Raw genomic sequence first — 144,179 nt, 5'->3', positions numbered from 1 at the left:
GAAGTTCATAAAAATAGCCTCTATTTTATAAAGCGCCTTTCATATTGAAAGGCACCGTACGTAAAAAAAATAGAACTACACTCACAAGTTGAACATCCATACAACAGGAAGAGAATAACGCAATGCACATTGCACAACGCTTGAGTGTGCTGCTGCTGCGGCACTGCGTCTGGGCCACAGCATCGCAGCTCCATCTGTTCTCCAGCACGACGATGCTACCGCTCACCCCCCCCCCCCCCCACCTTTTGCATATCGCCGAACACGCTCAGAAGGGTAACCAGAAACTACGACTCTGGCCAATTCGTGGCCTCCAGGGGGGGAAGGTTAACAGGGCACGAAGCTGCACGCGCCGGGTTGCAGCCCCCCCCCCCCATGCCTTGTGCTGTCACCACGTGCAGCAGTAGCAACAGTAGCAGCAGCGAGTGGCACAGGGCAGCCTCTCGCACGCAACTTCCATCGAGGCTGCTGCGCCACGTGGCGCGCCGTCGTGGTCACGGCGCCCACTCGAGTGCAACACGGCGGTCCCGTCCACCTGCTTGGCTTTCCACAACGACTACAAGACAGCATGGCCGCACGCGCAGTTCCATTGGAGCTTGTGGTCTGCGCAAGGCTCGAACCTCGAGCGCACGAAAAAACCCGCGCATCTCGGTGTGTGTGGTTACAAAAAAATAGTCGAGTTCCACGCCAATGTTTCCCAGCAGCATGTGGACGTATTGGCGGCACACCGGTGCAGCATAACAACATATTAACACGCCGGTCCTCATCACACAATCTGACGATGTCGCTGTTGCCCCTTTGAGTGAGCTGCAGACTCTCTCCATCAGAAGTTTGCACTTCGACTCAGCAGCCGCTTTCCCATTCGAACGTGTGGTGGTAGCACCACGAGGCCTAATCCGTTGATGCCACCGTCCGCCAAGAAATTATTCCGGAAATTAATCAAGAAGGCGTCCCACCAAATCTGGGACACGAGAAGTCAAATCTGCCGTTGGAACACGAAGCAGCCAATCATAATCAGGCTGGGTGCTGCTAGATATATACCACGCACCACCGGCGTACCGCCGAGACGTTCATTTGTTTAAACAAATTCGCACAGACCGGTTCCGTTTCCGCAACAGCACGAGACGACTTTCTCTGTGCGTTCGTGCGACTCGATGAGTCATATTAAGGCATCAATAATGCCAGCAGGGGCTCGTGTTGCTCTCTTGTGTTGGCGGGCGGGGCAAAGACCGAGATCCCCGGGTGTCGCCTTGAACAGACTGTAGGGGCAAGTGCTGTTAGGGAGCACCTCTGAAGGCCGGAACGGTACACGAGGGGTTAGGTTTTACAGCACCACGCCCGCCCGCCTTTGTCTCCCCTGTGGCGAAGATTTACATATCGCACCAGGTACTAATTTGAGGCTAAGTCGACCTAGAGGAGGCCCAGGACCGGTTCAGCTGATCGTCACTGGTGTTGGCACGAGAGCGGGAACCGACCTCGGGTTGCCGGGTTCGTAGCGTAGCGCGCTAACTGCTGCACTACCGCTCCCCCACACGTGCACACACACATACATACACGTGCACACACATACATGTGCCCACACACACATACACGCGCGTGCCCACACACACACGCACGTGCACATACACACACAGACACGCGCGTGCACATACACACATACACGTGCCCACACACACGCACATACACACACATACACCCGCGTGCCCACACAGACACGCGCGTGCACACACACATACATGTGCCCATACACACAGACACGCGCGTGCCCACACACACACACGCGTGCACACACATACACGTGCCCACACCTACGCACATACACACACATACACGTGCCCACACACACGCACATACACACACATACACGTGCCCACACACACGCAGATACACACACATACACGTGCCCACACACACGCACATACACACACATACACGTGCCCACACACACGCACATACACACACATACACGTGCCCACACACACGCACATACACACACATACACGTGCCCACACACACGCACATACACACACATACACGTGCCCACACACACGCACATACACACACATACACGTGCCCACACACACGCACATACACACACATACACGTGCCCACACACACGCACATACACACACATACACGTGCCCACACACACGCACATACACACACATACACGTGCCCACACACACGCACATACACACACATACACGTGCCCACACACACGCACATACACACACATACACGTGCCCACACACACGCACATACACACACATACACGTGCCCACACACACGCACATACACACACATACACGTGCCCACACACACGCACATACACACACATACACGTGCCCACACACACGCACATACACACACATACACGTGCCCACACACACGCACATACACACACATACACGTGCCCACACACACGCACATACACACACATACACGTGCCCACACACACGCACATACACACACATACACGTGCCCACACACACGCACATACACACACATACACGTGCCCACACACACACACGCGCAGGTATTAATAGCGAACAAAGCAGCTCCGCGCGTGGCGCGCGTCCACAGCCCCGCGCGGAATTCGCGCGACCCGTGCCCTGACCACCACCTACACACACACAGACAAAGATCCCCATATAGCCTCCACAGGCTATTTGGGCAAGTGTAGCTAGCGAGCACTTACGAAAGCCGACACGGTGCACAATGAAGTGTTGTGGTTCAAAACAACTCCCGGCCATCTTTGTCTCCCCAATGTTGACGTTTACACACCGTACCAGGTACTAATTTACGGCCGAGTCGATCTAGAGGATGCATCGGACTGGTTCAGATGATCACCACTGACGTTGCTATCCGTGGCCGGACATCCAACTGGGCCCGCCGGGACGTGAGCGCAGCGCTCGCGAAAAGCGCCAAACGCTGCTCCACCGCGCCCCGACAAATATTGCTATTTTGGGACCCCGTGACTCACACCGCCATACGGTGCCCTCGTGGGTGCAGCTCCGAGAAGAGCTGTAACCATAACATTTGGCACAATTAGAGTCGCGTTTAATGCTCATAACTGGAACACGTCAATTGTCAAATGTAGATGTACGTACTGTATCTATTACTTCTGATCCCGCATGTGAGCTCCGAAGCAAGGGCAGGAAGGAGGTGATTTGCACTTCCAGAAACGCTACAGAGGTAGCGTTTGACACAATGATAGTCCAATTGGCGTTTATATTTAAAATCAAATATGAAAACTGCTCATCCCTTGCCTGCACCCGAGCATCGATCAACCTCCCAATGTATCGATACCAGATTGAGAATCCACCGATACATCCATGGAAAGCTTCACGAACTACGTGGACGAAGAATATGTTTCATTGTGTAGGGGCCAGATGACACACTATTTATACACACTATATTACGATATTACTGTAATGCGGGCGCGGGCGACCTCCCGGATGTGACGTCACGGAGAGGTGGAGTTAGGTGACGTGGGAGCAAGGTTAAGGTTCTTAAGGGAGGAGACCGGAAGAGGAAGGCAGAACGAGTGGGACTGGACCAGAGTAAGGTCACGTGGGCAAAGCCAGAAGGGGTGGCAGGGGCGGCCAGCGGTGGCCAGCTAGGGGAGCAGCCAGCGGAGCTGCGAGAGAAGACAGCGGTGGGGCTGCTGGAGAGAAGGCGGACGAGGAGCTGCGGTGAACACAGCCGGCGAGGCTGTGTGTGAGGGAGAGGCTACGAGAGCGACGAGAGGAGAGAGAGGCTGAGAGAACGACGAGAGGAGAAACTGCAGGAGAGCAGCCAGTGGGGGCTGCGTGAGGGTAACAGCCAGCAAGGCTACGAGAGCAACAGGAGACCAACAGAGGAACTGTTGGCGTGACGGGGTTAACAGCAGTATCAGTGTCGGTATAGAAGTCTTATAGAAGGACAGCCGTGTGGGTTACGAGGAAGAACCGAATAAAGGACACCAAGCCAGACTTCGTGGTCGAGTCCTTTATTACATTGGTGTCGGAAGTGCAACGGCATGTCGAAACAAGTGAGAAAGAAAAATGTTCCAGCGCCAGCATCGGCTTCTTCGTCCGAAGACGAAGACTTCCCTCCAAACATGGATCCTGCCGGGGTGGGAGAGGAGAGCCCTGCTGAAACGAGTGCGGGGACGGGAGTTGAAGATGTAGCCACAGTGTCAGGGCCGCCGACAACATCAGACGCTGATCTGCGATGGCTGCAGGTGGCGGAGCAACTGGAGACTCTCAAGGACGCCCTGGGCCAATTGTGTCATCTCGTCACCCCAAGGACGGCGACGGAGAGAGCGGAGAGTGCTCCACAGGCCGCCACGGTATCTTCACTCCCGGCGCCATTGGCCACGCGGCAGGAGGCCGCCATCTTGCGCGTTCCGCGGCGGGAAACCGCCATCTTGACCACGCCGCGGTTCGACGCCATTTTGAATTTGCCTCCAGAAGAACCATCGGCAGAGGGCGGAGTAAAGCGAAGTCGGAGTCGCCATCTCACCACGGTCAAAGAATTCGCCATTGGGGGCGACTGGAGCGCTTTCGCCTGCAGATTTTTGGCGGCGGTCCGTTCTGCGAGATGGACCGATGCTGAGGCCTTAGAAGTGTTGCCGACTCTTCTGGACGACGAATCTGTTCGTTTTTTTCGCTCCATTAAGGCCGAGAAGAAGAGGACATTATACGGAGTTTTTCAAGAAATGGCCGACGCCTACGAGCCACCTGACGACGCGCATCGGCGATTCGCTCAACGACAACGAGCGCCCGAGGAGTCGCCTGTGGCGTACAGGGGTGCAGTGCTTGATTTGGCTATGGCCGCGTATCCAGATACAACACCTGACCTGCTCGAGCCTCTCATCTTGGGCAAGATGCTCGAGCTGTCGCGGGATCTTGGGATTCCCATGCCGGTGTGCGGGCATGAGAAGCTCACCTCCCGGGCGGCGGCGAAATGTCTGGATGCACAATTCAACCTACGACGATGGAAACAAGTCGCGGCGTGGACAGGGGGGCCCGTCGCAGAGGGTGGCGCTCTGGGTTGGGACCCTACGAAGTCGGTATACGTGCCGGATGGGGGGGGCCCTCAGGAGCTGACGGCCGCCTCGGGGCCATGGTCAAGCCGCGGTGGACCGGCCTCTCGTGCTGCACCGCCGATACGAGGTCGGCGCGATGCAAGGCCTGCGCTTCGGCGCAACGACGCCGATTGTTTCCGCTGCGGACGGAGGGGCCACTACGCGAAGGACTGCTGGGCCCGCATCCCGGGTCCGCCACAACAGGAGGCCTCATCACCGGCCAAGCCGCCCAAGGATCCACCGAAACAGGCAAGTCGGCACGCACCAGACACCCGGCAAGGCTTTACACCTCACCCATCACCTTCGTTGTGCGGTCATAGTGTTGTTGTTAAAGAGAGACCTTCGACGGGGCCTTGTCGCTCTGTGACGCAGTGGCGCAAATTGGCACGGAGGGTTGTCGCGGCCGCTACGGGTTCGTCCACCGTGCCGGGGTCTATACAAGGGGTGGACGTGCGCATTTTGGTCGATTCCGGGGCGTCCGCGACTATTATTTCGGATGTCATTTTTCATCTGTTAGGCATTCCACCCGGGGCCGTGCGTCCGGTTTACGGGTCGTGCGTCGCTGCGAACGGGGGTAGTATGGGCATCGTGGGCCAGGTGGACGCTAAAATATCTATTGGGGATGTGTCGGCCTCGTTGTGTTGATTTCAAGATCCTTGGCAGTTCCTTGTTTATTGGGCACTGATTTTCTGGCTAAGATGCCTATTTTGATCAAAATTAATGAGAATTGTATTGAACTGCCGGGTGGCCGTCAAATTTCGTTTCTGCCGTCGCCCTGGGGGCGACCTGTTTCGGCCGTACAAGTGCAGGCGCTATCCGTGGCATCTGTTGACATTCCACCTGGTTCACAGATGCTTATTCCCCTGCAGTATCGGAAGCCCCTGCCTGGTCGGCTGGGAGCGGTTGGGATCTTGTTGTCACCTTCAGCCTCGATAACGGCCGGGTTGGCGCTGGTCGGAGCGCAGACCATCGTCCGGCCAGATCAATTACCGTTTTTGCAGGTGCTCAATGCGGGTACTGAAAATGTTTGCGTCCTGGCCGGCACGGTTGTGGCACATGCCACCACGGCATTTACGGCTCACGATTGTTCGCATAGCCAGGGAGTGGTTGCTGGTGTTTCCGAGCCTGTGGCTTCGGATGACCGCTGGATTGCTAGCTTATGTGACGGAAATTCTTCCCTGTCTGTGGATCAACGGGGTGCGCTTCACAAATTGTTATTGACGTATTCCGATGTGTTCAGCTCCAATGATTTGGATTTGGGACGCACCTCGTTGCTTCACCATCACATTGATACAGGCGACGCTGCCCCTATTCGGTTGAATTCGCACCGAATGAGTCCCGCCGAGCGAGAACACGTTCGGGGGGCAGTGGAGGATATGTTGGCTGCGGATATTATATCGCCGTCAAACAGCCCATGGGGCGCGCCTGTGGTTTTGGTTAAGAAAAAGGATGGCAAATTGCGATTCTGTGTTGACTTTCGAAAATTGAATAAGATATCGATGGCAGATGCGTATCCCCTGCCGCGTATGGACGACTCCCTCGACGCATTGTCGGGGGCTAAGTTTTTCTCTACACTGGACCTCTCTTCGGGATTTTGGCAGCTTCCCCTTGACGAGCCCTCACGGGAGAAGACCGCATTCCGTACGCCGCAGGGGTTGTTTCAATTTAACTGCCTTCCGATGGGGCTGAATGCGGCCCCTGCCACATTTCAAAGGCTCATGGAGCTCGTTTTGACGGGGTTGCAGTGGGAGACATGTCTCATATATTTGGACGATATTATCGTCTTCAGCCGCACATTTGATGAACATTTAAGGCGGCTGGAGACAGTGTTCGCGAGGATGCGCTCCGCGAACTTGAAATTTAAACCAAAGAAATGTCACCTACTGCAACGGTCCGTCCGTTATTTGGGGCACATCGTGAGTGCTGAGGGGGTGTCTACGGACCCGGAAAAAACGGCGTGCGTCCGAGATTGGCCAACTCCGGCCACCGTGGGGGATGTACGTCGCTTTCTGGGATTTGCCTCGTATTATCGAAGATTTGTACCGAATTTTGCGACCATCGCGAGGCCCTTGCACCTCCTTACGGGTAAGGGACGTAAGTTTGCGTGGGGACCGCCAGAAGAGGCGGCCTTTCAGAGTCTGCGTAATCTGTTGGCTACCGCCCCAACATTGGATTATCCGGATTTCAATCAACCGTTCATTCTTGATACAGATGCGAGCGACACAGGTATTGGCGCGGTGTTGTCTCAGTCTAAAGGGGGCGTAGAGCGCGTCGTTGCGTATGGTAGCCGGGTCTTGTCACCCGCGGAAACCCGCTACTGTGTCACTCGCAGGGAACTCCTAGCCGTTGTTTTTTTCCTACGTCAGTTTCGACCGTACCTGTACGGCCGTTCCTTTATCGTACGTACGGATCATGCGGCCTTGCAATATGCCCTTAAAATGGATCAACCTTCCGGCCAGCTGTCGCGTTGGTTGGACACGCTACAAGAATTTTCATTTCAAATTCACCATCGTAAAGGGGTGCGCCATGCGAACGCAGACGCACTTTCTAGATTGCCGCAGCGCTCCCCTTGCAAATGTGCGTCGGGGACGCAGAGATGTGCGCCCAGCCTACCCCCCCCCCCCCTCAGCCGGTGGTATTGGCCATGGAGAAGTCGGATGCTCCTGTGGAACCGGGGCCGACTGATGGGGTTTTGAATCTGCCACGGTCTGTTTGGATAAGGGAGCAAATGATGGATGAGTCGTTAGTGTCCTTGCGGAAGCGATCCAAAGTGGAGATTGGGGGTCCGGTTACGGATGGTGCGCCGGAAACCGCGGTCCGAGATGGTCTGCTTATGTGGAGGGGAAGTCTCCAGGAACACTGGCGTCTAGTAGTGCCTGCGTCCCTACGATACGAGTTGATTAGAACTCTCCATTGTGACACGCTATTACATCTGGGTGTGCAGAAGACCTTGTTGACGTTGCAACGTCATTATTTTTGGCACGGCATGGCGACGGATGTCGTGGGGCACGTCCGCGCGTGCCCTGACTGTGCCCGGCGTAAGCCACCTAAACATCCTTATGTGCCACCCTTACAGTCAATTCAGGTGTCTCGGGTCAATGAATTGGTGGCACTGGACATTTTGGGACCTTTTCCACCTTCGGCGAGGGGTAATAAATATTTGCTGGTCGGGGTTGAGTACCTCTCCCGTTGGCCGATGGCCTGGCCGTTGCCCGACCAATCGGCCGCGGCCATTACCGACGCCTTTTTGTTCGGATATGTTATGGACAAGGGTGCGCCGGAGAGACTCCTTACGGATCAGGGCCGAAATTTTTCTTCTAAATTATTGGCGGAAGTATGCGCGGGCCTAGGGACTAAGAAGGTCTGGACATCCCCATACCATCCGCAAACGGATGGTATGGTTGAGCGGCTAAACCGGACATTGTCTGCCATGCTGTGCCACACGGTGAGTGAGCAACAATTGGATTGGGACCTGCACATCCCGGGGGTGCTTTCGGCGTACAGGATGACTCCTCATGCGGCTACGGGTTATTCGCCGTTTTACTTTATGTATGGTCGGGAAAACGTGCCGCCAATGGATGTGCAGATGGGAACCGGTGTAAGGGGACCTTGTAAACCGCTTCCTGACTACATTCGGGACACTGTTTGCCGGGTCTCGGAGGCGCGGGAGAGTGCCCGTGTGGCTACGGCCAAAGCTCAGGCCCGGAATGAGAGGTATGCACGGCGTTCCAAGGGGGAGTGCCCCTGGAAGGTTGGGGACCTGGCCTGGCTCCATTGCCCGCAGGTGCGGCCGGGTACCTCTCCCAAATTTCACAAACCTTGGCAAGGGCCCGTCCGCCTCATTGAGGTTCCTAACCCTCAGTCGGCGCGTGTTCAAATTGGTTCTCGCCGCTGGTTTGTTCACACGTCGCGCTTGAAACCGTATGTTGCTCCCCTACATGATGCTTCATCTCCCAATGTTGCCTTGCCGGGGTCTGTTGCTGCCGACTCTCCCCCGCCTGCGTCCATTGATCTTGCTAGAGCACCTGTCGTACCTGTTCCAGGCAGGCCGGCCTTGACACCGGAGGGGACGAGGCGCCCTGCTCGGAGGGTGCCTGCCAGATCTGCGGGTCCTTCGAGCCCTGCAGCCCTTCCGACCCCGCTGCAGACACATCCGCGGGACACGCCCAAGACTGATCCTTCAGGGACACGAGACGTTGGTGGACTTCCAACAGCGACAGGGGGATTTCACCCTGTCGCTCCTCAAACTCAATCACGTTCCCGTTCCGCGGATGGGCCGCCGACCGTCCGGGACGGGCCGGCGACCCGCACACGCTCTAAATCCCTTGTGTTTCGTTGATTGTTATGTTGTGTTGTTCTTACTGTGTATTTATTGCCTGCTTCTGCTACGTTATTTGATTGTTGAGTTGTGTTGATTGTTCTTACTGTTATATTGCATGCTTGGTGTCCTTTGGTGTGTTACGCTCGGGTTCGCCCGCATTACTGTTGGTGTTGTTCAGCCGAGGTCGGCTGGGTTTTTCTCCACGGGGGAGGGTGGTGTAATGCGGGCGCGGGCGACCTCCCGGATGTGACGTCACGGAGAGGTGGAGTTAGGTGACGTGGGAGCAAGGTTAAGGTTCTTAAGGGAGGAGACCGGAAGAGGAAGGCAGAACGAGTGGGACTGGACCAGAGTAAGGCCACGTGGGCAAAGCCAGAAGGGGTGGCAGGGGCGGCCAGCGGTGGCCAGCTAGGGGAGCAGCCAGCGGAGCTGCGAGAGAAGACAGCGGTGGGGCTGCTGGAGAGAAGGCGGACGAGGAGCTGCGGTGAACACAGCCGGCGAGGCTGTGTGTGAGGGAGAGGCTACGAGAGCGACGAGAGGAGAGAGAGGCTGAGAGAACGACGAGAGGAGAAACTGCAGGAGAGCAGCCAGTGGGGGCTGCGTGAGGGTAACAGCCAGCAAGGCTACGAGAGCAACAGGAGACCAACAGAAGAACTGTTGGCGTGACGGGGTTAACAGCAGTATCAGTGTCGGTATAGAAGTCTTATAGAAGGACAGCCGTGTGGGTTACGAGGAAGAACCGAATAAAGGACACCAAGCCAGACTTCGTGGTCGAGTCCTTTATTACATTACACAACAGACTACAACATGTATTTTACACAATTGTACACTCTACTGTATACACACAACAAACAAAGACAAAGATTCCCCGTATAGCCTTAACATACTGTTGGGGCAAGTGCTGTTAGCAAGCACCTATGAAGGCTGGCACTGCACGCGAGGGGTGGGTGGCCATCACCACGCCGCCTTTGTCTCCGTAGTGGCGATGTTTACACACCGTACCAGGTACTCATTTGAGGCTGAGTCGACCTAGGAGAGGCCCAGGACCGGTTCAGATACTCATCACTGGTGTTGGCCGTGAGCAGGAAAAGAACTCCTGTCGCCGGGTTCGTAGCGCGCTAACCGCTACACCACCGCTCCCTGTACACGTCCAGGCCAAATCCGAGTCTCATCACCTCCGATTAGCACGGTTAGCTACGTACGGTGCGAAAGAAGTTCCACATACACTTACTCGAGCCGTGCCAAGTCCAGCGCGGCACGGGTCTCGAACCCAGGCTCGTGTGTACGTATCATTAGCTGCTGTTTACGTCTTCCCATCTCCGCGGGATGCCAGCTGATGTAATCACGGCAATTAGGATCCAGACTTGCCCTGGAAATCACCCCACTTCATTTTCCTGGCAATCGAACAATGGGGTGGACCCACGTGCACCACAACATCCCGCGCGCGAGTCCGGCTCCCTGGGAGCCTCACCGGGGAGTCCCCCCCCCCCCTGCCGCCCTCCTCCCCGCGCTATGCGGCATTTACTCAGAAATGAATGTCCGCCCGCTTGTGCTCAGCAGCGCAGGGCAGTGCCGAGCAGCGAGCCCGCACGGGAACAGCGTTTCCATCGGCCGCTTCCTTCTCTCTCGCAATGATTATTATTAAAATATGTGACGACAAGCACGCGCGCCCATTACTACAGCGGCAACCACGGGAAGTTTACACAGCGCCGCCGCCGCCGTCACCACCGCGGCGTGCGGCGTAGCCACGTGTCGCTCCCGCTCCGTTTGGTGGCCCTGAACCAGCGGTGAGAATTCCACCTCGAGGGGGGCCTCAGTCTCCCCCATTTTACGGACCCCCGCCCCCCCCCAGAGGGATGATGTTGACGATGATGGGCTAAGTCGATTATAATTCAACACGGTTCAACTTCCCTTTGGTTGACTCAGCCTTAAATGAGTTCGCCGTGCGGTGAGCGAACGTCAGCACTGCGGAGGCGATGGTGACCCCAGCCCCTCTTGTGGGGGTGCCTGCTCGCCCACAGCACTTTCCCCAACAGCCCGTGTCGACTATACGGGTGCACTGTGCATGTGCATGCACTGTGCGTGGCTATGGGGGTGGTGAGGCTGCGGGTCGCGCGCATTCCGCTCGGGGCCGCTTTGTTCGCTATAAATACTGGGCGCGTGTGCACGCGTGTGTGCGCGCGTGCGTGCACGTGTAAGTTTACGCGGGGGAGCGGTGGCGCAGTGATCAGCGCACTGCGCTATTATGAACCCGGCGACCTACATTTGATTCCCCATTTACGGCCAACTTCGGCGATGAATATCGAAAACCGGTTCTGGACCACCCCGAGTTCAACTCAGCCTTGAATGAGTACCTGGTGCGCTGTGTAAACGATCAGGACCGGGGAGACAAAAGCAGCCGGGCGTGGTGGTGACCGCACCACCCTTTCGTGTGCCGTGCCCTCCTTCATAGGTGCTCGTTAGTAGCATTTTCACCTAACAGTCTGTTAAGGCTTCCCGGGGGATCTTTGTCTGTGTGAGTGAGTGCGTGAGGCGCAAGGCAGTGGAGACACAACCACCACCGCTGTGTTGGGTCCGCGACTCACAGGGCCACGCGGACCACGGGAGCGGTGGTCCACCCACGTGTGGATGGGGGCCCGCCCGTTGAAGTGACTGCCGAGGTGGCTCTCGTCTTTGCGTGGCCGTGCCCTTGGCACAACGTGCGCTGCGCGTACCTTGTTGAACTTCTGTCGCACCACGCCACGGAGCCAACCGTGCTCATCGAAGGTGCGGAGGAATGACAATAAACAAACAACAAAAAGCGGTTCAAAGGAAATGAGTTTGCCAATCCAGATGACTTGAGAGTGCACAGCTCCCAGCGGCTTCCGAATTGTTGGGAAGGGAGAGCGTTCCAGACGGCCGCAGAGGCGCGAATCTGATCGCGCCGCGCAATGATGATGAAGATGACGCGGTGACCGTCAATGTGACGACACCCGTGGCCGCTCGAGTCCCCGGGGGGACGCACCTCGGTCTCACGCCGCCACACCGACTGCGGCGCTTGGCGAGAAGCGCAGACGAGAGAGACACGGAGACGAACCCCTCATTCAAACGCCTCATTCAAACTCCTCATTCAAACTCCTCATTCAAACTCCTCATTCAAACTCCTGATTCAAACCCCTCATTCAAACTCCTCATTCAAACCCCTCATTCAAACTCCTCATTCAAACTCCTCATTAAACGCCTCATTCAAACTCCTCATTCAAACTCCTCATTCAAACTCCTCATTCAAACTCCTCATTCAAACTCCTCATTCAAACTCCTCATTCAAACTCCTCATTCAAACTCCTCATTCAAACTCCTCATTCAAACTCCTCATTAAACTCCTCATTCAAACCCCTCATTCAAACTCCTCATTCAAACTCCTCATTAAACGCCTCATTCAAACCCCTCATTCCAACTCCTCATTCAAACTCCTCATTCAAACTCCTCATTCAAACTCCTCATTCAAACTCCTCATTAAACTCCTCATTCAAACCCCTCATTCAAACGCCTCATTCAAACTCCTCATTAAACTCCTCATTCAAATCCCTCATTCCAACTCCTCATTCAAACTCCTCATTCAAACCCCTCATTCCAACTCCTCATTCAAACTCCTCATTCAAACCCCTCATTCCAACTCCTCATTCAAACCCCTCATTCAAACTCCCATTCAAACGCCTCATTCAAACTCCTCATTCAAACTCCTCATTCAAACTCCTCATTCAAACTCCTCATTAAACGCCTCATTCAAACGCCTTATTCAAACTCCTCATTCAAACTCCTCATTCAAACTCCTCATTCAAACTCCTCATTCAAACTCCTCATTCAAACTCCTCATTCAAACTCCTCATCCAAACTCCTCATTCAAACTCCTCATTCATGTTTATTGTACGCGCTGTCGTGATCACGTCCGGGTTAAACATGGTTTAACGTTCGCCCATGTGTCTTGGAACCGTTGGACCAACGTTGGCCCATGTTTACCGGGGTGTGGGTAATGCAATGCAATGCTACTGCCTAGCAATACCTTTTACGAGATATAAACTGTATTCTTTTTTCCACGTCAGGTCTACTAAGTTACGTAGCTTTTTTTCAGAAGCGACCCGCCCACAAATGAGAGCTCAACCAAGTGGCTTGTCACGTGCAAACGTATAGCAGCCAAACTCTCTAAATGCGTGTTTCTAAACGTGGAGGGGAAAACCGGAGGACTAAGATACAAATTTAACGCGACCACGGGGAGAGAGAGACCCCGCAAACTCCAAATACACAGCAGGTGTCACGGTCGGGATCGAGTCCACGACCTCCTGTACACCAGGCGAGGTAGTTAACGTCTCCTAGCCACCGCGGCGTCCCGAGATAGCGATTGTTTATCCATCAGCCCACGGGTCTTCTGGACCAATGTTTGGGGCAGCATTCGTTTCCGCGGGCAAACTCTGGAGAGGTTTTAAGGAATCCGAGCCTCGTCGTCGGCAGAACGGGCCGCTGTGTATCTGCACGGGGTGAAAGCGGCACTCATCTGACACTGAATTATTGAGGAGTCTCGGGGGTTAAATGGGCGCGCTTAGAACTCGTGGAGCCAAACTCAGGCATCGCTGGTGGAGCAAGTGGACAGCGGCACGTGGCACGCAACTCCGGAGCGCGTGTCGGAGTCGGGGTGGGGGGCAGGCCAAGCAAAGGGGTCAAGGGGCTGGGGGTTGGGCCCGGTCGTGTGGGTTAAGGTTGCCGTGGGGGGTGGAGTGGGGGTGGAGGGGGGGGTGGAGTGGGGGGGTGGAGTGGGGGGGTGGAGTGGGGAGTGGGGGGTGAAGTGGGGGGGGGGGTGGAGTGGGGGGGTGGAGTGGGGGGGTGACGCAGCGCGGCTGCAAGGGCGAGGCCGGTGTCCGGTGTCGCTCCCGCCGGGGCACGAGGGGGGGGGGGTGGAGCGGCACGAGGGGGGGGTGGAGCGGCACGCGAGCGGCACGCGACCCCCGGCAGCCGCAATCGGCGCTGGCGACCAGCGCGCGGCCCCTGCACTCGGGCGGGGCTCCTCTCTGTGGACGCGGCATCGCGACGGGGGGAGGAGGGGGGGGCGGTGACGCAGTGCGGCACCCGCCGGGGTTACGAACCCCGCCGGGCGGAGTGGGGTTCCTAGCCACGGCGTCCATCAGTGGCGAGAGATACCTGAAGCGGTCCGTGGCTTTTCCTGGGTCGACTCAGCCTTAAATGGGTTTGGCGCGGTGTCTAAATATCAACGTTGAGGAAACAAAGGCGGTCGGGCGTAGCTCTGGTAACACCATCTAAAGGTGCTCGCTACCAGCACTTGCCCCTTCAATGCGGACGGCTAAACGGTGGCTCTTTGCCTTTGTTTTCTTAGGGCATTTGCCAACTCAAAGGCCCTCGCCGATATGCACACAGGGTCATGTGATACCCGCAGCCGTCGCGATAGCGGTCGTGTCATCACTCGGTGTCGCGTGTGCCCCGTATCTAATGATACCTTGTGAGGTGTATTATGTGTGTATCTTCATTGTGTTGTGTATGTACGTGATATATAGCTGCCATTCATGCGAATACGTCTCTGTGTGTGTGTGGGTGTGTGTGTGGGGGTGTGGGGGTGTGTGTGTGGGTGTGTGTGTGTGGGTGTGTGTGTGGGTGTGTGTGGGTGTGTGGGTGTGTGGGAGTGTGTGTGGGTGTGTGTGTGTGGGTGTGTGGGTGTGTGGGTGTGTGTGGGTGTGTGAGTGTGTGTGTGGGTTTGTGGGTGTGTGTGTGTGTGGGTGTGTGTGTGTGGGTGTGTGTGGGTGTGTGTGGGTGTGTGTGTGTGGGTGTGTGTGTGGGTGTGTGTGGGTGTGTGGGTGTGTGGGAGTGTGTGTGGGTGTGTGTGTGTGGGTGTGTGGGTGTGTGGGTGTGTGTGGGTGTGTGAGTGTGTGTGTGGGTTTGTGGGTGTGTGTGTGTGTGGGTGTGTGTGTGTGGGTGTGTGTGGGTGTGTGTGGGTGTTTGTGTGTGTGGGTTTGTGTGTGGGTGTGTGTGTGTGGGTGTGTGTGTGTGTGGGTGTGTGTGTGTGGGGGGGGTGTGTGGGTGTGGGTGTGTGTGGGTGTGTGTGGGTGTGTGTGTGTGTGTGGGTGTGTGTGGGTGTTTGTGTGTGTGGGTTTGTGTGTGGGTGTGTGGGTGTGTGTGTGGGTGTGTGTAGGTGGGTGTGTGTGTGGGGGTGTGGGTATGTGGGTGTGGGTGTGTGTGTGGGTGTGTGTGTGTGGGTGTGTGTGTGTGTGGATGTGTGGGTGGGTGGGTGTGTGTGTGGGTGTGTGTGTGTGGGTGTGTGTGTTTGTGGGTGTGTGGGTGTGTGTGTGGGTGTATGTGTGTGTGTGGGGGTGTGTGGGTGTGTGGGTGTGGGTGTGTGTGGGTGTGGGTGTGTGTGGGTGGGTGTGTGTGTGGGTGTGTGTGGGTGTGTGTGTGTGTGGGTGTGTGTGGGTGTTTGTGTGTGTGGGTGTGTGTGTGGGTGTGTGTAGGTGGATGTGTGTGTGGGGGTGTGGGTATGTGGGTGTGTGTGTGTGTGTGGGTGTGTGTGTGTGGGGGTGCGTGTGGGTGTGTGCGTGTGGGTGTTTGTGTGTATGGGTGTGTGGGTGTGTGGGTGTGTGTGTGTGTGGGGGTGTGGGTGTATGGGTGTGTGTGTGTGTGTGGGGAGTGATAGTGCAGCGGTTAGCGCGCTGCGCTATGAACCCGGCGACACGAGTTAGATTCCCGCTCACGGCCAACACCAGTGACGATTATCTGAACCGGTCCCGGGCCTACCCTAGGTCGACTCAGCCTCAAATGAGTACCTGGTGCGGTGTGTAAACATTGCCACTAGGGAGACAAAGGCGGCCGGGCGTGGTGTTGGCCACCCACCCCCTCGTGTGCCGTTCCGGCCTTCATAGGTGCTCGCTAACAGCACTTGCCCCAACAGTCTGTTAAAGGCTATACGGGGGTTCTTCTTTCTTTGTTCTTCTTTGTGTGGGTGTGTGTGTGTGATAACCCTAAGACAAAGGCGGCCGGGCGTGTCGCTGGCTCCCCATTCCCTCGTGTGCCATTCCGTGTTCGCTAACGGCACTTGCCCCAACAGTCTGTGAAGGCAATACGGGGGATCTTTATCTTTGGGGAGCGGTGGCGCAGTGGTTTGCGCACTACACTACGACCCCGGCGGCCCGAGTTCAATTGGCGCTCACGAACAGTAACAGTGGCGATTAATTGAGTCGGTCCTGGGCCTCCCCTAGGTCGACTCAGCCCCAAATGAGTACCTGATGCGGTGTTTAAACATCGTCACTGGGGAGACAAAGGCGGCTGGGCATGGTGCTGATCACCCACCCCATCGTGTGTCGTGTCAACCTTCGACTCGCTCACAGCCCTTGCCCCAAGAGCTTGTTGTCTTTGTCGTTGTGTGTGGGCACGCCCGTGTGTCTTTGTGTGTGTGTGGGCACGTGTATGTGTGTGTGGGGGGGGGGCACTGTGTGTGTGTGGGGGGGGGGGCACGTGTGTGTGTGGGCACGTGTGTGTGTGTGTGGGGGGGGCACGTGTGTGTGTGTGTGTGGTGGGGGCACGTGTGTGTGTGTGGGGGGGGCACATGTGTGTGTGGGCACGTGTGTGTGTGTGGGGGGGGGGCATGTGTGTATGTGGGCATGTGTGTTTATGTGAGGGGGGGCACGTGTGTATGTGGGCATGTGTTTGTGTGTGGGGGCACGTGTGTGTGTGGGCATGTGTTTGTGTGTGTGGGGGGCACGTATATGTGTGGGCATGTGTGTTTGTGTGTGTGGGGGGCACGTGTGTATGTGGGCATGTGTGTTTGTGTGGGGGGGGGCACGTGTGTATGTGGGGGCACGTGTGTGTGTGGGCATGTGTTTGTGTGTGTGGGGGGCACGTGTGTATGTGGGCATGTGTGTTTGTGTGGTGGGGGGGGGCACGTGTGTATGTGGGCATGTGTTTGTGTGTGGGGGCACGTGTGTGTGTGGGCATGTGTTTGTGTGTGGGGGGGCACGTGTGTGTGTGGGCATGTGTGTTTGTGTCGGGGGGCACGTGTGTGTGTGGGCATGTGTTTGTGTGTGGGGGGGCACGTGTGTATATGGGCATGTGTGTTTGTGTGAGGGGGGGCACGTGTGTATGTGGGCATGTGTGTTTGTGTGAGGGGGCACGTGTGCGTATGGGCATGTGTTTGTATGAGGGGGGCACGTGTGTGTGTGGGCATGTGTTTGTGTGTGGGGGGGGGCACGTGTGTGTGTGGGCATGTGTGTTTGTGTGGGGGGGCACGTGTGTGTGTGGGCATGTGTTTGTGTGTGGGGGGGTACGTGTGTGTGTGGGCATGTGTTTGTGTGTGGGGGGGGGCACGTGTGTGTGTGGGCATGTGTTTGTGTGTGGGGGGGCACGTGTGTATGTGGGCATGTGTGTTTGTGTCGGGGGGCACGTGTGTGTGTGGGCATGTGTTTGTGTGTGGGGGGGCACGTGTGTATGTGGGCATGTGTGTTTGTGTGTGGGGGGGGCATGTGTGTGTGTGGGCATGTGTGTTTGTGTGGAAGGCACGTGTGTGTGTGGGCATGTGTTTATGTGAGGGGGCACGTGTGTGTGTGGGCATGTGTGTTTGTGTGTGGGGGGCACGTGTGTATGTGGGCATGTGTTTGTGTGAGGGGGGGCACGTGTGTATGTGGGCATGTGTTTGTGTGAGGGGGGGCACGTGTGTGTGTGGGCATGTGTTTGTGTGGGGGGGGCACGTGTGTGTGTGGGCATGTGTTTGTGTGGGGGGGGGGCACGTGTGTGGGCATGTGTTTGTGTGGGGGGGGGCACGTGTGTGTGTGGGCATGTGTGTTTGTGTGGGGGAGCACGTGTGTGTGTGGGCATGTGTTTGTGTGGGGGGGGGGCACGTGTGTGTGTGGGCATGTGTTGTGTGTGGGGGGGCACGTGTGTATGTGGGCATGTGTGTTTGTGTGGGGGGGGCACGTGTGTATGTGGGCATGTGTGTTTGTGTGAGGGGGCACGTGTGTGTGTGGGCATGTGTTTGTGTGAGGGGGGCACGTGTGTGTGTGGGCATGTGTTTGTGTGGGGGGGCACGTGTGTGTGTGGGCATGTGTTTGTGTGTGGGGGGGCACGTGTGTGTGTGGGCATGTGTTTGTGTGTGGGGGGGGCACGTGTGTATGTGGGCATGTGTGTTTGTGTGTGGGGGGGGCATGTGTGTGTGTGGGCATGTGTGTTTGTGTGGGGGGGCACGTGTGTATGTGAGCATGTGTTTGTGTGGGGGGGGGGACGTGTGTGTGTGGGCATGTGTTTGTGTGGGGGGGCACGTGTGTGTGTGGGCATGTGTTTGTGTGTGTGTGGGGGCACGTGTGTGTGTGGGCATGTGTTTGTGTGTGGGGGGGGCACGTGTGTGTGTGGGCATGTGTGTTTATGTCGGGGGGCACGTGTGTGTGTGGGCATGTGTTTGTGTGTGTGGGGGGGGCAAGTGTGTATGTGGGCATGTGTGTTTGTGTGAGGGGGGGCACGTGTGTATGTGGGCATGTGTGTTTGTGTGAGGGGGGCACGTGTGTATGTGGGCATGTGTGTTTGTGTGAGGGGGGGCACGTGTGTATGTGGGCATGTGTGTTTGTGTGAGGGGGGCACGTGTGTATGTGGGCATGTGTGTGTGTGTGGGGGGGGCAAGTGTGTATGTGGGCATGTGTGTTTGTGTGAGGGGGCACGTGTGTATGTGGGCATGTGTTTGTGTGAGGGGGGCACGTGTGTATGTGGGCATGTGTGTTTGTGTGGGGGGGCACGTGTGTGTATGGGCATGTGTTTGTGTGTGGGAGGGGCACATGTGTATGTGGGCATGTGTGTTTGTGTGTGGGGGGGGGCATGTGTGTGTGTGAGCATGTGTGTTTGTGTGGGGGGGGCACGTGTGTGTGTGGGCATGTGTTTGTGTGTGGGGGGGCACGTGTGTGTGTGGGCATGTGTGTTTGTGTGGGGGGGCACGTGTGTGTGTGGGCATGTGTTTATGTGAGGGGGCACGTGTGTGTGTGGGCATGTGTGTTTGTGTGTGGGGGGCACGTGTGTATGTGGGCATGTGTTTGTGTAAGGGGGGGCACGTGTGTATTTGGGCATGTGTTTGTGTGGGGGGGGGGCACGTGTGTGTGTTGGCATGTGTTTGTGTGGGGGGGGGCACGTGTGTGTGTGGGCATGTGTGTTTGTGTGGGGGGGGCACGTGTGTGTGTGGGCATGTGTTTGTGTGGGGGGGGGCACGTGTGTGTGTGGGCATGTGTGTTTGTGTGGGGGGGCACGTGTGTGTGTGGGCATGTGTTTGTGTGTGGGGGGGGCACGTGTGTGTGTGGGCATGTGTTTGTGTGTGGGGGGGGCACGTGTGTGTGTGGGCATGTGTTTGTGTGGGGGGGCACGTGTGTATGTGGGCATGTGTTTGTGTGTGTGTGGGCACGTGTGTATGTGGGCATGTGTTTGTGTGAGAGGGAGGCACGTGTGTGTGTGGGCATGTGTTTGTGTGGGGGGGGCACGTGTGTGTGTGGGCATGTGTTTGTGTGTGTGTGGGCACGTGTGTATGTGGGCATGTGTTTGTGTGAGAGGAAGGCACGTGTGTGTGTGGGCATGTGTTTGTGTGTGGGGGGGGGCACGTGTGTGTGTGGGCATGTGTTTGTGTGAGGGGGGCACGTGTGTGTGTGGGCATGTGTGTGTCTTTGTCGAGTAACTCTGCGCGTGTCACCGCGTGCGACGATGCAACTGGGTACCCATTCTGTCGGGATCGGTTTCGCTTTCTCTGTTGTATCATCAACAACGTTGAGAGGCCCGTGATACCAATCCTGCGGGGTTGCCACGAGGTGTTACTGACAGGAACGCTCGATATCACGGTGGATAATAGGCTTACCCCGGTTCTCGCTCACGGCTAACATCAGTGGCGGCGACTGATGTCTGAATCCCATCATGTCCCTCCCAATCGACCAATGCCCGGCTGCGGTGAAATATGGTCAAACAACATGGCCGACGTAGCCGCGGGCAGGCGGTCATCCGGCAGCGGATTGTACGCGGGCGCGAGGTAACCGCGAAATTGTGGCACCGGGAAACCGTGGGACTCTCCCTTCAGGGGCCCTTCGGATTGAAACCCGACGTGCCAGGCAACCCCCCGTCAGGACAGCGCGTGGGTGCGCTGCATGCGGGTTGTGTGTTCAGTGCGGGCGCTGCGTGCGGGGATCGCGGCATTTGCGGAGTTGCTCTGCAGTCGTTGCACTACAAAGTACTTCGGTTATGACGGATGATTCCGCCTATTCCCGCGGCCTGGCTGATCATTTAACTCGAGGCTTCCTGCCATTGTCTCGGCCCTGCCAACGCTGGGAAGCGCTGATAAGTTCTGCATTGGCCCGCCGAGATAAATAAAAAAAAGCGCTTCGTGAACAAGAGCCGCGTGATGGAGCCGTGGCACGAACGGTGCCGCAATAAACAGGAAGGAGACTTTGCCGTGTGCCACGGGGCTTGAGACGCGGGCACAAAGATCTACCCCCACCCCCACGGGAAGCCGTGCAGGCTTTTGGGGGCAAGCGCTGTTAGCGAGGTAGGAGCGGTGGCCAACGCCACGCCCGGTCGCCTTTGTCTCCCCAGTTGCGATGTTTTTACACACCGCAACCAGGTTGAGTCGACCTAGGGGAGGCCCAGGACGGGTTCAGAATCACGCCCGGCCGTGTTTGTCTTCCCGGTGGTGATTAGAGGGCTACGTTCAGTGAAAAAGAAGCTCAACATAAATATATTTACACACCGAACCGGGTACTGTACTCGTTTAAGGTTGAGTCGACCTAGGGGGAGGCCCCGTATCGGTTCGGATATTCGCCACCGATGTTCGCCGTGAGCGGGAGGCGAGCTCAGGTCGCTGGGTGCGCTGACCACTGCAGCACCGCTCCCACTCAACACGCTCGCGCACAAAAAACAACAGCTGCATATGTTCGCCACTACTTTGAGGTGCGGTTACCACTGCGCACTGTGCCAGGCTAGGTGCACTTTGAGGCTATCATGTGACGTGTGCATGGAAGGCTCGCTGGCTTGGAGCAGCGGAGTTGATCATCGTCGCTGTCACGTCTCCTTCGGATTTTTGGATCGGACATTGCGTCGTTATTCGTTGTACAAACACGGGTGCCATGGGTTGACTGACTGAGATGACTGGCATAGGCGCCACCTATACTACCTTACTGTGCCAACTCGCTGCGTTTTATCCGCCCGGTGCTCCTCTGCTCGTTGTTGTGAGCGTCGCTCCTCTGCCCTCCGCTGTTGCTGGAGGGCGACTGCCTCAAACTCCCCAGCAGCAGCAGCGTCCTTCACGAGCCTCCTCCTCCTCCACAGAGGCCGATCTTGGCACTGCTTGCACCGGTGACACGCAAGTCCACTCAGCTCCACATCCTCCTGTACCGCGTCAGCCCACCATCATCTCTTCACCAAGCCCACGGGCTCAACTCAAGTCGATTGTGCGGTCACGGGAGCAGTGTCGGTGGTTCACTCCTGCGACTTAAATTCGATTCCTGGCCACGCTGCACAACGCCAGCCGCCAATAGGCATTCCCTACCTGAACTTGTCGTGGGCTTCCTCTAGGTCGACTCAGCATTAAATGAGTTCAGCGCAAAAACAATCAGAATTGAGGGGAATGGAGCTCGTGCCGACCTTAATAGGTGCTCGCTAACAGCACTTGCCTCAACGTTCTGTAGGACTACACGGGGGGTCTTTGTTCTGTGTTGGTGGCGTCCACCGTGCAGGTGCAGCACGGCTTGGGATCGAGTTCTGAGTTATTCATAAGGAGGAGGGGAGGGGGGAGGTACACTGGGCGGGCTGAGGGGGTGCTGGGTGGTGACGAGTGAGGGGGGCTGGGTGGTGACGAGTGAGGGGGGCTGGGTGGTGACGAGTGAGGGGGGCTGGGTGGTTTGTAATAATAACAAGCGCGTCACCACAAAGACAAAGGTCTCCCACATTTAGTTTGTTGTCCTTCCCCCGAACCTCCGATTAGCTGTCACGGTTGGCTACGTACGGTGCGAAAGAAATGCAACATACAGTACATACAGTAGACTTTTGAGGCAAGTGCTATTAACGAGCACCTATGAAGGCCGGCACGGCACACGAGGGGGTGGGTGGCCAGCACCGCTGCTGGCCGCCTTTGTCTCCCCCAGCGTTGATGTTTAAACACCGCACCGGCTACTCATTGGAGGCTGAGTCGACCCAGACGGAGGCTCGGGACCGGTTTAGATAATCGTCATTGTCGTTGGCTATGCTACCGCCCCCCACTACCACCCCCCCCCCTGCCTCGCCCCCCACTGCCTCGCCCCCCACTGCCTCGCTACCACTCCCCACTCAGCGCCACCGCCGCGTCTCAAGACGTCACTCGCTGTGGGGGCCGACGTCCGCCCCACCGCCCTCGCCGGGCAGGTGGGGCGCACCGTTTGCCCCCTCCACTCCCTCCTACACCGCATCGATCGGCCCCCGCCGGGCCCCCCCGTGTTAGTGCCCCCTCTGAGGGACATAGCTATATCGCTGACTCACCGCCGCACGGGGTTATTCCACACACGCACACACGCTAGCGCTATGGCGGCGGCGAGCATGCACGCGCCCCTGCCGGCGATCAGACTCTAAGATGCGCCCGCACTAAGCCTGACGCTAAACGGCTACGCTAACGTCTGCGGGCGGTCATACGCTAATCCGCTTGCACTGCACACAAAGACCAGCGTTAAGCGGCTACACAAATTTGTGCGCGTGCCTCCAGGTGGTAATCCGCTTGCACACAAAGGCTAACGCTAAAGCGGCTGCATGAAAATGCGCGCCGGTAGGTGTTTATCCGCTATTCCGCTCCCACGTTAAGACGCGCTCTAAAGTGGCAGCGCGAACGCGCGCGCACCTGCAGGGGATTAATCGAACACACGCGCGCGCGTAAACACGCACGAGCGGTTTTAGCGCACCCCGCGCGAGCGTCAGCGTCCGTTTATGCTGTAATACACGCGCGTGCCTCACACACGCACTAAAATTACCAACACCGGGTCGAGGTTCCACCCACTCACACACAAATCACATTGCACCGATACTCTGTACTAAAGTTTATTAACGGCGCAAATATTTTGCGAGAAGAGCTTAGCCTAATACGTACCTCGAAGCTGTACTCACGGCATCGCATGGACGCTGTGAGAGTCGGAGGGAGAAGGACGAGAGAAAACTTCACCTATCACTGCCTCGTAGCAGCACTCTCTGACATCACATGGATGCTGCGAGTGGCTTGAGGAGACAGGACGGCAGGGAGTGGGTCTTGACGGCCCGGAGGTTGAAGACAAGAGACCTAAAATCGTCCTGGGCTACTATGTTTATTCTCTAAACTTCAAAGGCCCAAGGTGACGTCGTACCACGTTGCCAATCATGCGCTTACCTGCGCCATCGTCCCTCTCAACCGTTTCTACCGTGGCCTAATCCTCTCACTTCAAAGGCCCAGGGTGGCATTGTACCGCGCGGCCAATCGTGCACCTACCTGTGGTTATCGCCCCCCCCCGTTACCGTGTCCTTCCTCTTCTTGTCTGCGGCGGCGGTCGCTGGCCACCCATTGTCCCTCGTTGCCCATTGTCTGGAAGGGCGCTTGCACTTTTCTTGCTTAATATTCTGCCCTCCGTCCTCCTCCCAATGTTGTGAGTAACTCAATGCGGTTGGCCCAGGGAACCTTTTCTTTCTGCGCCCATACAATTTAAAAAAGTTTAGGGGCATCGCAATGTAACCTGTCCTGCGAGGATCGGCCAATCTCCTGGCACCGGGAAACCGTGGGACTTTCCCTCTAGGGACCCTTCGGATTAAACCCCGATGTGCCAGGCAATCCCCCCCAGGTCACTACGTGTGTGCGTGTGCTCAGGGTGGGGGGTAGTGGACAATCGCGGCGCTTGGGGAGCTGCTCCACGGTCGTGGCACCACACTCCTCGCGAGCCGCTTTGGATCGCATCGTCCCCTCTTCGCCGTCATCCCACGGCCGTCTCTTGGATGAATGACGGCGACTGTCTCAAATTGGACCCGCTCTGATGCAACATTCACGTATGTGAGTGTGTGTGCGAGCATCATCATTGTTGCTGTTACTCTTGTGAGAATTACGCAGAAATGGGAGACCAGAATCAAGTGTGGTGAGGCTGGGCGCGCGAGTGTTTAATGATAAGTTCGCACCCAAGTGTTCACACGCACGCTTCGCGCTCGACGCGGCTCTGTTTACATCGCACGGCTGTGTGACGGGACTCGTTGTATTAGCGCACAGTGGGGTAGCGCAGGTGGTGCATCTACCAGCCATCTCACTCAGTCAACCGATGGCACCTGGGCGCTTGTGACCTTCTGCCAGCAGCTGAGCCTTCTACATTTCACGTGCACCTGGCCTGGCACAGGCGCCGTGGTGACGTCACCGCCACTGAGTGTTGAACGGCGGTGGTTGTATTTACGTTGTACAACGATGCTCTACGGTATTCCCGCGGGCAGCACCTCCTGCAGAACTCACATCAGTCACGTGTGTGAATCACGTAAGTCAGCTGGGGCGTCGTATTATGCCATGAACCAGCGACTGCGTGAGTGTCGATTCCCGGCCAGGGCTAACATCGGAGATAAAGGCGTAGCAAGGACAGCCCTGCAGCTGAACAAAAGCAGAGGCTACCTCTCTGGTCAGAACGCTGGCAATCAGAGGGTGATACTGGTAGGAACCACCTAGTTCCACCAGCCCACAGGGGATTATTGTGTCCGTCCATCCGTCGTGCATCCAAAAATGGGAGGGGTGGGGCTGGGTGGAGAGGGGAGGGTGGGGAGGGGCTGGGTGGGGAGGGTGGGGAGGGTGGGGAGGGGCTGGGTGGGGAGGGGCTGGGTGGGGCTGGGTGGGGCTGGGTGGGGAGGGGCTGGTCACCCCGTGGTGCCCTTATAAAACTCCACGTTTAACCTACTCACGCCGGCTTGTGCCCGCCCTCACAGTCGGGCATATTTGCGGAATACACCACGCCGCCGTTGACCCTGGCCATTAACCGAGCAACCCAACGTTCCTACCAGCTCCCTCCGCAGGAATGTGTTTATCATGGGCGCCGTGCTGGCGAGATGTTAACTGCCTCGCCTGGTTTGCAAGAGGTAGTGGGGTCGATCCCGACCCTGACGCCTGCAGTATATTTGGAGTTTGCGGTGTCTCTCTCCCCGTGGTCGCGTGGATTTTTCTCTGGGTCCTCCAATTTTACACCTCCACATTTAGATTCAACATCACGCGCTGGGACCAATTTGGCTGCTATAGATTTCCACGCAATGAGCCACTTCGTCGAGCTATCATCTGTGATAGCCATGTTGCTTCTCAAAAAAAGCTATATAGATAGCTCAGTGAGCCTTATCTGGTAAACAAAAACATATTTTGTTATTAAGTTTAGTTTATTTTCGGTAACAAATACATGTACAGCGGTGTGTCCATTTTCATACACACGCGCGTGGCATTCTGCCCGGGCCTTCAGGAACCCCTTGCATGGCGCAGTGCGCTAACCGCGGCGCCACCGCTCCCCACCGTGTTACCGTGCAATGCTCGTCCCCACGGCAGTACAATGCATTCGCATGGCGCACAGGACAAACATCCACACAGCGCGCACACATCCTATTATGAGAGAGATCGTGTGTGTGTGTGTATATTACGTCACCGTGCGGTGTGTATAAAGCTATATAAACTAAAGATAAATATACCCGTGTAGCCTCACACGTGGAAGGATCAAGTGCTGTCAGTGGGCAGCTATTAAGGCCGTCACGGCGTGCGTGCCAGCCACGATGACCCAAGCCGTCTTTGTCTCCCCTATCGCGAATATTTTCCAAACCGCACTCAAGAGACGCTCTTCTCATTTAAGACCGAATCGACCTCGCGGACACCTCGCGTGAGTCCAAAGGTCGCGGTGCCACTTGCCACTGATGTGAGCCGTGACAGGGGAAGCGAACCAAACCCTCTCGGGTTTCCGAGCGCGGACGATCCCTCCCCCCACCCGCGTCCCTCCCCCCCCCCTGGGGAAGATCGCAGGGGAGGGGCTGTGGGGGCTACCCACAGTCGGCACTGGGGTTGGGGACGCCTCGTGTGGCGAGGCCAGCTCCGAAGAGTTCGGCGTCGCATTTCGAGTCTCGCGCGCCGTGCGCGCACGCAGACAGACAACGGTGGACCGAGTAGTTGGCCGCTCGAGGGAGTTTTGACGCTCAAGTTCGACAATGATGCCGGACGAGACGGGCGACATTCTCAGTGAGGCTGCCATTCCGGATCTCGGCTCGAATATTAGAACGATGAATGCTCGTAAAAGTCGATTGCTTAAAATACACGTCGTTTAAAATGAACGCGAGACATACACACAGTACGGAACTATACAAAACACGGGCTTAACGGTACCCATGAATGCATTTAAGAAGCAGTGGCATTTGTCTTTGTATCGGTGAATTTATTTTCCCTCATTATAACATCAGCCACGTGCACATTGAACACACAGGCGCACATCATTCCACACACACGCGCACATATAAAGACACAGATCCCCCCTATAGCCTTCACAGACTGTCGGGACAAGTGCAGTTAGCGAGCACCTATAAAGGCGCGAACGGCGCATGTGGGGGGTGGGTGGCCAGCACCGTTCCCGGCCGCCTTTGTCTCCCCAGTGCTAATGTGTACAGACCGCACCAGATCCGCATTTGAGGCAGAGTCGACCTGCTGGCAAGGCGCAGGACTGGCTCGGATGCAGTCATCGTCACCGGTGTTTGCGACGAACGGGAATCGAACTCGGTTGGCCGAGTTTGTAGCGGGGCGCGTGAACCGCGACACCGCCGCTCCCCGCGTGCACGCGCACCCGCAGACAGGACGCACGCGCAGACAGGACGCACGCGCAGTCAGGACGCACGCGCAGACAGGACGCACGCGCGCGCGGGAGAGGGGGGGGAGTCACAACAGAGGGGGGAGGAGATAATGCGGCGATACCAGGGCGAGAGAGAAGGCGGCATGGGGGGGGAGGGAGATAGAAGGAGGAGGAGTTGCAGAAAGTCTGGAGACGCGGCAGAGACGGGAGACGCAGCAGCACTGACGGGAGGAGCGGGAGGAGAGAGGCAGGGAGTCTCACGGGCGGGCAGAAGAGAGGGGACACGGAATGTTGGAGAGAGAGAATCGAGAGTCGCAGAGACGCAGGGAGACGCGGGGAGACGCGGGGAGCGCTTCGAGGGCAGAGAGAGGTCGTGGCGGAGTGCGGACGAGACGAGAGGGGAGAGGAGAGAGGGCGATGGAGGCGCTCCTCCGAGTTCCGTTGCTGCTGCTCGCGGCCTCGCTCCTCACCTGCCCGCCTCAACTCGTGCACGGTGAGCGGCTCACCTGCAACTCATCCTCCTCACCACCACCACTCACCTTCGCCAGGCAGCCTCGCCACAACTCCACCACAACCTCGTCGCCAACGCTCACTCACTCCAGCCTTCCCCGGTCCCAGCAAACTTCACCCATCCTCACCAATCCTCACCAAGCCTCACGGCCCAGATTCACCCAACCACCCTCACCAAGCCTAGCCACCCGAAGTCGATATGTAGGCGTTGTCGTCTATATATGAACCAGCTGCTATTTAATAGCAAGGGAAGGTAGAGGAGATGGACTCACCAAGTCCGCACCATCGTGTGCTCTTGAGAGCAGTGACTTGGGGCTTATTTCGTTGTTTGTTCGATATATATCCGAGTAACGATCGTGTGGTGGGGGGGCGGGGCACGGTGGCGAGATGTTAACTCTCTCGCCTGGTTTGCGGCAGGTCGTGGGTTCGATCCCAACTCTGACGCCTGCTGCTGCTGTATATTTGGAGTTTGTGTGTCTTTGTCTTCGCGTGGTCGCATGGATTTTTTCCGGTTCCTCCGGGTTTTCCCTCCATATTTAGAATCAACACGCGTTTCAAGTATTTGGCTGCGATACATTTCTACGCGAGAAGCCACTTGTTGAGCTATCACTTGTGATGGCCGCGTCGCTTCTTAAAAAGAGGCACACAGCTCAGTGGGCATCACCTGGTACAATAATGTAGTTTGAGTATCCGAGCCGGTCGGTTATAGCGACCATCAGGAGCGCGCAGTGTGCCGGGTGTGAGCGTGGCGCGCGTGTGTACGCACGCGCGTGGAGAATTTCGAACCTTCGAGACCATTCAGGCAGGACCGCCTCTGTGGGTCTCAAGGCTCTTACTCACGAGGGTCTTGCTACGGAACGTCTAGGCAATCCTCTTGGTTTGTTTCCGTCCTATTGAGTGCTCTGCGCGTGCGTGGAAGCTCGAGTGTCCGGAGAATATGAACACGTACGAGCGGATCACACTTAACAAGAAAGTTCGTACAGATGGGTTTTCAAACCCACTTGCTGTACTGCGATCTGTGGCTACCTCGTCGCTTATGAATCTGGGGAGTTTTACAACCCGTGTGTCTGTGACGCGGGATGACCGGCTGCGTGGCGATTGAACCGCGGGGATCTCGGCTCCCAACTCCATCCCTGCTCGTATCCCTCTCCGTAGGACTCGCCTGATGATGCTGGTCGTTGTAATCACCAGCAAAACGTCGTACTCAGATCGTAAATGTTGCGGGTTTACTCTCAAACACACCGGTGTGCTGAAGTCGTAACTAACTGGCACGTTTTGTCGGGTGGTAGTGAGTCTAACGACACATTTATATTTACGCGATCGAACCCAAAAAAACCTTTTCACGAAGGACGTTGACTCTCGACACCGCGAGTTGTCTTCATTTCATTCAAATCGTCGCTCTCCGAGTCGCCGTGAGCAGCGGTGGCCGCTCCACGCGGAACTCGCGCGGAGCCGGGGGGGGGGGTCACTCTGAGTGCCGCTGCCTGTGGGCGGCACGCGACTCCCATTCGCGTGGAGACTGCTCACACCTCCACCACCTCCATCCCTCTCCACCATCACTACCATCCCTCTACAATCACCATCCCTCTCCACCATCACCATCGCTCTCCACCATCACCACCATCCTTCTACAATCACCATCCCTCTTCACCATCACCATCGCTCTCCACCATCACTACCATCCCTCTACAATCACCATCCCTCTCCACCATCACCATCGCTCTCCACCATCACCACCATCCTTCTACAATCACCATCCCTCTTCACCATCATTCCTCTACATTACCATCCCTCTCTATCACAATCCCTCTCCACCACCACCATCATCCCCTCTTCATGACCATCCCTCTATAATCACCACCACCACCACCACCATCCCTCTACATCACCACCATCATCCCCTCTTCATGACCATCCCTCTCCGTGACTACCACCATCAACCCTCTCCATCACAACCTTCCATCACCCCCTCCCCCGCTCCACCCCTGCACGCCCCCCTCCCCTCCAGAGAGAGGTCACGCAGGCGGCAGGCGGCAGGGTCAGAAGCAGGCAGGACCTGCATCAAGCACGCGCCCCGGGCAGGGATGGTGCGCGCCTGAGATTCCTGGAGGGGATCGCTGTAGTCCATAGGGGATCATATAGGGGATCGCTGTGGCCGCAGCCACGTGCCACCGCCACGCGCTCCGTATGGGCGCACGCGTGCGTCTATATATACAGGCGCGTGTGTGTGCGTGTGGATGTCTGTGTGTGTGTGTGGGGAGCGGTAGTGTAGCGGTTAGCGCGCTGCGCTACGAACCTGGCGACCCGGGTTCGATTCCCGCTCACGGCCACAACCAGTGACCATTATCTGAAACGGTCCTGGGCCGCACCTAGGTCGACTCAGCCTCAAATGAGTACCTGGTGTGGTGTGTATTAAACATCACCACTGGGGAGACAAAGACGGCCGGACGTGGTGGTGGTCACCCACCGCTTTGTGTGCCACAGTGCCGGCACCTTCATAGGTGACAAAAGTCTGTTGAGGCTATATGTGGGATATGTCTTTGGTGTTGGTAGGAATGGGTGTCTGGCTGCTGGCTGACTGCGTGGCTGGCTGCGTGGGTGGCTGTGCGTGCATGGGAATTAGATTACCATTCTCTGACAATGTAATTCCATTCGTTTGTCTTTTACTTTAGACGGCGGCATGAGTCACAAACTGTAACCCAGTTCATTTACCCCCCCCCCCACCCCCGTGCGAGGCATCGCGTGCCTCCTGCCAACACGGAGCCGGGCTCCTAGCTGCGTAAACACTGAAAAGCTTAATGAAAAATGGATACATCTATAGTTAGTAGTTGTTTTAGAGGTGAATCCCTGAGTTGTGAAATGATGACATTTCTGCAGCCTGTGATCATCGTTCAACATCATCACACCAAAATCATCATCACCACACCAACATCATCATCACACCAACATCTTCAAATGTATAAGAGACAAATACTCTAAACGCGTGTTTCTAAATGGGGAAACCCAGAGGACCTGGAGAAAAATCCACGTGACCACGGGGAGAGAGACACGCATCCTCCAAATATACAGCGGCAGGCGTCAGGCTCGGGATTGAACTCACGGCAAGTGTGTGCTGGCCGGCGTGGAGCAGTCACTCCTCTGTGGGGTCCATCCCCATCACTTAAGATTACAAACACAAGAGTCGGGAACTGTTCTGCGAATTTATTTTGTGACCCCCCCTACACCCATCTCACGTCGTGTAGTCCGTGCGAATTGTTAGACTTGTTGTGCACCAGCGAAACAAAGGAAATAACTGGCGGAGGGGAGCTCTGTCAGTCGATCCGTCAGCGGGCGGGCCCCCCCGGTTTATTTTTAACCGACATTGTTGAGCGAAATCCTCTTGAGCACGTGGCCCCGGCGGGGGAGGGGGGCGGGTGGGCTGGCGGTGGTCGCGTGTGTCGTGCAGCATTGTAGCCATCGTGCACCCCTGACCCCGCTGCTAAGATTAAACAAAGTGTATTTAATGTCAAGACACCACCGGGCCATGTTGCCGTGGCTAAATATAACCCGCGGCGGTGGCGATGGTGGCAGTGGTGGCAGCAGCAGCGGTGATGGCGTTGCTGATGTATTTCCACTTTGCACTCTGGAGCCTGCACAATTGAGAGAGCATGGGTTCAAGCCCTGGGGCCTGGTGGGTCTCCCAGTCGGTGTTTAATGGCCATGGGAGAGCTGCTCGTCTTACAGCACCGAGATAGCAGGTTCGAGCGCTGACATCCTACTGGCTGCGTCCGACTCACGTGTGACCTCTGAGATCATGGCTTTAAAGCCGCAGGTTTAGGCGTCTCTCTCACTGAACGCTCACAACGACCATGTCCAGCCAAGGAGACAGCGCCACTGAGACCCCCTGCACTCAAGTAACGGTCTCAGTCGGCGACTCGTGGTGAAGGCCACTCCGCGCGACGGGCTGCCTTCCTCGCCGACGCTTCGCTGACCGAGGTCGAGATGAGCGCAGACCGCACACGGGACGGGGCGTGGTCGCGGCGTGGAGACGTTCCCCCGCCACGCGCTCTGACAGCCCCCCCCCCCCCCCCCCCCCACTGTGGAGCGAGAGATCTTTACGACTCCACTGGGAGAGCGGCGAGCAGAATGAACCCCTCGATACCGAGTGAGATTAGGAACGAGATTCTACGGTCATCTCATTCGCACCGTTTTTGCCCGCCGAGAGATTTGCACGTTGACTGAAGGTTATTCACCGCTCACTATCTCCCGGTGGAGATATAAAACTCTCGTCGCACAGTGGAGGGGACTGTCACAGCAGCACAACAAGGAAACTCCACGGTGCAAGTTGCGTCCGATGGCTCGAGCGCCGTTTGGGAAGAGTCCGGTAGCAGCTTTGACCGTGGCGCGATGGGCGAGGCGTCGTGCCGGCATCGCCTCGGCAGTTTCGACGGGCGCCACGGTGGCGAGATGTTAACGACCTCACCTGGTATGCAGGAGGTCATGGGTTCGATCCCGACCCTGACGCCTGCTGTATATATGGCGTTGGCGTGTCTATCTCCCAGTTGTCGTGTGGATATTCCTCCGGGGCGTGCGTTTTTTTTCCCTCCAGTATTTGTCTGCTATACATTTCCACGTGATTTTCCACTTCGTTGAGCTATCATTTGTGGCCAGATCGCTTCTGAAAAGGACCTATATAGCTCAGTGGGCCTTACCTTGTAAAATAAAGATAGTTTAGTTGAGTTTTCTTGTCGCCAATAGCTGCTCGCAACTGAGCAGCGGTGCCCTGTGCCACGAATTCCAGATCGCCTCGTAACTGACTCGTGGCGGACTCGTAAGGGACTCGCCTCATTGTCGTCGTTGTTGTCGCTGCAGGAGCCGAGTGCAAGGAGGGCTGCGATCTGCGCCAGGGCTACTGCGAGGTTGACGGAGAGTGCAGGTGAGGTCGCTGTCCCTCGCTCGCCTTTCCCCTTGCGTCCCGCGTCCGGTAAGCGGCCTGGGCCGCCGTGGTTGAGCTCTGCGCCGTTGGCCACGCTGACCCCGCTGACCCCGCTGACCCCACTGACCCGCGGTCAAATCATTCTCACAGCAAGGGGAGTGCCCTCGTCCGGCAGCGGAATTGACAAGCGGTCTGCGCACGAACATTACCTGCAGACCGAGGACATGCAGCACTGCGGTCGAGTGGATGGTGATGCCAGCACCAGAGTCGCCCTTCCACCTTTGTATCCCCGATAGTTACAGTGGCACCTGCTGCCGATTTTTGGCCGTGACGACCGCAGGAGACATAGGTGCCAAATTCAGAGAGCACCGGTGATGGATGTGCACATGGCCAGATGTCGAACCCGTGATGTATAGGATCCTAATGCGGTGTGCAAAGAATGGACATCTCCACTCTCGAGCACACGCTCCGTGTCAACAAGACAAAGATCCCCCCCCACCCCGTATAGCTTCAGCAGACTGTAGGGGCAAGTGCTGTTAGCGAGCACCTTTGAGGTCGGCATGACACACGAAGGGGTGGGTGGCCAGCACCACGCCCGGACGTATTTGTCTCCCCTAGTGGCGATGTTTACACATCGCACCAGGTACTCATTTGATCCTGAGTCGACCTAGGGGAGGCCCATTACCGGTTCAGATAATTGTCACTGGTGTTGGCTGTGAGCGGGAATTGAACTCGGGTGGCAGGCTTTGTAGTGCAGCGTGCTAACCGCTACGCCCAAGTAAACGCACGCACGCACACACACACGGGTACACGTCGTGTGCGCTATGTTTAGCGATCACACTTCTCGTGCAAAGCCCCTGGTGGATGTGGCGTGTCTGCTGAGTGCTGGGTGCTGGCAGGTGTACGCGTGGTCTGAACAAAGGGGTGTGCCGTGCCAGCCTTAATAGGCGCTCGCTAACACCTCTTTGCCCCAGCAATCCAGAGCGCTGAGAAGAAGATCTCAGCGCTCTGGACTGTGTGCCTCTATTCAAACGAGTGTTGCGAGATATTTGTATGGTGGGGATGAGTTAGTTCATGGGGCAGCTATTGACGTCTCAAGTAATGCAGCCTCATTATGGTGGTCGTCATTTTACTGACCATGGTGGCATGATGATGATGGTGGTGATTATGATGCCGATGATGGTGGTGATGAGGATGAATTGGCTGGAATTATTTTATATTCAAACTTAATTCAATATAACATCTGGAAAAGCCTCACCGAGTCTCAGGATTCTCGAATCCCAAAACAAAGACGTTGACCCAGTCACGTGATGATCGCGAGCGCCACGAAGCAGGACATGCCCGGCATCAGATATTCCAGATTTTCCCAAACTGGCTTCAACTCCTGCTCACGTCGTGCCCCCCTCCCTTCCGCCCTCCCATGCCGCGGGCTGCAGGTGCCAACCCGGGTGGCAGGGCGAGCTGTGCGGGAACTGCACGCGATTCCCCGGCTGCCAGCGCGGCTCCTGCCACATGCCCTGGCAGTGCGACTGCGAGGACGGGTGGACGGGCCGGCTGTGCGACCGCGGTGAGTGGCCCATGGATGAACGCGCACACGCGCTCACTACGCGCTCACTACGCACACACGCACACGTGAACACCGACAGCCGCCGTTTGCGCCACTAAAAGGTGGCGACGTCACCGCAGCCCTTGTGCCAGGCTAGGTGCACTTTGAGGCAGTCGCGTGAAGTGTCAAAGGCCCGCTGGCGGGAGGTCACGGGAGAGACCCAAGCGCCATGGGTTGACCGAGATAACTGGCAGATGCGCCACCTGCGCTCCCCACTGTGCAACCTCACTGCCTTTTATCCCACTGGCGCTCTGCTGGTTGTTGTGAGCGTCGCTGCCCTGCCTGCCACTATTGTTGGAGGGCGACTGCTTCCAAATTCCCAGTAGCGTCCTTCACGAGCCTCCCCCACAGAGGCAGATCTTAACTCTGCTGGTATTAGTTTGTTTGCAAGCCCAATCAGCTCCAGATCTTCATGAACCGTATCAGCTCCATCTCTTTCCCAGCCCGTGCCGCACCCATTTAGCCCCCTCTATCCGGCCAAACAGAAGCCGCTTGGGAATGCGATGGCGAGGCATGCGGGCTACATGACTCAGCCAGCACAGCCTCGCCTGCCAGATGAGCTCACTGATGGAACTATGTCCAGAATTGTTTAGGGATCTGCGAGCTCCTCGAACAATCCAGTCTGTTTAAACCCATGCACACGAATGCGCGCTAATTATGTACATACATAAACACAAACAAGACAAAACACCCCCCGCATAGCCTTAGCATACTTTTAGGGCAATTGTTGCAAGTGAGCACCTATGAAAATCCATAAAGGCACACTAGGGGCAGGTGGCTAACACTACGCCCGGCCACCTTTGCCTCCCTAGTGGTGATGTTTACACGCCACACCAGGTACTCATTTGAGGCTGAGTCGACCTTGGGGAGGCCCAAGGCCGTGAGCAGGAGTGGAAATCGGGTTGCCGGGTTCGTAGCGCAAGGCGCTAACCGCTGCACTACTGCTCTCCACACATATACTGTCCATACTTGTATGCACACACGTGCACATATAAAACTACATGAACTTACACACACGCGACCTACATTAGAATAGATTTCTAAACATTCCGCTGACATTCGTGAGGATGTTCATGTAAAAATGAGGCCGGATGTCGCCGTGGTGAGGACGTTCAACTCACGGGGGTTGAAAGTTTCAAAACCTCTTTGCGATCGACTCGGCCCACCCGTCCCTCTGGTCTTCCTCTGGGGGAGACCGTCCATTGGCCATGGTAACGTGTAATTTCGGTCACGCCTGCCGCTCATGCCACCAATGGAGGCGACCTCCACCGCCATTTGAGCGAGGGAGACAACAACGCTGACCTTTGACTTTTCGTGTTTTGACCCCTTTCCCGTGGGCCTCTTTGCGTTCACTTGCCACAGATCTGAACTTCTGCGAGCACAATCGGCCATGCCACAACAACGGCTCGTGCTCCGACGACGGCAGCGGCGGCTTCGCGTGCGTGTGCGCCGACGGCTTCACGGGCAGCCGGTGCGAGGAGCGCGCTGGGCCCTGTCACCAGCAGGGGTGAGTGCCCCCCTCCCCCCACCTCCCCCCTTGTCCCACATTCTAGCCCGAGGGGTCGGCAACTTGCTGCTTTGGTGCCGCGTACTGCTCTTTGGCTGCCCCCCTTCACGGGCAGAGTTTTTTTTTTACATAAAATCACTTGAATCTTAAACGTAACTGAACACAAAGATAATAAGTGACTTAGAACATAATGGGGTCACTTTCGGATTGTCTTGGTGACTCTATTGTTAAAGAATAACTAAGGGAGGAAACAGCTAAATTCCATCACCTACTTGGTTTATTTGAGCCAGAATGTGCGTTTGGCATCTGCTGTGTACCTGCTGCTGTGTCTGTGTACAAGTGGCTCTGCGTGTGATGCGTCTCTCTGACTATTTTGGTCAAAGACAAAAAAAAATGTAAATGGCTCTTCTCCTTCTTCTTCTTGGAAACGTTTCCGACCTCTGTTCTAGCCTCTAAGCCTTTTTTCCCGTTTGTTGTTTTGTCTCGATTATATATCTATTTACTTTTGGCTTCATTGTTGCAATTTGTAATTTTGGTGGCCCAGGTAAAATTTTGCAAATGAGGATCATCATTGTCTACTTGAGTTCTCTGCCGGGTCAAACAAAATTAACTTGAGACTTGAACTCCACTCGTACCAAATAAAAAATGGGTAAATGTTATCGGTGTTTATATATACCCCAACACTGCAACAGATTGAGCATAAACCAATGTATATGGGGGTATAATATTATAGCACTCAAAGCTCCGCACAAATTCAATCTGCAGACAGACCGAGTTAGTTAATTGTGTATGTTCACAGTGTCGACCGCCAATTAATTCTGCCTTTAACCTTGGGTCCCTGTGTCTCTGTCATGCCCAGGTACCCGTGCAAGAATGGCGGCGCATGCATGGATGAGGCGGGCTCAGCCCACGTCCTCGTGTGCCTGTGCCCACGCGGCTTCTCGGGGCCGCTGTGCGAGGTTCCGCCCGACCCGTGCGCGAACCGTCAGCAGCGCGGGCCGCCCTCTCCGTGTGCTGAGGGCTCCACATGCGTGCCGCGCGGGCCCTTGCACTTCCTCTGCGTCTGTCCCCCGGGCCAGGCAGGCAGGCGCTGCGAGCTTGCCGCCGCCTCCTCATCGTCATCATCGTCATCCTCCACCGCCGTACACCCCTCCGCCTTTGCTGCCAGAGCCGCAGCCAGTCTGATCGGTTCCACCGTGCCGGGCCCGGCAATGCCTCCTGAACGTTCATTCGCGGAGCCAACAGATGCCGGAGAAGATCTGACCAAAACCGGAGAGGGGAACTCTGAAGCGGCTCAGGCAAGGCCGCAGCCAAACCTTCAGCTCAAGATAACTGTCGTGGAGACGGAGCAGAGGCGGGAGGGTGGCGATGGCCTCCTGCTGAGCGACAGCGGCTGGCTGAGTGCCTTGCTCGCTGTGCTGGCCTTCGTCGGCCTGGTGCTGGCGTGCACCCTGGCGGCGCTGCTCCACCGCGAGGGCCTGTGGAGTGCAGTGGCACGGCATGGCCCTCGGAGAGGTGTCGAGGAGAGCGGCGGCTTGGATGATGTCGAGGCCACGGCTGGGTCGCACTCCAACCTCATTGGACCCGGCCGGCTGAAGCCTCCCTCTGTGAAGGCGGTGGACAACATCACGACCCTGCTCGAGCCTGGCCAGCTTAACAAGGCCCACAAGGACACCAACCTCCGGCAGAGCCTCGCCTGTGCAAAGTCTCTCCAGGGTTGAGCCCCTGTCCGTCGCGAGCTGCCACTCTTTGCTGGGCCCAAACTGGGGGTTGCGACACCCCCGTGTGACTCTGTTGAACCGTTCCGATGCCGAGGCGGCCGTTTGTGTCGTCTTCCACGAGCTGCACAGCACCTTATGACCCCTTCCCTTTTCGCCACCCTCTCAGGCCTCGTATCTCACCCGAGTAAAGCTCCCCCTTCGTAGGTAAGGATCTAGGCAAGGTTGTTGTAGAGATAAGTGATTGCTCAGATATGTTTTTAAATGACATTTTTATATTATCGTTTAAAAGTAAAACTGATGTTGTTGTTGTTGCTGTTTGGAGTTGAACTTTAAAAAAGGCACAAGATATCTTAGTGTGTTTAATTGTGAAAGACATAGACCGACATCAAAGTCCCACCTCTAGACTTCTTTTAGTCACACGGACGGCTCTCTGTCTCTCTGTTGCTCGCGTGACCGTGAGGATGGCCTGATCACAGGAGGCACAGCACTAGGCTCATGCGAACGTGTGTGTTGTCGTCCTGTAACCGGTCCTAGACAATGAAACGTGCTCCACGTGAACAACATGACTCTACTAACATCTGGAGCACAGGCACGGATTTGTATTTATTCCAAATTGTCACCGATAGTTTATATGACACCCAATTCAAACAGATGGACTAGGAACAGGGGTGCAACTATGGGGGGGGGGGGGGGAGGTGGCAGTGTTACGCGATGCAAAGGAGCCCAGTCGGCCACAAGGGGGTCCCGAATCAACAGGTAAACAAATTCAAACAATATTAAGAAAGATTATTTTATCAAAAAAATTAATAAAGCAGCATCGAGTTGTGCAATCCACCTCCTTTCAGGACATCCTAGACCAATGGACCGGCATGCAAGCAAGACGCAGGATAACTTAATTGTGAGTAGTGTTGCGCCTTTAAATATTGTTATTAATATTGTCACTGTGAGACTGTCTTCTTCTACACCCAATACACGGTGCAACTAAAATAATATGAGAATATATACATAGTTATAGCCTACATATTGTATACCGGTTAAAACATCCGTAGCTATTTTAGTAAAAGTGAGTCAGGAGAAAGGAGGGGGGCCCACAGTCGGATCTTGCATAGCCCCCCCCCCCCACCCAGTTGAAATAGGGAGCTGCGCCCATGACTAGCAAGTGCTGATATAACCTGTAAATGCAGTTACCCAATCTGATATTGAACCCTTGGCCCTATTAGGTGTTGCCTTAGTTTGGCTCATAAAGCGTTGGACAATTCCGTTTCATGTTTGTGGAATGCTCAAGTCTTCGTCTATGCGCAAGCTTTGATTCATATTGTAAGGCGTGAACGTTCACTCAGTTGGTCTTAGCACCAGAATGACCAATCAAGGGCCTTCGTATTTGCACCATTGTGTAATTGTCCAACGTCGAGTGATCTCGGACATTTCTACAATAAGAACGTAAGATATAACTCCGATTCCATGAGAGCGTTGCGAGAATTAAGAATCACAAAGTGAGGAGGGAACTTGGGAGTGATCAAAGTGAAAACAGTCAACCGATAAATAATAACATAACAAGGAAAGTATTACTATGAATAACATGAATAATACTATCAATAACATTCATAACATATGCAATCAACATTAATCGCATAAGCAAACCGACTGGAATGAGGTGCGTGGAGCGATGACATCATACCAGCCATGTTACGTGCGGATTTTCTTCCTCGCAGCTGATTGGCTTGTGAAGTGGCAGTGGGTGCCTAGCAACCGCTGCCACACCCACAGCATTGTGATCTCACGTGCACGCGCCCGGATTTCCTTTGAACGTCGTTCTGTTTTCTCTTGCGGGCGTATCGGATCGTACTACAACCGTAGACGAACCAGACTTAAGGGAAATTTACACGCATAATTCTGTACTCAGGCCCCAGGGTGCTACGTTTCAAAACCCTTCTGTGCCCCTTAGTTGTTAGGATGGTCAAACACCCTGTCAGGGCCTTATCAGGCTCTCGCCTGATGAGGCTGGTTCTTATTACTGGCAAAAGTCGTACTCAAATTGTAAATGTTGTGGGCTTACTCTCCAACACGTCGGTGTGTTGAACTATTAACGAATTGGCACGTTTTTTAGTGACAAACCTTACTAATTGGTTGTGTCGGGTGGTGGCGGGTTTAACGACACATTTATACTTACGCGATCTAACCCAAGAACCTATATTATGCAAAGGCATTCATTCAGTAGTGGATTGACAAAGGGCGACATGTTATTGTTTTTATTTCATGTCATGTGAATGTTCGATTAATTATTCATTAGAATTTAGCTGTATGTGAATGCGAAATCAGTCATTGATTGCACTTATACGCTTGTGCTGTACGCACAAAGGACGTCTCAAGTGGGAGGCAGCACAGCGAGTAGGTCTCTCCATTAACATCTGCAGCATCAGCAGCATGTTGAGTGGTCTCTAAACTGCGTGCGTGGTTTTCTCTGGGCACCCACGGTTTCCACCCACGGCAACATGAAACATCTGCCGAGCGGGACCCTCCAGAGAATCAGCCTCGAGGAGACTTGAGACGAGGCTTTAACTGGGGAGGGGGAGAAGACGTCAACGCTATTTTACTATTTACGGACAGCGCGTGCACAACACAAACATTCACGGATGTGTTCACGTCAAACCGATTCGTCACTCACCGTGCGAAGGTGGAGCACACTGCTCGGACGTTGTCCGTTCGCAATCTGCGTAACTCGCCGTACCCCGACCCACCAAAGCCCTCACCTCCCCCCTTGTCCATGGGCCACAGCCGACATCGGTATCACCGAAGGATGGCACAACCCTCGTAGTACTGATTCATTGACATGGCCAATACGAGTGAATAACTTTGATAAGCACACTTATCACGTAGCTCACCGCGTTATTGGCCACGTACATAATTTGGAACCATCAAAGTTCCAACAAGTGAAATATCTATCTACTCCGGGCTCATGGACTGCCCCCGACTTCCCTTTGGCTCTTTAAAATTTGCACTGTGCTTTATATTTTTAATATATATAAACTATATGCTGTAAATGATTTTGTAATATTGAAATTATATCGATTAATAAAGATGATGGTGATGACGATGATGATGTGCCTACCTCCGAGTTGTGCGATACGCTGTAGGAATGTAGACCGTGTCTGTGACGATCGGGACGAATGTTCATCGAAGAGGTTTTGGGAAGGGACAATGAAACTGAGTGGTTGAGGCATAAAACAGAAACAGTTTGAGAACGCGTGCAGATAGCTAAAGTTTATTTGGTTAAGGAAATTGTTTCGTTAATCAGTGGTAATTAATTGTTAATGTTAATAGAAACGGTGGAGTGATATTAACTGCCTTGCCTGGTATACAGGAGGTCGTGGGTTTGATCCCGACCCTGACACCTGGAGTTTGCATTTTTCTCCGGGTCCTCCAGTTTTTCCCTCCACATTTAGAAACATGCGTTTAGAGTATTTGGCTGCTATAAATTTCCACATAAGCCACTTCGTTGAGCTATCAATTGTGGCCAGGTCGCTTCTGAAAATAGCAATATAGCTCAGTGGGCCTTACCTGGTCAAATAAAAATATATATTTTATACCTACGTGACTTTACCGAAAGAACCAAAGAGTATAAAATAAAAAATTGTTAAGTTTTAGTAATCACAGGAACTTCTGTAGAGCTGTAACATGGCAAGCCATTATAGATGGGCGCTGAATGAATAACAGCCGTTTGTCCAGTACAGTGATCAGGAGACGCCGTGTCACTTGTGGCTATCGACAGGGGTGAGGAGTTCTGAGTGAAATCCTGAATGCCAGGCGGCGACTATTCGCAGCCACGCCGGAAGATTGTGCTTCAAGCCGCCAACTGGTAAATACATCGGTTGACAACCGTGCGAAAAGTGGTCTCCAAACCCATCTACAACGTGGCAGAAAAAAATAGAATTTCCACCACACTCCATCAAAAGTCTCTCCATAGTACAGTGCGAGAGAAGTTCAACATACATAGTAAATGAATATGATTCATCGCTCTTGCGTTTCATGGTAAAAATTCAGTTGATACCTGTTTCGTGTGTTACCTGAATTAATGAACCCAGATTGTCCCTCGTGGATTCTTCGCATTGGGGTCGTGCCCTTTACAAGGTGCAACGCCAGCCAGTCGTGGCCACGTGTTCCAGAGTGCGAGTTCGATCGTGAGCACGGAGGTATCCACCGCCACGCAAGGTTTGTGGATTAGGGAGATAAGTTTCAAATTTTGGACTTGATTTTTTTTTACTAAGGTGAGAATACAAGACACGCAAAGAGAGAGTCGCATGATTGATGTTATATTTAGTCAAGAAAAGTTTTAAAGCCACCAGTTTATTGGTCAAAATTAGCTAAATACATTGCTACATATAAAACATTATCTCTGTAAACGTGACAATCTTGTCGGGTGGTGGAGAGGACGTGACAAGAATTTTGTCATAAAACTATCACGTGGTCCAACCCCAAAAACACAACATGGATCAAGGACAGCGTAATTTCCATTAGTGACGAAAGGTCGCTAAAATGACAAAAGCAATGACAAGAGACCGTTTAACACCTCGTAGTCGGGCTTTCGCGACCGATGTCATCCATAAGAGGTTTTTTGGGTTAGATCGCGTAAATGTAAATGAATATAAATATATTCATAGTTACGATTACGTGTGAATAACCCAACTAATAATAGAGATCCATTGTGCTTTATAGGACTACATAACCCCCCTCTAAGACAGAAACAGGAGGAATTCTCACAATTCTGTCTGTCGCCTGATAATGCTGCTGGTTGTTGATGTTGTAATTAGCGAAACGTCACGGTACTCGAATTGTAAATGTTGTTGTGGGTTTACTCTCCAACACACAACCGGTGTGCTGAACTAGTAACGAATTGGCACTTCATAATCAACGTTTTTGGGTTTAGATCGCGTTACTTATAAATGTGTCGTAACCCTCCACCACCCGACACGGCCAATCAGCAAAAAAGTGTCACGTTGACAAAAGACAAATAGTTCACTGCTTTAGCCCACCGGTGTGTTGAAGCGTGAAACCACAACATTTACAATTTTTGAGTACGACGTTTCGCTGGTAATTGCATCCAGCATCATCGGGCAATTCGCCAGAATGGTGAGGCTCTGCTCTTGCTTCCGGTCTTAAATAGAGCAGCAGCAGGGTGACGTTTTTGTTTACGTGACAAATCTTACCAATTGGCTGTGTCGGGTGGTGGCGGGTTTAACGACACATTTATATTGACACGATCTAATCTCCCCAAAAAAACTATATTCTGGATAAGACAAGAGACCTGTAACTTGGATTTAGGATTGATTCCTTTAGGCACAGAGGAATCAAAGGTCGATCCCTTTCCTATCGATTCTGAAAAAGAGCATCACGTTGTGACAATGCATCCATGTGTAATAAACGACTTCGACGACATGTTGAGACTTGCGTCCTTTCTTTATTAGTTATGACTACTCGGCTCCACATATTCTTTAGATGGTCACCCTCTCTCTCTCTCTCTTGCCGCATGCACGCGCTCTCTGCTCCTCCATTCCCGCGCGGCTTCCCTCGCTCTCGCTTCCCCGCGCACCGCTGGTCGATGGCGCGCCGGGAACCGGGAGAGCTTCACTCGCGGCTGCCACGTGGTCGGTGGCTGATGAGATGGCAGAGATGCAGTCCAGACCCAGGCTTCCACACCGAACCCCGAGTCCTCCTCCTGCCTCTCCTTATATCCTCCTTGGTGGAGCGAAGTCCCGCCTCTAACCACGCCCCCTTCAGAACCTTCTCGATGGTTCCCGCATGTACCCCTGAGCTCCGCCCATAAACTTTGGCCTAGATCGAACCCGTGGCCCTAATTGGCTATGACCGATGCGGCAATGCCTATGCAGCCCTCCGTATGTCGGTGTGCTCTTTCATTACATATGCACTGGTTCACCTACTTTCCATGCATTTTTTAATTCTTAAGGCATCGTTGCGTCAAGTAGCATAGCATCGATTTGTCACTGAATAATTAATCTTAAAACTCACGATACATGCTTCAAATAGCGTGCGCAATAACCGAGCGTTTACGATTTATGCGACTTGTACGCTAATAGAACATTTTACTTGTATGCTAATAGTACATTTAACTTGTATTCTAATAGCGCATTTACCGTGTATGCTAATAGTGGATTTAACTTGTATGCTAATCGTGCATTTAACTTGTATGCTAATAATACATTTTACTTGTATGCTAATAGTACGTTAATTTGTATGTTAATAACACATTTAATTTGTAAGCTAATAGTACAGTAAGCTATATGCTAATAGTACATTAACGTGTATGCTAATAGCACATTTAACTTGTATGCTAATAGTACATTCACCTGTATGCTAATAGCACATTTAACTTGTATGCTAATAGTACATTCACCTGTATGATAATAGGACATTAACCTGTATGCTAATAGAACACCCTAGCCCAAGCTCCCTCCACGTGCGTGCCCCGCCACCTGGTCCTCCCAACCCAACGCACGTCCACTCAGCACGCGGCAGACCACACGTGTACACTTCCCTGGCACCGCTCCTCTCTGGAGCCCCCTCTCCCATCCGTCTGTTCTAAAAAAGAGAAACTCGCTCAATACAAGAAACGTGGCCCCGTGACACCCCTTTCGTCATGCGGCACACTTTTGCAGAGGATTTCAATTATTTAAACGTTTCCCGGAATGACCGGGCAATCTTAATGCCGGAACGGCAGAGGCTGCCGCGAGCTGTGGCTTCGGGAAATTGACCGTGGCCACGCCGCGGCTCGTGCCCCCAGCCTTGCTACTCGCACAGCAGGGCTGGGGCCGTCTCGTGTCCGAGTCCCCCCGTGCACACCCACCCAGGGTCTGCCGCACCAGCTGCCCGCTCGGCCATGTCGACGTCAACGTTTTTGAGATCGTGCTTGAACACATACACCCACACCCATGCACGTCCTTGAATCAGAGAAGTAGGGAACTTCTCCCCTAGCCCATCCTACCGCTGCTACTCTTTCCTACCACCCCCCAGCTACGACCAGGCCTACTCCAACCCCTATGACTACCCATAAGCCCTATCACGACCCCAACACCTATCACCACCCATACCCCTATCACTACCCCTATCAGCACCCATAGACCCCTACCCCTATCACCACCCAGAACCCCAATCACTACCCCAACCCATATCACTACCCCAACCCCTATGACTACCCCAATCCCTATCACCACCCATACGCCTATCACTACCCCTATGGCTACTCGTACCCCTCTCCACTACCCCAACCCGTATCACTAACTCTACTCCAACCCCTCTTGAACCACTCCCGCCTGTTCCCCTGTCACCATAATTACACGACTTTTAATAGCAACTCCACTCTTTATCTCAACCACTATCATTTTATGTACAATATTATAATTGTCATTAAGCGCCTTAGAATAAGGCACTATAAGATATATTACAGCTATGACATTGCTTTTTGTCGCTGTCCGCTTGACGTGTTTGGGCCCTGTGCTCATAAACTATTATAGAGCTGTTTCACACATAGTAGGCTTTCGCGACCAATATTATCCATAATAAAGGGGTTTTTTTCTTTGGGTTAAATTACGTAAATTAAATGTCATTAAACCCACCGCCACCCGACACAGCCAGTTGGGTGGTGGCGGGTTTAACGACGCATTTATATTCACGTGATCTAACTCAACAAACCTCTATTATGGATGTTATATAGGTCCTCCGCCTTAGCCCAGCACCCGATAGACGGGCGCTGAAGGGCAGATATATACGAGTGACCTGTGGGGTTCGGTGATACGAGCATCGCATTTGGCCGTATGAAAGGAGGCCACTGAGTCCAAAAGGGCCTCGTAGATTTTTTTGTTTTACGCCATTGGACAGAAATGGCAGCCATTTTCCAAGATGGCCACGATCCGTTTGAACATTGCTTGGTGGACTGCATCCACTTGCAGTTGAGTATAAAACTTCCCACAGGTTGGATTGTTTCCATCGTATTTGCATTTAAAATTATTGGACGAGTATACGAGATAATATAATTGATATGGTTCATATCGTAAGGTTTAAACGTAATTAATATAATTTATTAAACAATGGCACAATATGCATACGAAATTAAGTGGCGTATCCAACGATTACAGTTGTATATATTCATTCATCACGCATAGTCAGCGAAGGAAAGTTGCGCCAAACGTGTGACCTCTTGCGACAGCATTCGCATAAACTGCTCTTGCTGCCATAGCAGTATCTCCGGTAATTTGTTTGATCCACGGATAATGGGGGAAACCCACGGGGGCCGCCCCCCGCGATACAGCTGTATAGCGTGCGATTAAGTGCCCAGTGTTTCTGCGACAACAGGCATGTTGGGTAGAGAGAACGTTTTCCACTGCAATGACAAAGAACAGTGCCTTACGGCACGAGTTGCCGCCTGGCTTTCATAGCCCCTGGAAGGGTCGTCCATAAATATTTACCAGCCACATTTGTCTTTCTTGTTCCACCCCCACTCACTTGGGAGGTGGAAGCTCAGGGGCTGCGATCAGCATCATCTAGCATCGGCAGTGCCGCTATGGCCTGGTTGACAACACTCGAGGCTGCTGATACGGTCATTATAGTAAGACCACAAAAAGCACTCCACCGGTTTCAGTTGACTCTGGCACTCCATGCGTCCGATGCAGTCTTTGTTCCTCTTCCTCCAAAGGGATGACGCCGTGTCACACACTCGCGATGGCGAGAAGTTAACTACCTCGTCTGTTATGCAGGAGTTTATGGGTTCAATCCAGTCTCTGAAGCCTATATATTTTGAGTTTGTATGTTCGCCCTGTGGTCGCGTGGATTTTTCTCCGGGTTCTCCGGTTTTGCTCTCTGCATTTAGAATCAACATCACGCGTTCAGAGTATTTGGCTGCTATACATTTCCACGTGATAAGCCACTTCGCTGAGCTATTATTTGTGGTCAGGTCGCTTTTGAAAAGGAGCTACATAGCTCAGTGGGTCTTACCTGGTAAAATACAAAATCGTTTAGTTGAAATATTTTTAGATTTAAAACATTGCCATTGAGCAAGAAATATTCCTCTCGTATTGCTCTCACATTGATCAAGTTCCAACCGGAGGATAATTTACCACAACTGAAACAGGGTACTTTGATAAAGCTCTGTCAGTACAAGCAGTCTTCCAGGGCCATCAGATGCCGGGCTGCAGCTGTACTGGGCAAAAACTTTCTGCGAGAAAAGATACAGCGCACTCGCTGCAATCTGGTGAGTGCATCGAGTGTCACACGGGAAGCTCTCTGAGGAGTGTGCTGTTCCGGATGTGGCAATGCTAGCACTGGTCCACGCGCACTGCCCTCCGAAAGGTTTCCAAGTGCCTTGAGAGCTGCCATCTCAGTTTGAAGCATGTCGAACATGACAAAGAAAACACGTGTTCTTGACCGTGGCTTGCTGGTCAGTTCCGCTTTGAATTGCTTGCGGAAATGTGTCACAAGTGTGTCATAAGGGGCTGATCCACGTTGGAGGAGGGCACCTGTCCAGGGTTCATGAGTCTCCACTGCGTTCTTCACTACATCCAGGTGATGGCGAATCGTGGCCACAGACTTGACAAGGGTCATAGAAGAGAGGGAGCAGAGAAGTGAGCGCCAACATTTGTCCGGTGCTGCATTCACTGGTCACCCACTGCCACAATGTGCAGCCCAGGAGGCTGTCTCATCCTCCTGGAGTATTTATTTCAGCAGCCACCACCTGCCGTCACATGGTCCAGCCATCTGCGCCGCGATAGCGAGACGTTAACTACCTCACCTGGTATACAGGAGGTCGTGAGTTCGATCACGACCCTGATGTCTGTTGTCTATTTGAGATTTGCGTCTCTCTCCCCGTCGTCGCGTGGATTTTTTCTCCGTCCACATTTAGAATCAACATGCATTTAAGAGTATGTGTCTGTGATGGATTTCCACATGATAAGCCACTTCGTTGAGCTATCATTTGTGGCCAGGTCGTTTCTGAAAAAGAGCTGCATAGCTCAGTGGGGGCCTTACCTGGAGAAATAAAAAAAAAATAGTAACAGGAGTAGTATTCCTTCTGCATGGCCTGAAGGATGAGTTGACAGTCTGCTTTGTTCAAACCTTATAGCTTTGGCACAGGTGTATCTTTTATACACATCAGGAAAGGCAGCAACTTGGTTGTGTGGTCACCAACGGCGCTCACAGCCCATTGCACTCCTCGCTGGGATGCTGAAACAATGGATATTCCAGTTCTGTGGAAGGAGTCAAGGCCACATGTTGAACTGGGATCACAGTCTGTTGTTTTCAGCGCTGGCAATCTGCTGGCCCGGTGTTATGACTTGTTTAACCAGAACCTTGAGGGCAACGTTTAAATAGACGATGGCAATCTTTTAATATGGCTGCCATTTCCGCGATAGCCTTCAGAGCTGGATATCTTGAATTGGACGTTGTTCCCTAGCCACGTGCCAAACGTCGTGCCCGTATCACCAAATCGCAAACGTCGTGCCCGTATCACCGAAACCCCACACAATACCTCCCGCCAACATACCCCACACCCCTCCGCGCAACTACCAGGGCGGCGCACGGCGCAGCGTGCGCGCGCTCTCCTCGGCCTCGCGCGCCACGTGCTGGAAGGAGCGCGAGTTGACGGCATCGCGCACGCGCTCGCGCACGCGGCACGCGGCGCGCGCCAGGGACCGCGCGGCGTCGCGCGCCACGTCGCGCTCGCGCGCCGCGCGCAGCCCCGCGTTGCGGGATCGCGCCGCCGCCTCCTCGTGCCCGCGCCGCCGCTGCTCCTCCAGCTCGGCCAGGCGCAGCAGCGTCGACCTGGGGGGAGGGGTAGGGGGGAGACGGGGACGCATGCGACGACTCCATTGTAAGTACACTCAGTTCTCCTATAACGCACTACTTTAGTCCCTTGGTTGATAGTAGCATCGGTTAACGCTTTCTCGGTGAACGTTTCACTTCATAACGTGAACACGGTACCGTGTTCACGTCATGCACGCGGAGCGCCAATTTCGGCCAATCCGAGTACAGTACTCGTAAGTAGGCCTGACCAACACCTCAGCCAATCAGCGACGTCCATTGGTGAGTGTTTAGACCTCGACTAGCTTTTTGACGTTACGGTTTCTGTTATGGCAATGGATACAGCCTCTCTTTTTTTTACTTATTACACTATGTAACACAATTTTTGTTCCTGGGTAGTAAGTGATATTTCGTAATTGCTTACGCCTAAAAAGTATAGAAAATGGCTATTATTCCCCACAAACTTTGCTTTTGTGACCAGGACAGTGATATTTTGAAATTTCCATATTTTCAATGAGAAAACGGGCGAATTTGTGTCTTTTCGTTCACATAAAGTCAGAAAAAAAACATATGAATCAAAATGAACGTGCATATATACTAAAATAATGCAAAAATGACGACAAAAGATTTAGAAGTGAGTAGTTTTTCGAGATTTACAATTATACTGTAAATCACTTTCACGAATCAGCCCCCAAATGTAGTCATCATGTTCTCATTATACTGCCCTTGGTAGCGGCGTTCAAAGTCCCAGTATATCCTGGTGGAAGTGATCGCCTTGCTCCTCCAAGTACGCTCCCATGTACTCCTTGAATTTATCAAGATCAGCATCAAGGAAATGGACTTTGAGGGACATCCTACAGCCCATTTTGCCGTAGTTCTTCACCAGAGTCTCAACCAGCTCCACATAGTTTTCGACCTTGTGATTGCCCAGGAAGCCACGAACCACTGCGACAAAGCTGCTCCAAGCCGCTTTCTCCTTACTAGTGAGCTTCTTGGGAAATTCATTGCACTTCAGGATCTTCTTTATCTGTTGTCCAACGAAGACACCGGCTTTGACATTGGCCTCAGACAGCTTAGGGAATAAGTCTTGAAGGTACTTGAAGGCTGCCGACTCCTTACCTACAGCTCTGACAAATTGTTTCATAAGGCTCAATTTGATGTGCCGTGGTGGCATCAGCACCTTCCGGGGGTCCACCAGTGGCTCCCACTTGACGTTGTTCCTCCCCACAGAGAATTCGGTCCACTGTGGCCAGTCCCGCCTGTGGTAGTGCGCCTTGATGTCCCTCCTGTCCCGAAGGCAAAGATCGCAGGGAAACTTGGTAAAACCGCCTTGGAGACCCATTAGGAATGCCACCATTTCGAAGTCTCCGATGACCTCCCAGCCATACTCATCATACTTCAAGGTGTCCAGCAAGTTCCTGATGCTGCTGTAATCCTCTTTGAAGTGCACAGAGTGAGCCAAGGGAAAAGATGGGTACTTGTTACCATTATGGAGCAGCACGGCTTTGGGGCTCCTGGATGAGCTGTCAATGAAAAGGTGCCACTCATTCTGGTTACAGGCGATTCCGATTGCCTCGAACAGACTGGTCACATTGTGGCAGAAGCAGAGCCCATCTTGACGGGTGAAGAAGCTGCAAAAAGGTTTGTGATGCTTCCTCTGATCCGCGACTTGCACACTTTCATCCAACAAGTTCAGCTGCTTGAGCCTCGATGTCAAAAGCTCGGCATTGGACTTGGTGAGTCCAATATCTCTGATCAAGTCGTTTAGGTATTTTTGGTTGGGGTAGTATGGGTTTCTCTCCTCAGCTCCACCTCTGAAATTGTCATCTGGATCTACGTCTTCCATGCTCTCTGACCTGCTGCTCTCTCTCCGGAGGAGTGGGTACGGGGAGCTCATGGCAGTGTGGCACCGGGGTGATGGATGAAGGAAGGTCCGGATACGTGATAGCAGGTGCATTCTTGCCATTCTGACGTTTGGAAGGGTCGACCATGCAGAAGTAGCAGTTGCTTGAGTGGTCAGGGGGTTCCCGCCAAATTCTTGGGACAGCAAACTTCATGACTCTATTTTCCCCTCTGTACCATCCTACAAAAATAAATTTATTTCACCCATGACTAATGTGTAAGGGATTCTCGCAACATTTTTCATATATGAAATATATTTTTTAAATAACATTGAAAATTGTAAAAAAAAAAAATAATAATAAACTTTTACAATTTTAAATGTTTTAACAAATTTTATTACATAAAATTCCGAGCAACAATTGTCCATCTTACCTTCCAGGGTTGTTTTGCATTGCTCGCAGGTGACATGAGGTGCCCAGGGTTTGTTTTTATCCCCGACAGGCATGCCAAAATATGCCTTGTAGGCCTCACACATCTTAGCAGATGCTTCCAGAGTACTTTTTCGCTCTTGTCTTGATAAATTGGCCGCAGACATAGCAAAATACGTCTGCCTGATGCCTGGAGCCTCTTGATGCCATCTTAAAAAATGCAGATATGTATCCACTTAGGCAGCTGGAACTAAATTGAACTGGTGGCTTAAGGCCCCTGTATTTTATACTACTATTTATATTACTGGAAAGTTCTCGAATATTCTAGAAGTTACTCCAAGTTTACTCAGCAATGCATTATCTGGAATGTTCTGGAAAATAGGTAAATTAAAAAATATCAATGTCCTGGTCAGAAAAGCAAAGTTTGTCGGGAATAATAGTCATTTTATGCACGCTTGAGGCATAACCAATTAGAAAATAACACTTACTACCCAGGAACAAAAAAAATGGTTACACAGTGTTATTCAACTTGTAAGTGAATTCGATTAACAGTTATTTCGGGTAACAGTCGTTTTCGTGGAACGGATTAAAAAGTTAACCGAGGGACTGTAGTTGCGTTTCTGAAGAACACCGCGTTATGGAAAAATTGCGTTATAATAACATATAATGTATGGTAAATCACAGTACGCGATACCATGTGGGATGCGTACGCAAGCTGAACAAAGACTAAGACGCGTGGGTAGCATCTAGAAGTATCCAGCAGCATCCCACCCTGTGCGATGCTACGCTGAGGCAGCCATACGGCCGCTTATTCCTACTCGTGCGCAACGTAGTGCCGTTCACTCGATCGCGTTATATATACAATTCACGTCATGAAAACATGCGGCGTTACAGGAGAACACGACTGTGCAGCGAAGCCTTGCCCATCGCGGGGGTTACGTTCTTGAAAATAGCCACGATCCACAAACTCATAGGGAAATGGGAAAACTCACAGTTTAGTTCACGGTGCGTAATACAACACCCACCCCTCCTTTTGTTTTATGTTACCCTTCACCGACCGAACACATTGAAAAGGAAATACTTTTTACATAAAATATTCTTATAATTTTTGAGTAGGAAATATAACTTGTACGGTAAATGTATAGAATGGAAAATAATAATGTAGTGTACAATACTCTACACTACGTCCCCCATCTCTTAGCGGTTGTTTTTTTTTACCTGAGCACACGGCTGAGAAGAGATGTTTAGAGGGCCGGGGGTGGGGGCCGACAGCTGTCTGCCGCACTGCACCGTTGACCAATGGAAGAGTGGGAGGTGTGGAGAGTGGGGGGGCTGTTTAAAAAGCTGTCCTTTCCCGTGATTTTAGAAAAGACCGCGGCGCAACTGGGACCTTGCCGCACGCACACCGGTTGCGAAGCACTTGCTCGCAAGGGGTATTTGTCCTTGCTAATGTCTTGGAAGAGGTGGACGTCCCCACATTTTAGCCCACCACATGCAACTTAACTGTAGTGTAAACATTTGTAGTGTAATCGCTGCTGTCCAGCGGCGGCAACTGCGGTGGACAAACAGTACACATAAACAGTACACACGCCGGTGAGCATATTCACGGGTGTGCCGGCAGGGCGGAGGAACTGGGGCAAGGGTCATGGAAGACCCCATCTAGAAGCCCCTGGAACCTGCTAGTGGGTTCGAGAAGAGAGGCGTGGCCAGGGCGGAGCCAGGCACGCTGGGTAGCATAAAAGCAGCTGAGAGCGGGAGCTCAGGGCTACCGGTTTTGGGAGTGGACTCGTCTCTTCGTTGCTGTCGTCTTCGCCGCCTTCGTCGCTGCCGTCTTCGCTCGATATTGCGCGGCCGGATAGTTGTTGGCTGTCTCGGTCAGCGCCTTCAGTGTTACACGGTCAGCGTTGTGTGTAGGTGAGGCTAGACGACTAGGGAGAGTGTGAGGGCAAACCTGTGAAGTGAGAAGCTGTTAATAAAGAAGGTGTCTCCTGGAAACCCTTGGCTCCGAATCGTTGACACTGCACATTATACCGCTGGATGGACAGAGCTGTAAGTAAGTGTAGTGTCATCGGGGATGTCACTGTATGGTACCGGCCTTAGAGGGCCACGGCACGTGATGCACTGTCATCGCATACACCCCGTGGGCGGGTGTAGTACCTGCCCTAGCGGGGCTTGGTGTGCACTGGGATAGCGCGAGCACCACGCATAGCGTGTGCTGCGGGCCCCCACAGGGGGGAGTGAGAAAGTGTCAGCCCAGGGGCAGGGTTGCCCCGGGCCATGGCACTGTGGTTGACCCCGCAGACACGTGATCCGGAGTGTCCACAGAGAGGCCCCCAGGTGGGGGGACTAGGGGGTGATCACGTGTCCGAGGAGAGCTCTCGAGAGGGATCGAGAGGGAGCTGGAAGGCTCCAGAAGGGGGCGGGGCCAAGGGCGGAGCGGCCCCGACCCGTGGGGGGATATAAGGCGGGTCCCTGAGAGGGACCGGGGTCACTGCATTCTACAAGCTGAAGGTCCACATCCACCAGCTGGAGTTCCATGTCCACCAGCTGAAGCTCTACATCTCAAGCTGGAGGCTCTACGTCCTATGAGGCAAACACGTGGTCGTGGACACGAGTGAGAGGGTCCAACCCTTCATAGCTGTAACTCCTCTGTCTAGTGTAGTTAGCTGGGTTATCACCACCCTAGGCTGTATCTGGTGAAGGGGCAGTTACCCTTTTGTGTTACGTGTTACAAATAAATGTGTTGCCTCTAAAAGGAACAATGTCTGCAACTCAATTGGACCCACTACATAAGTACCGCACGGGGAGGTCTTACTGATGCCCTCTAAAAGTCCATCGTGCTAACCCCTACACCACCGTAGCTGCCGTGCTCTATTAAAAAGATGAAGATGTTGCGTTTATTGCTCCAGACATTTATATACGTGCGGCAAACTGCTAAATGGTTTTGTTGGGTTTTAGTTTTTTTCCCATTCGGTTACTGCTTAGGGGCCGTCCATAAATGACGTCACGCGATTTTGGACGATTTTTGACCCCCCCCCCCCTCGTCACATGGTGTCACAAAAAGTCAGACCCCCCTTCAAATATGACGTCACAAAGCTCTGCCCCCCCCCCCCCCCCAAAACCATATTTCCATAACCAACATCAACCGCACCTGTAATGATGATGCACCGAACAACGTGAGAGAGACTAATATTTACTTCCTGCATCCCGCTATTGCTTGGGGGCCAATGACTTGAACGAGAGTTGTACAATCGAAGCAAACAAAGAAAAAAATAACTTGCGCGGCGTTATGAAGAGAAAACTAAATAGATGCAAGGAAAAGTTCCACTGCACTGCGCCTCGCCTGGTGCTGGTGAAGCCTTGGCAGCCATCGGCAATCTAGGTGCTCTGGCCCCAGGGTGAGCAGGGAGAGTGCCGATTCTCTATACCCAGACCCCAGGGTGAGCAGGGAGTGTGCCGATTCTCTATACCCAGACCCCAGGGTGAGCAGTGAGAGTGCCGATTCTCTATATTCAGACCCCAGGTGAGCAGAGAGTGTGCCGATTCTCTATACCCAGAACCCAGGGGAGCAGGGAGTGTGCCGATTCTCTATACTCAGACCCCAAGTGAGCAGGGAGTGTGCCGATTCTCTATACTCAGACCCCAAGTGAGCAGGGAGTGTGCCGATTCTCTATACTCAGACCCCAAGTGAGCAGGGAGTGTGCCGATTCTCTATACTCAGACCCCAAGTGAGCAGGGAGTGTGCCGATTCTCGATACTCTGACCCCAGGGTGAGCAGGGAGTGTGCCGATTCTCTATACTCAGACCCCAGGGGAGCAGGGAGTGTGCCGATTCTCTATATTCAGACCCCAGGTGAGCAGGGAGTGTGCCGATTCTCTAAACTCAGACCCCAGGTGAGCAGGGAGTGTGCCGATTCTCTATACCCAGACCCCAGGGGAGCAGGGAGTGTGCCGATTCTCTATATTCAGACCCCAGGTGAGCAGGGAGTGTGCCGATTCTCTATACCCAGACCCCAGGGGAACAGGAAGTGTGCCGATTCTCTATACCCAGACCCCAGGGGAGCAGGGAGTGTGCCGATTCTCTATACCCAGACCCCAGGTGAGCAGGGAGTGTGCCGAATCTCTATACCCAGACACCAGGTGAGCAGGGAGTGTGCCGATTCTCTATACTCAGACCCCAGGGTGAGCAGGGAGTGTGCCGATTCTCTATACCCAGACCCCAAGTGAGCAGGGAGTGTGCCGATTCTCTATACCCAGACACCAGGTGAGCAGGGAGTGTGCCGATTCTCTATACCCAGACCCCAGGGTGAGCAGGGAGTGTGCCGATTCTCTATACCCAGACCCCAGGTGAGCAGGGAGTGTGCCGATTCTCTATACCCAGACCCCAGGGTGAGCAGGGAGTGTGCCGATTCTCTATACTCAGACCCCAAGTGAGCAGGGAGTGTGCCGATTTTCTATACTCAGACCCCAAGTGAGCAGGGAGTGTGCCGATTCTCTATACTCAGACCCCAAGTGAGCAGGGAGTGTGCCGATTCTCTATACCCAGACCCCAGGGGAGCAGGGAGTGTGCCGATTCTCTATATTCAGACCCCAGGTGAGCAGGGAGTGTGCCGATTCTCTATACTCAGACCCCAGGGTGAGCAGGGAGTGTGCCGATTCTCTATTATCAGACCCCAGGTGAGCAGGAAGTGTGCTGATTCTCTATACTCAGACCCCAGGTGAGCAGGAAGTGTGCCGATTCTCTATATTCAGACCCCAAGTGAGCAGGAAGTGTGCCGATTCTCTATATTCAGACCCCAGGGGAGCAGGGAGTGTGCCGATTCTCTATATTCAGACCCCAAGTGAGCAGGAAGTGTGCCGATTCTCTATATTCAGACCCCAGGTGAGCAGGAAGTGTGCCGATTCTCTATATTCAGACCCCAGGGGAGCAGGGAGTGTGCCGATTCTCTATACCCAGACCCCAGGGGAGCAGGGAGTGTGCCGATTCTCTATATTCAGACCCCAGGTGAGCAGGAAGTGTGCCGATTCTCTATATTCAGACCCCAGGTGAGCAGGGAGTGTGCCGATTCTCTATATTCAGACCCCAGGTGAGCAGGGAGTGTTCCGATTCTCTATACCCAGACCCCAGGTGAGCAGGAAGTGTTCCGATTCTCTATATTCTGACCCCAGGTGAGCAGGGAGTGTGCCGATTCTCTATACCCAGACGCCAGGGGAGCAAGGAGTGTGCCGATTCTCTATACTCAGACCCCAGGGGAGCAGGGAGTGTGCCGATTCTCTATACTCAGACCCCAGGGGAGCAGGGAGTGTGCCGATTCTCTATACTCAGACCCCAGGGTGAGCAGGGAGTGTGCCGATTCTCTATACTCAGACTTCAAGTGAGCAGGGAGTGTGCCGATTTTCTATACTCAGACCCCAGGTAAGCAGGGAGTGTGCCGATTCTCTATACTCAGACCCCAGGGTGAGTAGGGAGTGTGCCGATTCTCTATACTCAGACCCCAGGATGAGTAGGGAGTGTGCCGATTCTCTATACTCAGACCCCAAGTGAGCAGGGAGTGTGCCGATTCTCTATACTCAGACTCCAGGGTGAGCAGGGAGTGTGCCGATTCTCTATACTCAGACCCCAGGGTGAGCAGGGAGTGTGCCGATTCTCTATACTCAGACCCCAGGTGAGCAGGGAGTGTGCCGATTCTCTATACTCAGACCCCAAGTGAGCAGGGAGTGTGCCGATTCTCTATACTCAGACCCCAAGTGAGCAGGGAGTGTGCCGATTCTCTATACTCAGACCCCAGGGTGAGCAGGGAGTGTGCCGATTCTCTATACTCAGACCCCAAGTGAGCAGGGAGTGTGCCGATTCTCTATACTCAGACCCCAGGGGAGCAGGGAGTGTGCCGATTCTCTATACTCAGACCCCAAGTGAGCAGGGAGTGTGCCGATTCTCTATACTCAGACCCCAGGTAAGCAGGGAGTGTGCCGATTCTCTATACTCAGACCCCAGGGTGAGTAGGGAGTGTGCCGATTCTCTATACTCAGACCCCAGGGTGAGCAGGGAGTGTGCCGATTCTCTATACTCAGACCCCAAGTGAGCGGGGAGTGTGCCGATTCTCTATACTCAGACCCCAGGGTGAGCAGGGAGTGTGCCGATTCTCTATACTCAGACCCCAGGGTGAGCGGGGAGTGTGCCGATTCTCTATACTCAGACCCCAAGTGAGCAGGGAGTGTGCCGATTCTCTATACTCAGACCCCAAGTGAGCAGGGAGTGTGCCGATTCTCTATACCCAGACCCCAGGGGAGCAGGGAGTGTGCCGATTCTCTATACTCTGACCCCAAGTGAGCAGGGAGTGTGCCGATTCTCTATACTCAGACCCCAGGGTGAGCGGGGAGTGTGCCGATTCTCTATACTCAGACCCCAGGGTGAGCGGGGAGTGTGCCGATTCTCTATACTCAGACCCCTGGGTGAGCGGGGAGTGTGCCGATTCTCTATACTCAGACCCCAGGGTGAGCAGGGAGTGTGCCGATTCTCTATACCCAGACCCCAAGTGAGCAGGGAGTGTGCCGATTCTCTATACTCTGACCCCAAGTGAGCAGGGAGTGTGCCGATTCTCTATACCCAGACCCCAGGGTGAGCGGGGAGTGTGCCGATTCTCTATACTCAGACCCCAAGTGAGCAGGGAGTGTGCCGATTCTCTATACTCAGACCCCAGGTGAGCAGGGAGTGTGCCGATTCTCTATACCCAGACCCCAGGGTGAGCGGGGAGTGTGCCGATTCTCTATACTCAGACCCCAGGGTGAGCGGGTAGTGTGCCGATTCTCTATACCCAGACCCCAGGGTGAGCGGGGAGTGTGCCGATTCTCTATACCCAGACCCCAGGTGAGCGGGTAGTGTGCCGATTCTCTATACCCAGACCCCAGGGTGAGCGGGGAGTGTGCCGATTCTCTATACCCAGACCCCAGGGTGAGCGGGTAGTGTGCCGATTCTCTATACCCAGACCCCAGGGTGAGCAGAAGTGTGCCGATTCTCTATGCCCAGACCCCAGGGTGAGCGGGGAGTGTGCCGATTCTCTATACTCAGACCCCAGGGTGAGCGGGGAGTGTGCCGATTCTCTATACCCAGACCCCAGGGTGAGCAGGAAGTGTGCCGATTCTCTATACCCAGACCCCAGGGTGAGCGGGGAGTGTGCCGATTCTCTATACTCATACCCCAGGGTGAGCGGGGAGTGTCCCGATTCTCTATACCCAGACCCCAGGGTGAGCAGAAAGTGTGCCGATTCTGTATACTCAGACCCCAGGGTGAGCGGGGAGTGTGCCGATTCTTTATACCCAGACCCCAGGGTGAGCAGGAAGTGTGCCGATTCTCCATACCCAGACCCAAGGGTGAGCAGGAAGTATGCCGATTCTCTATGCCCAGACCCCAGGGTGAGCAGGGAGTGTGCCGATTCTCTATGCCCAGACCCCAGGGTGAGCAGGAAGTGTGCCGATTCTCTATGCCCAGACCCCAGGGTGAGCAGGGAGTGTGCCGATTCTTTATACCCAGACCCCAGGGTGAGCAGGGAGTGTGCCGATTCTCTATACTCAGACCCCAGGGTGAGCAGGAAGTGTGCCGATTCTCTATGCCCAGACCCCAGGGTGAGCGGGGAGTGTGCCGATTCTTTATACCCAGACCCCAGGGTGAGCAGGCAGTGTGCCGATTCTCACCTGTGCTGCGCCTCGCGCTCCCTGCGCCGTTGCTCTGCGAGCTCCGCGCGGAGCTGCAGCTGCTCTTGGGCGATGCGTGCCGCTCTCTGGGTCCGCTCCTCTGTGTCCTGCAACAGGAGCCTAAGACACCGCGCACCCGCAGGCGTGGCTGTGTGTGTGGCGCAGCGATTCAGCGTTACACTGCGCTGACGAACCCGGCGAACCGAGTTTGATTCCCGCTCACGGCGAACGCCGGTGATGATTATATGAACCGGTGCTGGGCCTCCTCCCCTAGGTCGACTTTTCCTAGTTTAGAATCAACGTCACACGTTTAGAGTATTTGGCTGTTGTAAATTTCCACGTGATAAGCCACTTGGTTGAGCTATCATTTGTGATGGCCAGGTCAATTCTGAAAAAGAGCTAGATAGCTCGGTGGGGCTTAGCTGGTAAAATAAAAAGTTATAGTTTAGTTTAGTTACCCGTGTAAACAAATATATAGTACGTGTGTGCCTTCTGATGTGACCGCTGATTTTGGTTCAATAAAAAATCAACAAAAATTCCGCGAGAGCGCACGAAATACCGGTACCTGTGGCGCTCCATGGTCTGTGCCGCCTGCTGCCGGGCCGCGATGCGCGCCCTCTGAATGCGCCACGCCTGCGCAAAGGCGCGCTCCGTGGGCGACATCGCCCGCGGGTAGAGCCCGGGGCTCCCCGTCTCCCACGCGGGGCACTCCCAGCCGCCGTTGCCGAGCCAGAAGCTCGCCTGCCGCCCCACGGCCTCCAGCTCCGGCTCGCTCTCGGACTCCCCCACGGCCCCCTCCTCGTCCTCCTCCCTGACGATCTCCAGAACCTCCGGCGGGGACGAGTGCGAGCGTGACGACGAGACGGAGCCTCCGCGCAACGCCGCCGCCGCCTCGGTGATCTGCAGCAGCCTGAGGCGTTCGCCGAGCTCCCTGCCCAGGGACGAGACGGGGCTCCTCGGCTCCCTCCGCACTCGCCGCGGGATCCCAGGGGAGCCCGAGGAGCTCGGTGGGAAGGAGCCGCCGGGTAGCGACGGCGGCGACGAGGGAGGCAGCCAGGACGCGCTGCCACGGACCCGCTCCTCGGCACGCTGCGCTCTCCGCCTCCTCTCAAGCTCCGTGCGCTCCGAGTCCCACTGCAGCTGGGCTCTGGCTCGGATGTCTCCCTCGATCTCCCGCTCGGCGTGCTTGGCCAGCATGAGGGTGGCAATCTTGCGGTCCTTTTCGCTGATCAACATCGCCGGGTCGCCCTTGACGCCGGCGGAAGGGCCCTTGACCTGCCCCTTGCCCTGACCCGGCGGCCGAGCGCCAGGGGACATATATGTGAAACATTTTTTTTAATCCAAACAGACGTAGCTTGCTTGTGTTTTAATTTTCTCTCGAGATATGTTTTCAACATCTGTCAAGAGCAGGGATAATGACACGGAGTGGAGAAATTGAGTCCCATCTGTGTTTGCGTCTCAACTACATTTCTGATGAGCTTGGCTTTGTGTCCCTCGTGGGAGCCGCCTAAGGTTCAATCTCAGTCGTGTCAGCTGGGATGGTCGCATCAAACCAAATCTCGTCTCTGTTGCTTGGGAAGTGGATGCAAAAAGTGAGGCTTGGCTTAAGTCGCATCACGTCCTGAGCAAATCACTCGCAACTCAACCATGGAACGAGTGCGTTCTTAACAACCACCATGGCAATGCCACTTATACACATATTGGTGTTGTAGCTTACAGTTCCATGAGAACCAGACTCATCCAATGGTGCAAGAGGCACTTCTGATTATCATTATTTGTTGTCCTTCCCACGCACCTCCGATTCACACGGTTTGCTACGTATGGTGCGAAAAAAGTGCAACATGCACACGTCAATACACTCAGCTAAAATGCCCCGTGTGCCGCGGATGTTGCGTTCTCTGCTAAATATCCGGAAGTTGTGATTTTGGCAAACCACAGGAATGAAGTCCAAACAATAGAACGTCGTACCAGGGGCAACCATCGCCTTGGCAGGGATGTTTGACCAATTCAATTAAGAAATGTTTGGCATGTGAGAATATGCCGGAGGACCTGGAAAAAAACCCACGTAGAGACTACGGAATCCATAGCTGGACTAAGTCCATCTCCTGGCCCAACGAGAAAGACACAGGAAAAAAAATCCTTGGTTATGACCTCGTTCTCTCCGTAAATGCACAGTCTGGCCACTTATGTCAGGAAGGTTGTTCGGTACATCACCATCATGGAAGAATCGAAGACCAAAAGAACCCCAACCATGCTAAAATGTATCTATACAGTGAGGAAAAAAAGTATTTGACCCCCTGCTGATTTTGTACGTTTGCCCACTGACAAAGAAATGATCAGTCTATAATTTTAATGGTAGGTTTATTTGAACAGTGAGAGACAGAATAACAACAACAAAATCCAGATAAACGCATGTCAAAAATTTTATAAATTGATTTGCATTTTAATGAGGGAAATAAGTATTTGACCCCTCTGCAAAACATGACTTAGTACTTGGTGGCAAAACCCTTGTTGGCAATCACAGAGGTCAGACGTTTCTTGTAGTTGGCCACCAGGTTTGCACACATCTCAGGAGGGATTTTGTCCCACTCATCTTTGCAGATCTTCTCCAAGTCATTAAGGTTTCGAGGCTGACGTTTGGCAACTCGAACCTTCAGCTCCCTCCACAGATTTTCTATGGGATTAAGGTCTGGAGACTGGCTAGGCCACTCCAGGACCTTAATGTGCTTCTTCTTGAGCCACTCCTTTGTTGCCTTGGCCGTGTATTTTGGGTCATTGTCATGCTGGAATACCCATACACGACCCATTTTCAATGCCCTGGTTGAGGGAAGGAGGTTCTCACCCAAGATTTGACGGTACATGGCCCTGTCCATCGTTCATTTGATGCGGTGAAGTTGTCCTGTCCCCTTAGCAGAAAAACACCCCCAAAGCATAAAGTTTCCACCTCCATGTTTGACGGTGGGTATGGTGTTCTTGGGGTCATAGGCAGCATTCCTACTTCTCCAAAACGGCGAGTTGAGTTGATGCCAAAGAGCTCCATTTTGGTCTCATCTGACCACAACACTTTCACCCAGTTGTCCTCTGAATCATTCAGATGTTCATTGGCAAACTTCAGACGGGCATGTATATGTGCTTTCTTGAGCAGAGGGACCGTGCGGGCGCTGCAGGATTTCAGTCCTTCACGGCGTAGTGTGTTACCAACTGTTTTCTTGGTGACGTTGGTCCCACCTGCCTTGAGATCATTGACAATATCCTCCCGTGTAGTTCTGGGCTGATTCCTCACCGTTCTCATGATCATTGCAACTCCACGAGGTGAGATCTTGCATGGAGCCCCAGGCCGAGGGAGATTGACAGTTGTTTTGTGTTTCTTCCATTTGCGAATAATCGCACCAACTGTTGCCACCTTCTCACCAAGCTGCTGGGCGATGGTCTTATAGCCCATTCCAGCCTTGTGTAGGTCTACAGTCTTGTCCCTGACATCCTTGGAGAGCTCGTTGGTCTTGGCCATGGTGGAGAGTTTGGAATCTGATTGATTGATTTCTTCTGTGAACAGGTGTTTTATACAGGTAACAAGCTGAGATTAGGAGCGCTCACTTTAAGAGTGTGCTCCTGATCTCAGCTCGTTACCTGTATAAACTATACCTGGGAGCCAGAAATCTTTCTGATTGAGAGGGGGTCAAATACTTATTTTCCTCATTAAAATACAAATCAATTTATAACATTTTTGACATGCGTTTTTCTGGATTTTTGTTGTTGTTATTCTGTCTCTTACTGTTCAAATAAACCTACCATTAAAATTATAGACTGATAATGTCTTTGTCAGTGGGCAAACGTACAAAATCAGCAGGGGATCAAATACGTTTTTCCCTCACTGTAGTTGGTGTTTGAACATCTTAATTTATAGCCAGAAAGGGTAAAACATATTATTATTTTAATACCGTGCTAACAATGATGCGGATAGCCCAAAAAGGGACATTTATAATCCCGCAATCGTCACACGGCCAAATCCTGCACTGCCAACATTTGCCCCCACCCGGCCATCCACATTGGCAACTTGCAACAGCTACCACACAGAACTTGGGATATATGCGAGAGAAAAAAATGATCTCAGTCGCTCATCTATCGGGCCTCTCTCGAAGATGTCCACCTCCTCGAGTAGATTAAACGTGACCACAGGCAGAGAGAGAGAGCTGCCTTCTCAATGAGGACCCCTTTGCCACACTCCATGAACCGCCCACAAGCGAAGGCAAACAGAATCAGAATGTTGATGTATTACTGGAGGAATTCGATGAGCTATGAATCTCTTTTTCACAGATGTCCAGTAAGGGGGCACAGGGTAAGAACATTACAACAACAAACAGTACAAAACATGATAGCAGTGTAAAGTACAAGAAAGGTAAGCAAATAACACAAACACAAACCCAAACACACAAACATAAAAACAACGAATCCATCCCCATCCTACCAAGGCAAAGTCCCCAAGGTCATCCAAAAAATCGGCTTCGAAGTTCCACCGCCAATCGAATGAACGTCGAAACCCGCTGGACGGTGCACACATTGAGGACCTCCCCCCCCCCCATCACACACACCGCGTGGAAGCATCGTCAGAGAACATCGAGGGCATTTCAACACGCGACACGACATCCTCGCCACATCTGCCACTCAAAAAACAATATCCGCCCCACATTTCTGCACTCCTTGCTGTGACAGAGAGAGAGAGACAGACACACCTCTGAGGGTGTACAACTGCAAGAGCCCACAAATGCTGTCGCTGCTCACGTCCTCTGCACTACGCTCTGCTACTTTTGAAGTTTTCGTGACTGCAGGGATCCATACTCTTTGGTTCATTCGGTAAAGTCACGTGGGTATGAAATAAAATAAATTAAATCACGACGTTTCGGGCGCAACACCTACGTGACTTTACCGAAAGAACCAAAAAGTATGGAGCCCTGCTACTTACTGCATCCGAGCCATCTGCCCCAGTTCAGATTTCGCAAGCCAAGCAGGTCACAGCCTGGTTAAACTAAACAGTTTTTAATTATTTTACCAGGGCAAGGCCCACTGAGCTGTATAGCTCTTTTTCAGAAGTGGCCTGGCCACAAATGATAGCTCAACGAAGTGGCTTATCGCGTGGAAATGTACAGTAGCCAAATACTTTAAACGCGTGATCCTAAATGTGGAGGGAAAAACCAGAGGACCCAGAGAAAAATCCACGCGACCACGGGTGGGGGGGGGGGAGAGAGACACGCCAACTCCAAATAAACAGGGTCGGGATTGAACCCACGACCTTCTGTACACCGGGCGAGGTAGTTAACATCTCGCCACCGCGGATTTCACGAGGCGAGCGCAGCACTGACCTGGGGCCGGCCTGGCCTGGACCCCACCGCCTCCCTGGCAAGGGAGTCGACGCGGCGGCCCAGGGCGGGCGAGCGGCTCAGCTCGCCGAGGCTGACGCTCCTCCTGCGCAGGCGGCTGGCGGGGCTGAGGGGCGCGGAGTCGCCGCTGACGGGCGGGGTGTGCGAGCGGCCGCGCTGCGGACCGCGGTCCCAGGCGCCGGCCTCCCGGACCCGGAGCGGCCCCGCTGGGGAGACCGCGCGAGTGGGACGGTGGCGCGGGGCGGGGGGGCTCGGTTTGGGGCCGAGGGAGCGATCCATCGGGCTTCTGGAGCTCGGTGGAGATTGTGTGATTTTGTGTTTGTGTGGGAGACACAAGGTGGGGGGTGGGGAGTGAGAGTGATGCGACACAGTGAGAGGCAGCAGAGAGTGGCAGTGAGAGACAGCGGAGAGTGGCAGTGAGAGTCCGGATAGCTCTGTGAGTGATGTGAGTGTGCGTGAATAAGCTAATAGAGAGCACAGTGATGTGGGTGACGTGCGTGTGTAAGTGTGAGTTAAGTCGATGTATGTTGGGTGTCAGCTGGAGGAGAGTGTGCACGTGCGTTGGACGGGAGTGCGAGTGTGGTGGCGCGCGTGTCGATTAGCGAGTCTAATTTGTGCGTGGTAGCGAGAGAGTTGTGCGTGTGTGAGTCAGTCGGCGTGTGTGTGTGTCAGTGTGTGAAAGTGAGATCATGTGTCTGTGTGTCTGTGGGAGAAAGGCTATGTGTGTGTGTGTGTACATGGGATTGCGAGAGTAAGAATGTGCACATGCAAGGTGTGTGTATCTGTGTACGACGGGCGATATGCGTGTCTGTGTACGGGAGTGTGTGTACATGACATAAACTATGTACAGCAGCAGCAACGTAGTATTTTATGTAAAGTGTGTGTTAGACAAACTAAGTGTGTGTGTGTGCGTGTAGGTGGCTAAGTAGCTCTGTATGTGAGTCTGTGTGCGGCATAGTCGGTGGTGTAGCGGGTAGTGCTACGCTGCGCTGAACCCGGCGGCCCGAGGTCGATTCCCGCTCACGGCCAACACCACCAGTGACGATTATTTGAACCGGTCCTGGGCCTCCCCTAGGTCGACTCAGCCTCAAATGAGTACCTGGTGCGGTGTGTAAACATCGCCACTAGGGAGACAAATGCGGTCGGGTGTGGTGCTGGCAATCCACCCCCTCGTGAACCGTTCCGGCCTTCATAGGTGCTCGCTAATAGCACTTGCCCCAACAGTCTGTTGAGGCTATACGGGGGATCTTTATCTGTGGAGAGTCTTTGTGCGTGAGATAAGCTCTCCACGTGTGTGTAGGTGTCTCAAGAGTCTGGAGTAGAGGGGGGATGCAAGTGAATGCGAATGTCGAGGAGAGTCTCTGAATGTGTCTTGGCAAGCTGTGCGCGTGCTGCGAACAAGTCTCCACGTGCCCCGAAACGCTCCGTGTCAGCATGCGCGCATCAGCCTCAACATCTCACCCACACAGCCCACCCACACAGCCCACCCACACAGCACACCCACACAGCTCACCCACGCATCTCACCCACACAGCTCACACAGCTCACTCACACAGCTCACCCACGCATCTCACCCACGCATCTCACCCACGCATCTCACCCACGCAGCTCACCCACGCATCTCACCCACACAGCTCACACAGCTCACTCACACAGCACACCCACACAGCTCACCCACGCATCTCACCCACGCAACTCACCCACACAGCTCACCCACGCATCTCACACAGCTCACTCACGCAGCTCACCCACGCATCTCACCCACGCATCTCACCCACGCATCTCACCCACACAGCTCACTCACACAGCACACTCACGCATCTCACCCACGCATCTCACCCACGCATCTCACCCACGTATCTCACCCACGCATCTCACCCACGCAGCTCACTCACACATCACACCCACACAGCTCACCCACGCAACTCACCCACGCAGCTCACCCACGCATCTCACCCACGCATCTCACCCACACAGCACACTCACGCATCTCACCCACGCATCTCACCCACGCATCTCACCCACGTATCTCACCCACGCATCTCACCCACGCAGCTCACTCACACATCACACCCACACAGCTCACCCACGCAACTCACCCACGCAGCTCACCCACGCATCTCACCCACGCATCTCACCCACACAGCTCACACATCACACCCACACATCTCACCCACGCATCTCACCCACGCATCTCACCCACGCATCTCACCCACGCAACTCACCCACACATCTCACCCACACAACTCACCCACGCATCTCACCCACGCATCTCACCCACACAACTCACCCACACATCTCACCCGCATAACTAACTCAATACCAATCCCCGCCATTCGCCACGAAGTGACGGTGACGTCACCACGGCGCCTGTGCCAGGCCAGGTGCTCTTTGAGGCCTCGTGAAGTGTTGAAGGCTCGCTTACAGGTCTCGAGACCCAGGTGCTATGGGTTGGCCGGCCGCTCGTTGTTGTGAGCGTCGCTCCTCTGCCCTCCGTTGTTGCTGGAGGGTGGCTGCCTTCAACTGCCCAGTAGCAGCGTCCTTCACGAGCCTCCTGCAGAGGCCCATCTTGACACTGCTGGTACCAGTCGTTCGCAAGTCCACTCAGCTCCACACCCTCCCGTACCGCATAAATCTGTCTCTTCTCCATCCCACGTCTATGCGGTGGCTACATTACCCAGCCAACGCAGCCTTGCCTGCCAGAGGAGATTGTGTCCAGATCTTTCGAGGATTTGTGAACTCCTCACACAATCCAGTCTGGTTAAAACCAGGAGGCAAGTCTGATTTTTTCTAACCGGCGCAGATGTTCCATTAGAGGGGTCCACGTTGCACTGTGGCCGAGAAGGCCCAAAGCTTCGTGCGGAGCGACAGACCAGGTATTTTCCACACAGCAATACGCAGCCGATGAAAAGACAATGCCACCCGACTGATTCGGAGTGAGACCTATTCTGTCAAACCGGAGTTCACCCACACATCTCACCCACGCATCTGACTCACGCATCTCACCCACGTTCGCCTTAACCAGCTACCGGGCTAACAACGCGTCGTGTCCACGACGATTCCACGCTTACCATACGTGTGTACGTTGAAGCTCTTTCGCACCGTACGTAGCCAACCGTGCTAATCGGGAGGTGCGAGGGAAGGACAACAAACTAAACACAAAAAAGCAGCTCTATAAAGAAACGAGTTTTCAATATAGATGATGATGTAAACGTCCAGAAACTCCAGTGGCTTCCTAATATCGGAAGGAAGAGCGTTCCAGACGGCCGCAGAAGTGCACCTGGAATGAATGACGAAATTCATGGCGCCCAACTGCCTCGCGAATAATCCGGATTTCGAAATGGCCGTAGCTGCCATGAATAAATCGTTAACCCCCCTCATCGAAGCTGCTTTCCATCGCTGCTGCCTGTGGCACCGTTTGGGGTCATGGCTGGCTGCTGAAGATGCCCAAAGCTACCAGATGCAACTCAACTCTCATGGTTACTCCTCGCTGTGTGAACACAGCCGCCAAGATAATTAAGAACAATGACCTCCCCTCAAGGCTCGGCACTAGCACCGTCACTAGTCAATATTTATATATATGTATATGCCACTTGGAATGGTTACTTGTTCCTGGGTTTTGGAACCAGTTACCGATTCTGAACATGGTTACCGATCGCCCGCTCCATAGCCCGAGACTTACTGCCCCAACGCTACCATTCGCGAATAAAAGACAGATGCCCCGTGTCGCCTTTTAACAAACTTTTGTCCAAGTGCTGTGCGCGGGCACCTATGAAGGCTGACACGGCACACGACGGGGTGGGTGGGCAGCACGATGCCCGGCCACCTTTGTCTCCCCAGTGCCGATGTTTACACAGCGCACCAAGTTATCATTACAGGCGGAGTTGTATGTTGATCTTCTTTCGCACCGTACCTAGCCAAAAAAACCCTTGCAGCCATAGTGATTTGGATGAAGGTTTATACAGGCGCACTTGACCTTTTCATTAAATTACAGAATACACAGCGTATAGAGAGAAAAGACACCATAATAATAACAGAAAATAATATTATATTTGCGGTGACTGCACGAGGAGGGGTGAGCATGTCTGCGTCTCATCTCGAGTTTGGGGCGAGGCTGTGTTCACACGGCCCGAGAGCCACGTGCTTCTGGGTACATCAACTAAGCTGTCTTTTTATATTTTACCAGGTAAGGCTCCACTGACCTCCGTTGCTCTTTTTCAAAAGTGACTTGGCCACAATTGGTAGCTCAACGAAGTGGCTTATCGCGCATAGCAGCCAAATAATCTAAACGCATGTTGATGTTGATTCGAAATGTAGAGGAAAAAACCGGAGGACGCAGAGAAAAATCCACGCGACCAAATATACAGCAGGCATCCTCAGGGTCGGGGTCGAACCCAGGACCTCCTGCATACCAGGCGAGGTAGTTAACATCTCCTAGCCACCGCGGCGCCCAATTGTCCGTAGTACTTCAGAAGTGCGATTGGTTCCAAGTACATCGCAACTTTAAAGCCAAATCGATGTTGCAGCATTTCCCATGCACCTGTGTCGGGTCTCCGCACGCATAGCCTCGGGATTACGGGGTTGCATGGAGCAACTTTTCTGAAAATGTTGCCAGAACTAACGCACACGTTGCTGATTAAACCACGGGCCTGCCAACGCTGGAAACACCCAAGTCAATAAATCCACGCCACAATGATGGCAAGAAACCATTCTCTCTAGACCAGTGGTTCTTAACCTTTACTGCAGCCTTGCACCCCTTTGGTTCCCAATCGTGATGTAATTAATGTTAATAGCTGCATAGGAATTGATGAAAGAAAGTCGTTGTACTCACGTGCCCGTGCTTAATTTGTGTTTCCATGATTTACCTTCTAAACAAATCTGGTCATGTCTCGTTAGCCCCAGGGGGTGCGTGCTCCCCAGGTTAAGAACCACTGCTCTCGACGCTACCCTCGCAGCATCTCCAAGTGATGGTTGCAATGTGGTCAACACGATGGCGCTTCACAGCTGCATTGTCAAAGGCAACGCACGCGTCTTGATAATGAGGAAAACGTGGCGGGTGTGAATCGTACTTTTCCCTCACTGTACATATATTTTATTCACATTACTTTAAAACATCTCCAATGCATTCCCTAGTTTTGTTTTCACGCCTCATGTTAATTATCGCAGTTTAATACGAAGGCTTTCGCGACCAACATTATTCATAATAAAGGGGCATCTTTTTGGGGTTAGATCGCGTAAATATAAAGTTGTCGTTATCCCAATTCTGGCAAAATCGACCGACGATGCTGGCTGTCATTACCAGCGAAAGGTCACAGTACTCAAATAGTAAATGTCGTGGATTTACTCTCCAACACACAACCGGTGAGCTGAAGTAGACACTAATTGTCACATTTTGTTTACGTGACAAACCTTACTATGATGATGCTCGTTGGCTGTGTCGGGTGGTGGCGGGTTAACGACACATTTATACTTACGCGATCTAAGCCAAATAAATCAAATCTTTATTATGATTAATTGTTGCAATTCTGTGAGAACGTTGATGCGCCTGCGTCGTCTGCACATCACTGGGGTTGCCGTGATTGAATTTATCACGATACCACGTGAATATATTTATTTGATGATTATCGCAATATTAGTTTCCCCTCGAATTTCGCCTCGTACTCGAGTGTTAATGTCCGATTTTTGTGCTTTGCTGTCTTTCCGGCATGAATAAATATCACTTTGGACGTTATTCAGCTCCGGTTTTCGACACAGGCCTGACGGAGTCTTCATAATTTTAAACCTACAACACCTCCAACGTGTCGTGCCGTGAGTTACCGCTACCAAATTATGAAAATAAACCGCAACAAATTACGTAAATTTGCATGCCGTCAATAAATTGTGCTTCTTTAATTTCGTAAATGTTTTGCCACGAAGATATTTGGCAACAAGCCAAAGAAAGCCGCAATAAACACGTGAGATTTTTGGGTAATGGTCGCTCCAATTGATCAGGGACGTCACATCACACCGACATCGCCGTGTCATGGTGTAATCTGTTCTCCATTCAAGGAATAAGGACAGCAGACTCGTGTCTGAGATCAGCAGCCATGTTCAGAGACAATGACGTCATGCCACAACTCAATGACGCCACTCACGCGCCAGGCGACTACCCCCAACAGAACCCGAGATGATCACTCGAATGTTCCCATTGAAGGCTGTGGCGCAAACATCCCAAGGCTGGTCCACTCAGCCTATGGCAGGGGAATTGGCAGCTGTGCAACTTGCACAGCTACCACGGGCCGTGTGCTCTGCCCACTCCACTGCCGAGAAAGAAGAAGCTCCAGCCCAGAGACAGTTCGCTCAAGATCATTCACGACGGCCTCGAGGTGACGAAATGGAGCCCACTCAGGCAGGGTTGTTATTGTTGTTTAAGGGGGGAGTTTTAAACCCACAACCAAGGTATGATGTATTTCGTCGTGGTAAATTTAATGTTTGAATGATTAATCACAACAAAGCCTTTACCACATTGAAACCGGCTGCCAATTTCCACTGCATTTAAAGATTGCCCTTGCTGACGGCAGGCCGATCGCGTGACCCCACTGGAGCCAATTCGTAACTTTAGTTATATCGTTTTGCGTAACCCGCACGATGCGACGGGTATTGGTCGAAGAAAAACAACTCCCCAATCTTCCCTTCTTTCGTGTGGCATTGTTGGGGATTGGAACAGGTTACAAATTTATGTCGGGATTTGATATCCATCCAACAGCTTCAGGAGGAGCCGCGCGTGTATTTGTTTCAGATCGCCGTTGAATGATCCGATTTGGCGGTCGTTCACGGTCTGAAATGTCGCACCACCACCGTCGCACACTGGACTCGAGTTAATTTTCCATTTATAGAGAAAGTATCCCCACATCTTCCACGGAGCGCCCGGATCCCGATCCAAGGAGGCCCCAGGATCTTCCTTGGCAGGCCAGATCCTGCTTGGAGGATTGGTGGGGTCGCACAACGCTTGATTGTGATCACATGTGTGGACATCGACTGCTGCTGCGAAAAGTTGTCAGGGACCCTTCTGAACGTGAGACTCTACCGAGACTCGGCGAAAATGCTCTCACCGGCAAACAAACGAGCAACGGGTTCACAACCGCTCTTAATGTCGCAAAAAGAGTGGCACCCAACGGGATACAATGAGCCTCACCGCACTCTTCAGGTCACCGAAATAATTCCGGAGTCGGTTTCATGCCTCGTTTAAAGATGCGATTATTTATGCGATTATTTATTTATTTAAGCTATTATTGTTGAGTGGAAGCACAGTGCAAACTCCGCATATACAGCAGGCGTCAGGGTTGGAATCGAACTCACGACCTCCTGCATACCAGCCTTCGGACACCGGACGGCACGCCTCTCAGCATCCGTCGCCGTCACCTGAGGGCCACGGAGGAGGTCTTGGGCCACCGAGTGGTACGCGTAAGCGAGCTGGCCCGAGCAGTACACGAGCCGGCACGAGTGGTGAGCCAGCCAGGGCAGTACACGCGAGCCATCGTCTGTTGCGACCAGGGCCACAGTCAGAGTCGCGAGGACGTCCTCAAACTTTCCGACGCGCTGCGTCCACGACTGGAAACGGAGCGCTGCACCGCGACGTCCTTCACAGCTCACGGAACTCGCTCACTCGCGCATTCCCGCTCCGCGCATTGCACTGGAGTGCACATCGTCCCATTCCGATCCTCACGGTTTCCAATCCGTCATTAGCCGTCGGCGTACCTGTCGTTCTCCGTTTCAGTGCTCGGTAAATAATTATTTTTCTTCAAATTTAGTCAAGATTACACTTTTGGCGGTCAGAACCGACCATCCTCGCATGCCAAGGATCTGCTCCAGTGTGCAGCAGCCGAAAAAGCGAGCGAGCTCATGAACGGGGCCTGTTCTACCAGGACTTGGCTTTATATGGTCAAGCTGCGTGCTGCGGACAACCACGGCCCGTTTACTGAAACTACACCAGTGTGAAATTCTCTACGCCTTTAAGCCCCCAAACAACTAAATATCTATACAATCAATAAAGATTGGCTCACTTAAATGTTAGGTACATTTTTGTTTAAGTTCTTGCTAATCCGGGAGCTACTGTAGGGCAAGAAGCTTAGTCTGTTATGCTTCACCCGGGACATGGCACACGATGCTGGTGACCTACACCCCACAACCTCGTCCTTGCAACCCCAGCCAGCGACGACGACTTCTGTTATCAAGCACGCGTTTGTGGCGGTGTTGGTGGAGCGCTGATCATGGACAACTAAATGTGGCGAGTTCTCACCACAACCCGACCTATCCTACATTTGAACATCTCATTGAGTGAAGTCAGCCCCCTCTCTCTCTCCGGGTTTAATTCTAACGGTTTATAAACGCCCATGTTGTCCTTCGTTTTCGTCAATGAACTTGTATTTTTCTTTCACGTTTAGTTATTGAAGCGGATACTCGACTCATCCGGGGAAATGACAACATTCGTGTTGACCATCAACTATTGCCTACAGCAGTCAACTTAAATTCGGTAATTGCAAGTCTTGGCTTTGCACAGCTCAACGTGGCCACTCGTGCCTGTGGACACACCCTTATTGTAACCCCGTGGTCATCTGACAGAGTGTATATCAAGTACAGGGTTAGCAATGTCAGGCCATTATTTGGTATCAGCTCCCGTAGTCTGGGTTGTGGGTTCCTAGTCCAGGTTCATGGGTTCGTAGTCTGGGTTGTGGGTTCCAGGTCCAGGTTCATGGGTTCGTAGTCTGGGTTGTGGGTTCGTAGTCTGGGTTGTGGGTTCCAGGTCCAGGTTCATGGGTTCGTAGTCTGGGTTGTGGGTTCGTAGTCTGGGTTGTGGGTTCCAGGTCCAAATTTGAGGACTCTCAGTCCGGTGTTGTGGGTCATGTGTCTCTGCGTGTAGGGTGTTCATGCTGTCGCGTGCTCTTAGATGTCTTGCTGATGTGGAGCGCACCGCAACTACCATCCAGTGAAGCCGTTGCGGTTTTTAAAACCAAGATGAAGATGTATTTTATAATCTCTTTTTATTTATTTTGAAGTGTATATTGTTGTGTGTAACATTTTTTTTCAACGATGGCCACGTGTCCGGGCCCACGCGAGCACACCCCTCGACTACTGCATAGACGTCTTGGGAACTCTACACACGCTACTTTAACTCCTTTAAGCTTTTCTCAAATATACAATGTATTGTACACAGACTTAAATGTGAACATTTGTGATTCGAATGGCATAAATATCATAATGCCAAAAGTTATTTCACTTAATTATTTTCACCTGCTCAATGTTGCTTCAACACCAATAACAACTGAAGCGTGATTTTCTGCTCTCTGCGACGGACCGAATCATCAATGTCCGAACGAATGGCCTTCGTGAAGACGTGGTAATTGTGTCAGCATTCCTAAAACCGATCTTTCCGAGAGAAGACCAACAGGCAACATCTTATTTTTCATTGAACGACAGAAAAAATGCAGTTTTAATGTTTAACTTATTCTGGTATCCACCGAGTAGGCTCACTGGAACCATTCAATACCAAGCCGCGTACCAAGCTGAGCAGGAATATGAACACAGTATAACGTCCAAGAAATATATCGCAACCTTACATGAGGAAGCCTGCAGAATGCGGGACGTGTCTGGACTTTGCCTCTGTTGGGGCTCGTCAGTGAGCCATGCCCAGGTACAGTCTTGTTTATGAACGTGACACAGGGCTGAGGACCGACAGGGTTTGGGGCCTGGACGTTGCAGCAACATACACAAGGGGGACGAGTTAACGCTGCAGCGTTTCTTAGCGACGGATAGCGTCTCCACAAACGAGCGTGTTAATTGCTACGTCTATAAAGCTTATACAGGAGCAGCGTGAGCAGTACTGTGACCGTAAGCGTGAGTTATTGGGGCACATCACGCAGCAGGTCCCTGATTTCACAACGAGTTCGTCGATGTTTGCGTGTTCTTTCCTCGTGTGTGTGTGTGCGGGGGTCTTCTCCAGGAACTCCGGCCTCTTCCCACAAACAAAATTTCAGAAAAAAAAAGAAATAAAAAAATTAATTGGCAAAGCACCCAAAAGCAGACTCCCCCCCTCCCCCAAATCTCGAAACAAATGTCATTACGAGACTCAGGGAGGTTTTTCCGGGTAACAGATTTAACCTAAATTATATTTGTATTGTACTTGAATATGAATTCAAGTGTCTGTAACTAACACTTGACAGTTTAACGCATCTTTGTGAAGTCACGCAAAACATCATAAAGCAAGGCCTTGTCGGGTAACCCAAACCCTTGAGTCATCATCATCACCACCGCTGTCAACAACAGTGTCTTATCTGCCGCGAGTACAGACACCGAAGACCCTGTGACATCACCAAAACCACCAATTCAGTCGTAATCATCACCACCACAGCGCTCTCATGGTAGCCTACTTCATGCTAATGCAATGGCCCAAAATCATAAATTGTAATAATTTTGGCAATTGCTTGGCAATCAAAACAAAAACTCTAACAACAATGAACGACCAAATGTGCACGTTGAACGGGAATGCAAATTGGTTGATTAATCAAACGTCAATTCACTCTGGCTATAACCCAAACTCCCTTACCACTTATCTTTAATTCGTCTAATAATAATATTCTTCATTATTTGGGCAGAGGAAATATGTTTCGTTCATTGAACCCAGCAACCCTAAAAAAAAGCGAATATGGCCCCAGTCTGAATGCGAGTGCTACATCGGGGCTGGCAGCGCCAGATGCCAATTACTTCACCCATTCAGCTGGATACTGCCGTCAGGAGGGGTGCCTGTTAGCGAGCACCTATTCTCAGAGTCAATTGCAATATACACAGATCACGCTTATTTTGCGTTGCCCACGATTCTCCGCAGCAGTGCATAATTACAGGGGGTTACCTACTGACCGCCGATTGGCAGTCCTCATTCTCAGCAACCTCGGGTTGTGGGCAGTCAGGTTTGAGCCTATAGATCGGTGCCATCTCCACTGAACCCGGTGAGCACGGAGGGCCAAGGTTCGATTCACACTAAAAGAACCGGTGAATTCCGTACCGGGCCATCATTTTGTAAAAGTGGGCACGCGACAGATTTCAACCGTTGGTGATGCCACAGGAAAACCCGGATAAAGACAGCGGGCACGTAACGTGGAGTCGAACACTCCGCGCCAATCGGCCCCCATGGGGAAGGGCCCAGCCGAGAGGCCAAGAGGTGGCCTCGTAGACCGTCGCGGCGAGCCGATGGAGATTGAGCCAGGTCACCCCCGGTCGTTCCTGCGCCTCTCCTCATCATCCCACCGGTCGTGCATGGCGGCATCCCAACTACTCGTCCCTCCGTATTCACCACTGGACGCACCTGCTGGTCCCTGCCCCCGTGTCGCCCCCCCACTCCCCACCCCCCCACACCCGCAAGGCCGTCCCGCGCCCGCCACCGCCGCTAGTCATCCTTGTGCCGCCACTTCTGCGAGTGCTCTCGCCGCGCGTCCGGCTGGATCTGGTTGCGCATGCCGCCCAGCACGTTGGCGGTGGCCTCGCTCGCCACGATTAGCGGCTTCACCACGGTGGGCGGGATCTGCCGCAGGACGCCACCCACGGCGCCCGTTACGCCCTTCTGCTCGTGCTCCCGCGCGCATACCATGTAGAGCGTCTGCGCGGTGTCCGTCACCCCCTGCCCTCGTCACACACACACACACACAATTGGTCATGCCTGTGCACAGACAGAGCCGTACACACACACGGAATCGCGCGCACACAGACACGTGCACAAAGCCGTGAGAGCCACACACAAACAAACACTTGCACAGAGCCGTGCCCACACACAGTAGCGACCAAGCATAGACAGAGCCATGCACACAAACACACACCACCACCCAGAAGCCATACGCAGACACATGCAAGAAGCCATGTGCACACACAAAAACAGCAATACAATACACATAAACACACACAAATACAGACATACAATACACACAAACACAGATACAACTTGCTACCGCTGCCATCGCTGGCTAGGAATCGACAGCGTGAACCGTCACACCACTCATGCACTCGCACGCACGTACTCCCGTGCGCACGTACCTCCCTGACGACGTCGTAGGCCTTGGCGACGCCCTCGCGCAGGTCGGCGGGCGGCTGAGCGACGCGATGCTGGGGGAATGTGGGGGCCCCCGCGATGGGCCTGCGGGCTACGCTGGGCCCCGGGGACAGCATGTCGTAGGCAGTCTCAGCAGCCGCCTGCAACGCACATGCCGGCCATGGGCAGAAGCACATGGGGACTCTGTCATCACCAACAACACGAGAAAATAACTAAAACAATGACAGGATTGCGTGTATGTATGTCTTTGCGCGCGACTGTGTGTCTACATGTGTCTGCGTATGTCCAGGGGGGAGCAGTAGTGTAGCGGTTAGCGCGCTGTGCTACAATCCCGGCGACCCGAGTTCGATTCCCTCTCACAGCCAACACCAGTGACGATTATCTGAACCGGTCCTGGGCCTCCCTTATGTCAACTGGTGCAGTGCATAAACACCGCCACTCAGAAGATAAATGCGGCCGGGCGTGGTGTTGGCCACCCATCTCCTCACGTCCCGTGCTCGCTTCATAGCTGCTCGCTAACAGCCCCAACACTGTGTTTAGGCTATAGGGGGATCTTTGTCTTTTGTGCCTCGAAGTGCGCGTGCGTGCGTGCCTGCACGGTCTGCACGAGGCGGTTGGTGAGCTCCAGGGCGGCCATGGCAGTGGAGGTGCCGAAGGAGGCGGCTCCACGCTGGATGCCGCGCACGATGCGGCCGTCCTTGCGGTACTGCTCGATGGGCAGCCACACGAGGTCCTTCATGCCTTGCACTGCCGTCGCCCCACCGCGCACACCACCACACACACACCGCACACACCACCACGCACACCACACACCGCCACACACCGCCACACACACACACACCGCGCACACCACACACCGCCACACACACACCGCGCAAACCACACACCGCCACACACCACCACACACACACACCACCACACACACACCGCGCACACCACACACACCACCACACACACACACCGCGTACACCACACACCGCCACACACCACCACACACACACACCGCTGTAACACGGACCGGGCAAGCAGGCTGCCACAACACACACTGGTCCTGGGCCTCCCATAGATCGACTTAGCCTCAAATTAGTACCTGGGGCTGTGTGCAGTAAACATCGCCACGAGGGAGACAAAGGTGACTGGGTGTGGTGTTCACCAGTACAGTAAGTCCTCATTGAACGTGGCAGATGCATTCCTGAAACGCGAAAACTATTTCCCCGTAAATAATGTAACGATACATTTTGGTGAGATACGATGTACGGAAACGCAGTGAGATAGCGGGACAAATAACTGAGGTTACGCCGCCGCGTTACTGTATCATTCCGTGGACTGTATCACTGGACCGCTCAGCCACGCAGCTCAAGGAAGTAGTTCGTGGTCGACCGCTCCGAAACCCCGTTATAATGGGCACGTGTTCCGCGTTCCGTGTTGCGCGAAAAGTGCTCACAAACGGAAGAACCGCGATGTAGCGAAAACGCATTGTGTAAACACCACGCGTTTAGAGAGGACTTACCATATATGAAAGCCTGCAGCGTGTACGCACGTGTGCGTGTGTGTGTACGCACGTGTGCGTGCTTGTGCGTGCATGCGTGCGCGTGCGTGTGCGTGCATGCGCTCGTCTCACCCAGCTGCACGAGTGAGTGCATGGGCCCCACGCCTCCCAGGATGCCGGGCAGCTGATTCTTGCGGATGTCGTTGACCCATTCGCTCGCTGCGTAGGCCACAAGACGCTCCACACCCAGCAAGCTAATCGCACAGACATATGGACTGCTGAGGCAAGGAGGTGGTGTGTCTCACCAGTTTATTTTTTATAGCTCATGACCAATGACAGTGGGTAAAATTCAGACTGGTCCTGGGCCTTCCCTAGGTTGACTCATCCTTAAATGAGTACCTGCTGTGGTGTGCAAACATCAATACTGGGGAGACAAAGGCGGCCGGGCGTGGTGTCGGCCACCTACCCCCTCGTATGCTATGCCGGCCTTATAAGGTGCTCACTAACAGCACTTGCCCCAATGGCCCAAGTAAGCTACAAGGAGAATTAGTCATTTTGTATGCATGTGTGTGGCCAGCACCATGCCTAGCCACCGTTGTATCTGCCAGTGTTGATGTGTACATATAGCAGCACTCATCGAAGACCATCTCGACCAGAACAGAGTTTAATCACACTTGCCACCGATTTTAGCGTTGGCTGCGCATTGAACTCAATCCCCCGAGGTTCCTAGCGTAGCATGCTGACCAATGTGCCACTTGTCACCCTCACGCGCGCATTGTCATGAACTGCCAGTTCTCCAAGCTGCTGGGCTGCAAAACACTCAATGCAGCACCTTCCTGAACCCTGAGTACCAAATCTAAGCGAGGCTTCCTCGGATGGCTAAACATCATAATTCTTGTCAACACACTGAAGGATCCATTAAAACATCGCCGAGTGGAGCTGGGCCAGTGCTTTACCCGTGCCGGTAGCAGAGCTGTTTCAGTTTCAGCTCCGAGTTGTTGAGCTGAGCGAGCCCGATGAGGATTCCTGCAAATGTTCCCTGCATATCGCATGCACGCACGCACACACGCACGCACGTATAAAAAAGACAAAGACCCCCCGTATAGCCTTAACAGACTGTTGGGGCAAGTGCTGTTAGCGAGCACCTATTAAGGCCGGCACAGCACACAAGGGGGTGCGTGGCCAACACCACGCCCGGTCGCCTTGGTCTCCCCAGTGACGATGTTTAAACACTGCACAAAGTACTAATTTGAGGCTGAGTCGACCTAGGGGAGGCCCAGGACCGGTTCAGCTAATCGGCACTGGTGTCGGCTGTGAGCAGGAATCGAACCCGGGTCGCCAGGTTCGTATCGCAGCACGCTAACCGCTACACAACCACTTCCCATACGCAGTCATGCACACGCAGTCACGGATGTACGCACTGCACACACAGTCATGCACACACAGTCACGCACGCATACACAGGTATGCACGCACACACAATTGCGCACATGCAATTACGCACACAAGCACACACAGCCATGCACGCAGTGCAATTTTAAATAACATACCTACAATCTGAATTCATCAAAACACAGTTGCCTGTCCACACACGAATGCAATCAGCTCAAGATAAAGAGACCATGATGGCTAATGCTGTTGAAGCCAAAAACGTCACCTGGAATTCAACAACAACAAAGTCACCTGGCCTTCAAGAACAACGTCACGTGGCCTTCAACAACGTCACCTGGACTTCAAAACCGCAAGCATGTAATCACTCTACAAGTTCAGGGTAATGCAAATCTCCAACAACAACAAGCTATCAGGTGGAGCAGCAGCAGATCAAACGCTTTCTAAATTAGGGAAACGCACATTGCATCATAACGGCAGACTGTAATGCAAGAGTTAAACTATTAAAACTGGTCTAGTCTAATAAACTTTTTTATGTTACCAGGTAAGGCCCGCTGAACTGTACAGCTCTTTTCAGATAGCGACCTGGTCACAAATGATAGCTCAACGAAGTGGCTTATCACGTGGAAATTTATAGCAGTCAAATACTCTAAAAGCATGTTTCTAAATGTGGAGGGAAAAACCAGAGAACCCGGAGAAAAATCCACGCGACCATGGGAAGAACATGCAAGCTCCAAATATACAGCAGGCGTCAGGGTCAGGATTGAACCCACGACCTCCTGTACACCGGGCGAGGTAGTTAACATCTCGTCACCGTTGCGCCCCGTGTTGGTGAGAGGTGCAGGGTTGAGAGTGATTGGGGAAACTGCCTTCAGAGAAAGGAACGGGCCATGAGATGATTTTATAAAACCACAGCCCTCAGGGGGCACCAAAGTGAAACACTGAATTTTAATCAGACAATTTTGTGGGGCGCTTAAGAGTTTGTTTGCTACTCGGTGTCAACGAATGTTAAAATATTCGTGAAAACTTTTGTTCGATATTTCTCAGGGGTCCCATGGCACCCCACTTAGCACTCGCGCTACCCTCTCCCTGCTCCAAGAAGCCATTTCTTTCACCAAGCACCTCCTCACAGCAGTGTGCGTACGGTGGCAATGTTTGTGGGCGCGTGCCCCATACCTGCTCCATCGTCACGTGCTTGCCGTGGTAGTCGAGGCGAATCAGCACCTCTGAAGTAAAGCGAAACTCCCTGCAGCACAAAAGACAAAGATCCTCCATATAGCCTCAACAGACTGTAGAGACAAGTGCTGTAAGCGAGTACCAATGTAGGCGGGCACAGCACACGACAGGGTGGCTGGCCAGCACCACGTCCGACCGCCTTTGTCTCCCCAGTAGTGATGCTTTCACACCGCACCAGGTACTCATTTGAGGCTGAGTCAACCAAGTGAGGCCCAGGACCGATTCAGATAATCGTCACTAATGTCGCCCGTGAGCGGGAATCGAACTCTGGTCGCCGGGTTCGTAGCGCAGCGCGCTTATCGTTACACTACCGCAGCCATACACGGCCACACAGGCACACATTGACACACAGGCACACAAAGACAAAGATCCCCCATATAGCCCTAACAGACTGTAGGGGCAAGTGCTGTTAGCAAGCACCTATGTAGGCCGGCACGGCACACGAGGGGGTGGGTGGCCCACACCACACCCGGCCGCCGCCTTTGTCTCCCTAGTGGCGATATTTACACATCGCACCAGGTACTAATTTGAGGCTGAGTCGACCTAGTGGAGGCCCAGGTACCGGTTCAGATAATCATCACCGGTGTTGGCCATGAGCGGGAATCAAACCCGGGTCGCTAGGTTCGTAGCGCGCTAACCACTCCCCACAGACAGCATTGAAGTAAACCACTCAGTGTTGCTGACGGAAAACCCTTTCCAGCCACTAAGTTCTCAACCACCCTGACCCTTAACCTCTCACCCCCCCCGCCGGCACCAAGCCCTCTCGCCACCCCCACGAACCTGAAGAAGATGGGAAGCTCTCCGGGAGGGCCGCCCCCCCCAATATCACCGGGAGTGCCCTCCGAGGGAGTCCCGCCAGCGGGGGCGCTGAAGGCTGGGGCGTCCGTGAGCGGCATGGGGCCGAGCATCGAGGGGGCGAGCGGTTGCGCTGGGTACGTCATGACGGGCGCCGGCTGCGACGGGTGCCGTGCGGGGCTCGTCCCTCCGTCCGCCGACGGAGACCTGCGGCCTGGGGGGGGCGGGGGGGGGGGGTGCGGACAGCGTGGGGGGCGGAGCGAGGTGAGGGCAGCAAGGGGTGAGGTGAGAGGTAGGGAAACGGTGAGGTGAGGGGCAGTGAGCTAAGTGCGATAAGATGTTTGTTGTTGTAACGTTCTAACCTGCACCTACTGGACATCTGCAAAACAGCTTTATAGCTCATCCGATTCCTCGAGTATAAATACATATTTTGATTATGCATCTGAGATTAAGGGAGTGATAAGAAATAAGGCGAGGGCAATGGTAGGAAGCGGTTCGGTTGACACGCTTCCAGAGTGACCAGGGGGTGTATGCCACTTCCCAACGTCGATGGCATGTATTCCATGACAGCCCCGCCACCGTGGAGATGCGGGGAGCCAGGAGATCATCGTCTCCAGCTGTGCAGTGCGTCAGGGCGTGCTGGGCAGACCGGTTGCCCTGCTACGTGCTGGAGGAGGAGGCTGTCACGTGGCTATGTGGCTAAGTGGGGCTGACATCTACTCACATAGAACATTGACATATATAAACTAATTTATGTACCTATTTTTCTCAAGTATCTGGCGCTCTAACTGCGTGACAGTTACGTGTAAAAGCGTTCGCCAAATCAAAAAGTGGCAGGAAAGTGAGGGAGGTGGATGTGAGGAAATGCAGGGGGGGGCGGGGCTGTCAACCCCCGGGTCGGGAGGTGAACTCACTCACACTCACCGTCGGCGGCGTTGTCGGGAGTGGGCGGCTCCACGGCGGCCGAAACGCTCGACGCGAAGTCCTTGAGGAAGAAGAGAGCATCCTGCACGGGGTCGGGGGGGGGGGAGAGCACTCGTTCGTGTACACGGAGGGAACAGCGCTCTCTGGGCGTCACCGGGAAGGAACGTAGCACTTTATCTCATCACCTTGTCTCCTCACTTTATCTGATCACTTTATCTCAAACTTTATCTCATCAATTTATCTTATCAGTTTTCTCGCATCATATTCTCTCTCATAATTTTATCTTAGCACTTTCCTTCTCTCTCTCTCTCTCGATGCAGTTGTGTAAAGTTCCAGATGCGATCCACGGATAGCCAAAATCGCAGATCACATGTTCGTGAGGTGATACTGTATATAGGCGTCAGAGTCGGGATCGAACCTATTCCTTCCTGTATACCTGGTGACGTAGTTAACATCCCGCCACCGTGAATGGACAGATGGACGGACAGACAAACCAAGGGATGGAAGGACAAGTCCACATCACCTGGTCGATGTTGAGACGCAGGGGCATGAGGGACACCCTGAGGCAGCACTCCTGCGTGGCGAGGCCGCTCTCTGGGCGCAGGTGAAGAGCTTTCAGGGTCAGCTGCGCACACAAAAACAAAGATCCCCCATGTAGCCTTTACCACAATGCTGGGGTAAGTGTAGTTAGTGAGCACCTATTAAGGTGGGTACAGTACACAATGGGGAGAGTGGCCGGCACCTTGCCTAGCTGCCTTTGTCTCTCCAATGCTCATGTTTACACACAAAACCAGGTATTCATTTGATTCTGAGTCGACCTAGTAGAGGCCCATGACTGGTTCATATATTCACCACTGTTGTTGGCCTTGAGTGAGAGGACAGTAAGTGGGTGGGTGAGTGAATGGGCAAATGAATGGTTAAGTGGACGGGCAAGTGGACGGGCGAGTGGACGGGCGAGTGGACGGGCGAGTGGACGGGCGAGTGGACGGGCGAGTGGACGGGCGAGTGGACGGGCGAGTGGACGGGCGAGTGGACGGGCGAGTGGACGGGCGAGTGGACGGGCGAGTGGACGGGCGAGTGGACGGGCGAGTGGACGGGCGAGTGGACGGGCGAGTGGACGGGCGAGTGGACGGGCGAGTGGACGGCGAGTGGACGGGCGAGTGGACGGGCGAGTGGACTGGCGAGTGGACGGGCGAGTGGACTGGCGAGTGGACGGGCGTGTGGACGGGCGAGTGGACGGGCGAGTGGACGGGCGCACCATGTTGGCGTGTGTCTTGCGTGGCATCTTCTCGCTGGTGTAGAGGTAAAGGAACTTGTTGATCTGCGAGGAGGCGAGGCGGTCCCGGACCTCCAGGTCCTGCACGATGAACACCTGGCGAGACACGGGCTGGTCCGGCGCTGCCGACACGGGGCAGCTACCGCCTCCTGCAGCAGCAGCAGTTCTGCCACCACCGCCACCACCACCTTCACCACCCAGCTGCTGGATGCCAGAGAGCGGCTCGGAGTACACCTCGTGCTGGAACCGAACCTGGGAGGGCAGCGGGACGTGATGCAACATTACGACCAGTGGCAGAGTGGCAGGATATCGAGAGCAGGCAGAGCCAGTGGCATTGACACGAGGGGGAGGGTGTGGGTCTACCCTGGAGGCAACTCTGGAGGTTCATAACGGCCATGTCAGAATCCTTGAATTGGACGCAAGCAGTGGGGGGGCACGTGGGGAGGTGGGTGGAAGGGCAAGTGGAGGGGGGAGAAACACGTGGGGTGGGTTACTTACCTTGTTGAGCTGCACCTCCATGAGCACGTCGTGGTTGCGTGCAGGGCCCCCGTGGGTCTGCCACGATGAGCGGGGGGGCTTGGACCCCGAGGGGGCGCGGTGCGGAGACCCCCGCGGGCTCGGAATGCCGCCCCCCGTCTTGTGTCTACAGGGGCGGGGGGTGGGAGCACGGCCGGCGTCATCCTGCCCCCCCGTGGACTCTCCGACCGACTGCTTCCCCTCCCCCTCTCTCTCATCCCAATCCACCAACGCCCCCAGACCCAGCAACACAAGCGATCGTCATCAGGATCGCTTCTGTTGTGATTGAAACGTCGTAGTTTTTGTTATTTTCTTTTAACCATCTACGTGACTTTACCGAAAGACCCAAAGAATATTACCTACTAGCGGGAAGTACCCGGCGTTGCCCGGGCAAAAAAGACACACACACAGACATCGACCCACACACACACATCGACCAACACGCACACACATATGGACTCAAATACATACATTGACTCACACACACACACACATTGACTTACACAGCAATCCCCGATGGTGCCACAGCTACAGAAATTTTCTCCCTCTGGCGAACCTTAGCGAGGAGCAGGTTGAGAACAAAGGTCTTCCCAGTACCAACAGGTGCATCAAGGAAAAAAATGCCTCCAAAATGCCTCCATTTTTAGCCTCAATGTCTTCAAAATTTTTCGTGTAGGCTTCTCTTTGTGCATCCATCAGCTTTGCTTCATTTTCCTAAATAAATTTAAGAAGCTCTAGACCATCATAGGATATTTCACATAGGATCTCTTGAGCAAGGGCATGCAGGTGTAATAAAAGGACTCAGACACTTCTTGCTGACTCCGTGTCCTTTATTTGGGGTTCGCGTTCTCCTTCCCACACGGCACTCCTCCTGAGACTCTCTCCCTGGCAGCCCCACATCTGCCTTCGCTCCCGTAGCCTTCCACGCTCCTGCAGCTCCGCTGCAGGCTCTTGGTACAGCCCTATGGCTGCTCCCCCAGCAGCTCCATCTCTGCTCCCTGTTCCTCCGTGCGTGGCGATCTCGCCACCTCCCAATGTCAGCCCTTCGTGGCCTCTATGGCTATCTCGCCATTTCCTACCTCAGCCCTTCGTGGCCTCTGTGGCTATCTCGCCATTTCCTACCTCAGCCCTTCGTGGCCTCTGTGGCTATCTCGCCACTTCCTACCTCAATCCTCCACTCTCTCTTCCACCCCGCTGGCTGGCGCCGTCATGAGCCCCTCAGCCACCAGGCTGAGGCACGGCGACCACCCAACGTGTTCACCACCCTTCACTCCCCCGACTGACCCAGATAGCTTCCTGTCTCCCCGCTATAACTTCTCCCCCACGTCACCCTGACTCCTCCCTCTTGGATCGTCATATCCGCCCCGCCCATTTACGCCCGCATTACACTACCCTCCCCCGTAGAGAAAATTCCAGCCGTCCTCGGCTGAAACAGAACAAACAATGCGGGCGAAGGCATCACAATCAGGAGTCCCCCAGACACAACGGAGATTATAACAACAACAACACAAGCAACGAAAGGGGAGGTATCAGGAACTGGAACAGAACACCGGCCTGTCCTCCGCGCAACAACAACAAGAATAAGAATGGCACAATGAACAACAACGGCAACTGACACGCAAGAACGGCCAACGCGCACAACCCAGAAATGTGATGTTTTAGTGCGTGTCCATGTTGCAGTTCCATCCGCTCGGCTCAAGTCCAACGTCAAAGAGCAAGTGGTAGAGCAGAACGACGAACGGCGCTCAATTGCTCCTTCAAGTCCTCATCCAGCTAGCACACCAGGTAACACCCAGTGCGACGGGAGCTGAAGAATCTGTGACGAGAAGGAGAATCCAATCCCCTGAGGCACAGCACAACAACGCACATCCGCATGTCGTACACGACAGCCACCCGGCCTCAGGGTAGTGGAGATGATGTAAATCCAGCCCGCTTAAAAAAAAACTCCCCATAAATACCCAAAATAACGCAATGGATGCCCCAGTATTTACATTTTAACAACAATATTATTTACACGTGACAACAACAACAACAAAATTTTCTGCTCTTACCCACCAGCAGTCCTCCCTTGAGGACCAGCACAGACATCGCACGTACACAGCATGTACCCACGGTCACTCTCAGCAACCCAACAAAACGCCTAATCGCACACCCTCGCGTGGAGAGAGCCACGCTCCCCAGCGGTAATGTTTAACTCGCCCTAACCCCCACCGTGGTCGTCAACCCACAGCAACATCCACTGACCATACTCTCAGCTAGTGCAATTTCGGGGATGAGCAGCAACTCGGCCACGCTCCTCCCTTACTATCCCATCAGAGATGGACACACACCAGCCTCGTATAGTCCGATGCTTTATAGCCCAGGGAAGGTTCATCCCCCAGCAATGCCAGACCCCCTGTACTCCCCCCACGGGGCAATGTTCTCTTATAGAGACAATAACACCCTAACCCAGATCCCGTGAGCCCCCGGCACACCAGGTTCAGTCTGCCCCCGCACAACTGAACCATGACTCCCCGAGCCATATGAGCACATGGCCCATTAGTTTAAGACATACCACGGAGGTTTCGCCTCCGGGCTGTCAGGTCAGCCATCAGCCATAGGCCGATGTGACCACAACTCGTGCATCACCCAATCAACAATGGCAGGCATAACAGATGGAATATTTGCCCCACCCCGGTTTTTCCCGCGCGCTCAAGAATGGCGTCCCCCTTCGCCCAGCGCGTTCGTGCAATCTCTCGCGCGCACTCAAAATGGCGGCCCTTTCCGCAAAGCGCATCGTCACCATACCCCGCGTGCGCGCAAAATGGCGGCCCAACGTGCGAACACGTGGCCAGTTTTCTCCATTCGTGCACCCCAGCTTCCCTTAACTGGGGGTCACAAGACGCATCCCCCGTCACGTTATAACAACCCCACCAACGATAGACGCACAGCCCCAGCTTGCTGCGCACAGCTGTCATATCGTGGAATTTTTAACCAATATTTTACCAACCACATTGGTTACACAACCCAACTCGCCAAGCAACTCGTGGCTGCATGCGATCAACCGAAAACGCGACGCCACTTGGCGCCAATTTACGGTCCCATTAGCATTAACCTTTGAGACACCCACAACGGCGTCATCGCGCACCCTCATTTTCAAAAAGCTCAATTACCCCTATAATATACACGCAATCTCGTGTGCACAACACCCATACAACCAAATTTTTGGGTCCCCCTCTATAATATACACGCAATCTCGTGTGCACAACACCCATACAACCAAATTTTATGGTCCCCCTCTATAATATACACTCAATCTCGTGTGCACAACAACCATACGACCAAATATTTGGGTCCCCCTCGAATTTGTTACCAATTTCCAACAGGTACGCACAATATAATAACAATCTCAATTCCAATAGTCAACCACTGCATCGCACCCCATAACCATACAGAACGGTATAACAGCACATGCAATCAGCATATCGCGATCACACGCGTACATTTAAGCACAATAGCAAGCAGATCTGCAGGCAACCAACACACCATTAATCCTGTCGTAACTTTGCAGCAACAACACAATTATTCTCTCTCTTGCAACAATCGCATCGCACACAGCACCTCGCAGCACAATACACCAAAAAAATATATATATATTTTTTTCCAATTAAGCCCATCGCACAAGGTAACCCACAAATAATACAGCGCAAGATACCCGACGCTCCCAAGTTAATAATTAACTTCACCATCAAGAAAACAACTCCACGCAGCAGCGCACACACACAATTTGACACTCAGCAAATACAGCAGACTCTCCGTCCATTCTCAACACACGCACACACTTACATTGACACCAAGCAACAAGCAGATAGCGCGTTCATCGTTATTACACACACATACACACAGTCCGAACCGCGCTCCGCACAATCGAGTCATAAGAGAAAACCAAAATAGCCCCCCGGCCCTCGAAAGATGAGTGAGGTGTGTGTTAAGGCCGGGTGCGTATCGTCATGACTCGCCCGGGGCTGCAGCAAGAAGAGGACGGCAGGGTGGCAACTTGAGACGCCTCGCAGAACTCGTTCGGCGACTTGACGGCTCCGTTGTCACGCACCCGAGCCAGGACGGGAAGCTCCCGCCCCAGCAGCTGCAGCATCGGCGTCTTCTCCTCGCAGCACGCCCTCGAAAAACAGCAGCTCACAGCAGGCTGCTCACCCCGCGGCACCTCCAGATGGCAGCGCAAGGCTGCCTCTCCGCCGCGATGTTGAAGATGGCGGCGTCCTCCCGCCGCGGTGAAGACAAGATGGCGGCTTCCCGCCGTTTCTCCCCTGCCACGCCCAAGATGGCGTCTTCGTGCCACGTGGCAATGGCGCTGGCAGCGCAGGAAAGGCAGAGGCCTGCGGATCACCACCGGGCCTCCCCGACGTCGTCCTCGGCGTGGTGAACTCACACAGTTGCGCCAGCACGATTTTCAAGGTCCCCATCTGCATCACCATCTGTCTCCATCGTAAGTTGGCGTCCTCCGGCACAGACAGGTCCACCGACGCGGCGACACCTTGCTCACCCGGACCCGTACTCGTTCCAGAACGGATCTCCTCTTCCATCGCAGGCAGGTCCACTGTCTGAGGAAGGTCGTCGTCGTCGGATGATGTAGCAGGAATATTTTTTATTTCTTCTTTCTCTCAGTTGTTTTGAGATGCCGTTTCACTTCTGACTCCAGTGTAATAAAAGGACTCAGACACTTCTTGCTGACTCCGTGTCCTTTATTTGGGGTTCGCGTTCTCCTTCCCACACGGCACTCCTCCTGAGACTCTCTCCCTGGCAGCCCCACATCTGCCTTCGCTCCCGTAGCCTTCCACGCTCCTGCAGCTCCGCTGCAGGCTCTTGGTACAGCCCTATGGCTGCTCCCCCAGCAGCTCCATCTCTGCTCCCTGTTCCTCCGTGCGTGGCGATCTCGCCACCTCCCAATGTCAGCCCTTCGTGGCCTCTATGGCTATCTCGCCATTTCCTACCTCAGCCCTTCGTGGCCTCTGTGGCTATCTCGCCATTTCCTACCTCAGCCCTTCGTGGCCTCTATGGCTATCTCGCCACTTCCTACCTCAATCCTCCACTCTCTCTTCCACCCCGCTGGCTGGCGCCGTCATGAGCCCCTCAGCCACCAGGCTGAGGCACGGCGACCACCCAACGTGTTCACCACCCTTCACTCCCCCGACTGACCCAGATAGCTTCCTGTCTCCCCGCTATAACTTCTCCCCCACGTCACCCTGACTCCTCCCTCTTGGATCGTCATATCCGCCCCGCCCATTTACGCCCGCATTACACAGGTTGTCCCTGTAGGGTGTTGGTAGTCATTTTCCACCAATGGGGTGCAGTTTGTCCTCAAGGATGAGGGCCTGGTTGCAGATGACATGAGAAAAGTTGACGTTGAGGTTTGGATTTTTCTCGTTGAGCTCTGTGGAGGGTGCCCTCACTCATGGCCTCTTTGTATTTTTGCCAGAGAGGGGTTAGATGGGCTGCAAACTTGAAGATGTATGCAGAAGAGCAATCTCAGTTGAGAAGGGGACTAACAGATGCTTCTGCCATAGCTTAATCAAGATGCTGATCATCCTCAAGAATCCCACGAAGATTGCAAGCTTCCCTGTATGTTTGACAAACAACTCCTGGCACTGTTTTGAGGTCTTGGAAATATTTGAACTCTTTGACAACACGGAGAAGCATTCTGAGAAAGTAGCACTCCTGATTGTTGGGATGAACTGTGTAGACTCTTCGTAAGGCATCAGATTCACCGTCAGCAGCACGTCGCTTCCAATTTTATTTTAGCAGTCCATGTAAAGTAGGAGGGAAATGAATGGAAGAGCAGGTTGTCAGCAAATGGATCACTTTGGCACAAACCAAAAAACGCCATCAGGGTAGTATTATTGGAGCCAGGGCTTGTTGTTGGGCATTTCTTTCGGTGAAGTAGATGTGTTGACCTTTTTTGAGGTGAACTGCCAAATGGACGACTGTGGGGGAACGCTCATGGATAGAGAAGCCAAGAATTCTCCAAATGGCCTCATTGGTGCTGATGTATCTTCCTTGGACAAAATGTTTAACCTCATTTACACTTTGCCCCTGTTTTGTAAGGCAAAGACAGGCATGTCAGAGCCTTTGATGATGTATTGCCAAACATATTTGATGGCTTTCACATAATTGCAGAATTCCACAATAAAGTGGGCCTCGAAGATCTTGCACAGAAGAGGGCAATAGGGAACGATCCACCAAAAGAACCAAAGAGTCAACCTTCATTTCAGAGTTAGTGCCAGGTCTGAGCGTTGTTTCAAATCCACCATGCTCAGTATTTCTGCGACGATATAGAGGATAGCCATCATGGCCCGACTGAGTGTCTTTCAAGAAGTTTTGTGGATACTTCTTGGTACACCTGCGGTCTTGCATACATGGCGAATTTGGATTGAACTGCCCACATGGGCCATGGACCATTTGCTTGCAGATGACATCAAATAGGACAGGGTCTTGATGGGGGTCAGGTAGCACAGCACTGATAAATGTGTCAATGTCACTTGCATGAATGTTTTCCCTCAGCCATAGCAAAATGTGAGCATTAGGAAGACAATATTTTCGCCACTCAATGGTGTTGCAAGTTACTGCTTGTCTTTCCAAAGATGGTGCCTTCGTTAGTCGTAATAAGCCAAATGAGGTCATCAACTTTGAGTTTAAAGACCCTCGCTAAGATGTCATGTCTGTCTGTTGGCTTTTGGTTTGGATAAAGCTCAACCTGGATCTCCTTCCATCTCGGATTGCATGTGAAGGTGATAAAGAGATTGGGCCTGCCATATTGGCTGATGTACGTCATGGCATCCTGAGTCTTCTCATGCATGTATCTTGGTCCAGCTGTGAAGGATGAAGGCAAAATAACTAATCTGCTCACATTCTGAGCGTTTGCATATCCGTCGGCATTGATAGCGTCCCTGAGATGAGCATACTGGGGTACACGCAGGCGTTTTTTATTCAGTTGAATGTAAAGAAGGCGCTCACTCTCAATTTTGTCATACTCATCGACAACACACTGGTGAAAGAGGTTGGCGCACCGTAATGTGGTTTCCTCCTTCTCTGTCCATGATCATGAAGGAATAGAAGTATTTAGAGGAGACAGTTTTGTGAGGATGTCTTTGTCCTGTAGCTTTGACAATTTGAGGAATCTGGATGTGGTACCCATCTTGGCCTTGCGACAGTAAAATGTGGTATTGTAGGGCATCATATGCTCGGTTTGTCTCAGGAAATCGTTTGATGGTGTTGTCTTGGTATCGAAGCACAATGTCTCTCTTACCATGTTCCTCACCCACCGTAAGAACAGCAACCTCAACAAAATTTGGGGCATTGAACCTCCCTGCGTGCTGCCCGCTTGGGTGTAAAAAAAAAGGTGCAGTTAACCAAATTTCAAATGGTTGATTTTCGCACCAAAGTAACAAAATGATAGACGAAATGTAATCGGCTGTAGCTAAGAAAGTCCAACGTATTTAACAGTATAACAGTAATCAGCATCGCAGTACTACATATCAGTAAATAGCGTGACGTGAACAATCGAAACAATAGAAATGCATTGAAGAAGCTAGAATAAGTCTACATTATAGAGCAGCAGTACGCACAGGTAAGTTAAGAAGCAGGATACAGTCTAGATTATAGACTGCCAGTACGCTGACTCAATGACCTAAGCATTGCTACAGTCGACATAATAAGCTGGCAATATGGTCAGCAGCTTAAAAAGCAGGATATAGTCTACATGAAAGACTGGCAGAACACCGAGCGAGGTAAAGAAGCTGGCAACAGATTATAGACTGGCATACACTCATCCTGCCCTAAAGCAATATTAACAGTGTAGACAATAGACTGGCAGTGAACTGACATAAATGAATAAACAGGCAACAGGCCACATTACAGACTGCCAGTACACTGGCGCTGCTTCATAAAAACACATGAAAATAACTTAATATTTAGCAACTTAATATTGAAATATTAGCTGTCTACACACAAACATTACTATTATAGGATTAGCAAACTTATTTTTTAGTTTAGCGAACGAAGCAATAAATTAGTACTTAACATTGCCGTGGTGAGGCCTAGTCCTGTGCAGAGCCCGCGGCCTCGCCTAGATTGCCCAGCCGGCCGAGGTGGCACCTTGCAGGCTGGGCCGCCCGCGCTACAATAATACTATATAAGCGCTATAATATTAATATTCTATAGTAGTAACTGCAAGCATTGGGGTGGGGAGGGGAGAAGAGGACATCACACTAGGGAGAATTCACCTCAGCGCTTTGTTAATTTTTTAAGGCGAATGATAATTTTTGGCGATCGTGTGTGCGTTGCTAGGGGCAATCCCCGGGCAGCGTTTCGCGCATGCACAAGTGCGTGCTGTGTCGCTCGGAGCGGAGTGGGGAAATAATTAAATAATAATAAAAATCACACGAAATCGTTAATTTAACTATTTTAAAGTTGATGGATGGGAAAACGGAATAGCGCTGGCTCACCACGGGGGTTACAGCGTGGTACCCCGCGACTTTTTAAAAATGTAAACCCCATGGTTCACGAGCCAAATCTTTTGCAAGTGTGCATCCACACAAAGACAGACGGACACACACACAAAGAATGCCTTTTATAGGTAAGATGATACATTGTTCGCTACGAAGCCGCGTGGGCGACAGTGCGTGCGTCCCACCCGTACGCGTGCGCTGCCGTGGAGTAGGAGAGCGCGGGTCCGAAGTCGCGCCCGCCGTAGAGGTGCCACGTGACGGAGACCTCGCGCAGCGTGTAGCGCGCCAGCGGGACGGGGAAGCGCGCGGGCGGCCGCAACACGTCCGCACGGCCCAGCGGCCGTGAGAAATGTTCATCCCGCAGCTCGATGGTGTCCTCCACGAGTCGCTTCACAACGGGCTCGCCGTCACGCGCCTGCCACGCGCAACACACGCGCGCACACGCAACACACACGCCCCACAAGCGCCACACATAACACAAACACCACACGCAACAAACGCACCACACGTGCCACATGCCCCACACACGCGCCACACATCCCAATTATAGGACCGCAGAGCTTAATTGTTTTAGATTTATTGTGACCTCGCTCGCACGTGTAAGTTTTGTACGGTAACTCCAGTTTCAAACCCACATGTATAAACATCCGTTAATGGAGTTCACCAAACATCCCAATTATAGGACCACAAAGCCTGGGTAATGGTTGTTGGTGCCGGGTGTGGCCATCTTCCCAGTGCTTGTCAGCGGCGACCCACACCCATGAATCCTTCTCGCTCTGTCACTCGAAGGGGATAACCCGAAAACTTTGTGCACTACAAATTCTACATTGTAGAGATCCCCAAATGTAGCTTTACACAGGCCACTAACCTACAGAGAATTCCTCTCTGCAGGTCTCTGCGAGTATCGTTATCAATTTCTGTGGTTCCCATTGCTCTGTAAGGGGTACAATTTTTTACTTATCAATGGTTCAAGCTCACATTGCCTGTGGTGACATCGTAAATCATCGTGTTATTCTTTGATTTGGGATTGTACAAACACAAATATCACAGCGTAATGACTGTTTTTTGCACAAAGTGAAAAGCTATTTATTTTGATTCCTGGCCCATGAAGAGTACTGTTGTAAATATTTTCTATTTTTTCAAGACATATCCTTCCAACATGGGACCTTTTTTGGCAATATCAAAGTATGAAAAAATAAGAATATGTTTTACCCGTTCTCGCAATAAAGAGGTGTTAAGATGTTCAAACACCAAATATAAATTTTTACTTAAAAATTGTATATAATTGGTTCTTTTGGTAAAGTCCCCCGCCCACTCACTTTGGAAGCCCTTAGAAGAAGCAGCTGCATTTGGAGGCTTCCTCCCCTCTTGTCTCTCCGCCTGATGAAGACCGCTTGTGCTGCGATCGAAACGTCGTGGGTTTTTTGCTTTTATTTTCAATTTATTATTTTTATTTTATTTTTATTTTCTATCTACGTGACTTTACCGAAAGAACCAAGAATACCAAATATAAACCGTTTTCAAGGAATCATGTCTGCATTAACCATAGAGAATTCCGACTGTTCGCCTTTTGACAATTCTCTGGTCTGACACTGGTGAGACTAGGTCCTAAAGAAGGCTGTCTCTGGTGTAGACCAATCCGATTCAAAGACAATGCATACATTATCAGAGCATGTTTTTTGTCTACATGTTCACTACAAGTACGTGGTTAATCAATGCAGACATGATTCCTCGACAAAGGTTTCTACTTGGTGTTTGAACATCTTAACACCTTTTTTATTGCAAGAAAGGGTAAAACAAATCTTTCCTGATGTTGCCAATTTAGTCACCTGTATATTTATGCTACAATTCTGTTGCCATGGAAAAGTTGTGGAAATAATGCTAAAGATTAATCATCGTTAAGCAAACTACTGATTTAGATTTTACAGTGTATATTTAGTATGCTTCAGTCAATCGCAGAAAATATATTGATTTATTTGCCCTATTGCAAACTTTCTATTTTTGGAAGGTCATGATATAAAATATTTGCAAAGTTTAATTTATACCCTGACATAAACGCACACAAACCAATGCATACGCATGTAAGCACACACATGCAGCGCCTGTCAGGAGGGTTCTGAAATCGGCTGTTGAGGAGTGTTTCGAGTGTTTTGAGTGTGGGAGGAAATCTGAGATCTTGGAGAAATCCACGCACACAAGAGGCTTGCAATCAAGATTCTCCCCAGATGCATCACAAGCCCACTTGCTCCAACCAAGCTGGTTGGACGTCTCACCACACTCAGCGATCTCCCTCTGTGAGCCACCAACCCCCACCTCGCTAGCGCTGGCCGACAGGTTTGCACCGCCGTGTCCAGACACACACACGCAATGGCTGCGCACGACCGAGACGATGAGCCCCCATCGCTCCGTACCGGAATCCCAATCCCTGGGGCCTCCAGGATGCAGAACTCGTCATCGTCCGGGAGGTCGTCATCATCGTCAACGTCTCCATCGCCGCCGTCATCTCCATCGCCGCCACGGGCCGCGGCTCCGTCATCGTCTCTGCCCTCGTCCCTCCTGGCGCCGCCGCCGCGTCCCGTTTCCATCAGGCCGACCACTGGGGACGGCCGAGCCCTGACGCGAGGGGGCGGTACGGGTGACGCGGATGACGAGGAGCAGCACGAGGACGACGAGGAGGAGGGGGTGGCGGCCACCGCCGCGCCAGTGGTCTGCGTCGGCAACCCGGACCCAAATGCGAAACCGAGCGTGGGAGCGGGAGGGGCGAGGCTGGGGCCGGCGCGACGAGCGAGCGGGGTCTTCTTGTGCGACGGCCGTGCGTGCGACGGTCGCCCCGCCGTGGGGGGGGCGGCACCGCCGCCGGCGGCCCGCGATGCCTTCGAGCCGTTCTCGTCCGGGAAGAGGAAGAGGTCGGACACCGGCTCCTCGCCCGACTGCGGCTGCGTCGAGTCGTCGAAGCCTACGTGAGGGAAGGGCATACGCAGGCGATGAAAAGCAATAAACGGAGAGCAAGGCAACTGCGAACCAAGCGAGGAGAAATGCAAGGAAGGCGAGAGATGCAGTGAGACAAGAGCAGACACAGCGAGACGAGAGGAGACATTGACGAGACAGGAGGAAAGGCACTGGAGGAGACATGAGGCAAAAGATGAGAAAAAAAACAGGAGGAAAGACATGTTGACATGCAAAGAAAGAGATGTGATAGGACAGAAGTCACTGAGAAAGCCACAGGGTAAGAGGTGAAACACAGGGAGAGAAGTGAGGAGACGTGGGGAGAGAATTGAGCAAAGAGAGACAGACAAAGGAAAGATTCGGGCAGCGAGACATCCAAGGAGGGGAAAGATGAAAATACATGAAAATCACATTGATAAAGAAACGGACCTTCCTTGACTTCCAAATACGTTTTGCAACCCCATGACCCAGAGTTTGAGAAGCGCTGGCCAACTTTATATTATTCTGTTACAAGGTAGTGACAAATGTGACAAGTTAAACACACGGTTGCACACCATTTGTGTGGACGTTGGGGGGAGACCCTGCTGGCTCCGACTCCTCCATGGCATCGACCATGAGGTCACTGAGAGACGATCGATCAGGATCAGGCGCAGCGGCGCATGGAGCTGCGACAGGGCTTTGGCTGTCCAGCTGCACACGCAAGCGCCAGGTGCGCACACACGCGGACACGGAGACCCGCAGACACCAGGCATTGGTTTCTACCATACTGACCTGACAGCCTGTTATGAGCATTTTCTTTGGGTCTTTCGGTAAAGTCACGTAGATTGAAAATAAATAAAAATAAAGTGAATACAAAATAATAAAAATATCACGACGTTTTGATCACAACACAAGCAATTGTCATCAGGAAAAAAAGAGGGGGAAACCTGCTGAGGTAGGCTGTTTTAAAGGTTTGAAATGGGAGTAGCCTAAGGGTCAAAAACAAAGTTGGCAGGGCTAGTGATGTTAAAGTGAGAAATTTGCATGTAAATGTAAGATCGGAGAGCTACCTCAACGACGAGGGTGTGGAGGTGGCCATTGTATTGTGAGAGATTAACATGTCAATGTAAGATCGCAGAGACGCCGCCACCTCGAGGACACAAGCAACGGCGGCTGTGTTAGTGTGAACCTGTTAATGTAAAATCATAGATTCGAAAATAACTGCTAACATCGGAAGGTGTTAGCAGTTATGACTAAAATTGGTTAATAACGTCCTTCCAATGATTGCTCAATTTGTACCCATCTTCTCGGTTGAAATTGTCTGTGTCTATATATCTGGATGGCTTCATGAACGAATCTTTGATAGCCAGTGGGTTTGCAGAGTACCTTCATCTTGGAGAAATCAATTTCGTGTGAGCCCACCGCATTAAAACAATGACCAGCCACAGCTGAGGTATTGGTCCTACCGTGTTTCAGATCTGCCTTATGTTCACGAACACGGTCCGAGACGTGTCGCTTAGTTTCCCCAATATAACTACTGCCGCAGGCAAAGCTTAGTTTGTCGACGCTAGGCTATTGCATGTCAGACCACGAATGTTGTGCACTGTGTTAAATCGAACCTGGATCTTGTGTTTGCTTATGAATTTGGAAATATTTTTGATGACCACTGCTATGTATGGCAAGGTGATGGTTTTGATTGGGTCCTCAGATGGTTCTTTCCCAACGGTTGGGGTGATAGCTTTACGGATTGTGTAGTCTGAATATCCAATCATCTGGAGGGCTTGGTGTACATGTTCCAGTTCACTGGCTAGGTGGTGGTTGGAAATACATCGAGCTCTATGGTGTAGAGTTTTGATGAGAGAATTCTTCTCGGATGGATGGTGGTGGGAGTCAGGTTTTAGGTAGATTAAAACATCCAAGAATGGTAACTTGCCATTCTTTTCCACCTCCATGGTGAATTTGATGGCTGGGTGTATGGAATTGATGTGGTTGAGGAATTGGTTCAGAGCTGGTAGGCCATGTGGCCAGATGACGAACGTGTCATCTCCGTACCTCTTCCACAAGGACGGACGTACAGTGGATGCCTGGATGGCATCTGTCTCAACATTTTCCATGAAAACAGTGGCTACAACTTGAGATAAGGCAGAACCCATTTGGGTACCTGCAACTTGTTTGTAGAATGTTCCATTCCAGGTGAAGCAAGTGTTGGTGAGGCAGTGTCTAACCAGGGCTGGTACATTAGCATTCAGTCCTTGTTGGACCAAATCTTCAATGATTGCAATGGTGTCAGGCACAGTAATTTTGGTAAACAAATATACTACATCGAAACTTACGAGCAAATCACCTGGAGATGGTGAGATGTCCTTAGTTAATGATACCACATGAGCTAAGTACAGCTGCGGTGGTCTTACCAGTGAATGGTTGTAAGGTCTCAGACAGAAATAGGGCCAGTTTGTAGGTGGGAGAATCAATGGTGGAGACAATAGGACGAAGGGGTGTACCTTCTTTATGAATTTTTGGTAATCCATACAATCTGGGTGGTCTAGCAGCAGAGGGTTTAAAGGAAAACCGCTTGGTTGGTTCGATTAAAGATGTCGAATCAGTGATATTGTTGGTTTTCATAACCAGGCGGTTGGTGGGATCTCTATTGATTTTGGTATAGCTACCATCATTAAATAGGTCCTGAATTGTGTTACTGTATGTGGTTTTATCCATGATGAGAGTGGCATTGCCCTTGTCGGCTGAGAGGATGACGATGTCATCTCTCTTTTTGAATTGAGAAAGCTTAAAGCGCTCATCCTTACTGATGTTGCTAATAGGTGTCTTAGCATTTTTGAGGCTTGCAGCGATTTCTGATCTTGCCATGACTGCAGGAATGTGTCCCAAACCCTTAAGGGCAACGTCGACCTGGGTAATAATATCATCAAGTGGGATGTGTTTAGGGATGATTGCGAAGTTCAACCCTTTAGCAAGAAACCGGTTTTCGGCCGTCGGAAATTGGACTGTTACTCTGATTGATAACAATCTTGTCAACGTCTAACTTTTTAATGTGTGAATCTGGCTTCTTTTTGTAAAGACGACTGAACTTGGAAATCAGGTTATCTTTGCATTTAGCTGACATTGAGGCTGTCATGTTGTCTACATGTTCCCAATCAGATGTAGACATTTTTTCTGTCAATGTTAAGTGTAATTTAAAGAGAGTCTTGTCTAAATTGTCTAGTTCAAACCTTTAAAACAGCCTGCCTCAGCAGCTTTCCCCCTCTTTTTTCTCCTGATGACGATTGCTTGTGTTGCGATCGAAACGTTGTGATATTTGTATTATTTTTTATTAACTTTATTTTCATTTTTATTATTTTATTGTTATTTTTTTTTATCTACGTGACTTTACCAAAAGACCCAAAGAATATGAATTCCTGCAGTCACGAAAGCTTTAAGTCAAGATGTTGTGAGCATTGTTACGAAGCCTCATGTTGTTGCTGAAGGACAACTGCTGACAGTAGCAACTTTCGCGAGCAAGTCCATCAGCAAGTCCACTCAGCTCCAGGTCCTCCTGTAATGCACCTGGCTGTCTCTTTCCGAGCCCGTGCCATGCTTGCGTAGCTTCCCCTAGAGCACCCTCGGTGTGTTTAACCCCTTAAACAAGAACGGCACATGCGAACTACATGACCCAGCCACCACATCCTCGCCTGCTGGAGGATCCCTCAGATGGTACATTGACTAAGGTCTCTCGAGCATCCAGCCTGGCTAAACCCACGGTGGATTGTAGGCAAGCCAGCAATCACGTTTCAATCCAGCGAAGGTGTTCCAGAAATCAGTCCTTGCACACACAGACATATAGTCGCCATACAAGTGTTGTTAACGAGCACCTATTAAGACCGGGAAAACCCATGCCTGATGACAAAGACCCCGCCCCGTATAGCCTGTAATAGACTGTTGGGGCAAGTGATGTTAGTGAGCACCAATGAAAGCCTGCACAGCACACGAGGGGGTGGGTGGCCAACACTGTGCCCGACCGCCTTTGTCTCCCCCGTGCTAATGTTTACACACTGCACCAGGTACTCATTTCAGGCTGAGTCAACCTCGGGGAAGCCCAGGACCGGTTCAGATAGTTGTCACTGGTGTTGGTAGTGAGCGGGAATCGAACTTGGGCCACCGGGCCCGTGGCGCAGTGGCGCTAAACCGCTGCGCCACCACACGCACGCACACACGCACACTTGAGGGGGCCCGGTCGGAGGGGTCTTCCAGCCGCTGTGGGGGGGCGAGGTCCCCGTCGCCGGCGAAATACTGGATGAGCCTCATGAGAGCGGCGCACGAGTCGGCGCACGTGCGCACGTGGATGATGTCGTTGGAGCAGCACAGCTCGAACTTGGGCTGCGTCTGCACACGCACATACAGGACCAACGACAAAGACACCACATGTAGCCTCAACAGCCTGGCTGTGTTTTAGAAACCAGCCCCCGCACACACAGACACACAGCCGCCATACAAGTGCTATTAAAGAGCACCTATTAAGACCGGAAAAACCCATGCCCAATGACAAAGATCCCCCCCATGTAGCCTTAACAGACTGTAGGAGCAAGTGCTGTCGTCAGCGAGCACCTATGAAGGCTGGTACGGCACACGATGGGTGAGGTGTCGCTAAAACCACGCCTGGCCGCCACCTTGCCTTCCCATTGGTATTGTTTGCACGCTGCCCCCAAGTACTAATATTAAAGGCTGAGTCAACCTAGGGGACCGGTTGAACTACTTGTCAGAGAGGTTAACCGTGAGCGAAATTGACCTCGGGTCGCCGGGTTCGTAGCGCAGCGCAATAATCACTATGCATGCAAGCACATACATGTACACATGCGCACACTATAATATACAGATACAAATACCCTCAAGATGGTATTTTTGGCCTACTCTTCGATGCTGGCCAAATGTCTTGGAAAAGGCGAAAGTGCACACAATTTACCCCAGCACACGCAACTTGCGACTAACTGGAGTGTATCCATTTACACTGATAGGTGAACGGAGGCCAAGGTAAATTTAATAAACTTATCCAGGATATGGAACCGGCGACCTCTGGATTGCAGGTTCAGAGTGAAAACCATCGCAACCCAAAGAAACGTAAAACACATTCCATCGCAAAAAGATTTGGGTATCAGAGTACGTCACTTTGGAAATGCCACAGGCGTCCTTGGGTGACGTAACTTGTAGAACCTCGGGGGAACTCGGGGGATCCCCGTGACTGCACACACAAACCATGGTGGTGGAGTCCTTGGAGGGGCTTCTGGTGGTGATCTGGAGCTCCAGGAGGCCCATGTCCAGCACGCACACGTAGTCTGAGACACAAGACAAGGGGCGTCCGCTCGTTTACGCCGCTCGCACTCCAGCGCTGCCGGCGCTGCCAGAGCAAGTGGACGGTAAAGTCCGCGAATTTATGGTGTGTGACGTTACGCCTCTCGCTCTTGAGAGTTGCCAACAAAAACAACCCTTCGTCGGACGAAGAGACACCGCAGGAACAAATGAAATGAATTTATTTTAGAGCCAGGAGCTCAGCAAAGTATGTTGAACTTCTTTCGCACCGCACGTAGCCAACACAAAAAGCAACGTTGAAGCAGCGGCACTAACAGGGCCATTATGAGCTGAGGGAGCCACCCGGCCACCTCGCTGTGGCTATCTTCTCCAAGAGAGGCGCACAGCGTTAACATTACAAGTGTGCGGCACTCGCCGTGTTAAGAGTCTACGAGAGCTGTGATGGCCACCGTTACGAGCCCCTGGTTCCGCGTGCTGCTGCCGTTGCCATCTCTGCTTCTCCGCTTACTTTTTCGGAGGTCCACGGAGGAGGCGTTGATCTTTTCCGAGAGGTAGAGCGCCGAGTCGTCGATGATGAACCTGTCAAGACCAACGCCCATATGGGCCCCACGGTACCGGACACCTCTCATTAGGTTTCGTTCACTCGCTAAAGGACACTGCTATCCATCGCACAGCTGGTATTATTTTTGTATGCGAGATGTCCAACACAAGTTTCAAGTTTTTTAACGATAAGATAGACACTAAAACTATAACACATTTTTATTTTACCAGGTAACACCCACCGAGCTGCTTACCTCTTTTGAGAAGTGACCTGGCCACAAATGGAAGCTCAATGAAGTGGCTTATCACGTGGAAATTTATTGGGACCAAACACTCTAAAAGCACGTTTTTAAACGTGGAAGGAAAAAACCAAACGACCTGGAAAAAATCCAAGTGACGATGAGGAAAACATACAAATTCCAAATTTTACAAGCAACAGGGTCGGGATCATACCCATGCTCTCCCTATACCAGGCGAGGTAGCTAACATCTCGCCTCCGAGATGTTAACCACACTGGAGTCCCCCCCCGCTCCTCCATTGATGTGGAAGGAATGCCATGGCCCCGGATGCTTTGCAACATGCGGTGGTGCACGCTGGGAGCCGCTTGACGTCGCGTTGAGCAACGAAGTGAGCGAGCGGGAAGTTGTGACGCGCTGTGACGCATTGTGACACGTAGTGACAGGGCACACGAGGCAGGAGGACAGAGCGGGGAGGGGAAGACAGATCTTAACAGGTTTACCGTAGTAACGAGGTAGATGTGTCGACGATGATGTTGCTGGAAACGCTAAACGTCTCAGCCGTGATCATCGCCCGGAGAGGAAGGTACTGGGGCCTGTGTAGGGAAAGACAAATCAATAAACAAACAATACAACCACATGGCTATGTGGGTCTACAGACAGCACCCACATGCAACTCGACTTCAAACTGCTGTACAAAACAGTGGGACAAGCACCGCAGCAGATACTCATTTTGGCTGAGATGACCTAGGTTAGGCCCAGGTTCAGTTCAAATATCGCTTGCCACTCATATTTCCCAATGATTGGAAATCAAACACAAGTCGCCGGGTTCATAGATGAATGTGCCAACCACTCCCCTACCGCCCCCTACTGTTTGCATTAATTGTATACAAAAAAAGACAGAGATCCCCCGTGTCGCCTTAACAGACTGTAGGGACAGGTGCTGTTAGCGAGAATCTATGAAGGCCGGCATTGTACACGAGGGGGTGGGTGACGAGCACCACTCCTGGCCGTCTTTGGCTCCTCAGTGGCGATGATTTTACGCACGGCACCAGATACTCATTTGAGTCGACTTAGGGCAGACACCAGGACGGGCTCAAATAATCGTCGCTGGTATTGGCCGTGAACAGGAATCGAACTCAGGTCGCCGGGTTCATAGCACCGTGCGCTTCCCTCTACACTATCGCTCCCCACATGCACACACGCAGACACACACATGCTCAGGCACACACGCACACACACTCAAAGGTTAGGTGCATCTCCACCTGTAGTCCACGGCGCAGCTCCACAGGTGCGCGTGCAGCACCGTGATGACGTCGGGTGCCGAGTAGCCCAGCACCGTCTCGTCCCGCACGTCCAGGAAGTCCAGCACCTGCACCGCGCGTGGCACAGCGCCCGCTCGAGTCGCCCGGTGGGGAGCGGCACGCGAGCTGCGGGGGGCCGCGGAGGCAGCGGCGCTATCCGCTCGCACCGCCCCGGCCCGGCGGGCGTTGGGGACCGAGCGGCCACGAAAACCTCGCCACAGTGACCGACTGCCACGTTGGTGTCGAGACATTGGGCAACGCGCGAGACTCGCTGCGCTGTACCTGTGTATGGGTGCGAGGGTGCATGTCTGTGCATGCGTGTCTGTGTGTCAGTATAGAGTGGAGCGGTAGTGTAGCGGGCAGCACAAACCAGGTGACCCGAGTTCGATTCACGCTCACGACCAACACCAGTGACGATTATCTGAACTGGTCCTGGGCTTCCCCTAGGTTGACTCAGCCACAAATAAGTGACTGGTGCGGTGTGTAAACATCGTCACTGGGGAGACAAAGGCGGTCGGCCGTGGTGCTGGCCACCCACCCCCTCTTGATGCAGACGTTCACGGTTCAAATCCAGCGGTCGTCCACGGTTATTTCAGGTGGTTATCACGGGTGTAATAATAATCGGGGTGTAATAACCACGATAATACGATGTGCCGTCTGCTTCACAGTGGGCGTTAAAGATCCCCTGATGCATTCACAAGAGGAAGGGATTCTGAACCAGCACTAGGGACCAAATTTGTAAGTAAAGAATCGTCCGGAATTTACTCAATTGGGATTACACATAGCAGCGATCATCGTCCTACTGCCAGATTTTGCCCCGTTTGCAGGCCAGGTGCTGGGGGTAACCCTTTTAAACATTTGAGATGAGGTGTCAGATGTAATGCGCTCTAAGCCACCCTGGCACGTCGCAGGGTGCTTTATCAGAAACACAAATCAACATCAGTAAATCATTATCACCGTCTGCGTCCATCTCTGTGTCTGTGCCTCCGCGTGCAAGTGACTCCACCTGCTCGTGCCAGCTCTGCCCGGCGAGCGACGGACGGTAGCGCAGAGTGGCTCCACGCAGCCCCACGGCTACCAAGAACTCCTGCATACGCCGTCATCATCACCACCATTAACATCATCAACACCATCATCACGAACGTCATCATGACTACCATTAATATGATTCATCTCATCATTATCAAAATCATTACCTTCACCATCACAACCAGCAATCATCATGAGTGTGTCATGCCATTTGTATTAGGTGCTCACGAACCAAATGGTTCATGTGTGTATGTACGTATGTGCGTGTGTGCCAAATGTATGTGTGTGCTGCAAGTGTAAAAAATTATGAACAAAATAAGAATAGGCTTTACCCTTTGTGGCAATAAAACAGGTGTTAAGATGTTGAACACATGCAGACTTGATGCCTTGCGATAGGTATCTATTCGGTGTTTTAACATCCGGCCACAAGTGACAATTACCTGAACCAGACCTGGGCCTCTCCCTAGGTCGACTCAGCCTCAAGTGACTACCTGGTGTAGTGTGTAAACATCGCCACTGGCGTGGTGATGCCGGCCTTCATATGCACTTATGTGGAACTTCTTTCGCACCGTACGTAACCAACCGTGCTAATCGGAGGTGGAAAACAAACTAAACACAAAAAGCAGTTCTAAAAATATATTTTTTATCTAGATTATTTGAAAGTGCATAGCTCCTGTGGCTTCCTATTCTCGGTGGGAAGAGCATTCCAGAAGGCCGCAGAAGCGCATCTGAAAAGCCGCTGCTAACAGCACTTGCCCGAAAAGTCTGTTAAGGCGACACGGGGGATACCTGTGTTTGTTTGTGGCATCAGTGTGCTGCAGGTGTGTGCTCGCATGCGAGTGCACACGACTCACACCTTCAGCTTCTCCATATTGGGGTCAGCGCTGATCTTGATGGCCAGGGCCAGCATGTTCAGAGAGTCACCGCCAGTGCCCACCGGTCCTGTGGCGCGCCCCAACACCCCCTCCTCTGAGCGGTAGATGGTCTGCTCCATGCCTGGAGGTGGGGAGCGTGGGGCGGCTTCCATTCTGCCGCGAGGGGGGTTCTGGGTATTCTCTACGCTGGCTGGGAGGGGGGGTACGGGAAATATGGAAGTTATCGCAGCCAACACTGACTTCCTATTTTCTACCTGAAGACGCGTGACGCAGTTTCAAGTGAAAATTTGTACCCCATCTGTCAATTTGGTTGTGAGAAATATTCCTCAACTTACCAGTGAGCTGAAACAATGATAATGTGCTCGCTACATGCGGAGGATCTTACAACAAAACACGTGGCTAGATCACTATGTGGCCAAATCCTAAAAGGGCGCTGTCATATTTAATTATCTGTAATATTTTATCCGGACAATTTGGAAGCATAAATGTAGTTATTTAAATAAAATATATATTTATCTCCAATTATGGATGTTGGCTACAAGTCAGGGAATTCTAATTGCAGGTTCCAAATGCCCCTTTGCTGTAGAGGTGCCCCAAGCTCGAATATGAAGTAAAACTCAGTTAAGTATAGTGCCATTCACACAACTCACGGCGCCTTACTACACAATCCCAGTAAAAACCCTTAACATTAAAACGACAAGGAAACAACCCGACACAGACGGGTACACAAGAGAAAATAAACGTGTTTTCAGACGAGCCCTAAAAACCTCGACTGACGGAGCGTCCATAATGAACTGGGGCCAGACATTCCACAAACGAAGCACCTGACTACAGAACACCCTATCATCACCCACTGAACGCAGATTTGTCCTTGGTACACTCAGGTGCCCAGATTTGGTGAATCAAAGTTACCGGACAGGAGTATACGGTTTCAGCAGATCACCGAGATATAATGGAGCTGAACTCTTTCAAGACCTTGGAGGCCAGGACAACATCTTAAAATTAAATTTTGTATTTGACTGGAAGCCAAGGCAGGGAACGAGGAGTAGGTGTGATGTGCTCACATTTCCTCACTCCATACAAATCCCCGGACAGCAGAGTTTTGCACAAGCTGCAACCGATTTAAAACATTCCCAGTTGCACGACTAAACAGGGTATTACTATAATCAAGTCTCGATGAAATAAAAGCATGCACCAATCTCTCTCAGCATCTGGTATTGAGAGGAGGACAAGAATCATTCACACGTGTTCATGTGTCAACCCACGCACTCACTTCACAGCTGTCAAAGATTAATTTTACGGTCATCATTTTAACAACCGCAGAGGTCTGCAGGACAAAGTCGCCCCCCGACCGTGCTCCGACCTCGTGACCTTACGACCGTGAGTCTAGCGCTGCTCCCGACGACCGGCACGAGCCCCGGGGGTGAGCGAGGGGAGCGGGTGGACGAGGCGAGAAGAGGGGGCGGAAGTACCACGGTGATGCAGGCCCACGCGGTTGGCCTGCATGCACACGTAGCGCAAGTCGGGCCGGCCGGCATGCTGCACCACGCTGAACACGCTGGTGCCCTCCACGTCCACGCTCACCTCGCCGTGCCGGCCACACGCCACACGGCCTTCCTCGTCCTGGGGGAAACGCAGCGCACAAACAATATACAACAACATTATATACGCACACTATATATACTATATATACACACAAAAACACTATATATTCTTTTGGTCTTTCGGTAAAGCCACGTAGATATAAAAATAATAACAATATCACGACGTTTCGATCGCAACACAAGCAATCATCATCAGGTGAAAAATATAGCGGGAGAGCTGCTGAGGCAGGAAAGAATGCCTCAGCAGCTCTCCCGCCCACTTCAAACATTGTCGTTTCATTGTACAAACAATTCGAATCATTTAAAACGTGATAACATGTACAATTTTAGTGTGAGTGGTTTATTCAGCAGTGCTTTAGTCAAAGGTAAGTGTTGCATAGTGGATAGTCCTACCATGAGTTATGACATGTCACACGTGTAAAATATTTTTGGAATAGCCCGCACCTCCATATACCACGCATGGTCTTGTTTTGTTTGTAAAAAGTGGTATACTCCGCGGGTTATATATAGGAAAATACGGTATACACACTATATATACACACGCACACTATACACACACTAAATACACATACGCACTAAAAAAGATCCCCCATATAGCCTATAACAGACTGTTGGGGCAAGTGCTGTTAGCAAGCACCTATGAAGGCCGGCAAGGCACACCAGGGGGTGGGTGGCCAGCACCACGCCCGGCCGCCTGTATCTCCCGAGTGGGGATGTTTCACACCGCACTAGGTACTCATTGAGGCTGAGACGACCAAGGGGAGGCCCAGGACTGGTTCAGATAACCATCACTGGTGTTGGCCGTGAGCGGGAATTGAACTCTGGTTACTGGGTTCGTAGCACAGCGCGATAACAGTGACACTACTGCTATATATACACACACACATAGAAGGCATCTGACTCATTAGCCTTGTCTGCATCCCTCCACTGATGGTCATGTTGACCACCGTGGTGCCCGCATCCCGTTGATGGGGAGGCGATCTCACAGCAGCCTGGCACTCACAGCTTCCCACACCTCGCCGCCATGCTCCCACGCCCCCTTCATTACTTTGTTCAGAAGAAGAGCAACTCCCTGTTGTTTAGCAGTTTTCCACCCCAAGTGGAGTAGAGTCCACCCTTCATGGTGATTGGAGTGAGAACCAGCCCACTGGACCTCCTGTATTCCACAGAGGTCAAGGTGGTACTGGTCCAGCTCCTGACAAAGGATTGGCAGCCTCTCCCCTGTTCAAACATTCCACATGGCAAGGTGCAGTGGTTTCCTAATGTTGCCTGCAGAACAAGCCGAGTTTGAGCTCTTCGTGTTTTTATCGCGATTTAGTTGAAGGTAGAGGAGTCACCTGCCCCTCTCACACCCGTTCAGAGTCGTCATTGGCCACTGTGGCTGCTGCAAGCATGCCATGAGGGTAACAGCCAATTAGTATCAGCTTCCCCCCCCCCCCCCCCAAGGGATTGCTCACAGCACGCCAGTGTTGTGAATTGGCAACCACCGAGAAGGTGGGAGGTTGTTTTTGCCAGCCACACAGGTGCACACAAGACACAAAAAATAAGCACACACACAAAGATTAACATGCTTATCCAGACTCTAACACGCACACATTCTCATTCGAACACAAAGACACGCGCACACCCTCGCACGCAGACACACGAACCTATCTACATACACACACGCACGCTCGCCTTGGTGGCGGTGTGCGCCGTGACGCGCCCGCGGCCGATGTTGACGAGCATGGAGAATAAACTCTGCTTGCGACGACCACCGCAACCGCCTCCTCCACCTCCTCCTGGTCCCACTGCTCCGCCGGCGTCCGCGAGGCCCAGGCCACCCATGCCGCCCGCTCTCCTCCGTCGCGGGTGACGCCACATGGCATCGCCCCCCCCCATAAACCCCCCCAGGTCATCGTCGTCCTCGGAGCCCGACTCCGAGTCACCTGTGTGAGGAACGCGGCAGGCACGTGAGGGGACTCTGCCAGGTCAGAAGCTCTCCAGTACATGCGCGACGCTAATTAGTTCGTGTAAGAGGGTAGGTTGGAGGCGAAGGCTGAGATGCGACGGATAGGAGAAAGAACGGAGGATGATGGTGTCAGCGATGGAAGTGTGGGGTTGAGGACGATGCAAATCAGGCAGTGGTGTTAAAAATAAAGTGACGACGGCGCACCCTTGGACTTCCCTCACTATGTTACCTTTCCCCGTTCCCCTTCTCCCTCCCCTTGTAAATAATCCTCATGTCCCTGCGCGTGGTCCCCTACTTGGCTGGGGCAGCGAGTCCAATTACCTAAGCACGGTCCCGCCGCACTCGAATTCGAAGTTGCCTTTCACGGAGTTTCTGTTCTCCGTCCAATGGCGATCAGCGTATAGTTATTACCACTGTCGCCAATAAAACCATTTAAAGAAGTAAATAAAGCGACTGCGTATTTGCGAGACGATGTAAAAGGGGGAGAGACGTAAGTTGGGCTACTGCCACACGAGTGTTTAGATCTGGGCTAGGGGCAGTGCCACAGTGTTAACGTGACCCTAGCGCTGGGGCCGTGGACAGGGCGGGTACCGTCGTGCATGCCCGACTTGCAGAGCAGGAACGCGTCGTGATTGAAGGAGGAGCTGATGAGCTGGCTCGCCACTGACAGGCCTGGCGGGCCACCCCCGCCGGGGCCCAGCACCGCGCTCTCCACAGTCTCCAACGGCAGCGGCGCCGCCGGCTCCCACAGCAGCAGGTTGTTGTTGATGCTGGCGACAGACACAACAACAAAAACGACGACGATGACAACCGCCGTCATTCGCAATTAAGTGGCGGTGACATCACCGCGGCGCTTGTGCCGGGCTATGTGCACTTTGAGGCCACATGAAGTGTTGCAGGAGGTCACGGGACAAATACAAGTTGCTATGGGTTGACTGAGATGAATAGTAGATACACCACCTGTGCCCCCTACTGTACCAACATGCTGTGTTTTAACCGCCTGGCACTCCTCTCATTGTTGGGAGGGTGGCTCCTCTGCCCCCTCAGTTGTTGTTGGAGGGCGACTGCCTCCAACTGCCCAGTAGCGTCCTTCACAAACCTCCTCCACAGAGGCTGATCTTGACATCACTGGTACCAGTCAATGACAAGTCCACTCAGCTCCACGTCCTCCATATCCTTCATATCAGTCCATCTCTTCTCTAGCCCGTGCCACGCCCGTTTAGCCTCCTCTATCTGGCCAAACAAAAGCTGTTAGGGCATGCGATGGCTGGGCATACGGGCTACATGATCCAGCCAACGTAGCCTTGCCTACTGCCCTGTGCCCATGACCGACACCCGGGCACATGTGTACATGTGCACAGGGAGACACAGGCACACGGACATGTGGCCACATGGCACAGGGACACATAGACACACGGGCACCCCGACACACGACACGCGGGCACATGTGCACATCTACGATAGGGGGAGTGTCTGTCTTGTTGCGTTGTATCCTCCGCTGAGCCACGCGCTGTGTCGTCTCTACCGGTTGTAGAGGCGCTCGTAGAATGCTTTGCTGGGCAGCATCACGTTGAGGTTGGGCAGTGTGAGCTCCAGCACGAAGTGAGAGTCACCCATCGCCTTCTCCTGGAACTCCAGCATTTCCGCAGCATCCCCCGGCATCACCATCTGCGCATGCAGGACACGCAGGCACAGGCTTTACTAAACTAAACTATTTTTTATTTTACCAGGTAAGGCCCACCGAGCTATAGAGCTCTTTTTCAGAAGCGACCTGGCCACAAATGATTGCTCAACAAAGTGGCTTATAATGTGGAAACGTAAGGCAGCCAAATACTCTAAATGCTTGTTTATAAATGTGGAGGGAAAAACCTGGAGGACCTAGAAAAAAATCCACACGACCATGAGGAGACCATGCAAACTCCAAATATACAGGCGTCAGGGTCAAGATCGAACCCACAATCTTCTGTATACCACGGCCAACACCAGTGACGATTATCTCAACCGGTCCTGGGCCTCCCCTAAGTCGACTCAGCCTGATATGAGTACTTGGTGCTCATATCTTTGTCTTCGTGTGTGTGTGAGTGTGTGGGGAGCGGTAGTGTAGCGGTTAGCGCGCTGCACTATGAACTCTGGAACCCGGGTTCCATTCCCGCTCACGGCCAACACCAGTGACGATTATCTGAACCGGTCCTGGGTCTCCCCTAAGTCGATTCAGCCTGAGTACCTGGTGCAGTGTATAAACATCGCCACTGGGGAGACAAAGGCGGTCGGGCGTGGTGCTGGCCACCCACCCCCTCGTGTACCGTTAACAGCACTTGACCCTACAGTCTGTTAAGGCTATACGGGGGATCTTAGTCTTTGGCCAGCACCGGTGGCGGCCACCCCCCGCGCGTCTCCCAGGCGCTGGCGACGGCACACCACAGGGCGCACCTCCTCGTTCTCGAACATGACGCGGCGCGAGGAGAACGGTGACGGCTCAGCGGAGCCGTTGAGGGTGCAGGCGTCGTCCAGGGAACCCTGCGGGGGCTCGTCGGCCATATCCAGAGCCGGCTCCAGCACGGAGCGCTCCGCCTGCGAGTTCACGCTCAGCACCACCCTGCGCGCAGGGGGGGGGGGGGGGGAGACACACACCAAAGGAAAAGATCCCCACAAGTAGTCTTAACAGACTGTTGGAGGCAAGTGCTGTTAGTAGCGAGTAGCACTGATGAAGGCCGGCACTGTAGCGTATGATAAACAGACACCCCTAACCCTACGAGCTGCCTGATGCTCTGCTCGTTGTGAGTTCCGCTCCTCCGCCCTACTCCTCCTCCGCTGGTGGTGGAGGAGGGCGGCTGCCTGTAAACTGCGCAGTAGCATCCTTGCACACACACTCACACACATACAAAGATCCCCCGTATAGCCTTGACAGACTGTTGTGGCAAGTGCTGTAGCAAGTAGCACCCTACGAAGGCTGGAACGACACACGAGGGGGTGGGTGGCCATCACCATGTTCAACCGCCTTTGTCTCCCTCGTGGCAATGTTTATACATCACACCAGGTACTAATTTGAGGCTAAGTTCACCTAGGGAGGCCTAGGACCAGTTCAAATAATAGTGAGCAGGAATCGAACTCAGCTCTCTGGGTTCATTGCAAAGCGCACTAACCATCACACTACTGCTCCCCCTGGTCACCCATCTCGAGCTCGCCGCTTGATACAACAGAGGTTTGCACTTTTAATCCGGCAGCCTGCCCAGGCTATTAATGCAGTGTGTATTAAACATAAATACACTACTCACTCTGCTTTATGGTCGACGTCAAAGGTCCCGTGACTTCATTTGAAATGAGATGATCGTGTGCCAGTGTCATGGTCCAAATTTACCAAAAAAAGATATGACCTGTAAATCACCCAACTGAAATCTGTTCTGCACCAAATATTTTGTGCATGTGATGCATTCTACCAGCCTTGCATTCTTCATTCTGGTTGCACGACCTTGTCATTCACAACCTGACCGTGTACCGTTGTTTTTGTTTTATAATTCTCACCAGGTTTCTGTAACCAGGTCCCCATCGAAAATGAGAATATATTGTCCAATGGGATTTACCTGTGCCAAAAAACCAAAAGCAGAAATGATCTCCCCCTATTGGTGGACTAGTATCCTCTTGCAGGCCACGTGCTCAGTCACTTGGTGCTGTACAGGGACAGCTGCCACTGGTGGTGCACTTTAAAGCATGTTGGAGATGAGATGTATGTGGCTTATCGCGGGTGACACGCCCTGAGGTGCAGGAAGGCAGCCCACAACGTGGTTCTCATTGTTACATTCACATCTTATTTGTACACGCAATCATTTACTGTTGTACTTGTCATGGATTCATACTCTTTGGTTCTTTCGGTAAAGTCACGTAGGTATAAAATAAAATAAATCTCGACGTTTCGATCGCAACACAAGCGGTCGTCCTCAGGCGGAATTTTTTTAATCCAGCAGTGAGGAACTGCTGAACCAGCGAGGGAGCAGTTACAACAAGGTTATACTGACGTGCTTGCGTCCGTGAATGGAATTCATTTCCAGCTCAGACCCCGCTTGCTTGCCCATCGCCACATATATAACCTTGTTGTTGTAACTGCTCTCTCGCTGGTTCAGCAGTTCCCCACTGCTGGATTTAAAAAGAATTCCGCCTGAGGACGACCACTTGTGTTGCGATCGAAACGTCGTGATTTATTTTCTTTCATACCTACGTGACTTTACCGAAAGAACCAAAGAGTATGAATTCCTGCAGTCACGAAAGCTTCAAATCAAGATTGTCATGGATTCTATGGCAGTGCAGTTGCCCCAATCCTGCAACTGGAACAATACTCCCTTAAAAATCTACCGAGTCAACTCACGAGAAGGATGGTTACTCCATCGCACGCTTTCAGATGCGCTTCTGCGGCCATCTGGAACGCTCTTCCTTCCAATATTAGCAAGTCACTAGAGCTATGCACTTTCAAATCATCTAGATAGAAAACACATTTCTTTAGAACAGTTTTTTGTTGAAGTCTGCAGGCCTTCCACCACACTTCCGATGAGCATGGTTAGCGACGTACTGTGGGAAAGAAGTTCCACATACATACAAGGCAAACTTTCCACCACTAGGTCAACGCCTCTATAACAGAGATAAGTGCTGCCCCATTGTTCGTTTGAACAGGGAGAGGACTTTGGGGACAGATTCACGTGTCAACTAATGATATTTTTTGTATCCAATTTGTTCGCAAAGATGTGCCAATATCTCCAACTAATGTCTTTGAGCCATATCGGACTGAAGTGTTTGCTGGAAGGACAGAAATAAAATTAGACAAGAATTACATTTGAACGTATTGGCGGCACACCGGTGGTGTGTGGAAAAACAAAAAGCAGCAAATTTTTGCGCAATAATGATTTATTTTCCCACAATTTGCAACACCGGTCAGAAAATATTGCGGGGTGATGGTAGTGCGAATTAAAATCACTTCTCGTGATGTCGAAACAGTCGGAAGATGAACGTTACGTGAGCGGCTGAACACGAAGCTTCACAGTCTGTTGCCGTCTAGCAGCACCCAGCCTCGTGATGATTGGCTGCTCCGTGTTCTAACGGCAGATTTGACTCCTCGTGCCCTGGACTTGGTCAGACGGTTCCTCGATTAATTTCCGCATTAATTTCTTTGTGGACGGTGGCGTCAAAAGATTACGACTCGTGGTGTCATCATATGTTCAAATGGGAAAGCAGCTGCTTAATCTGAGACAAGATATGAAAGAGAGTCCTGCAGCTCACTCAAGGGCAACAGCGGCATCGTCACTGTTTTATGAGGACCTGTGTGTTGTTAGGCTGCACCGGTGTACCGCCAATACGTCAATTTACTGCTGTGCTAATCTCATGGTGTAATTTGACCTCTTTTTGCACTCCCGACCCCAAAACCCCATGACCCGTGACCCCATGAACCCGAGCTGTACCGTGGCCAGTCAAAGCGCGCATGCTCCGAGCTTGAGTTGAGCTCGGCCTCTGGAGGGGACACGCGTAGGAACGGGACCGGCGGGCGCATTCCACCCTCCTCAAACAAGCCTGCACACAACGGACAAACCGCATGAACGCCATCAGTAAACCCTTGCAGTTGAACGGTGCAAGATTGATTCCATGCATCAATGTTATTGTCTCTATGGCACCATGTGAAAGCATTTTTTTGTTTTCCACAGAGTGAATTTAAAGTTGTAGTCACATGACACTCTGCTCATTGTTGTGAGCACTGCTCCTCAAAGGTGTTGCTGGAGGGTGGCTGCAGCCGATAGCTCAGTAGCATCTTTCACCAGCCTCCTGCAGAGGCAAATGAAGACCCTAAAATTGCCAGTCAACGGCAACTGCATCCAACTGCCCAGTAGCGTCTATCACGAGCCTCCACCACAGATACCCATCTTGACACCGCTGATACCAGTCGTTGGCTAACCAATCAGCTCCATATTCTCCTGAACCACAGCAGCCCATCTTCTCCCTAGCCAATGCAGTGCCCAGTTTAGTCCATTCAACCCAACTGAACGGTAGCTGGTCGGGCATGCAGTGGCTGAAAATAAGAAACATGACCCAGCTAACGCATGCACACCTGCTGGAGAAGCTCATTGGGATTGTGTCCAGATTTTTCAAGGATCTGCGAGCTCCTCACTCAATCTGGGGAGAACAGGTTTCTGGCAAGATCAGGAGTGGAAACCAACGCAGCTGGAGCATCTGCAAGTCACAGGACTGAACGTCACCCGTTTCAGAATCAGAATATTTATTTATCAGAATATTCATTTCGACTGGTGTAATCCGATGAGCTATGGAGCTCTTTTCACAGATTTCCCCTTGGTATTGGTAGGAGAGGAAAGATTCCAATCCTAGCTAATCCATTAGCCGCAAACAGGAATCAAACTGGGGTTGCCCGGTTTGTTGCACAGTGTGCTAACCCACTACACTACTTCCATAATAGAGGTTTTTGGGTTAGATCGCGTAAATATATAAATGTGTCGTTAAAACCCGCCACCACCCGACACAGCCAACTAGTAAGGGGTTGTCACGTAACAACCCCTTAATAGTTGGCTGTGTCGGGTGGTGGCGGGTTATAACAATACATTCGTGCGAGCGTCACCGTGCAGCTCGCGGAACTGCAGGTGGTAGTGCCGCCGGTCGGCAGAGCCGACCGCCACGGCCGCTCCGCCGCCCAGCTCTGCTTGCAGGTCCAGCTCGGTGAGGTCGATGCGCAGCACCTCGGGCCGCAGCGACTTGCGGAACCACGGCCCCCGCTCCTGCAGCGGCCGCAGGTCCGGGATGGGGAAGCGCACGGCGAGACGGAGAGACGGGGCGCGAGCCACCAGCGTCGTGCGCCGCTCGGCGGCCGCGGAGGCCTCGTCGTCCATCAGCACCTGCGTGAAGGCGCGCGTCTGCGCGGGAGGCGAGACGGGAACGGGACAGGGCGGGCAGGCAGCGTTCAGAGTTGAAGCGGCACTCCTCATGATGTCCGGAGCCCATGAGGGCCACGGGCCCACGATTGGGAGCCCTTGCTCTGAACGCATTGGACAGATGACAGTGGCGTGCTGAGCACAGCTGTCTACGGGACCTCGCTATGCTGGTGATTGGGTTGTAGGATGTGTGTGTGTGGGACATGAGTTGTAGGATGTGTGTGTGTGGAACATGAGTTGTAGGATGTGTGTGTGTATGGGACATGAGTTGTAGGATGTGTGTGGGACATGAGTTGTAGGATGTGTGTGTGTGTGGGACATGAGTTGTAGACGTGTGTGTGTGTGGGACATGAGTTGTAGGATGTGTGTGGGACATGAGTTGTAGGATGTGTGTGTGTGTGGGACATGAGTTGTAGACGTGTGTGTGTGTGGGACATGAGTTGTAGGATGTGTGTGGGACATGAGTTGTAGGATGTGTGTGTGTGTGTGGGACATGAGTTGTAGGATGTGTGTGTGGGAGATGAGTTGTAGGATGTGTGTGGGACATGAGTTGTAGGATGTGTGTGGGACATGAGTTGTAGGATGTGTGTGTGTGTGGGGGATGAGTTGTAGGATGTGTGTGTGTGGGGGATGAGTTGTAGGATGTGTGTGTGTGGGGGATGAGTTGTAGGATGTGTGTGTGTGTGGGACATGAGTTGTAGGATGTGTGTGTGTGTAGGACATGAGTTGTAGAACGCGTGTGTGTGTGTGGGACATGAGTCGTAGGATGTGTGTGGGACATGAGTTGTAGGATGTGTGTGTGTGTGGGACAGGAGTTGTAAGATGTGTGTGTGGGGGATGAGTTGTAGGATGTGTGTGTGTGTGGGGCATGAGTTGTACGATGTGTGTGTGTGTGGGACAGGAGTTGTAGGATGTGTGTGTGTGTGGGGGATGAGTTGTAGGATGTGTGTGTGAGTTGTAGGATGTGTGTGTGTGTATGGGGGATGAGTTGTAGGATGTGTGTGTGTGTGGGGCATGAGTTGTACGATGTGTGTGTGGGACAGGAGTTGTAGGATGTGTGTGTGGGACATGAGTTGTAGAACATGTGTGTGTGTGTGGGCTCTCACCATGCTGGTCAATGGGTTGTAGGACATGTACATGTGAGAGCTCATTGTCTCCCCGCTCTGTGTGGGCTGCGGGTGCAGCACGGAGCTCAATCGGTCGACGACACTGATGTCAAATTCACACTTCGCACGGCCCAGGTCGACTGTGAGGGTCGCCTTGGGAGCTGGGGTGGAGCCTCTGCCGCGTCCACCCTACACACACACACACAAGGACAAAGATCCCCCATATAGTCTTAAACAGACTGTTGGGGCAAATGCTGTTAGTGAGCACCCATAAAGACCGGCAAGGCACACGAGGGGGTGTGTAGCCACGCTCGGCCCCCTTTGTCTCCCCAGTTGCGATGTTTACACACCGCACCAGGTATTTGTTTGAGGCTTATTCGACGGAGAGGACGCCCAGAACCAGGTCAGATAATAGTCACTGGTGTTGGCCGTGAGCGGGACTCGAATTCGGGTCATCATGTTCGTAGCGCAGCACACTAACCACTATGCTACTGCTCCCCACACCCTCCACATATGCGCACACGCACAAGCGATTTCAAAATAGATTTGAGTTAAGGCAATATAATGATTTATCCATATTTGTGTTGTAAAGGCCATCCACCACCCGACACAGTCAAACCAATTAAATTGTCACGTGATTTAGCAGACACCAAATATGTGACTTTTCACTTGAAACCAACAACTCTAAGTCACCTAACCCAACTTATTATATATATGCAATAACATAACAGGAACAACCAATAAAATGTAATGTACATTTTAACCACTGTAACTTAATTTACTCTAATCTTATACAAATATATCTGGGCAATGATTAACATTATATGCAATATTAATTACACCTACGCATGAATCTACTAGCCTGTAGCAGGATAACATTATACGTGCATACACACATACATCGAGACAAGCCCACATATATTTATATTTTCAACTGACAACATGCAGAGTATTTGCTCGCTCTCGGAGAGAGAACGACTTGGAGGTGTGAAGAGGAACCACAAACAGACAGGAAGGCAGCGGCCATGCGTTGAGCCGGTGCCAACAATTGTGTTTACGTGGGAGGAATCCGGAGCACCCAGAGAAAACCCATGCATGCGAGGGGGGAACATTCTATTCCATACTGACGGAATGCTTGAGTCCACATTTTTTGCTGTATTGTATTCTCCTGGACAGTCAGGATATAGCGCCTGTGTGGGGGTGGTGTGTGTGTGGAGGTGTGCTGTGTGACGGGCAATAACCCCACCTCCTCAGTGGTTGCAAGTCGGTAACGCTGTGGTGGCTGTGAGCAATGCCATTGGGTGAAGGCTGATACTAATCAACTGTTACCCTCAAGGCGCGGACAGCTGTTAAAGTGGCCTATGGGGCCTCTGGACGGGAACGAGGGGCTGGTGACTCCCACACCATTAATTTAATTACTACAAAACCACGTGCAAAAGATCAAACTTCGCTTGTGCCGGAGGCCCCGGGGGAGGGGGGGGGGATAGGCGTCGATGACGTCTCAAGGCCAAACCCCATTTGGCAGAGCCAAAAGACTGAACCTCCACATCAACGGGAGGCGAGGAATGGTGATGGTGGTGGTGGCTTTAGCCCCCACTGGAGATGAATATCGGTGGAGGGATGTAGGTAAGGCTGATGAGTCAGATGACTTATATTACCTCCTGTCCCAAGTACTGACAAAAGTGGCCCATTGAAAGAGAGTCATCCTTTTGGATGACTAATGCCCGAGTGGGTCGGGCAACAGCAAGCTGGCACAGTAGGGAGTACAGGTGGTGCATCTGCCAGTCATCTCAGTCAGTCAACTCATGGCACCTGGGTCTGACCCGTGACCTCCTGCCAGAGAGCCTTCTACAAATCATGTGTCCTCAGAGTGCACCTATCCTGGCACATATGTCATGGTGATATCACCGCAATTTAGTGGCATATGGCAGTTTGTTGTTGTTGAGTATGTGGAGGAGTGGTATGTGTGTACCTCTCTGGAGGTGTGCTATGTGTACCTGCACGGACGTCTGCTGCAGGCTATTGTACAACACGCGCAGGCAAGGGGATGGTTCAGTCTCCCCTTGCTCTATTCCCTCGTCCCCATACTCAAACGCCAGCACCTGTGCACACGCATACACATGGGCAGAAGATACATAAAATCACTCTCACCCATGCTCCCAGTCACACATACTCCAGACACACTCACTCACACTCACCCATACCCTCAGTCACTCACACACTCACATATACTTACTCTGACCCATGCAACCAGTCACACACACTCAGACACTCACACTCACCAATACCACCAGTCACTCACACACTCACATATTTTCACTCTTGCTCCCAACACCAACAAAAACAGCCACCATTCGCCAATAAGTGGCAGTGACGTCACTACAGAGCTTCTGCCAGGCCAGGTGCAGCACTCCAAGCTCGCAGACCCACACAGATACGAGTGGGGGCATGTGCTCACATGTTCGCGTGCATGCATGCTCATGTGCGCACCTCGGTGTACTGCGGCTCGTTGATGTTCACCAGTAGGCTGGCCGGGTCCTGCGTCTCAAACAGACACTCCAGCACCTCGAGCGAGCCCACCGACACCTTGGCCTCCTGCTGCCGCCCCGCCACGCCCACGTGCTGCTTCACCGTCGTGCGCACCGAAGTGCCCACCAGCCTGGGAGCGGGGAGGGGTAGGGCACGGGGTTGGAACGACGCGCAGTGTTCACGTGCGGGCGTACCCGCGTGAGTGTTTGGCTAAATTCCAGTTCTAAGTAGGACGAAACCTGCGTTGGTTCTGACCGTCTTGTGACCGCACAGCAACGTTTAGGGGCTGTACACCCCCCTCCACTCTCTGCTATCACCAACACCGAAGCCACTGGCAAGAACGTGAAATTTAGGGTCAATGTCATCCAAAAGCTGGCAGGGAATTCCCAGGGCATGCTGCGCTGGGACCTTTTGGACACCAACGCAGGCTCAGGTCTGGAACAACGGCTCTCACGTCGGGCTCGTTGACGCAAATCAATGCTGGCTGCGCTGCCGCGTGTGGTGAGCAACTCCCTCAAATATACGCTGCAGTGACTCGCAAACATCCCGCTATCGAACATCAGACGCGATGCCACAACACTTAGCGAGTATGTTTGTATGTATGTTGAACTTGTTTCGCACCGTACATAGCCAAACATGCCAATCCCACCTGTGGGCCCCTCCTCGTACACCCCTCCACATGTGGGCACCCCCAAGACCCCCACCCCCTCCGCACCACTCACTCGTGATTCCCATAGGCACCCACACCCGCCCATCACACGCCCCCACCTGTGTGCCAGCCACTCGCACACCCCCTCCCCCCCTCTACATGCTAGGCGGTCCATGGCCTCTAGCCAGTCAGCCAGACATTTTTTTTTAATATAGTATGACAATTACAGTCTGTTCAATTTTCACATGCCACATGAAAGAGGATTGATTTCAATCGTGAGATCAGTCCATCCCTAATCAATAATGCCCCAGCACCACCACCACCACCACCGCCACCACCGTCATCAATAACAATGCCCATGGGCCACAGCAAGAAGTGGTAGAACCTGAGGTTACAAAAGTAAAAATAATTTAGATTTATAGGGTGCACATCGGCAATGGATCTCAGAGCTCAATGGATGTAAAGGTGGAAGAGAAAGAAGGAATGGGACGAGTTGTAAAACTAGAGATGAGGGCAGGGGATTCCAGAGTCTGGGTGCTGGGCAGACAAAAGTCCGATCACCCCAGGATGAAAGTCTGGAGCCTGGTAGGTTGCGTAGGGCAAAATCAGGAGATTTCAGAGCTCAGAGGATTGCGTTTTTTTAATCAACTCGTTGGTCTAGGGTGAAGCAAGCCCAAGAGAATCATCACACGAACTCCGGTCATCCTCAGAGCGGCTTTTGGCTGGCCATCAAACAAAGACGGTCACTGCATCGACTTTCAGATGCGCTTCTGCAGCCATCTAGAACGCTCTTCCTTCCAATATTAAGGGAGCCACTGGAGCTATGCACTTTTAAATCTAAATTGAAAACTAATTTCTTTAGAACTGCGTTTTGTGTTTAGTTTGTTGTTCTTCCCCCGCACCTTCGATGAGCATGGTTAGCGGCGTACGGTGCTAAAGAAGTTCAACATACATACATGCCCAGGTTTCAACTGCGAGCGAACGGAGAGACACAAGCATAGGTGTGGTATGCTTCCTTATAATGAGCACCATCATCGGCCATCTCCTATCATAAGGTCTCATAGCCGCCAGTACCTGAAGTGGTCATGTGGGCACGCCTTTGCAAACTTTTCTCTCAGCTGCGCAAAGTCTTTCCCGCCGAACTCCTCCATCTCCCGGAAGAACTGGCGCGACATGGCGGCGAGAGGGCCCTCGGGGGGTTGGAGGGCACCATCCCCCAACCCCTCTCCCCCCGCGCCCTGGTCCCCGCCCACGGAGCCGCCCGTGGTGCTGGGCAGTGGGTCGATGTGCAGCACCGTGGCCGAGGCGCTGCTCAGCTCCAGGTGAAGCACCAGCTCGGGCTTGAGGGACTGGTCGTCTGTCAGGGGCACGCTGCTGTGCGCTGGCAGAGGTGACAACAGGAAGAGACACACACGCGTGTGTGTGTGTGCCAACGCGCGACTGCGATACGCTGGGAAAGAGACGGACAGAGACGTATTACGCAGAAGCAGATACAGAATTACACGGAGATCGAATCACAGAGACGGGAAAAGTGTGTGTGTGCGGGTACTATGCTTTACTGTCGCCTCCCAGGAGGAGAGAGACACAAAAAGAGAAAGGCAGGCAAGAGAAAGACAGAAAAAACACAAAGACACTTAGAAAAGTAGACAAGAGACTGATGCAGCAGAGGAACAGAGACACTGGGACACAGACAGACAGAGGCACAGTGTTTGTGTGGTTATCATGGTGCGTTACAGCCCCCTGGTAGGGGACTCGGGGCTCATGCAAGGAGCTGAAGCAGCCTCCAGAGTTGGTGCTTTGATTTGCAGTCCCTCCATGGACGCTCTCTGACATTGGGGGGTAAGGTGGTAATTGTCACCCTGCCTAGTTCGTGTTGTGTCCCTGTGGTGCCATACACGTGTGTGAGCTACGTGTGTGAGCTGTGTGTGTGTGCTGTGTGTGCGTTGTGTGTGTGCTGTGTGTGCTTTGTGTGTGCATTGTGTGTGCGCTGTGTATGAGCTGTGTGTGAGCTGTGTGTGTGCTGTGTGTGCATGCGCTGTGTGTGTGTGTGCCGTACGTGTGCTGTGCCTCGTGTCTCCGTCGCGGACCCTCAGCGGCTGCTGCGCCACCCCCCACTGCCGGCCTCCCTGCGCACACAGAGCACAGAGAGCACAGAGTGCAAGCAGAGCACAGAGAGCACACAGACAACACGCAGAAAGCAGAGACAGCAGACAGACAGCACAGAGAGAGGACACAGAGAGAGGACACAGAGAGCATACAGAGAGATAGACACACAAAGCACACAGACAGCACAGAGGACACAGAGAGAGTACACAGAGAACATACAGAGAGATAGACACACAAAGCACACAGACAGCACAGAGCGCAGAGAGCACAGAGAGAGAACACGGAACACAGGGAGCGCAGAGAGAGCACAGAGACATCAAGCCTCATAGACCTACAGACTTAACAATGCAGGCAGTCCTCGGGTTACGGAAGGGTTAGGTTCCCGAGAACGATCCATAACATGAATTTTCCGTATGTGGGAAATTGAACAATTTTCCCCCAAAATAAACAATAAAATCCCATATCTAAAAATAGTTGTGTCTCCCCTACTACCCAATTACGAGTTCGTTTTCTCTCAGTTCTGTATCGCGCTGTCCTCAGTTTTATATCACTACCTGTACATCATCGTGTCGCTGTACGTATGCTCTGCACTTCCTACGATTCTTTCATTTCATCGAATATCTACCCTAACACTACCCATTATTAAACTAATGGAACACATACTGTATCCAACTGTTTATGAATACCACGAAACATTTGAATTGTTAACAGAAAGCAGTCACTTTCGAACGTTCGTTTATTGTGCATTATGCTAGGTCTAAACTTCTCCAATCGCTGTTGGCTGAGACCACAAGCAATCAAAGTGTAATTGTGTTAAATAAAGTACATACAATAAATAACTCATGAAATAAACTTAAAACAAAGAAAACGAGCAATAGAAAGTTGCAATTTTGCCGTGCTCATCTGTTTCACACTTAACTTCTAATTTAGCAATCTTTGGAAGAACGTAATCAACCAGGCTATGCGTTAACTGTGTGTTAACCGACTCTCTGTGTTGCATTGCATTACACTTCCCTAATTTTGCATTGTTTTCTTAAAATTCCTATTTCTCTCTCTAAATTTTGCGTGCTTGTTTGTTTATAAGTCCATTGTCTCTCCTCCGGCCGCTATGGGCAGGAATTCCACACAACTCTCTCATTGTTCTCTACCCCAATCCCCCCCTCTCTCTCTGCCCCAACCCCCCCTCCCTCTCCATTTAAGGTGACACAGAGGCGTTGTCTTTCTGTTTGTCTATGTGTGTGTCTCTCTCTGTGTCTCTGTGTGCGTCTCTCTCTGCTTGTGTGCCTGTCTATGTGTCTCCGTGTCTGTGTTTTGTCTCTTTCTCAAATTTAGCAATCTTTGGAAGAACGTAATCAACCAGGTAGGGTGTTGACTGTTGTTAGCCGACTTCTCTGTGTTGTATTGCATTATATTTAAAAGTTTACTATGTTTGTTTTCTCATTCATTTTTACCTAATGGTGGTTGCTTGTGCTGCAATCAAAACGTCGTATTCTATTATTATTTCATTTATTTTCTTTCTACGTGACTTTACCGAAAGAACCAAAGAGTAATTTCTGCAGTCACGAAAGCTTTGAATCTAGTTAGAAAGTTACAAGACGATGTGGCGGGTATACGCACGGTAACCATGTAACAGCGTGACTGACAGTGCAGAGCGGCTCCACACCACCGCCTTGGGGGAGATGCTGCGCCCGCCTTACGCCTCGCTCCGCGAAATTCACCCACAACCTCACCGCGCTGCACTACTTGCGCTGACGTAACTAACGCAAACATGTCCGCATATTGAATTGTTGTTTTACATTATTTAAGGGAGCATTTCCGAAAGGTCGGATTTTACGTAAGTCGGGTATTCCGCAACCTAGGGAATAATTGCACACACAGATGTGGAGCATTGTATGTACAACCACCCTCAGTCTTATCCATGCTACCAGCTCAAAATAACTGAATAGGTGGTCATTTGTCATTCAGACCATCAACTGAAAGAGTGAGGAAAATGTGGCCATCCTAACAATAGGCAACAGTGAGAGGAAGACAGCTGGAGGCTGGTTCCGTCCTCATCAGGACTCATTGGTACAATTCGTCTGTCAATGTTCGTCGTTAGCATCTGCCTCTGGACTTAATGAAAAGAGTATTCGCATGTACAATACAATAGTGCCACATATAATCAAACAACATTACAGAGGCCATATCTAAACCTCCATCACAACACCCAGGTCTGTCCCCATGTGAGGGCTGTTCATCCTATGCTAAACATTTGAAAGTGCACCCCCTAATGACAACTATCCCTGTGCGGCACAAGGTGACTCCACTCCTGGCCTGCAATAAAGCACGAGTCTGCCAGAAGGGGGCGGTGAATGCTGCTCTGTGTAATCCAAATACGTGTGTCTGTGCGTGTGCCCGTCTCCCCGCATGTCTCCATGCGTATGTGCCCATGTCCCCACGTGTACCTGGGTCCCCGCTTGTCGATATGCATGTCCCCGTGTTCCCGCGTGCCTCCACGTGTCTGTGTGCATATCCCCGTGTCCTCGTGTGTATCCACATGTCGGTGTGCGTGTCCCCCGCGTGTCTCCACATGTCGGTGTGGGTGTCCCCACGACTCTCACGCTGGTGCTGCTGCTGAAGGACGTGTCCAGGTCGACCTCGGGGGGCTCTCCAAGTGGGGGCAGGGACCCCACACTCCCCGACATGTCCGCCATCGAGAAAAACTCATCCTCTGCGCACAGACACCCCCCCGAGGGGCATGGTAAACACTCAGGGTAGGACCGTTGGCGAGCACCGATTAAGAACGGAGTGACACACGAGGGGGCGGTATGGCTGGCACCATCCCCAACCACATTCGTATTTTGCGGAAAGTTCACAGCAGTTATCCCGTGGGTAGGGTGCCTGAGACTCAGCAGTAAACAGGACACCCACCCTGCAACTTGCAGACGTCTCTGAATGGGAAAAGGTTAAGAAACCTGGTCAGGTGATGCGGTCACTCTGACTTCCCGCATTCCATCCTGAAGATGCTTGACGCAGTTTTCAAGTGACACGTCGAATCTAACTGCTGCTACATTTGATTGCCGAGAGCTGTTCTCCAACGTCCCGGTGAATGGAAACAAATAAAAATTTGGATTTGCCGGGTGGTGGCTCTAACAACGTAACTATCTCCGAAGCGTCCGCGACGACTGCACGTATGACTCGAGTGCGTTTTGTTGCGAGTGTAAGCGTGCGCACGTGCGCAACGTCGAGGCTCACCCCTACATGCCGGCGCCATCCTGTGAGTGAGGCCGGCTGCGTCGTCCTGAGCACCGCCGCGCCCCACGTGCCGCCCCACGTGCTCCCCTTGCCGCTCCGCCAACTGCCGGTGCAGCTGGGATTCGATGCGGCGCATGTCCACCGACTGCATGGGGCGGCTCCTGCCCAGCGTCTCCCGCAGGCAGCCGCCATCTGTGTTGGCGCAACTGTTATCCACGGGGCCCAAAGCCGCGAGAACCGGCCCGGTCGCGTGACTCGCAAGGCGCGGCGCCCACGGACCCCCGTGCCCTGCGCCGGCAGCAGCAGCAACAGCCGCAGGCTCCCAGAGAGAGCAGCCTCAATGGCTGAGGTTCAGGGTTCGATTCCAGCGGTGGGCCTGATTAATAATGTGGGTGTAATAACCAAAAAAATATAATACCTCGCGCCGTCTGCTTCGCAGTGGACACTGATTATGTCATTCGCAAGAGTAGGCCACTGTGTGTCGGCGCCATGGTCCAAGTTCGCCAAACTACAAATTTACTCGCAAACTACCCGATTGGAATTACACATGGGAATCATCAATCTCTTACTGGCAGACTATTGCCCCAGGGTCCCTGTTGAAAATTAGACAATCGTTACCATTTCCTTTTCAACTAGTTCAACAAAAATAAACTTGGAACTTGGGTTCACAGCGCTAGCCATTACGCGAGTGCCCCATGCACAAACATGCACGTGCTACCCATAATCCTTATGTAGGGAAACCTACAACGGTGTTTTAGGATGGTTCTCGCCGATAACAATAAGCTACCGAGTACCACTGGGTTCAGAGGTCACATGGTCCTGGTGATGGGGAACCGGTAACGGCTAAATTGGCTCAGTGTTTCCGTTGTTTAAACAAACCCCGACTGAGGAACCCATATGTAAGAGGTCTGTGTTGCCGATAAACCACATGTGATCCGACCAAGGAGCCGCATGGCAGAAAGACTGCCTAGCAATCAGAACGTCACAGTCACGGGTTGGCTCAGCTCGGCAATGTTATCATTATTCTTCTGGGGGGTCAATGCATAGGGCAATATTTAGCATGACATCAGCAGTAATTTGTCCGACAAGGAGGCAAGTCCCCTGTACAAGAATGTGGAATTTCCAATGCTGGCGAATGGCTGTGAATGGAGAGGAACAGGGAGTCTCTGTTGGCATTGGCATGACTGTTCTGACAACCGCGTACTCCGGTGAGACACTGCTACAGCGGTGAGCACACAACGGCAGCATGGTTGCACTGACGTGAGAATGACAGCAATAAAATCAGCTGGCCGATCCGAGCCATCCAAGGAAATAAAAAAATGTGTGTTGAGCTGCATAAAATTAATCAACCTAAAAATCAGATCATACACAGGGGAGGTGGGGGACAGCACACGGCGACACAGCGTATGGTGGCATTCAGCCTCCGTCTCCAGTCCATCAGGTCCCTCACAGTGCAAGGCCAGCTCCCTTCCCAGTGCCTACCCCTGGAGGTAGCGATCAGCCTGCTGCAAGCTACTGTAGCAGCCACAAGGATCCGGCCTCCCCCCTCAGCCTCCTCTTCCCGCAGCAGGGCAGCAAGAGCTCCGATAGGGAGCGGCTGCTCCCGCTGGGCCGGCCTTTGGTTTGCGAGCGGCGCGCGCGTGGACAAACACCGCTGCAAAACGACATGGCCACCCGACACTGCCGGTACCTGGGCCCCAGAGCACGGAGAAGAGGTCGAGCAGCAGGTGGGCTTGCCTTGGGGACGCGAACACGTTCAGCGAGCCCATGCTCGCCTTCACCTCCAGCTGCGACAAACATCGAGCACGGACAACGACCGCCTATTAACGCGGCCGGCACGGCATCGCAGGATGAGGAAGTGATGGCGATGTGGCCAGAACTACGTATTGCCAGACACGTGCAAGACACGTGGGGACACGGGGATGATGTAGGTTTGTAAAATGTACGTCCGTGTGTCCGTGTGCGCACGTTTATACTCGTAAAGTGGTATTCAAAGCAGTCTTTCGGCGAAACAAAGCAACGGAGTGGCACTCATCTCTATTGATAGTCCTGGACTCAGTGGTGGAAATTCCACATTTGCATGGTGGGGGCCAGGCTATGTAGATATGGCACTGTTGACTTGACCACAATGTACACTTAATTTATCAGCATGCCATGCATGGCGGCCGCATCAACCCGTGACTGGGATTTTGAACATCTCCTCTCTATCGATCGACCGTCACTCCCGCGTCGACACAAACGAGCTCCGCTCTGTGGGAACTCATTGGTGGTTGTGCTGTGTGGAGCAGTGGTTCTCTACCGGGGGGCACGGAGCCTCTTGGGGATATTTGGAAATGTCCCAGGCGGTACGTGAGGTGATTTATAAATGTGTGAGATTATATCGTACATGAGAGGCATTGGGGAATAATCATGTATGAATATGCTAAGAGAAAATAACTATACAATTTAAATCCAAATGGTACCCTAGAAGGATATAAAATACTTTTTTAAACTCACTGATCATAAACAATGTGGTTTCCAAGAGTACCCAGCGAGCACGACAACATTACGTCATGCGTGCAGAGCGTCCATTCATTTTTTATTCGTTTGCAGTTGCTTAGCTGGTTAGGATACCTCACAAAAGGACAACTGGTAAAACAAAAAAAATCGATGTTCATTATTAATTCATTTATTTCTCAGAACCATGATGGGTCAGGCAAGGGGGGTTACTCAGTTGAAACTAAATTCAACGAGGGTACAGCAGTAGCCAACAAAGGTTGAGAACCACTGCTGTGTGGAGAGTGACCACACAACTCAGCGCTGCGTCATTTCCACCACTACCGGCTCACGGCCGCCAATAGAAGAGACGCACACTGCAAGACGCTATGCCGCAGGAGGACGACGCTCTGACCAGCCTTGGTGAATTACTTAAGTTTCAGATTCGTAATTGGTTTCTGTTTAGGTCCGAACGTGTAGCTGTAATGGTCAAATATGAGCTGTAACCCTCCACCTCCCGACAAGACCAAACAAAGCAAGTTGTCACGTGGGAAGATATCGCAATTGATTTGGTTTTTCAGCTAAACCAATTACAATGAAAAGAGAGAACAATTTCTGGCCGACGAATGGAGGTTACAACCAGCACCATCAGGTGGAAACAAGAGTTCGCATGAATGCCCTTCCTGATCCAGGTCCTCAATTCGGTGCTGTGACGTCACCAAGGCAACCATGCAGGCAAACCGGTTTAATAATAATCAGAGCCAGAAGATGTTTTCGTCTGACATCAGGGACAAAGCAACAGTATTGAAACGTGTGAAAGTTTAATGCTCAACTTTTTCATCCAAACCAAGGAGGCCAAAGACGCTATGTGGATCGCAGCGACAGGGTCTACCGAATGTCTCCTTGAACTGGCTGATGGATTGCTGCTAGATTGGTTGTAACTTACAAGGTCCAAATAATGTTAACAAGGTAAATTTATTTAGATAGATCAATTCGTGTAACAACGTAAAATAGTGTAACAAAATAAAGGAGTTGAACAAGGTAAATAGTGTAAGAAACAGTGTAACAAGGTAAAATACCTTAATTATTGGTGAATTATTTTCCACCACAAAAAACTATTCCCATCCCGCCATGGCCTTCTTGCCAGTTCCACGTAACCGTTAATCATTTGCGTAACATGCACACAATTGTTTTTACAGCATCGGGAGGCCACAAAACGGGGGTATTAGTTTCGCCACCCGGGTGGGGGGGGGGGGACACGAGGGGTTGGGTCGCGACCCTCACCTTCGGCCCAGGCAGGGCCTCGTTCTGCTTCAGCTGAACATTGACCTCCACCGCGCCGGCACAGCTCGCCACCTGCAGGGGTGGCGGCGGCGTGATAAGGGGGGCGGCCGCGTCGTCGTCCACGGGCTCGCTGCGCAGCCCCGCCGCGCTCCCCGTGGGAGACAGCGAGAACTGCGGGTGTGGCTCGGACACGATGCGCGGGTTCCACGACGGCGACAGCTTGGGCTCCGTGTCCTGGCGGTAGGGGAGACGGATCGCACGCCGGCGAACGAGATTATTCGCGACGCTGTCGCGCGATTAACACCGTAAATCCGCTCGACGACGACGTCGAACCGAATGTCGGCATGACGCGCAAACGTGGATACCGATGCACGTCGAGCGTGCGGCAAGCCGGCGTCTCAGAATGGCCACAGTGAGCTTCTGGATGTGCCTGCATGTTAAACTTCTCTCGCACCATACGTAGCCAACCGTGCTCATCGGAGGTGCAGGGGAAGGCCAACAAACTAAACACCAGAAGCAGTTCTAAATAAATTAGTTTTCAATCTATATTGAGCTGAGTAGGTTGCATGGGTGGTGAACTGGGCTGACCATCCTGTTGTTTGTTCCCCAATACACATACTTGTGTACATCTATATATATGGGTGTGTGAACGCAAGCCGTATTGAGTTTAGGGAGCGGCAGTGGAGTGGTTTGCGCGCTGCGCTATGAACCCGCCAACCAGAGTTTAATTCCCGCTTACGCCCAACACCAGTGACGATTACCTGAAACGGCGCTGGGCCTCCCTAGATCGACTTAGCCTCAAATGAGTACCCGGTGCAGTGTGTAGTAAAACATCGCCGCTTGGGAGACAAAGGCGGCCGGGCTTGGTGCTGGCCACCCACCCCCTCGTGTAGCCGTGCCAGCCTTCATAGGCGGTGCTACTCGCTAACAGCACTCACAACAACAGTCTGTTCCAGGCTGCACGGGGGAGGGGGATCTGTCGTCTACTTGTCACGAGCGTGGCGAGCGTGCGTTGTGGCTGCACACCTGGTGCGAGGGCGGCGTGCGGGGCGGCGTCCGGGCCTCCGCCGGGATCTCCTGGCAGAAGACGTCGACGTCCACGAGGCGCAGCGTCTTGCGCGCGAAGGCGGCCGGGTGGTGCAGGTCGACGTGCTCGCCTAGCACGCCGCCGGGGCCCAGGTCCCCCACCTCCTCGCACGCCGCCTCGTCGCAGTAATCCATGCTGCTCGCGCACAAACACGACGAGCCCGCCGAGTAGCCTTCAAGCGGACTGTTGGGGCGTGGTGTGAGGCGGATTGCTGTGGCTAGTACCACGCCTGGTCACGTCGGTCTACCAGGTGACGATGTTGATGCACCGCACTAGGTACTGGTTTAAGGGAGACTTGACCTCGGGGAAGCTCAGGACTGGTTTGGGATATTCGTCACCCATGTTAGTCGTGAGCGGGTATTGAACCAGAGTTGCTGGGTTCGTAATGCAGTGTCGCTAACCACTGCACTACGGCTCCCCCACATACAGACACGTCAAAATACGGACAAATATATACTCATACGAGCTGACCCGCTACAGTTGTCCACGCTGCCCACCGTTACCCACCCGCAAACTTGGGCTGACACCTTAAGAGTAATCTCCACAATAGTAATTCACTAAACATGGCAGTAATTAAATATCTAATTACATACACACATACAAAGAAAAAGATCCCCCGTATAGCCTTCAAAGGATGTTGGAGCAAGTGCTGTTTGCGAGCACCTACGAAGGCCGACAGCACAATAGGGGATGGGTGGGGAACACCACGCTCGGCCGCCTTTGTCTCCCTAGTGGAGATGTTTACACACCGCACCAGGAACTCATTTGAGGCCGAGTCAACCTAGGGGAGGACCAGGACCGGTTCAAACAATCGTCACTGGTGTTGGCCGTGAGCAGGAATCACAAGCACACGCCAGGGGTTTGGTTGCGGGGATGAGTACAAGAAGACGTTTGGCAAGGCACAGCTTGTCGCCTACGAAGGCCAAGCTCAGAGCAACAAATCAACACATTCACACATTTGATACAACAGTTTCAGAACCGGAGGCGATGTTGCTATGTATAATCCCAACTGAGTAAATTGCAGGTAATTTTTCTATTTTGGCTAATTTTCAACCATGACAGCGGAACACAATGGCCTCCTCTATTAGAATGACGTCAGGGGATATTTAACGTACACAGTGAAGCCGGCGGTGCATAAGTGTTTCACGGTTAACACCACAGTAATAATCAGGGCGGCCTGCCGGATTTAGAACCATGAATCTGGCTATAAATCAGCAATAAGCTGTGAACAGCGGCACCACTGGGCCTGGTCACCTCCAGGAAACAACCTCCATCAATGACAAACCAGTTCCAGGCACCATCAAGAGTTAGCGGCAGTCTCAGAGGACCTGGGGGTCCAATGAACGACGTGGTCCTAGGGGAGTCCCCGGTGGTAGACAAGATGCGGGACAGGTGTCGGGAGAGGCATTGGCGTTGAGGAGGCGTGCGGAGGACACGGAGGTCAGGCGGGGAGTTGTGAGATGGCACGGGGGGTTAAGCCAGGCAATGCGGTGGTGAACAAAACCCAACGAGGTCAGGGAAAACGTGGAAATAGAGCAGCACGGAGGCAGAGTGGAGGCGCCAGAGAAAGTTTGGGTTGGGCAACATAAACATAAACAGCGCATAGACACCCCAACTCCAGACAGTGCACTAACCCACAAAAAACACACATCTCACATACATGGACACCTCTCACACAAGAACATACATCACACACACATCTCCCACACACATCACACACACATCACAGACACACACACGCATCTCACACACCGGCCCTACGCACCGTTTGATGCGCAGCTCGAGCGCGACGCCGCTCTTGGCGTTGTCCCGCACGTGCTCCACGCGCACCACCGTGTCGAGGAAGGCCAACTTGACTCGTCGCAGCACTGGGGCGCAGGGACACGGGGCGACCGCATCAGAACCACCATGAGTCACCGCACCACATCTCACCATGCTACGCCACCAGCACCACACCTCACCCATACTACTCCACGTCACACTACACCACGCCATCAAAATCACAGTACACATCTACATAACACTGCACACCACACTACAACACCCAACTACACACCTCGCCACAAATACTAAATCTTACCACACTACACCACACAACCAACACCACACCTTGCCACCAACACCAAATCTCACTCTGCTACACCACACACACAGCACACAACCAGCTCCACATGTCCCCACACTAAACCACACCTCACCAAAGGTGGTGTTCATCTTCGTTGGCAGTTCTGAGCCACTGGTGGATATTCCGCACTGCTCTGGCAGAGACTAATCTACAAACACCACCTCAGTAACCAATGTAAACTATTCAGAGTACAACCACTGTTGACTACAAACAAAATAATACTCATTTTATTGACCCCAGAGGGATGATGGACTGAGTCGACCACCATCCAAGATCTACATTTACAACTCTTTCGACTCCTAAACATGTCGGGGGAAGTTCCCACGAGGTTAAAAACTGGGCTGTTAAACATCTTGGCCATCCAAAGGTTTATTTACAATTCTTAGGGGTTCGATGAAACACTTGGGAATCACAGAGCCAGACTGAGGCACCGTATCTCTTTCGCTATATACGCCGGCATTCATTCTCAAATGCATTGGCGATCATGGCCGTCTTTCATTTATGTCTGTTCATGATATAACTCAACAACTTTGCATTAGATGCTCCCAGTCGCATCCAATTGTTAAGACTGCTTAAGTACTTAATTTTCCATCTTCCCCGGTTTCTAGTACCCGCAATATTCCCAGTCAAAACATCATATTCAGTCTCTTGTTTTCTCACTACCTCTCTAAATGTATTATGCTCTGCATACATTTGTGTTACTCATCTTGTCTGTCCATGATATTTTAACGTCCTCCTTTAAAAAAAAAAATACACATTTCTGTTGCTCCTAGTTTTTTTGCAGGGTCCTTGTAACTGGCACCGTGCAGAGAATTCTGAGAGGCAGGTGGTGGTGGCGGCCGCCTAGCTCAGTGTTTATGCCGGTCGTCGCGTTAGCGCAGCGGCGGCTGCTTCTTTGGAGGTGAGGGGGGGTGAAGGCTCTGTGCTGTTTACCCGTGGTCGGGTTTCTGGAGACGCGTGGTTTGTCAGACTGCGTCACGAATCCCAGAAGCAAGTATCCCAACAGCTGCACTCACCCACGTGAGTGTGTGAGTGTGTGTGCGTGCTTGGGCGGAATGAACTTAATCTATTTATCAGGGCTGTCAAAATCATTTTCGTGTAATGGCGGTAGATGCAATAAAACCGGTCGTTGCTTTGCCGCGCATAATAGAAACGTGGAGAAAAAAACACAGTGTGTTTAACTGTTTAAATTGAGAATCAAAGCGAGCTGCCACAGTGGTGTAACGGTGAGCACATTGGACTCGCAACTCAGAGGTTGCCGGTTTAATTCCACCTATGAGCGCAGCAGCTGACACAATGGGGCAAGTTTCTTAAATCCGCCCCCACTGCCTCTGTCCACCCACCCAGCAGTACAAATCGGTTCACCAGTCAGCTGATTAGCAGGGCACGTGTGGTGGGGCAAAGCGTGGGCACTCCCACCTCCTCCGACTAAACATTCCGCTGGAATCGGTTACCGGTTACTGTTTAACAACCCTACCAGAAACCAGGGTGTCACGGCTAGTGGGTGTGTACAGGTGTGTGGCCTCAATGTGCACCGAGCCTGGCACAAGTACCATGGCGATGTCATCCCGAATTAAATTGGCAAATGGTGGATGTTGTTGTTGTACCAGTGTCAATGGTCTGAGCGAAGACCTCAAGGCCCTCAAACTGCTGTGTGGCGCAGTCTGGCTGCTCGTCCCCCGGCTGCTGCTTCAGGCACTCCTGCGCCAGCTGCATGCTGCTGGTCATGCACGTGGACCAGTAGAGAGACTCCACCACCGATACTACAAGCACACACATAACAAAAACAAAGATCCCCACGATATAGCCTGAACAGACTGTTGGTGCAAGTGCTGTTAGCGAGCACCTATGAAAGCCGGCACAGCACGCAAGAGGATGGGTGGCCAGCACCATGCCCGGCCGCCTTTGTCTCCCTTGCGGCAATGTTTACACACTGTACCAGGTACTTATTTGAGGCTGAGTCGACCCAGGGGAGGCTAAGGGCTTGTTCAGATAATCGTCACTGGTCTTGGCCGTGAGCAGGAATCGAACTAGGGTTGCCAAGTTCGTAGCACAACGCGCTAACCGCTACAGCACCGCTCCCTACGAGCACACAAACAACAATGACGACTCTGACCCTCCTAAAGATTAAATAACACATTTGGAGAATTGCTATTCGTGAGCACCAATTCAGGCCATCACGGCACACGAGCGGGTGGCCGGGCATGGGCCCGGCCACCTTTTTCTCCCTAGAGGCAATGCTTGCACATAACACGAGGCAGTCATTCGAGGACCATTCAACCAAGAGGGTTCAAACATTCACTGCTGTTTTTTGGCCGTGAATGGGAACGGAACTCACGTTGCCGGGTTTGCAGCGTCGTGCGCTAACCACTACACCACCGCTAACGTACACAAGCACATAATACACATGCACTCATGTGGGAGAACTTACCGGTGGGTGCCTTGGGCCTGAGTGTGAGGCGCAGACCCCGCACCTCCACTGTGGAGTTCTCAAGCAGCAGAGCCGACCAGGGGATGGACACGGAGATGGATTCGATGTAGCCATCGGTGATCTCCAGGGGAGCATTCACCGAGTCCAGCATCTCATTGAGGGACTGAGAAATACACGGGGGCACAAACACATGTATACACAGTGTACAACAACAGCCCGCATTGACCACTAAGTGGCAGTGACATCACCACAGCACTTGCGCCAGGTTAGGTGCGCTTCGAGGTAATGAAGTGTCAAAGGGCTCACTGACAGGTCACGGGACAGACCCAGGTGTCATTGGCTGACTGAGATGACTGGCAGATTCACTACCTGCGCTCCCTAATGTGCCAACCTGCTGTGTTTGAGCCGCCTGCACTTCACTCTTTTTGAGCGTCGCTTCTTTGCCTTATGCAAGCATAGAGAAGGGAGGTAGGTCATGACTGTGGCTGAGAAGACCCAAAGATTTTGTGGAGCAGCAGGCCAGGTAGTTTCCACATCGTGTTACAGTTGATGAAAAGATAATTCCACTCGACTTAAAATGCCACTGCAATACAAACACACACACACAAGATGAAGAAGCAAGCACACCCACCACACGTGTGTATATATATATATATACACTCACAAACACTGAAAAAGACCCCCGTACAAATTTAACAGGCCGTTGGGGCAAGTGCTGTTAGCGAACACAGCACACAAGGGATCGGGTGGCCAACACTACGCCAGCCTGCACACCAGGCCCAGATTCAGATAATCGCCGCTCATGTTGGCCGTGAGCATGAATCGACCTCGGGTGGCCGGGTCCGTAGCACAGTGCGCTAACCGCTCCCCACTTACAGGCATGCACACTAATATGGGAATCTATGTAAACAGGCAGATGCAGGAACACACAAACACATGGACAAGTAAAGACACTCATACACAAAGTTGCACACTGGTACAATTAACACAAACACACATATAGGTAGACAAAGACACCCCGTATAGCCTTAACAGACTGTAGAAGTAATGTAAGCGAGCACCTATGAAGGTCGGAACGGCACACAAGGGGGTGAGTGGCTGGCACCACGCCCTGCTGCCTTTGTCTCCCTAGTGGAGATGTTTACACACCAAACCAGGTACTCATTTGCGGTTAAGTCGACCTACGGGAGGCCCAGAACAGGTTCAAATAATCGTGAAAGGTGTTGGCCATAAGCGGAAATCGAACTCAGGCCGCCGGGTTCATATCACACATATACACACAAACAATTGATACACAAGCACACAAAGACAAAAACACACTGTCCTCGATTTCGCTTTACTGTCAGCGTGAGTGGAGTGAGTGAGCACCTATTAGAATCAGAATATCAGAATCACAATATTTATTTATACCGGAGGAATCAGATGAGCTATAAAGCTCTTTTTCACAGATGTCCAGTAGGCAGCAAAGGCATATAAAGGGGCAGGGATAACAGCACAACATCCCACCACTTTTATTTTCCCAGTGCTGACGTTGAATACACAACAACACCACGTGCTCACTTTAAGCTGAGCAAACCTAGGAAATATCCACACTGGATTAATATAAAAACTGACTGAGTGTTGATGTTTATCATTGCTAGAAATCACACTTGGGTGGCTGAGATGTTGGTGCAGTGTGCAGACCGCAATGTCACACACCGCCACCCGTGCTGATGTCAGCATTAACCCGCGGCCTCTGAGCACGTTAGCAAAATCACACTTCCCTTTTCTGAGTGTCACCGTCACACACTTTTGAATCGAAAGGACTCAAAAGCATGTGCCTAACATGCCAGACCGAGACCACACCTTCACAGTCACCTCTGTGATTGAGATGTTATCTCCCTTGCCTGCTATGCAGAACATGGGTTCGATCGAGATCCTGACAATGCCTGTATATTTGGAGTTTTCCAAACATAGAGGTGTTGTCTCTCTCACCATAGTGGTCACATGGATTTTTCTCCAGGTCCTCCGGTTTTGCACTCCACATTTACAAACGCGTGTTTAGATTATATGGCTACGATAAATTCCCATGCATGATGACAAGCCACTTCAATTAGCTATCATGTGTGGCCAGGTTGCCTCTGAAAAATAGCTAATAGCTTAGTGGGCTTGACTTGGTAACTAAAATAGTTGAGTTTGTAATTTGAGTTTATATATGCAGGGTTTCAACACTGTTTCTCAGGAGTGTCCTGCATTGGGAGGTTTGACCAATTTCGTTTGAAAAAGAATTTTACATGTGGGAGGAAACTGGAATCTACCCAACACAACCCCACACACATTAGGGGATAACAACAAGAGCCGCCATTCGCTACTAAGTGACAATGACGTCACCACGGCGCCTGTGCCAGGCCGGGAGCACTTTGAAGCCGCGTGACGTTTTGAAGGCTCCCTGACAGGAGATTAGGGGACAGACCCAGGTTTCCAGTTGTGCCCCCTGCTGTGCCAACTTGCTGCACTTTAGCGAGGGGACAAACACCCATAGGGACACAAATAAACATGGGTTCATGAATCCACTCATTGTCATGACAACCAAACCAGAGGGTTTTGGAGTTTTCATTAGATTCACGTAAACCCAACCACACCTTATGACCTCAAGAGTTTGGCTCTGGTAAAAAAGCAGCCGAACTATTCAAGTTCAGTGGGAAATATTTACTGAGTCACATCCCCTTTAGTACGGGTGGGCGGCGGTCAAACTTGAACTGCATCTCGTTTTGGAGTTTCTTTGAGGATCTACAAATGGTATTTAGAAACGTCATTAGCCCTATGAATACTTCTGCACAGAGAAGGCAGCAAGGCAATCTGTATAATTCTTGATCAATAAGTATTCGAGCTTTGGAATATGCTGTGTTGTAAATTTGGGGGGCCTCAACACAAAGCCCAAGTGATCCACCAACCCTTGCCACCACCGGGCCGGACCTCAGGCGTGTCGCCATAACCCGCACTTTGATTAGCATGGTTGGCTGCATACGGTGCGTAAGCAGTTCAAAACACATACACAGAGACTCATAGACTCACACAGAGACCCATAGATTCACACAGAAACCCAGACTCACACAGAGACCCGTAGACTCAGACAGAGACCCATAGACTCACACAGAGATCCATAGACTCACACAAAGATCCATACTCACACAGAAACCCGTAGACTCAGACAGACCCATAGTTTATTGTCCTCCCCCCGCACCTCCGACAAGCACAGTTGGCTACGTACGGTGCAAAAGAAATTCTACATACAGTGAGGGAAAAAAGTATTTGATCCCCTGCTGATTTTGTATGTTTACCCACTGACAAATAAATTATCAGTCTATAATTTTAATGGTAGGTTTATTTGAACAGTGAGAGACAGAATAACAACAACAAAATCCAGAAAAACGCATGTCAAAATGTTATAAATTGATTTGCATTTTAATGAGGGAAATAAGTATTTGACCCCCTCTCAATCAGAAAGATTTCTGGCTCCCAGGTGTCTTTTATACAGGTAACGATCTGAGATTAGGAGCACACTCATAAAGGGAGTGCTCCTAATCTCAGCTTGTTACCTGTATAAAAGACACCTGTTCACAGAAGAAATCAATCAATCAGATTACAAACTCTAAACCATGGCCAAGACCAAAGAGCTATCCAAGGATGTCAGGGACAAGATTGTAGACCTACACAAGGCTGGAATGGGCTACAAGACCATCGCCAAGCATCTTGGTGAGAAGGTGACAACAGTTGGTGCGATTATTCGCTAATGGAAGAAACACAAAAGAACTGTCAATCTCCCTCGGCCTGGGGCTCCATGCAAGATCTCACCTCGTGGAGTTGCAATGATCATGAGAACGGTGAGGAATCAGCCCAGAACTACACAGGAGGATCTTGTCAATGATCTCAAGGCAGCTGGGACCATAGTTACCAAGAAAACAGTTGGTAACACACTACGCCGTGAAGGACTGAAATCCTGCAGCGCTCGCAAGGTCCCCCTCCTCAATAAAGCACATATACATGCCCGTCTGAAGTTTGCCAATGAACATCTGAATGATTCAGAGGACAACTGGGTGAAAGTGTTGTGGTCAGATGAGACCAAAATGGAGCTCTTTGGCATCAACTCAACTCGCCGTGTTTGGAGGAGGAGGAATGCTGCCTATGACCCCAAGAACACCATCCCCACCGTCAAACATGGAGGTTGAAACATGCTTTGGGGGTGTTTTTCTGCTAAGAGGACAGGACAACTTCACCGCATCAAAGGGACGATGGACAGGGCCATGTACCGTCAAATCTTGGGTGAGAACCTCCTTCCCTCAGCCAGGGCATTGAAAATGGGTCGTGGATGGGTATTCCAGCATGACAATGACCCAAAACACACGGCCAAGGCAACAAAGGAGTGGCTCAAGAAGAAGCACATTAAGGTCCTGGAGTGGCCTAGCCAATCTCCAGACCTTAATCCCATAGAAAATCTGTGGAGGGAGCTGAAGGTTCGAGTTGCCAAACGTCAGCCTCAAAACCTTAATGACTTGGAGAAGATCTGCAAAGAGGAGTGGGACAAAATCCCTCAAGAGGTGTGTGCAAACCTGGTGGCCAACTACAAGAAACGTCTGACCTCTGTGATTGCCAACAAGGGTTTTGTCACCAAGTACTAAGTCATATTTTGCAGAGGGGTCAAATACTTATTTCCCTCATTAAAATGTAAATCAATTTATAACATTTTTGACATGCGTTTTTCTGGATTTTGTTGTTGTTCTTCTGTCTCTCACTGTTCAAATAAACCTAGCATAAAAATTATAGAATGATCATTTCTTTGTCAGTGGGCAAATGTACAAAATCAGCAGGGGATCAAATACTTTTTCCCTCACTGTACATAGACTCACACAAAGACCTATAGACTCAGAGAGAGACCCATAGTTTGTTATCCTTCCCACAGACCTCCGATTAGCACGGTTGGCTACATATGGTGAAAAATAAGTTCATCATACATCCACACCCAGGGTTCAATTCGTGCGGCTGTCAGCAGCCGCTTCACTCGCAACGCACGTCACATGCGATGCGAGCATGTATACCATCACACTGCCTCTACGGAATCAGCGAGTGACTGCACGTGCATGGGCATGTTCACCTTGTGTGGGTATGTACGTATGTATACATAAGAGTGACTAATATAACTTTTGGTTCATGCCTATGCACAAAGCGCTGTGGTGACGTGACCACCACTTAGTGGCGAATGGCGGTTGTTGTTATGTACGAGTTTATGTTTTGTGTGCTTAAACGTGTGTGTGTGTGCACGAGTGAATCTGTGTTTGTAATGGAGGTGACTTCTCGACCCTGCGCCTTGAAGGAGGCCCGGATTAGAGTTGAACGATTTGGGGAAAATATCTAATTGCGATTTTTCTGACATATATTGCGATTGCGATTTGATTTGCGATTACATTTTTTTAAGTCAAGCTTTAGTTCAATATTCACTGTGTAATAGATTTAAAACATGTGATTGAGCATTACCACATGATACCATCAAAATATGAACAGCTCTTTCTATTCTAATACCAGGATGAGAACTTAAAAGAGATAAATTACTTCCAAACATGTATTTACTAAAATGTTTAAATTGAAATAGAACAATCAAACATATAAATAAATAAAGTTTGTATAATTACATAAAACAATTCCAATAAGAAAGTAATAGGACTTTTCAAATCTAAAAAATCGCAGCCTTTGCGATTTGCTAATCGCATTGTTTCAAATTGCGATTTTGATTTGAAATCGATTAATCGTTCAGCCCTAGCCCGAATAATTCCAACACTCAGCTCCCTTCACTGGGTACCAATCAACTCCCACATCAACTCCAATATTGTTGTGTTTCTGTATACTGCATGCATCCGGCCCAATGACACCATTTTCAATGGAGTACTGAGCGGTAATCATCCCTGGAGATGGCAATTCCACATTCCCGTGAGAGCCTAAATATCGGTCTGTCTCTTGCCGTGAGGTTTCAAGCCACTGATATGAAAACATTCGAGTCATCCTTCCTGAGATCGAACCCTGAAAAGTAAATTACGACACTGGTGCAAAGCACTGCCCAAATTAATCAAGAGCACAGAGTTTAAACAACAAGCAGAGTGCAGTGGTGCCTCGATTAACATGTTGAACCGAAATAGCTGTGAATCGAATACAGGAATAACATGAGTCGGCAAGAGGGCTGTTTCCACTGCCCAGAAAATAAATCGTGATGTAAACAAAGGCAGACGAAGTCGAAAAGCTCACAAATGGACGTCGCTGATTGGCTGAGGGCATGGCTCAGCCCCACTTATGAGCGCTCGGATTGGTCCAAACTGTCACCCCGAGTCCAATAACGTAACACGGTACCGTTAGGCAGAATGTTTACGTGAGTAGAGACCATGGGGGTCCTATGGGAGACAAAACTTTAACCGAAAAAACCTCAACCGATGTCACGGTTAACCGAGGGATTACTGTACGTAGTTTAAACAACAAGCCGAGTAAAGTGTTAAAACAAGAGAATCCTCGAAAGAGGCCGAGCGGCTGAGTGTGGTGACAGGCTTCCGTCAGGGCATCAAGCCAGCACTGCTAAGGCAAGCCTCTTCAACCATATGCCAACATCTATTCATAAACACTCCACTTACAATACTATGGATAAATTATACGGGAAAACAACATTTTATTTAAAAGTCTCCACATGATTCCTACCACTCTCAATAAAAGTATGAACTATTTAGCAGCTTCCTCCTGATGATATGGAGCAATCGCTTTCACAATATTCAATGGCCAGTGGAGAAGGGGGTCAACATTGAGGCATCAATAGACGGGTTGCCCTGCATTTTCTGGTGGCACAAAAAATAACTAGCAGGCTACGCGGCATCATGTCACATATACAGCTGTTGTGACGCCACGTAGTGTCGTGACATTCTACGCTTGTCCATCATCATTGGCCATTATCCGTCCACTGCTGGATAAAGGCCTCGAGAAAGCCATCAACATCCCTCAAGGCCTCACGATGCAACAGGGCGCGTTCCCTCCTCGAGCTGTCACTCCGCCACTCGTCTCGACCACAATCCCTCTGAGCGACGTTGTCCTGCCGTAGCCCGCTCAGCTTTCCTAGCAGTCACTGCGATGCGCCTAACATGCACATGGTCTCCAACCCATGTGCCTCTCTTTCTGTCTCTCAAGAGTAATTCCAAGCACGCACGACTCCGTGCTCCGTGGCGCCCTTTTCACCATTTGTTGCATTTTGTCAGCGCCCATGTTTGTGATTTGTCCTGTACATGCGGACACTAATCTGGGCCTCTCATCTCCAGGTTTCTCGTCTTGCTATCTTGTTTCTATGTCGCTTTCACATCAACAAATGCGTCTCTCGTCTACGGCTCTCTCATCTCCTCCGTCCCTTGTTTTATCTTTCATCTCATTCATCTCTCGTCTCGTTACGTCTCGAGACGGCCACAGCCTGGCGGACCACTCCACGCAGGCTTCGCAGTCCCGCCAGGTGAAGAACCCTGCTCGGATGCATCCCAGGCGCACAAACAACCACAAAAACAGGGTCTCACGTTCTCATGCAGAGCGCGCCCATTGGCGTCAGCCTGCCCTCCCAGTGCCAATGCTCACACAGCTCGAACAAGAATCGGGTTTTTTTTACGGACCGTCAAAATGTTCACATGCATAGCGCTTTGTGATATTTCAATAAAAGACGAGCTGCAGTCAATATAGGGGAGAGCCAGATTAGGTTTCCATTCCACTTGTCACTGATGTAAATGTCCAGGAACTGAACCTGGGTAATAAGAAATTGCAAGGCAACACAGCAACCACTCCCCTACGTATCTAGGTATAAATGCATCTGCAATGCATTTGGGGGATGATAGGGTCGCAGTGAAGAAATTACGATAAGCAGGCGTGGGTACAATGAACAATTAAATAATTATTCAAGTAATTATGTTCACCACGACTAATGGGAGAAATCTAAGACAATGGTGTGTGGATATGAAGGTGACGGGTGAGTGGCACTTGTCATGTGCGAGCTCCGAGTTTTAACAGCAACAATAAAAATACTGAAAAGTGCCCAGCACAAAGGAAAGGCCCCCTTGTGGTGACTCCGAGAGACAAGGGGTGGAGTCGTGGAGAGACACTGGCATTTGTTCAATTACATTGCTACCGAGGTCCATTCCTTGATGCGACATTAGACCGTCAGGCTGTATGGAGTCAGCAGTAGTCGTGAGAATGAAACTTTGTGCCTGGGTGGCAACATCACAGCTCGGATGTAACGTGTGTCCTGCCTATGATATGGGGCGAGTCGTGACGGCCATGTAAAGGATACCTCTGACGATGGACACCAAGATATAACGTGGGTCTCGTGTATCAGGATTCCATCACCCATAGGCCAGGCTACCACCACGACCGCCTCCAACCTCGACGACTCTGAATAATAAAGCCGCCTCAATTTTCTTCCCTTCACCACCTCATCTCTTGCCTTCACCACTTTCACCACCACCGACAATGACGACCAGGAAGCACATTCTCCCCATCGCCGCATACTCCACTCTCACCTCACACTCAATCCATTGTCACACTCAACTCACCCACACTCAACCCATCCACAGATGTGCCCTCATCCCACCCTAACCCTGCCCTTACCCTATTCCCACTCTCACCCCATCCTCATACTCACCCTAGACCCAGACTCACCCCATCCTCATACTCACCCTAGACCCACTCTCACCCCATCCTCATACTCACCCAAGACCCACACTCACCCCATCCTCATACTCACCCTATTCCCACTCTCACCCCATCCTCATACTCACCCTAGACCCACACTCACCCCATCCTCATACTCACCCTAGACCCACTCTCACCCCATCCTCATACTCACCCAAGACCCACACTCACCCCATCCTCATACTCACCCTATTCCCACTCTCACCCCATCCTCATACTCACCCTAGACCCACACTCACCCCATCCTCATACTCACCCTAGACCCACACTCACCCCATCCTCATACTCACCCTAGACCCACTCTCACCCCATCCTCATACTCACCCTAGACCCACACTCACCCCATCCTCATACTCACCCTATTCCCACTCTCACCCCATCCTCATACTCACCCTAGACCCACACTCACCCCATCCTCATACTCACCCTAGACCCACACTCACCCCATCCTCATACTCACCCTAGACCCACTCTCACCCCATCCTCATACTCACCCTAGACCCACACTCACCCCATCCTCATACTCACCCTATTCCCACTCTCACCCCATCCTCATACTCACCCTAGACCCACACTCACCCCATCCCATCCTCATACTCACCCTAGACCCACACTCACCCCATCCTCATACTCACCCTAGACCCACACTCACCTCATCCTCATACTCACCCTAGACCCACACTCACCCCATCCCTCCCCTCACGTCATCCTCACCCTCATCCTAACCCTCGCCTGATCCTCACCCTACCCCCACCTCACCCAATCCTCACCCCATCCTCACAGTCCCCGTAACCCTCACCGCCACCCTCACCCCCAACCGCACCGTCACCGCGCGTCACGCACCCACACGTCGAGCGCGACGTGGCGCAGGGAGCCCGTGCCGCCGTAGAGGTCCACGCTGAGCTGCTGGAGCGTGAGCTTCTCCTCCAGGAGGTGGCCCACGTAGAGCTGCAGCAGGTAGCGGCACGCGCGCTTCTTGATCGAGTCCGGCCACGGGAAGTACCACGGCATGGCTGCGCTCCCCACAAGCCTCGCCTCCTTGTGGCCGCCGTGTTCTCTGCCCTGCTCGTCGCGGCGGTGGTTGTTTGTTACTGTCGCTGTTCTCTCCTCTGCGATGCTGCTGGTGGCGGCGGCGGCGTTGTTGTTGTTGTTGGGGTTCAAGCCCCACGGCCTTCGGCTCGAGCAGTCAACAGCGGCGTGACGTCATATGCATCCACCCCCCACGAAAGACGTCACGCAGGCGGATGACATGACGTCAATAGGAGTTACATCTGGTGTTGACACCACGAAACCGAGTTGGCGGTGGTACATGAGCACTATTTTTAAAAACAACGCAACACGTTCGTCAGTAACAACAATTGTGGTCATATAAATCAGGAATATGATGATAATTGTTTTTTTACCCTTTTATCTGGCAACAAAACTGACACCTTTTTTAAATATAAGGAGTCATGTTTGCATAGACCACAATACCTGCAGTCGTAATGCAAACAAAAAACATAACTCTGATAATGTATGCACTGTCCTTGAAGTTGATTGGTCCACACCCGAGACAGCTTTCCTTAGAGCCTAGTCTCACATGGGGTTGGACCAGATGACGCCAAAAGGCGCACACCTCAAAGACAATGCACCATCAGAGTATGAGAGCTTGGGGTAAGCATTTACACCATTGGAACCTGATTTGCCTTAGAGCCTAGTCTCACCATGTGAGACTAGGCTCTAAGGAAAGCTGTCTCGGGTGTGGACCAATCAACGTCAAGGACAGTGCATACATTATCAGAGTTATGTTTTTTTTTGCATTACGACTGCAGGTATTGTGGTCTATACAAACATGACTCCTTGTAAAAAAAAGGTGTCAGTTTTGTTGCCAGATAAAAGGGTAAAAAAACAATTATATTTTTCTACTGGCAAATGAGGTTCCAAAGGAATATGATGGGCAACGTTTTGGGCA

At 52.2% G+C, this 144,179-nt stretch overlaps 3 protein-coding genes across 4 annotated transcripts; 1 reads left to right on the top strand and 2 right to left on the bottom strand.

Moving 5' to 3' along the window:
• Positions 1–27,428: 27,428 nt before the first annotated feature.
• LOC133342223 (protein delta homolog 2-like) lies at positions 27,429–40,546 on the top strand. The gene is made up of 5 exons (XM_061551228.1): positions 27,429–27,683; positions 32,552–32,615; positions 34,052–34,182; positions 35,584–35,728; positions 36,588–40,546. Exons 1-5 carry the CDS (start codon positions 27,479–27,481, stop codon positions 37,447–37,449), a joined length of 1,407 nt encoding a protein of 468 aa, XP_061407212.1. The 5' UTR covers positions 27,429–27,478; the 3' UTR covers positions 37,450–40,546.
• Positions 40,547–48,014: 7,468 nt separating this feature from the next.
• LOC133342159 (coiled-coil domain-containing protein 177-like) lies at positions 48,015–50,693 on the bottom strand. Its single transcript, XM_061551130.1, has 2 exons — positions 50,527–50,693; positions 48,015–48,273 (listed from the first exon to the last, which is right to left on the bottom strand). Exons 1-2 carry the CDS (start codon positions 50,544–50,546, stop codon positions 48,015–48,017), a joined length of 279 nt encoding a protein of 92 aa, XP_061407114.1. The 5' UTR covers positions 50,547–50,693.
• A 21,898-nt stretch (positions 50,694–72,591) lies between these two features.
• ATG2B (autophagy related 2B) lies at positions 72,592–143,434 on the bottom strand. Of its 2 annotated transcripts, none has more exons than XM_061551226.1 (42): positions 143,072–143,434; positions 133,496–133,658; positions 132,672–132,827; positions 130,705–130,807; positions 128,879–129,074; positions 127,853–128,086; positions 125,784–125,880; positions 124,094–124,285; positions 123,460–123,569; positions 120,810–120,879; positions 119,828–120,134; positions 118,066–118,234; positions 117,573–117,677; positions 115,576–115,764; positions 114,160–114,451; positions 112,997–113,105; positions 109,983–110,148; positions 109,078–109,220; positions 108,144–108,322; positions 107,279–107,529; positions 105,470–105,620; positions 103,979–104,187; positions 103,100–103,180; positions 102,055–102,161; positions 101,293–101,385; positions 100,522–100,592; positions 99,960–100,039; positions 98,928–99,092; positions 95,291–95,426; positions 94,202–94,746; positions 91,976–92,205; positions 83,272–83,416; positions 82,756–83,025; positions 82,021–82,122; positions 81,498–81,579; positions 80,559–80,787; positions 79,719–79,788; positions 78,110–78,192; positions 77,286–77,407; positions 76,257–76,411; positions 75,649–75,804; positions 72,592–75,238 (listed from the first exon to the last, which is right to left on the bottom strand). In XM_061551226.1, the coding sequence occupies exons 1-42, from the start codon at positions 143,237–143,239 to the stop codon at positions 75,008–75,010; spliced, it is 6,912 nt and encodes a 2,303-aa protein (XP_061407210.1). In that variant the 5' UTR covers positions 143,240–143,434; the 3' UTR covers positions 72,592–75,007. The 2 variants fall into 2 exon arrangements, with proteins under 2 accessions (XP_061407210.1, XP_061407211.1); XM_061551227.1 differs by having other exon boundaries at positions 91,982–92,205.
• Between the last annotated feature and the right edge of the window lie 745 nt (positions 143,435–144,179).

Source organism: Lethenteron reissneri, chromosome 14, assembly GCF_015708825.2.
Source record: "Lethenteron reissneri isolate LAM-NWPU_2019-01 chromosome 14, ASM1570882v1, whole genome shotgun sequence".
Classification (NCBI taxonomy): domain Eukaryota; kingdom Metazoa; phylum Chordata; class Hyperoartia; order Petromyzontiformes; family Petromyzontidae; genus Lethenteron; species Lethenteron reissneri.
The sequence above is the reverse complement of the archived record's forward strand: the minus strand, read 5'-3'. Positions and strand labels throughout refer to the sequence as shown.

Bases quoted from the DNA above. Each gene is read 5' to 3' on its own strand.
- ATG2B (XM_061551226.1), bottom strand. From the start codon at position 143,239: ATGCCGTGGTACTTCCCGTGGCCGGACTCGATCAAGAAGCGCGCGTGC. The intron at 104,188-105,469 runs GTACTTCCGCCC...CCCCCCTCCCAG, and splicing joins CGTGGGCCTGCATCACCGTG to CCAGCGTAGAGAATACCCAG. The intron at 101,386-102,054 runs GTGGAGATGCAC...TTCCCTACACAG, and splicing joins AGCTGCGCCGTGGACTACAG to GCCCCAGTACCTTCCTCTCC.
- LOC133342223 (XM_061551228.1), top strand. From the start codon at position 27,479: ATGTTGGAGAGAGAGAATCGAGAGTCGCAGAGACGCAGGGAGACGCGG. The intron at 27,684-32,551 runs GTGAGCGGCTCA...TTGTCGCTGCAG, and splicing joins CCCGCCTCAACTCGTGCACG to GAGCCGAGTGCAAGGAGGGC. The intron at 32,616-34,051 runs GTGAGGTCGCTG...CGCGGGCTGCAG, and splicing joins GAGGTTGACGGAGAGTGCAG to GTGCCAACCCGGGTGGCAGG.
- LOC133342159 (XM_061551130.1), bottom strand. From the start codon at position 50,546: ATGCAAAACAACCCTGGAAG. The intron at 48,274-50,526 runs GTAAGATGGACA...CCCTCCCCCCAG, and splicing joins ATGCAAAACAACCCTGGAAG to GTCGACGCTGCTGCGCCTGG.